Source organism: Jaculus jaculus, chromosome 16 (assembly GCF_020740685.1).
Source record: "Jaculus jaculus isolate mJacJac1 chromosome 16, mJacJac1.mat.Y.cur, whole genome shotgun sequence".
NCBI lineage: Eukaryota > Metazoa > Chordata > Mammalia > Rodentia > Dipodidae > Jaculus > Jaculus jaculus.
The window spans coordinates 36,274,018-36,395,913 of record NC_059117.1 but is presented as its reverse complement, the minus strand read 5'-3'; the positions used below and the strand labels follow the sequence as shown (position 1 = coordinate 36,395,913).

At 42.4% G+C, this 121,896-nt stretch overlaps 2 protein-coding genes across 15 annotated transcripts; both read left to right on the top strand.

Annotated features, from left to right (window-relative positions):
• The first annotated feature begins 985 nt into the window (after nucleotides 1–985).
• Nucleotides 986–51,599, top strand: LOC101604614 (collagen alpha-1(V) chain-like). Of its 11 annotated transcripts, none has more exons than XM_045136228.1 (30): nucleotides 986–1,059; nucleotides 5,716–5,792; nucleotides 8,065–8,129; nucleotides 9,686–10,029; nucleotides 12,577–12,691; nucleotides 12,959–13,132; nucleotides 14,950–15,056; nucleotides 16,487–16,542; nucleotides 18,962–18,998; nucleotides 19,752–19,818; nucleotides 22,647–26,644; nucleotides 27,064–27,209; nucleotides 27,550–27,676; nucleotides 29,936–30,081; nucleotides 30,446–30,572; nucleotides 32,140–32,285; nucleotides 32,650–32,776; nucleotides 34,358–34,503; nucleotides 34,863–34,989; nucleotides 38,784–38,929; nucleotides 39,294–39,420; nucleotides 40,993–41,171; nucleotides 41,500–41,626; nucleotides 42,011–42,190; nucleotides 43,753–43,898; nucleotides 44,261–44,435; nucleotides 44,759–44,929; nucleotides 47,468–47,501; nucleotides 48,810–48,877; nucleotides 51,417–51,599. In XM_045136228.1, the coding sequence occupies exons 7-30, from the start codon at nucleotides 15,019–15,021 to the stop codon at nucleotides 51,445–51,447; spliced, it is 6,672 nt and encodes a 2,223-aa protein (XP_044992163.1). In that variant the 5' UTR covers nucleotides 986–1,059; nucleotides 5,716–5,792; nucleotides 8,065–8,129; nucleotides 9,686–10,029; nucleotides 12,577–12,691; nucleotides 12,959–13,132; nucleotides 14,950–15,018; the 3' UTR covers nucleotides 51,448–51,599. The 11 variants fall into 11 exon arrangements, with proteins under 11 accessions (XP_044992163.1, XP_044992166.1, XP_044992161.1 ...); XM_045136231.1 differs by having other exon boundaries at nucleotides 9,683–10,029; nucleotides 38,784–38,914; XM_045136226.1 differs by having other exon boundaries at nucleotides 9,683–10,029.
• Nucleotides 51,600–74,427: 22,828 nt separating this feature from the next.
• Tra2a (transformer 2 alpha homolog) lies at nucleotides 74,428–95,754 on the top strand. Of its 4 annotated transcripts, none has more exons than XM_045136072.1 (8): nucleotides 74,428–74,661; nucleotides 87,516–87,649; nucleotides 89,037–89,196; nucleotides 90,155–90,343; nucleotides 92,690–92,805; nucleotides 94,307–94,429; nucleotides 95,314–95,378; nucleotides 95,525–95,754. In XM_045136072.1, the coding sequence occupies exons 1-8, from the start codon at nucleotides 74,626–74,628 to the stop codon at nucleotides 95,533–95,535; spliced, it is 834 nt and encodes a 277-aa protein (XP_044992007.1). In that variant the 5' UTR covers nucleotides 74,428–74,625; the 3' UTR covers nucleotides 95,536–95,754. The 4 variants fall into 4 exon arrangements, with proteins under 4 accessions (XP_044992007.1, XP_044992006.1, XP_044992005.1 ...); XM_045136071.1 differs by having other exon boundaries at nucleotides 95,311–95,378; XM_045136070.1 differs by having other exon boundaries at nucleotides 94,307–94,435.
• Nucleotides 95,755–121,896: the final 26,142 nt, after the last annotated feature.

The following is a 121,896-nucleotide window of genomic DNA, read 5'->3' as shown; positions in this document are numbered from 1 at the left end:
CCAGCAAAGACACTGACCACACTTCCACTGCAGGTGCCCACAGCTATGGCTGCCTGGCCACTCACGTCATTACCAGCAGTGAACTCAGCTGACAGGACAACACAGAGACTACTGAAGGTCACCCTCACCAGAGCTCAAACACAAACCCCACCCAAGCAGCACCTTCACAGACATCTGTAGGAGAAACTCCCTACAAAAATGTGCCTGTGAAAATTGCAATAGCTGACTGCACCATCATATGTATCGAATCAACAGAAAAACAAACATGAGAAATGAAAAAAGTCATGACACTATCAACATCATCATTTTCTATTGGCAGCCTCCAAAGAATGGAAGTCTGTGCACTGACTGACAATCCAAAATAATTGTGGGGTTTTTTTTGGGGGGGGTTGTTTGTTTATTTTTGGTTTTTCAAGGTAGGGTCTCACTCTGGTCCAGGCTGAACTGGAATTCCCTGTGTAGTCTCAGGGTGGCCTCGAACTCACAGCAGTCCTTCTACTTTAGCCTCCTGAGGGCAGGGATTCCTGAGGTCCTGAGGATTGCAGGCAGGCAGGCCAGGGGGAGTGTGCCAAGTGATTGGCAGGGGTTTGGACAAGTGAAAGGACCCCGGGGTCGATGGGCACGAGGGAGGGCGGGGCTAGACATGCGCACGGGAGTCCTTCAAAAGGCCTGTGCTCCCCAGAAGCAGCTGTCCGGCTCTTCCTCCTGCGCACCCGGAGCGTGCGGGGAGCAGCGTCGTGGGACGGGCGACGGTCGTCAGGCTGCGGACCGCGGGGCCTTGGCCTGGCCGGGCTCCAGCCTCGGCGCACAGCGCGGAGCCCGGGGCCTGCAGGAAGCCGGGGCCCAGCGGGGCCGAGGCGCTCCGAGGATGCTGCGGCCGCCGGGCTGCCCGGGGCTCCGTGCGGCGAGGCCCGCGTCCCCGCACCCCGGGCCGGGAGACCCTCGGCTCGGACCCACCGCCGAGGGGCCATTAGGACTCCTCCCTGCCCTGCGGGCTGCCGGCTCCTGAGACGACCCTCGGAGGAGGAGGAAGAGGAGAAGCCTGCGGACACAGGCCAGGTAAGCCCGGCCGCCCGGGACGACGTGCAGCGAGGCGGGCCACACCGCGCCCCCGCGCCCAGAGACCCTCCCCCCTCGGCCATCCTTGGCGGGACCCAGGCAGGCTCCACGGTGGAGGAGGGCAGGACCACCCTGGGGCCCCTGGGCCTCTGCGGCATGCTGGGCCAAGTGCTTCCACCCGAGGGCTCAAGGCTGTGGAGCAAAGTCCACTGTCCCCACAGGAGGTGGGAGAAGTCATTCCATCTGCCCCCAGGCCCCAATCCCCAGAGCCCCGAGCCATACTATGCATGTAGAAATAATGGTTCTGTGACCAGGATAAGTAAGTAGTATTAGGCTATTGTAATTAGGATAAGGGTATATTTAAATAGAGCCATGTCAGAGATGGGGATAATGTTTTGTATAGCTGAGCAAAAGAAATTAAACTAGGAAATTGTAAAACTGATAGTGGATGATATAAAAAGTTACCAGTTTTGGAGCTCCTAAGCTTAGAAACCCGTATTTTATGTGTAATTAGGTGAGCTCTTCTTGGGTCATTTCATTACAACAAATAAGGAGGAGTAGTGTAGGTTCTTAATTGCACGGGGCAGTATTTGTGAAGTGCTCACAGTATAGAAACCCTACGATGCAGTTAGGGTTCAGAGGTAAGGTCAAGGAAATAATGTGCACAGCTGTTTAAGTAAGCTCATGGAGAACAGCGATAGACACTGTGTGTGTGGTGAGTAAAATTGCCCATTGTGCAGTGATTGTAGAGTGTGAAAGGGGTCTGTACTGAGTACCTTAGACTCATTCAGTACAATAGCAAAGTGAACTTTGACTCCTGCGTTGCCATGTGTATAGTTAGGTGTAAATGGAAAGTACCGGAAGTCAGCCAGGGTAAGCTGTGTGCTTACGGAGCTCAGTGTGAGGTGTGCTCTTCTACCTCACTCTGGTTTTTTGGAGCCCAGCCCTTCTACCTGTGTTCTTAACACTTGATGATTCTCAACTAACCACAAAGACATTGGAACCCTTTATATAATTTTGTTGTTGTTTTTTCAAGGTAGGATTGTGGCCTAGTCCAGGTTGACCATGAATTCACTATGAAATCTCAGGGTGGCCTTGAACTCAAGGAAGATTCAAGGCGGTCTTCCTACCTCAGCCTCCTCAGTGCTGGGATTCAAGGCTTGTCTGGCTTCCTTTATGTAATTTTTGCTGCATGAGCAGGTATAGTAGGTACTTCCCTTAGCATCCTTCTTCAAGGCAAACTAAGGCAACCAGGAGCCCTGATGGGTGATGATGAGATCTGTGATGCAGTCCTTACAGCCCATGCTGGTGGCAGGGCTACCTATGGCAGCAAACTGTCCTTCTGTCCTTCAGGAGAATTGGGATCCCAGGCTACCTGGTAGACTGAGGAGGCCAGGAGCAGAGGGCTGGCTGTGATCCGTATTGGGCACTATGCCTTTCGCAGAGGATCCACTCTGCTGGGCATGATTGCCCTTCTGGACAAGGCACACTGGCCAACCCACCAGAGCATGATTGACAGAGTGTGCGTCCTCACAAGTCCTTCAGAGACTCTTTGGCCCATGTGACTGAGTCCCCAGTAAAGCCATGCTCTGCTGCACTGTATGTGTGTGGGCAAGAGAAATTTTAGACCTGCAACCTCTGCTATAAGCTAAAACTCCTTAGGGAAAGAGGCCTTGGCGTTTTCGGGAAGCTGTATATAGCCTACGACATAGTTAGGCCATGTAGTCATTGTACCTACAAATCTGGTAGCATGTTACCTTAGGCAGTCTTACACAGTAGCATTTATGAGTTTAAACATGAGGGACGTAGCTCAGTTGGTAGATTGTTTACCTACTGTATTGCATAAACTGGGGATGGGTGGTGGTGCATGCCTACAATGCAGCAGTGGAGACAGGAGGATCAACAGTTCAAGATTTTCAGCTTCACTGTCAGTTTGAGGACAGCCTGGAATACAGAAGACTTAGTGTTCCCCACTTCTCTCCCCCAGAACTAGTTGTCCTGGCCCACACCTTTATCCTTTTACCCCAGTACTTGGGAGGCAGAGGTAATACTGCTGGGAATTTGAGGCCAGCCTGGGACTACAGAGTAAGATCCAGGTCAGCCTGGGCAAGATAAGACCCTCCTACAGAAAAAAAAAAAAAAAAAAAAACACATTGCTGTCACATGAGTGGGTGCACCTGCGGCTGGCTGGACGCAGATTCTCCTCTGTGTCTGACCTGGCCAGCGTGGACACCTTGTGCCAGTATTCCCTGCAGTGGTTCCTCAACACCTTCCTCTCAGCATCGCTGTGCACATGGTTTTGGGGATTGGCGGAGCAGTCTCTCAGGATGGGTCTGCCCAGGCCCCGCATCTTTGCAGCGCCTCAGTGTCCAGAGCCCCTAACGGTGCGCTGCACCTGGTCCTTCTCAGGCAGCAGGGCCAGCTAAGCGCAGCCTGCTACCTTCGTGGTTGTAGCCCCTGCTCTGGCCTCCTGCAGGCCCTGCAGCTCCGCAGCACTGCTCACTGCTGCCCAGCAGGAGAGGCGAAGGGTGGTGTGGACTCCAGCACAGAACAGGCTTTCCCCCGGCCCGGACCCCACAGCCTTCTCAGGATTTTCCCTGAGGCCCGTGTACATGTCTGGATCTGGTGACAGTGAAGGTGAAGGGAGAGGATCAGGATTCCTCTGGTGGATTCCTCACGAAGGCCCACAGCACTGCCAGTTCGCTGTCCAGGGTGCTGTCCAGATTCTGCCTTGAGTGCTTACATATGGAGTCCTGAGTTAGTCCTCTAGCTCTACAACAAATAGAGATGAGCTGGAAAAGAATGAGTAGAGGATCCATTCACGGGTGTCAGGGTGCGAGCTTTTTACAGGCTTATTGCCTTAGTTGGGATTACAGGCATGAGAGCCACCATGCCGAGCCAGACTTCCTTCTTAAAATGTTCACTAGGGCTGGGGACATGGCTCTAAAGTTAAAGGTGCTTGCTTGCAAAGCCTACTGGCCCAGGTTTGGTTCCCCAGTACTCACATAAATCCAGATGCACGAGTGTCTGGATTTCTTTTGTAGCAGCAAGAGGCCCTGGCTTACCCATATTCACCTACTCTTTTGTCTCTTTCTCAAATAAATGAATAAAATTGGCAGGCATGGTGGCACATGCCTTTAGCCCTAGGACTAGACAGCCAGAGGTAGGAGGATCGCAGTAAGTTTCAGGCCACGCTGAGACAACATAGTGAAGTTCAGGTAAGCCTGAGCTGTAGCGAGATCCTACCTTGAGGGATGAAATATTGGATCTTTAATCCTGGTTTGTAATAGGGAGAGAAAAATTGCTCTGATCTTGAATATATTCTCAGAATGGGAAAACCTTAAGTGCCTTGTTCCTGTGTCCTTATCTTTTTATTAGTGCGTGCGAACTGTGCAACATAGTAGCTTTCACTGTTACACATTGATACATGCATGCAATGTGCTTTGATAATAGTCGCCCTCTTTGTACCTCTTGTAACTTGAAGTTAACAAAATGAGCTCTTTTGATCTTTATTTTTTCAGCAGAGAGCAAGAGAGAGAGAGAGGGAGAGAGAGAGGAGAGAGAGAGAGAGTAAATGAACAGGTGTGTGAGGCTGTCTTGGCACTAGAAGTGAACTCCAGCCACATGTGCCACTTTGTGTATATATGGCTTTAAGTGAGTACTGGGGAACTGAACTCAGGCCATCAGGCTTTGCAAGCAAGTGCCTTTAGCTGCTGAGCCATCTCCCTTGCCCAACATTTTGATATTTAAAGAATATTCTTAGTTAGGTATGGTGGTGGTGTGTGTACGGGTTCACCAAATTCTCTTGCAGCTGCAATGGAACACGAAATGCTTGTGTCACTTTCAGCATCTGGCATTACTTGGGTTTGGGGGAATCAAACGCATGCTAGCAGGGTTTGCAAGTAAGCAACTTTCACCACGATGCCATGTCCCCAACCCCCACCCGTGGTATTTGAGTTGAGCTGCAGTTCTACAAACCTTTGGGAGAGGTCTGTGCCAAGCAAAAGGGCCAGTAACTACAAAAGCCTGGGGACAATTAACCTTGGTGGTGTTTGAGGTCAGCATGTATACTAGTATACTGAGCCTGAACCATCTAAATGTAACAGGCCCAGGGGAAAGATACTGTGCCGAGCAGAGCTCAGGGAAGTGGACAGATGTCAGATCCAGCCAGGAGAGAGGGGGTTGGCATTTGAGAGCTCTTTTCTTTTAATCTGTGAGAGAGGGAGGGAGGAGAGAGAGAAAAAAAATGGGTGTACCACGGCTTCAGGTGAACTCCACATGTATGTGCCACTTTGTGCACCTGGGTTATGTGGGTTCTGGGGAATCAAACCTGGGCCCTAAGACTTTGCAGACAAGCTCCTTAACTACTAAGCCATCTTTCCAGTCGAGAGGTTTGTTTACTTGTTTGTTTGTTTTGTTTTTTCAAGTAGGGTCTCGCTCCAGCCCAGGCTGACCTGGAATGCACTAGGTCGTCTTAGGCTGCCCTCAAACTCATGGCAATGATCTGACCTCTTGCCTCCCATGTGCTGGGTCTAAAGGCACGTGCCACCGTGCCTGGCCTATTTGGGAGTATTAAGTAGAGGAATGATAAATCAGCTTTACGCATACATAAATACCTGCAAAACAGAAAAGCTTATTACAGAATGAATTTGACAGCGTTCAGCACGTGAAGGTGAAGAATCCCTGATTCTAAATCCAGGCATCTTGGTGACTGCCAGTGCCTTCCGCACCAGGTATGAGAGAAATATTAAACTCTATGCTAGATCGTGTTATTTTTTAATGTTTTGCAAATTGTTTTATTTGTTTATTTTTATTTATTTATTTGAAATTGGTGGACATAGAGAGAGAAAGAGGCAAATAGAGACAGAGAGGAATGGGGCCTGCCATGGCCTCCAGCCACTGCAAAAGAATTCCAGACGCATGCGCCCTCTTGTGCATCTGACTAACATGGGTCCTGGGGAATCAAGCTTGGAACCGGGATCCTTAGGCTTCACAGGAAAGCTCTTAACCATCTCTCCTGCCCTATTTTTTAACTTATAAATTCATTTTATTTATGAAAGAGGAAGAGAGCGAGAGCGCTCAAGGGGGTTTGGGAGAGAACAGACATGGCAGGATCTCTAGTCACTGCAGTCATAGCTCACTTGCATGCACCGCCTATGGCATCTGGCTTATGTGGGGACTGGAGAACTGAACCTGAATCCTTGGGCTTCATAGGCCTTAATGCCTAAGCCATCTCTCCAGCCCAATAGTATTATTTTATATACTGACTGCAACTGTTTCTCCTTTGTAATGATGCTAACAACAGTAATAGGGAGTGGTGGCAGCAATACTGAGTAGTGCATTCTCCCAGGAAGACCAATGGAGAGCATGTTAGCAAGGGGGTTGCACTTTCCTCCGCCCAAAATGATCTGAATATCATCCTGTGAACAGATGTTTAGCCGTCCTAAGACCGCTCAATAGCATTTTTCATCTACTTGCAACGTTCTAAAGAGATTTTGTGTCTCTGGGTGTTTACCGTGCATGTGTGTTGATATGTGAGTGCATGAGTGTGCATGTGCATGTGGAGGCCAGATTTTGAAGCTGAGTGTCTTCCCCTGCCATTCCCCACACTATTACTATGATGGCTAATTTTGTGTGTGTATGTGTATATAACAGCATGCACATGCTATGGTATGGATGTGGCATTCAAAGGAACATCTTGGCGTGTTGGTTCTCTCTTTCCACTTCATTTGTGACAGGGTCTCTGTTGTTTTGCCACTAAGAAGGTTAGTCTATCTGGCCTGTAAACTTCCAGATTCTTCCAACTCTGCCTCCCATACCATAGATGTATTGAGATGAAAGACACTTGGGTTGTTTTTTAGTTGTTTTTTTTTTTTTTGAAGCAACCCCGACAAACTGGTCTTTATATTTATTTTTTTTAATGTGTTAGTGCAAGAGAGAGAAAGAATTGTGGCCTGTAGCCACTGTCACTGAAATACAGATATGTGTGCCACCTTGTGTGCTTATAGGTCCTTGAGGGCTTGTGTAACCTTGTGCATCTCATTAAGTAGGATCTGAAGAATTGACATGGGCCCTTAGGCTTTGCAAACAAGAGCCGTAACCACTAAGCCATTTCTGCAGACCTTTAAAAAAATACTTTGTTTGATTGGGGCGTGGTAGTGCACACCTTTAATCCCAGCACTCGGGAGTCAGAGATAGGAGGATCACCGTGAGTTGAGGCCACCCTGGGACTACATAGTGAATTCCAGATCAGCCTGGGATAAAGCCAAACTCTACCTCAAAAAAAAAAAAAAAAATGTTTATTTGACCGAGAGAGAGGAGAATGGGCATGCCAGAGCCTCTATACACTGCAAACGAACTCCAGACGCATATGCCGCCTTGTTCATCTGGCTTATGTGGGTACTGGGAAATTGAACCTTGCTCCTGAGGCTTTTCAGACAAGCACCTTAACTGCTAAGCCATCTTTCCAGCCCTGTAACCAGTTTTATGTGGGTGCTGGAAAATGAACTGGGCCCAGCAGGTTGTGTCTTAACTGCTGAGCCATCCCCCTAGCCCACCACCCGTCTTACGTTTTGAGATGATCTTGCTCTGAACCTAGAACTCACTGACTGGGCTAGCCTAACTAGTTCACAGGCCCTGGGGTTCATCCTGTTTTGCCTCCCCAGTGCTGGGACTTCAGGCATGAGCTGCTGTGCCAGGTTTATGTCAGTGCCCGGAATCTGAACTGAGTTCCACATTCTTATCTGACAAGTGCTTGATTCACTGAGCCGTCCTCAGCCATTTATTTATTTATTTTTTGTTGAAAAGACATGGTCTCACAATGTAGCCCAGGGTGACCTTAAACTCACTGTCTTCTTCCCTCAGCTTCCTAAGTGCTGGCATTTCTGGCGTTCACCATCATGTCCAGCCAAAGGAGATTTTTAGTTTGAATTCAGATTTAATGTTGCTTTGGGCCTTATTTTTCTCAGTCAGAGAATTAATTAATTTATTTATTTTCTGTCATAGTCTCGTGTACAGGCCTGTGATCGCAGATACTTGGAAGGCTTCAGCAGGAAGATCTGCTGTTCAAGGTCAGCGGCTGAGGTTACAGGGTGGATTCAACGAGGGGAATTTAAGGAAGACCTCCCCTCAAAATGAAAAGTAAACTTCGGCAAGGCATAGTGGCACTCAGCTTTGCTCTAAGTACTCAGGAGGCAGAGGAAGGAGAATTGTTGTGAGGTCAAGGCCACCCTGAGACTACCTAGTAAACTCCAGGTTGTACTGGACTAGAGTGAGGTTCTACCGTAAAAAAACCAAAATATAAATAAAATAAATAAACTGGGTGATAGGATGATTTACAGCAAAGTATGAGATATTTCACGGTGCTGAGAAGAATTGAGAGAGGAATGCTCAGCACTGCCATATCTCTATCACACCTTGCAATGCTCAGGGTCCATTGCAGAAGAGGTAGCAGAAAGAATCTAAGAGTCAAAGGAAGGGTAGGACTCCTTACAACGTGCTCCTCCAGACACAAAATGGCCTGGATATAACTGACCCCACAGCGCCTGACACTACCTACAGAAGACCATCATAACAGGAGGAAAAGATCATGACATGAAAGTAAAAGGGAGACTGATTGCCAGGGGGAGGGAATAGGATGGAGAAGAGTTTCAAAGGGGAAAGTAGAGGGAGGGAGGGATTACCATGGGATATTGTTTACCATCATGGAAGTTGTTAACTACAAAATTTTTTTAAAAACAGAAAATTCCATAGTGGAACCCATTAGTGTGTATACTAACTTAAAAATAAGAAGGGCTGAGCTGGAGAGATGGCTTAGCCTTTAAAGCACGTGCCTGCAAAACCAAAGGACCTCGCTTTAATTACCCAGGACCATGTAAGCCGGATGCATAGGTACCACATGTCGAGTTGGTTTGCAGTGGCTGAGGCCCTGGCACATCCATTTTCACTGTCATTGTCTCATTCTCTCTATTAAAAACATAAACTAAAATATATCAAAAACATAAGAATGGCTGAGGGTTTAGCTCAGTGGTAGTGTAGTTGCCTAACATACTTCAGGACCTAGGTTTAATCCCCACTAATGCCAAAAAGAAAAGCACATTTACTTCTCTGAAATGGTAATTTTTTAATGTATAATTAATTGGAAAAAGAGCGAGAATGGGCACACTGGGCTGTCTAGTCATTGCTAAGGAACTCCAGACACATGTGCCACCTTGTGCATCTGGCTTTATGTGGGTATTGGGGAATGAAACCTGGGTCCGTTGGCTTTGTAGACAAGCGGCTTACAGCCAAGCCAACTCTCCAGCCCCTCCGCCGCCCCTTTTATTAATATTGGTTTTTCAAGTTGGATCTCACTCTAGCCCAGGCTGATTTGTGTAGTCTCAGGGTGGCCTCGACCTCACAGCAATGCTCCTACTTTAGCCTCCTGAGTGCAGGGATTAAAGGCATAGGCCCCTAGGCCTGCAGTCTTGAAGATTGAAGGCAGGCAGGCCAGGGGCAGTCTGGCAAGTGATTGGCAGGGTTTTGGGCAAGTGAAAGGACCCCGGGGGTCCCATTGGCACGAGAGAGGGTGGGGCTTGACATGCATATTGGGCCCTCCTTCAAAAGGCCTGTGCTTCTCCCCCAGCAGCTGACCTGCTCTTCCCCCTGCATAACTGGGAGCGACTTCCCGGAACAGGCGAAGGTCATCAGGCAGAGGACCTCGGGTTTGGCCTGACCGGGCTCTAGCCTCGGCCTAGAGGACGGAGCCGGGTCTGGAGGAAGGCCGAGGCCCTCCGAGGATGCTCTGGCCGCGGGGCAGCCCAGGGCTACGTGCGAGGAGGCCTGTGTTCCTGCACCATGGGCCAGAGACACTCGGCTGGGAACCACCACCAAGGTGCCCTTAGGGCTCCTCTCTGCTCTGCGCAGTGCTGGCTCCTGAGACGACACCGGGAGGAGGAGGAGGAGGAAGAGAAGGCTGCGGACACAGGCCAGGTAAGCCCGCCCGCCCGGGACAATGTGCTGCCCCCGGGCCACGCCGCGTCCCCGCGCCCAGAAAGGCTGCGGAGCAAAGTCCACTGTGCCCCACAGGACGTGGGAGAACCGTTCCATCTGCCCCCACACCCAGACCCCGAGCCATCCTGGGCGCAGGGCCGCCACGTGGCAGGCCGGCTCGAGCACTTGCTTGTGCGTGGCTGGCATCCAGCTCCTCAGTTGAGGCTGGGGGTCACGTGCGCTTGTGACATCACTCTTGTTTACCTGCGTTGCCTGGCAGCCAACTGCTCCTACCATTTACTGAGCCCAGGGTCTTCCTTGGGCGCAGTTCTGGTACTGTGGTGGGCAGCTTTCTATTTTGTTTGCTAGAAAGGCGTCGGAGCGTGGCCGTGAGGCCACGCAAAACCCAGATCGATGGGGGGAAGGGCCCCGTGAGGCCTTTGACCTCTGTCATGAGGAGGGTGTCAGGGTCCCCAAGGAGCCCTGAGCCGCCGAGCTCCTGCACCAGCCTGTGCGGGGCTTTCTTCTGCTGCAGGTGCCTGAAGCCTGACCGGGGCAAAACCCCAAAGTACCTCCGGGCCTACAAGCCTGTAGGGCTGTTCCACCAAGCCGCCAGTGAAGGCTTGGTGGACACAGTACGGGGTTTGCTCTTGAGTGGAGGAGTCAGTGTGAATGCCACTGACATAAAGAACAGGTAAGAGGCCCGGAGGGGCAAGGGAGTGCCCGGCGTACTGATCGTCCTCGGGGAGTTGTGTCACCTGTGTGGGTGGGTTCATCCATACAGACGGGGTGGCTGCTCTTGAAGTTCATCACACAGTCCGTGCTGCCTTGTGGTCATGAGCACATCATACTGAGTCTTGTGTGATGATATTTTATTTTGTGTAGTAATAAATTTACAAAAATACCTGCCACTCACACTTGTAAAACATTGGCAGTTACAAGTGGCATTTGAATGCCAGAAATGCCAAAATGTGAGATGAAGAGCACCATAAAATGCCTGGCAGGGTGGCACTGGCCTGCAATCCCAGCTACTAAAAGGCTGAGAGTCATGGATTGCAAGATGAAGGCCGAGATGGGCAACAAAGCTGACACTTTCTCACATTAACAACTATGGTTATTGAGGGCTGGAGTGATGGCACAGTGGTTAAGGTGCTTGCCTGCAAAGCCGAAGGACCCATGTTCTACTGTTCAGCTCCCACATTACACACAAAGGTGACGCAAGTGCTAGGTCGCTCACACATGCCCACTAGGTGGTGCAAGTGTTTGGGGTTCAATTGTAGTGGCTGAAGCCCTGGCACACCAATTCTCTGTCTGTCTGTTTTGCTCACTTGCTCTCTTACTAAAAATACAAAAAAATAATTCTGGTTATTTAAATAGATAAATCCTTATATCTACAAAGTTAGTTATGATTCTGTTTCACATATTGGGAATGTTACTTTTGTTTGTTTGTTTTTCCCAGGTAGGGTCTTGCTGTAGCCCAGACTGAGCTGGAATTCCCTATGTAGTTTCAGGGAGGCTTTGAGCTCATGGCAATTCTCCTATCTCTGCCTCCCAAGTGCTGGTATTAAAGGAATCTACCTCCACACCGGGTAGTGAATGGTATTAGGTATCATATCTAACAAATACTGAACAGTCAGGCATTTTAAACAAGTCTAGAAGCTTTGAGTTGATTCTCATTAGAGCATTACATTAACATTCTTTTTTTGTTGTTCGTTTTTTTGTTTGTTTGTTTGCTTTTTTGCTTTTTCGAGGTAGGATCTCACTCCGGCTCAGGCTGACCTGGAATGCACTATATACTCTCAGGGTGTGCTCGAACTATCGGCACTCCTCCTACCTCTGCCTTCCGAGTGCTGGGATGAAAGGCGTGTGCCACCAAGCCCGGCTCACACTAACATTCTTTAGGGTAACTACTATTTTCAATCCCCATTTTATGGATGAAAAAAAAAAATGAGTAGAGCTCCTAAAGAAGCCAAGATATCCAGTAGTATTCGAATCCAAGCTCAGTTCACTGTAAAGGCTGCTCTGAGCAAGGATGCAACACTGGTAGAGCCGTGTGCTGTAACCCCAGGACCACAAATCAGTAGATGGACAGACGGTGGAGATCTCTCGGTGGCTAAGAGTGTTTCTCACACAAGCATGAGGGCCTGAGAAGCCTGACACTGCTCCAGCTTGAGTTCCAAGGATCCATAGTATAGGTTGGGACTTCTTAGTGAATTCAGGCCAGCTTGGGCTAGCGTGAGACCGTACTTCTGAAAGAAAAAAAGAAAAGAAAAAGAAGAGTATCTAATGAAGAGATGGAGGGGTTGCACGATGATCACCGGCCTCTGCAGCGGGGGGGGGGGGGGGGGGGGGTGGGGTCGCAAGGCTTTGCATCAGATGTACTTGTAGCTCAACACACACACACACACACACACTCACTACATAAAAGCACCCACAAACAAAGGGTAAATAAAAATAAGAACACTATCTGATTTTTATAATCATATCAATTGATGTGTTTTCACATAGTGTTGTATAACTTCCTAAAATGCCCTCTCGTTTGCATAGAACGGCTCTTCATTATGCTTGTGCCTATGGGCAAAGGGAAGTAGTGCATCTCTTACTCACCTATGACTGCACCGTCAACATATTTGACAAGGAGCACTGCACTCCCCTGATTAAGGTAGGTAACAGCCAACAACTTCAGTGTGAGACCAAGGTCATTGAAATGCCTAGAATATCAAGGTGGGGACTCAGCCCTGTCATCTCAGCACGTGAGTAACTGGGACAAGTAGCTTTTGAATCCAGAAATGCCTGGGATACATGAAGAGACCTCATGTCAACATGGTAACAAAACATGCTTAGAGGAAAAATGAATGTATCTCATTTCTAGGGAAGTAATTGTGAAACTATCTGGACGTTTTTAAATTGGGGAACTCTTTGTCCACAGGCCAGCCAGCGGGAGTTTGCCTTGTGTGCCGATACTTTGTTAGGAAATGGAGCAGATCCAAATGCTGCAGACAAGTATGGGAACACCGCCCTCCATTACGCAGCGCTGAATGATGACTTAGAACTGGCAGATCTACTGCTTGCCTATGATGCAAACATCGAGGCGAGAACAAAGGTAAGATGACACAACTCTATTTCCACAATAATGGAAATAGGTTTATTTTAACAAAGGCACATGTTGTTCCATTTCTCATATGTGGAATCTCCAGTGTTAACAGAGTGAAATGTTTTGAAATTTTATTCCTGACAGATAATTCTTTTAATATTAGAACTTTTAAAGAAGTTTTAGGCGCTACAGCATTTTTTTGTATGCATTTGTGGCAAATGGTTGAAGAGACATTGAAGTTTTCAAAGGGAAACATTGTTTAAATATGTTTTTCACCAAGGACTTTGTAATTAGTGTAAAAGAACACAGAGCAGTCAACTTTGTCAGTTACTATGAACAGCCATATGATGGCTTCACAATGCATTGATTCAGAAGCTGGGGATATACCTATTGGTGCAAATGCAGTGGAAATTAATGTGTTGAAGAAATCCTTGTAGAGGGTGTTTGTCACCGTTTTCATTACACTTAATTTGTTAGCACTTGACTTTTTGGTAAAAGGAAGAAGAGTCCATAGTCACACACTTGCTTTTCCTTAAGCATGTGGAAATGTCCACAGCAGAGGGAAATCTCAAGGGCTGTGGGCTCCACGTGGCTCATAAAATCACTGAGTTGCCTGCATGGCTCAGGTCCACCTTTGAACTGATGGAAACTTCTAAAAGAACTTGCTATTAAAAATGGAACACAGCCGGGCATGGTGGCGCTCGCCTTTAATCCCAGCACTCAGGAGGCAGAGGTAGAAGGATCCGTGAGTTCAAGGACACCCTGAGATGACGTAGTGAATTCCAGGTTAGCCTGAGCTAGCGCGAGACCCTACCTTGAAAAAGAAATAATTGAATGCAGTCTCCTGTGGCATTCTGGTGTTTGAGGAACAGACTACTTATATGGTGGGGCCCATGTGAGATGCAGTTTTCTAGGGACATGACAGGATATTACCTCACACCTACTGCTTTTCAACTACAAATATTTCACATGACTCATGATTACTGTCGAGTATTGCAAGCTTATCAACTTCATTTATATTAATTTATAGAGATATGGTTGATAATAATGTATAGGAATACATTAGCCTACACTTTCTGTTAGAAGCTTAAAAATTGGATTGAAGTTTACAAGTTAGGGCTGGATCGATGTCTCAGCAGTTAAGGACCTTGATTGCCAATCATAACAAGACAGGTTTGATTCTCCAGTATTCACATGAAGCTAGATGCAAAAATAGGAACATGTGTCTAGTTAATATGCAGAGGCCCGAGGTCCTGGAGTGCCCATTCTATCTCTATTCTCTATCATTCTCTGTTTATAAAAAAATAAGTAATTTTTTTACCAGAAGGGAAATTAGGAGCTGGAGAGATGACTTAGTGATGAAGGCATTTGCTTACAATACTTGGGAATGTATGTTCAAATCTCCAGATCCCATGTAGCAAGATACACAGTGATGCATAAAAGATAAAAGGTAGAATACCTGCGTTCAAACAGTTCTTGTTTTTGTTGAAAAAGTTCATACAAGTCCCTAAAAGTGAAGTTACTTAGAGCCAGTGGGTGATTGAGGTGAGTTCTTGAGAGAAGTGGAGTGCACATGTGGATACTAAGCATGGGCAGCGCATGTCCCGGCGCAGGAGCAGCCTGTGGGCTGGAGCGGCTCAGGGGCAAGGACAAGAGGGACTTGTTAGTTGCTGTCTACACTCCTCACTGTGTTCAAGACCTCTTTCATAATATTTACAGTTGTGTGGAGAAATGCATAAATTGTATAAGTTGTAAATTATCTGTATTATTTTATTTTGCTTGCTTGTTGGGGTGCCTATTTATTGATTGATTTGTTACTTTTGTAGGAAGGCTTCACGCCATACCTCCTTGCTCTACAGGAAAACAAAGATCTTATCGCAGAATTTTTGGAAGACATGGGCGCAGATATATATGCGGAGGAGTTGCTGGACAGGTATGGGACCCTCTTTGTCACCTCTGTGCTGTCCTGAGTGATGGCACTCACAGAAGTCAGAAGCAGCAAGGTGGCAGGAAGGAAGACTTGACTCACCTCTCACGAATACAGGGGAGGCAATGCAAGGAAGGCTTAGTAAGAACGGTCACTGCTCAGATGAAGCGACAAGGCATGCGTAGGAGGTTCCTGTCCCTTCTCACCCTGCTGACTTGGGGTCTTTGTGCTCTGCATCGTTGGTTACGGAGCTGAGACTCAGAACGGGTCACGTTCCCTTAGATCACAGGGATCTCTTTCCTTCTGTGTGCTTCTCTCTGCTTCTGACTCCTTCCCCTTCGTTTACTCAAAGTACACGGTGCTGAGCACAGAGAATTGAGATGAGTATACTTTGAGAAGACTGAGGGCCGGAGACAAATGGAAGCCAGGATCAGGGTTCTTAAGTTTTGCTAGAGACCCCTTGCGTGATGGCCCCTTGGTCAGGGTTCTCCAGAGCAGGATCACAGCCTCTCAAATGTTCATCCCAGTGGTGAAGCCCAAAGTGGAATCCAGGAGAGGGGAGCAGTCGTGCGGCGTGTAGCCCTCCTGGGAGTCCTGGCAAGGGTGTGTGCTGTAAGAACTCAGCATGACAGAGACATGGTGGTTGAGCATAGACATAGTGAGGGTATAGTTTCAACATCCAATCACCAATTTCCTGATAAAAACATCTTCAGCGTGGCGTAGTGGCCCACGCCTTTAATCCCGGCACTCGGGAGTCAGAGCTGGGAGGATCACCATGAGTTTGAGGCCACCGTGAGACTCCATAGTGAATTCCATGTCAGACTGGGATAGAGTGAGACCCTACCTCGAAAAAAAAAGAAAAGAAAAAGGAAAGATCTTCAAAATACCCAAAGTGTGTTGTGTTGTGTGTGTGGTGGCAGGTATGCTTACAGGCCGAAATCACCTCATCATCTCCCACACCAGCTGTGTGTGAAGTAGGCTCAGACTCCCCGAAATGCTTACGAGGCTGAGCCCATGGTATGGTGTGGTTCTTTAGGAACCTGGACAGTCCTTAGTTCCTCCTTAGTAGTGAGAGGTACACGGAACTGTGTGTTGCGAGTAGGGAACACTCAGTCCCTGCAGCCGCAAAAAGAAAATGCATGGAGAACAACCAGCCAGGAACACTGGCAGCAAGAGTGTGACCATGGGGAGTGAGCCGCTTCAGATCATCCTCTATCCTCCGTGCTTGGGGGTAGGGGGCTCTCCCTATGTGTGTCTCCCTGTACGTAAGTATGGCGTGTGTGGTTTTATGTTTTAATGAAGGGGAAAATTCTGTTCCTTTCTTGGACACAAGAGGAGAATGTAAGGAACGCTCTCATCAATCAGAACTAATTGCTGAAGGACACATCATCAGTTGTTTTTAATAAATTTTAAAAGTAATTATCATTTCTTTTTAGAAAACACCGTAAGATACACCACAGGAAGATGTGCAAGCATACAGGACGACGTCCAGGTAAGACTGCTTTTGTATTATTAAGAGAGAGAGTAGGAGGAGAGAGACAGTGAGTGGCCACTGCAAACAATTTCCAGATGCACGTGCCACTGTGACCTGGAGAATCGAATCACAGTTCTTAGACTTCTCAGGTGAGCACCTTAAACACTAAGCCATCTCTCTAGTCCTGGACTGTTTTGTTTTTCCCCACACTGTGGATAAATGCAGGGTCTCACCCATGTGAGGCCCATGCTCCACCACTGACCCACACCCCCAGCTCCGGGGAAGAGTGCTGACGTCCATTATGCCTGGTGCTCTGAATTTACATGGGAAAACAAATACCAATTATCATCATACATTTTGTTCATTTCTTTACCAAGTGACTGGAGGTTCAAAGTGAGTTAAGATTCTTCCTAGATTATTCAAAATCAGAATTTTTGGTTGATTTTTGATTCCTGAAAACAAACTTAGACACACCGATACAATCCTTTACAACTATGAGAATGATGTTAAGTTAAATATTTGAGAAAGATGTTAAACATTTTGTGTTTCTTTTGCCATTACAAGGTGAAAAGGGTGTAAAAATGTATTTTAAGGCCATGTGTATAATAAATACATTTATTTTGTATCTGATGACTATTACTCTACAATTACGATTTATCTGTGTAGTGGTTTCTCTGTAGTTGCACAAGGAATTTTAATAATGATTGCATGTGTAAAATACTACTTGATGACATCATGAAGCCATGAATACCTTCAAACAGTATATGTGACATACAGTAAGATACAACATGAAACATTTTATTAATTTATTGCTTGTTCCTACTATTACAATTGTATAGTATAACCTTTAACCTCTCAGTCTGCACAGACCTTGCCTTGTTGTGGGCTAAAGTAGAATATAGAGCCACTTACATAACATGCTCAAAGTATACTTTTCAGGGAGATCTGCCACATCATGTGTGCTGACAAAGATCGCATCATGCAGGAACATACCATGTTCTACCATGTCTGTCCAGATGTGTAGAAACACTCTCAAGAATTTGCACTTTTAAAAACTCTCTACAACATCTTTCATACCTACATTTCTACTGGAAATAAGACCAGGAAATAAATGTTGTAGATAAATTGTAATAATCTTTGGCATTCATGACTATGCAGAGATTCAGTATTTTTAGAAGAGGGCTTATTTTCTTAGGTACCATTTTGTTAATAACCCTTTCTTCACTATCTGTGGTGATCAGTATTGGCTGTTGGCTGAGGAAGTGCTCCACCATCATCACCTCAGCCTAGACTATTTTTTGGAAAACCCTCAACTCTCGTCTTTGGAAATACCAGGGAGGTCTCACTGGGTGTTTGTGTACTTCAAGTGAAGTGAGAATGAATTATTGTTTCTTTTAGTGAGAGCCACCTGCAGGCATGGGACAAGCACGTGCGTGGATCAGTGTGCTTGGTGTCAGGCGGTTCTGTGGAGGCTTGTCGCTCTGTCCCCAGTGCCTCCTTCACCATCTCTCGCTGTGAGATCATACAGCTCAGCGGTGTTCACTCCAAAGACAGTGGCCTTCCCCAGAGTTCTTTTTACTTATTTATTTATTTTACTTGCATGGTGGCAGAATGAAGGGAAGCTAACAGTGACCCTTGCCCCTCCAAGAGAATGTCCATGCTGCATTATGTGACTGCAGATAGGAACCTGGGCTGGCAGGCTTTCCAAATGAGCACCTTTCATCACCAAACCAAATGGCCTTCAATGGTTCCTTTAAAGGGAGATGAAGTGGAGGATGAGCACACATCAAATAGGGAGCAGAGCTAGAACTACACACTTCCACTAGCATCTTTCCCAGAGAAGGAGTCGGGAGGGTAAGCACTCTGCCCTCTCTTGAGTTTTGCTGCACTGACAGCTGGAAATTCATTCCATACATCCTGGTTCTTGGTCTGTTTCCTGTTTTTTTATGCTGAACGGCACAATGACTGTAGCTCTACCTTCCTTGTGAGAGACTTTCATCCTAAACTGAGCAATTTCAAAGGAGGAGCTGGAGATAATTTTCTCTGGCCAACAAAGAACACAGAAGTGTACCTGAAGCCACCAAGTCCAGAACAGCAACATGCCAGCTGCTTGACGCTGTCACCTTGTGGTGGTCATTCTGCTGGCAGAGCACCTTATGTGAGGGTGACAGTGCTCAGTTAGGATGGCGGTCATTGCCCACAGCAGTTTACTTCCACGTGTTAATCCTTCATTGATTTCTTTCTTCTCCTTATAGTTTTTCATTACACAAAGTAATGGAAGTAAGAGTTCAGAGCATGATCACCTGCCTATTAATATTCTAGTGAATGCTCACTCTAGATTCATATTTATGAATGTTCTACCAATATCTCAGTCATGTCATTTTACTATGTTCCATTTTGTATTGCTGTTGTACAATGTACTTTCCTTTCTCTTCAGATGCAGCTTGCAGTACATCTCCCAGCTTCTATCGCAGGTAGGAGTTCTCTGACCTTCAATATTCTGGAGTCATGGACAACACACAAAGAAGTCACTTGTGATCATTGAGTGTTGTTGCAGATATACATCATCTACGTACTTCTTGTGTATTGGCTTATAACCATCACAACAGGCTTACAAAACATCTGTGCTTCCTAACCTGGTTTTCATGAACTCGGTAGCTGTGAAGGGAGTCTAGAGAAGGTGGTTTCTGTTTTGATAACTTCATGATTTAATTTTCCCAACTGAGAAACTTCCCAGTCTCTGAAGCGTGTTAAATATACTCCCAGGAGGGTTGTCTGTATAAGATAGGCTTGTGGTCTTGTCGGTCCCATGCCTCTATTTACAGACATAGATCTTCAGTTAGTCTTTAGCAAAGAACAGACAACTGGGAGGGCCTACTTTATCTTTTTGCCTTGTTTTAGTAAGAAATTTGCTCCTATTTAGATACCAAATGTGCTAAGTCCACTTAGGGGTGTTCCGTTAAATCTTCAAGAGAAGTACTCTATACCGACACACACAGTGCAGACTCTGCCGACATTGGGGCTGTAGGTGTTCTGTATGGACCTGGTTGGTGTCCATTGAACATCCCGCAGAGTCAAGTACATAAAGGCATAAATATCTAGAAGCTCTAAAAAGTCAACTTTTCTTACATAAATGAAGAACTCCTATCTATTATGCAGACAAGTGACCTTTTACCGAACTTTATTTTAATAACCAAAGTTACTCATCGAATGTTCTCACTCTGAAGGGCGACCAACAGACCTGCTCCTAAAACTAAAAAAAGAGTCAAGAAAAATGAAGATTTTAATGCCCAGGTAAAATGCCCCTTTCTGAAATTAATCTTTTTGTTGTGAATTTTGTTTTGGTAGTGATTACTTTTAAAATCCAGCAGTTGTATGCCCAGTATCATTTGTTTGGAAAGTTGTAATGTTAAGACCAATTTAATTACTTATTACTTTGATAAAATTAAACGTGACTAGTACAAATATTGAGGTAGTAATGGATGAGGAAGAAAATGAGTTTGAAAGGCCACAGGTACTAGAAAATTAAATTAGGGATACTTGGCCCATAGTACAGGACATTAACTATTCTATAAAGGATTATTTGTAGAAATGTACTTTACAGGGCTTTTGACATTACACTGACATGACTCATGCCTAAATAAATCTACTAATTAATTAAACACACACACAGGCATGAGCGTGCCAGTGTCTTTTAATCACTGAGCTATTCCCCCTCCCCCATGAAACCTTACTCAATCCAATAATTAATAAATGCAACTCTGGAAATGATCTGAGGCCTGGAGTCTCATCATAAGACCTGCACCTTTTAGAAGAACCTCTTCCCTATTCTTTTTCTTTGCCTGTCTATTTTGTCAAAGAGTGCTGCAGAGATCCCTTAAGGTACCTTAATACGATGAGGTTAAGGCACTTGCCTGGAACACCGATGGACTGAGGTTCAATTCCCAATTACGCATGTAAGTCAGATGTAAAAGGTGGCACCTGCATCTGGAGTTTTTTTGCAATGGCTAGAGGCCCTGGTATGCCCATTCTCTATCTGCCTGCTCAGTCACTCTAATAAATAAATAAATAAAATACTTACACTAACATAGTTAAGAAGTTCCAGAAAGCTAAACATTTAGTCTCTCAAAATCTATATTACATAGGGGTTGTCCCATGTTTTCTATTTGATTCCATAAAGAATGTGTTTGACTCTGTAACTAAAGAAACATGTTTTGCTTTGCATGGTGCCTCATGCCTTTAATCCCAGCACTTGGGAAGCAGATGTAGGAGGTTCACCGGGAGTTTGAGGCCACCCTGAGACTACATAGTGAAGTCGAGGACAGCCTGTACTAGAGAGGAACCCTACCTTAAATAAAAGGAAACATTTAGGATACTTCCTTAAAATGTTGCTCAATGATCTCCAGATTTTATTATGTATTAGGTTTTATAATGCATGATGTTTTTTCATATGTAGCATGAAAATTAGTAAATTTGTTATTTGACTATGTTAGAATGTTGAATCGTGACACACACTAAGATACTAAGACTGACAAAGGATCTAGATACAGTATTGCAAAGCAATCCCATCCCCCAAGTAGGAATTCGTTTGCAAACCTCACATTTCCTAAATTCATTGGTTTAATCACATCGGGTAGTTTATCTGAGTCAGTGTTACGGAATTTCATCATTTTGGGTGACTTAAAATGCTGGGTAGAGCCTGTAAATGGCTTTGAATCATCCAGAATTCATTGGCCTTGAAGGTCCTTCAGGTAACGTTTGTGTGTGTGTGTGTGTGTTATGTATATGTGTGTGAAGCTCATGTCACGTGAGCATTCAAGCAGAAGCCAGAGAGAACACCCACTTTCTGCTTTTATAGCACTTCCACTTAGGACTTTCCTTGAGACCCTATTTCTCATTCAAATCTGAAGCTACTGTCTGTTAGCAAGCCTCAGCAATTCTTTCATGTCCTCTTGCTACAGACCAGGGCTGCAGGTGTGAATGACTATGCCCAGCTTTTCATGTGGGATTGGGGGTTTGAAATTCACGGTCTCTGTCAGGAGAGGCCCTAATGCTTAAATAGCAAACACTCTTAACTGCTGATTCATCTCCCTAGCCCAGGAGTAGAATGTTACATTACATATGTGTAATGTGGAAGGCCTCTCCTGAATTCCATGCTTATGCCCCAGCAGATCCACAAGGCCTCTTGTGGGTGCATACTGTTTCATGCATTTCAGGAATCACATTCTTTTGATATCCTAGGTTCCCAATAAAAAAATGTAAAAGGCATTGTAGAAAAGGGATTAACCAGGTGCAAGAGGGAAATAGTTTCTTCAGTTCCTGACATTCTCAAGCTGCCTTCACTAAGTTGAGCTCTGTAATGTGAAATTGGGGTCATAGTGGAAGAAGCTGCATTTTGTATTTTTAATACCTTTACTCCTGTCCCAATAAACAGAAACTGGCCATGTTAGGTGAGGTAGAATACAGCGGAAGACACGGAATGAAGCATATGCTTTGTTGAGACCACTGAACACTTTGGTTCTTTTACTCTCGTAGAAATGAAGCAAAATTGATTTAAAAACTCAATGACTTAAAATGACAAAATCAATGTAAGACACAAAAATCATGTTGTAGGGTTAGAGAGATGGCTTAGAAGTAAAGGAATTTGTCTGCAAAGGCAAAGGACTTAGGTTCAATTCTCCAGGTCTCATGTAAGCCAGATGCACAAGGTGGCACATGTATCTGGAGTTTGTTTGCAGTGTCTGGAGACCCTAGTGCACCCGTAGCCAACACTATGTGCCTGTGGCTTTCTGTCCTTCTCAAATAGATAAACATTTTAAAACATAATTTTGTTTACTATAATTAAGTCAAGGAAAGGAATTGACAAGTGATAAAACTAATGAATGCTGACAGGCATGGTCGCACACACCTTTAATCCCAGAACTCGGGAGGTAGAACTAGGTGGATCCCCATGAGTTTTAGGCTACCCTGAGACTACATAGTGAATTCCAGGTCAGCCTGAGCTATAGGGAGACCCTACCTGGAAAAAGACAATAACATAAAAGAAAAAGAAAAAAGAACCTTAGGAAAGCTATAGAATTTCTTTTTCGTGAAAAGTAACACAACTGAAACTGTCATTAAAGGTTGAAAGAATGGAGAAGGAAATGGCAAGGAAGTTACTGAAAGACTCAGAAAAGTTACATCATAGACCTGCAGCTACTGCTTCTGCCTCTGCTGCTGCCAACCCTGCTTCTGCTGGTTCTGGTGCCGCAGCTCCTGCCTCTACTGCTGCTGCTGCTGCTGATGGCACTGATCCTCCTGCTCCTGCCCCTACTGCTTCTCCTGATCCACTTCCTACTCCTGCCTCTACTACTCCTGATGATGATCCATTTGATTCTCCTGCTCCTTCTGCTCGTGATACTCCAGATGGTCCTGATACTTCGGATGATCCTGATACTCCAGATGGACCTGAAACTCCAGTTGGTCCCGATACTCTGGATGGTCGTGACACTCTGGATGATCCTGGTAGTCCAGTTGGACCTGAAACTACAGATGGTCCCGATACTCTGGATGATCCCAATACTCCAGATGTCCCTGAAACTCCAAATGGTGGTGATACTCTGGAAGGTCCTGACACTACAGATGATCCAGATATTCCTGATGGTCCTGACACTCCAGATGATCCAAATATTCCAGATGGGCCTGAAACTCCAGATGGTCCCGATACTCTAGATGTTCCTGATAATCGAGCTGGTCCTGATACTCTGGATGGTCCTGACACTCCAAATGATTGTGATATTCCAGATGGACCTGAAACTCCAGATGGTGCTGATACTCTTGATGATCCTGACACTCTGGATGAACCTGATATTCCAGATGGACCTGAAACTTCACATGGTCCTGATACTATGGATGATCCTGATATTCCAGATGTCCCTGAAACTCCAGGTGGTCACAATACTCTGTGTGATCCTGACACTCCAGATGATCCAGATATTCTAGATGGACCTAAAACTCCAGATAGTCGTGATACTCGGGATGGTCCTGACAGTCCAGATGATCCAAATATTCCAGATGGGCCAGAAACTCCAGATGATCCCAATACTCTGGATGGCCCTGACGCTCCAGATGATCCTGATATTCCAGATGGGCCTGAAATTCCAGATGAACCCAATACTTTGGATGCTCCTGACACTCCAGATGATCCAAATATTCCAGATGGGCCTGAAACTCCAGATGATCCCAATACTCTGGATGGTCCTGACACTCCAGATGATCCAAATATTCCAGATGGGCCTGAAACTCCAGATGATCCCAATACTCTGGATGGTCGTGACACTCCAGATGATCCTGATATTCCAGATGGACCTGAAATTCCAGATGGCCCTGATAATCCAGATGATCCTGATACTCAAGATGGACCTGAAACTCCAGGTGGTCCCGATACTCCGGATGATTGTGACATTCTAGATGGACCTGAAACTCCAGATTGTCCTGATAGTCTGGATAGTCCTGACACTCCAGATGATCCCGATATTCCAGATGGACCTGAAAATCCAGATGTTCCTGATACTCTGGATGGTCCTGACACTCCGGATGATCCTGATACTCCAGATGGACGTGAAACTCCAGGTTGTCCTGATACTCAGGAGGATCCTGATCCTCCAGATGGACCTGAAACTCCAGTTGGTCCCGATAGTCTGGATGATCCTTATACTCCAGATGGACTTGAAACGCCAGATGGTCCTTATACTCTGCATGTTCCTGACACTGCAGATGAACCAGATATTCCAGATGGGCCTGAAAGTCCAGATGCTCCCAATACTCTGGATGTTACTGACATTCCGGATGATCCTGATACTCCAGATGGACGTGAAACTCCAGGTGGTCCTGATACTCTGCATGTTCCTGACACTTCAGATGATCCAGATATTCCAGATGGGCCTGATAGTCCAGATGCTCCCAATATTCTGGATGGTCCTGACACTCTGGATGATCCTGATACTCCAGATGGACGTGAAACTCCAGGTGGTCCTGATACTCAGGAGGATCCTGATCCTCCAGATGGACCTGAAACTCCAGATGGTCCTGATAGTCTGGATGATCCTAATACTCCAGACGGACTTGAAACGCCAGATGGTCCTGATACTCTGCATGTTCCTGACACTGCAGATGAACCAGATATTCCAGATGGGCCTGAAAGTCCAGATGCTCCCAATATTCTTGATGGTCCTGACACTCCAGATGATCCTGATACTCCAGATGGACGTGAAACTCCAGGTGGTCCTGATACTCAGGAGGATCCTGATCCACCAGATGGGCCTGAAACTCCAGATTGTCCCAATAGTCTGGATGATCCTTATACTCCAGACGGACTTGAAACACCAGATGGTCCTGATACTCTGCATGTTCCTGACAGTGCAGATGATCCAGATATTCCAGATGGGCCTGAAAGTCCAGATGCTCCCAATACTCTGGATGGTCCTGACACTCTGGATGATCCTTATACCCCAGATGGACTTGAAACGCCAGATGGTCCTTATACTCTGCATGTTCCTGACACTGCAGATGATGCAGATATTCCAGATGGGCCTGAAAGTCCAGATGCTCCCAATACTCTGGATGTTACTGACACTCCTGATGATCCTGATACTCCAGATGGACGTGAAACTCCAGGTGGTCCTGATACTCTGCATGTTCCTGACACTTCAGATGATCCAGATATTCCAGATGGGCCTGATAGTCCAGATGCTCCCAATATTCTGGATGGTCCTGACACTCTGGATGATCCTGATACTCCAGATGGACGTGAAACTCCAGGTGGTCCTGATACTCAGGAGGATCCTGATCCTCCAGATGGACCTGAAACTCCAGATGGTCCTGATAGTCTGGAAGATCCTAATACACCAGACGGACTTGAAACGCCAGATGGTCCTGATACTCTGCATGTTCCTGACACTGCAGATGAACCAGATATTCCAGATGGGCCTGAAAGTCCAGATGCTCCCAATATTCTGGATGGTCCTGACACTCCAGATGATCCTGATACTCCAGATGGACGTGAAACTCCAGGTGGTCCTGATACTCAGGAGGATCCTGATCCACCAGATGGGCCTGAAACTCCAGATGGTCCCGATAGTCTGGATGATCCTAATACTCCAGACGGACTTGAAACGCCAGATGGTCCTGATACTCTGCATGTTCCTGACACTGCAGATGATCCAGATATTCCAGATGGGCCTGAAAGTCCAGATGCTCCCGATACTCTGGATGGTCCTGACACTCCGGATGATCCTGATACTCCAGATGGACTTGAAACTCCAGGTTGTCCCAATACTCAGGAGGATCCTGATACTCCAGATGGACCTGAAACTCCAGGTGGTCCCGATAGTCTGTATGATCCTAATACTCCAGACGGACTTGAAACTCCAGATAATCCTGATGGTCTGGATTGGCCTGAAATTCCAGATGGTCCTGATACTCCAGATAGGCCTGATACTCTGGATGGTCCTGATACTCTGGATGGTCCCAAAACTGTGGATGATCCTGATACTCCTGCTGATCCTTCTGCTCCTGCTCCACTTTCTCCTCCTATGTATCCGCACCTTCTCTTCCTCCTCCTCCTCCTCTTGCTTCTCCTGTTCCTCCTGGCCCTGCTATTCCACCTGCCCCTGCTGGTCCTGGTGTTCCTGGTGATGCTGTTTCCTGACCCTCATGCTCTCCTTGCCTCTTCTGCACCTAATACAACTGATGGTCCGGATATGTCCGATGGCTCAGATGCTCCTGATGGTCTGGATACTCCCGATGGTTCCGATATTCCTTATGGTCCTGATACTTCTGATTTTTCTGATACTCCTGATGGTCCACATACCTTTGATGGTCCCAACACTTCTGATGATCCAGCAACTTCTGATGATCCAGACACTTCTGATGGTCCCGATGCTCAGGATGGCCCTGATTCTTCTGCTCCTCCTGTTGGCCTTCTTGATCCTCCTTTTTTTGTGATTTCTAATGTTCCTGCCCCTGCTCCTGTTCCTCCTACTCCTCCTGATGCTCATACTTCTGATGCGGCTGACTGTGATGATGGAGAAGAAGCTGTACAAGCAGTCAGAGAGTTTCCTGCTAAGGAGAAACATGATAAGTAAGATGATGGCAATAATTTAGGCTAGGTAACTCTTTCGTTAGAAAAATTCATTCTGATTTGAGCTCGTTTTCATGATGATAAACTAATGACCATCTAGATGGCTTTTCAGTTAAGACACTTGCCTGTGAAGCCTAAGAACTCCTGCACAAATCTCCAGGTCCCATGTAGCCAGCTGTGGTAATGCAAACATGCAATGTGGCACATGGAAACAAGGAACCACAGGCATTTGATGTATGTTTACAGTGGCTCAAGAACCTGGTCTCTCTGTGTCCCTTTATCCATCTCTTTCAAAATAAACAATAAATTTTAAAAATCTGTTAAAAATATAAAAGGGAAATTTTTGTAATATTCGCAAATTTGTTAACCTTGATGAGTAGAATTAATAGGAAACACTGTTTTCTATGACTAACTTGCAGAAATGAAAGTGCCTGTCCTTTGGAGAAAGGCAACAAAAGTGAAATTGCAAGAAGTCAATTGAGAGAATTGGTGAGAACACCAACACCTGAGACGTCTACCGCTGCAGTGGACACACTGATGGAAGTGAATGGTCATCACGCATCAGGTGAGCTCCTGCACACAGGGAGCAGGCTTAATGGGGGAGCAAGGGAATCAAGCCAGGATGTCAGGCTTTGTAAACAAGCACCTTTTGCTACTGAAACATCTTCCCGGCCCATTGTGATTCGTTTCTTATAGCATGTATCAAGGATTGTCCACTAGACTAACCTACACGAGAGCCAAGGTCTCCTGATGAATTAGCTATGCATAAAAACTATGTTGCACATTGTACACACACCTTTGGTACACCTTTCATCAGAGCATGAATGAAGGAATCTGAAAATGTACATTCCACATCGATAATAAGCACTCATGTAATACTTACATACTTTTTATCCACGATACAGATTCCTCCGTTGAAATGGAAAAAGAAGATGAGGTATTTCCTTACAGAAGCCTAATGGAAGTTAATAGTACTAAAAATGATGTAACTATAATAGAAATGGAAAAAATGGAAAAACCTGAAGTTTTCTCGTAAGTAAATCCAAAACTAGGAAAAACACATAAGAAATACATTATGAGGTATAATATCCTAGTTTTATTTGTTTATTTACTTAATATATTTGAAAGAGAGTAAAAGAGTGGGATATATATATGTGTGTGTGTGTATATATAGTATATATATATACACACACACACATATATATATATACACATACATATATATATACACATACATACATACATACACACACACACAGACACATACATACATACATACACACACACACACACACATATATATATAAGAGGGAGGGTGCCCCTGTCATTCAGCTGCTACAGTCGAACTCCAGATGCATAGGCCCCCTCGGGGATCAGGCCTACGTGTATCCTGAGTAATCGAACCTGGGTTCTTTAGCTTTGTAAGCAAGTACCTTAAGCACTAAGGCTTCTCTCCTTGTGGAAGAGTGGGAATGTTCCCAAATTATTATCTTGTCAGAGAATAAAATAGTAGAAATCATTGGCTCTTATGAAACCCTTAAAGGAGTGTAACCCCCTGCCCTCTGGGAGATGAAAAGATAGGTGAAAATAGCAAATTCACTATAAGCGAATACGTGTCTGAATCAACCACTGAAGGGTCTCCTGGTAAAACTGCTGAAATGGACACTGTGCCACAAGTTACAGCAGGCCCGTGCCCGGTGATCTATAGCACACCAAGGGAAGGCGAGACCACCAAATATTCCTTTCCATGGACAAGAAGTTTACAGTGCTCGGTTTCCATGGAAGTAGTGCAGATTCATGTATTCTTCATTGAAAGTACAAGGATATTCAACTCCATCTCATTGCTGAAAGGTGGCGGGAGATGGACACCAGGCACACTGACGAGCAGGAACAGAGACGATGGAAGCTTGGCTGTAGAGGATAATGACACCAAACGCCTTGGACAAGGTTTCCTCACAAAAGCATTAGAGAGCTTCTTAGAAAGTGAAGGAAAATGGAGAACGGAAGGGGTTTCTCTTTTTACTTCATCCATTGGAAGGATGATTGCAACCTCTTGGAAGTGATACAATAGAGGAAGAAATTTGTGTTCTAATGAATCTGATATTTTATTTCCAAGTGTTAGAGACCTAGATCCATCCAGTTTCATGCACATGCCTGTGGACATCATTCCTTACTGATCTCTACACACATGAAAGGTCAGATCCACATGTTAGGAAGAACATGCAGATTTTCTTTTTCTGAACCTGAGTTACTTCTTTAGTATAATATTTTCTACCTCCATCCATTCATTTCCTGGTATAATTCGTAAAATTTCATTACCTTTGGAGTTGAATAAAATCCAATTATACATATATGTGTATATATGCCAAAATTTTCTTCAATCATCAGCAGATAGATTTTTAAGTAGATTGTGCTTTTTAGTTTCTATTAAAATGGATTGGAGACCATGAGATCTGGAGGTGTTGATAAAGTTCTCAAAAGAATCCATTTGGCAACCTGGGTATTGTAGAGCACACCCTCAATCCCTCCACATGGGAATGGTATTAGGAGGATCACTGTGAGTTTGAGTACAGCCAAAAACTATATAATGAAACTCATGTCACCCTGGGCTGAGAGCAAGATCCAACCTTGAAAAAACAAAAAGAAAAAAAGGAAAAAAACACCACACTGAAATATTCTTTTAACTGTATCTGAGCATGTTTAGTCAGTTAAATCAGAATAGATTTGTTGGTCACTGATTTTTCTGGAGTAGTACTTAAAGGCAGTATCTCAATGGAATTTAACATGCACATGATGTGATGGCATGAAACTATCAAGCATGGAGTGCTTTGAATTATGCAATTAAAAGCATGCAGACAACACTAGAGAGAATCATGTCAATCTTTGAACATATTGTAATGACTAACAATTACCTTAAAAGATTTTTGGAGAGGGTGGAGAGATGGCACAGTAGTTTAAGCGCTTGCCTGTAAAGCCTAAGAAATTTTGTGCAAACCTCCAGATCCCGTGTGGCACGTGCACAGTGACGCAAGCATACAACGTTGCACGCGCACATAGGGGCACAGGTGTCTGCCTGTCATTCACAGTGGCCGAAGGCTCTGGCTTGCCATTTCTCTCTCTCTCTCTCTCTCTTTCTTTCTCTCCTGTCTCATAATAAATCATAAGAAAAGAAAAAATGTTAACATTAAGAGATCTTTAATTAGGGGAAGTGTGTGTAATTTTGCCAAATTGGTTTGCAGCCTTGATGAGTAGAATTAATAGAAAACACTGTTTTGTGTGATTGACTTACAGAAATGAAAGAGCCTGTCCTTTGGGGAAAGTAAACCAAAGTGAAATTATACAAAGTCAATTGACAGAGTTGGTGAGAACAGCAACACCTGAGACATCTGCTGCCAAAATGGACACAGTGATGGAAACCAACGGTCATCCCGCCTCAGGTGAACTCCAGCACACAGGGCACAGGCTTCACGGGGGAGGAAGGGAATCAAGCCAGGATGCAGGCTTTGTGAACAAGCACCTTTAGCTTCTGAAACATCCCCATGGCCCCTTGGGACTTGTTTCTTACATCGTCTACCTGAACTTATACCTATTGTTTGTCGAGGATTCTCCACTAGACTAAGCTACAAGAGAGCCAAAGTCTCATCTGTTGAATTAGCTATGCGTAAAAAAAATGATGCACATTGTACACACCCCTTTGGTAGACCTTTTATCACAGCATGAATGAAGGAATCTGAAAATGTATATTCCACATCCATAAAAACTACTCATATGTTATTTACATTCCTTTTCTCCATAATACAGATTCTACTGTTGAAATGGAAAACCACTATAAATTACTTACTTACAAAAGCCTAATGGAAGTTAATAGTACTGAAAATGATGTAACTATAACAGAAATTGAAGAAATGGAAAAACCTGAACTTTTCTTGTAAGTAAATCCGAAAGTACGAACAACACATAAGAAATATATTATTTGGTATAATATCCTACTTTTCTTTCTTTATTTATTTTTTTTTACTTAGTATATTTATAAGAGAGAGAAAAAGTGTTAGATAAATATATACACAGAGAGATTGGGTGCGCCTGTAACATCAGCCACTACAGACGAACTGCAGATGCATGAGCCCCTTGGGAATGGGGCTTACATGTGTCCTTGGGAATCAAACCTTGGTTCTTTAGCTTTGTAAGCCAGTGCCTTAAGCTCTAAGCCATCTCTCCGTGTGGAAGAGTGGGAATGTTCCAAATTGATTTGTAACCTTTTCAGAGAATAAAATACCAGAAACCATTGACTAGAGTTATACATAAATGTGTATGTATGTGTATATGTACCGAATGTTTGTTGATCATCTGTAGATAGATTTTCTTTAATTTTTTTTTATTTACTTGAGAGTGACAGACACAGAGAGAAGGACAGAGAGAGGGAGAGAGGGAGAATGCGCGTGCCAGGGATTCCAGCCTCTCCAAACGAACTCCAGACGCGTGCACCCCCTTGTGCATCTGGACAACGTGGGACCTGGGAAACCGAGCTTCGAACCGGGGTCCCTAGGCTTCACAGGCAAGCGTTTGACCGCTAAGCCATCTCTCCAGCCCAGTATATAGATTTTTAAGGAGATTCCCCTTTTGTTTGTGTTATCTTTGATTGGAGACCATGAGATGGAATCTGGAGGTGCTGATAAAAGTTCTAAAAGAATCCATTTGGCTAGCTGGGTATTGTAGAGCACGCCCTCAATCCCTCCACATGGGAATGGGATTTGGAGGATCCCTGTGAGTTTGAGGACAGCCAAAGACTGTATAGTGTATCGCAAGGCACCCTGGGCTGAGAGTAAGATCCAACCGTGAAATGACAAAAAGAAAAAAAGAAAAATACACAACAGTGAAATATTCTTTTCACTGTATCTGAGCCTGTTTAGGCAGTTAAATCAGAATGGAATTGTTGGTCACTGATTATTCTGGAGTACTACCTGAAGGTATTATCTTCATGTAATTTACCATGCAAATGAAGTGATGACATGAAACTATCAGGCATGCAGGGTTTTGAATCATAGAATGTAAAGGATTCAAACAACACTAGCGAGAATCATGTCATTCCTTGAACATGTTTTTATGAATAACAATTACCTTAATTATTTTTGTGGAGGGTGGAGAGGTGGCTCAGTAGATTATAGCGCTTGCCTCTAAAGCCTAAGAAATCCTGTGCAAACCTCCAGGTCCCATGTGGCACGGGCACAGTGACGCAAGCATACAACGTTGAACGCGCACAAAGGGGCACAGGTGTCTGCCTGTCACTCACAGTGGCCGAAGGCTCTGGCTTGCCATTCCTCTCTCTCTCTCTCTCTTTCTTTCTCTCCTCTCTCATAATAAATAATAAGAAAACAAAAAATGTTAACATTAAGAGATCTTTAAATAGGGGAAGTGTGTGTAATTTTGCCAAATTGGTTTGTAGCCTTGATGAGAAGAATTAATAGAAAACACTGTTTTGTGTGATTGACTTACAGAAATGAAAGAGCCTGTCCTTTGGGGAAAGTAAACCAAAGTGAAATTATACAAAGTCAATTTCGAGAGTTGGTGAGAACAGCAACACCTGAGACATCTGCTGCCAAAATGGACACAGTGATGGAAACCAACGGTCATCCCGCCTCAGGTGAACTCCAGCACACAGGGCACAGGCTTCACGGGGGAGGAAGGGAATCAAGCCAGGATGCAGGCTTTGTGAACAAGCACCTTCAGCTTCTGAAACATCTCCCCGTCCCCATGTGACTTGTTTCTTACATCGTCTACCTGAACTTATACTTAGTATTTATAGAGGATTCTCCACTAGACTAAGCTACAGGAGAGCCAAGGTCTCATCTGTTGAATTAGCTATGTGTAAAAAAACTGATGCACAATGTCCACACACCTTTGGTAGACCTTTTATCACAGCATGAATGAAGGAATCTGAAAATGTATATTCCACATCCATAAAAACTACTCATATGTTATTTACATTCCTTTTCTCCATAATACAGATTCCACTGTTGAAATGGAACACCACTATAAAGTATTTCCTTACAAAAGCCTAATGGAAGCTAATAGTAATGAAAATGATGTGACTATAATAAAAATTGAAGAAAAGGAAAAACCTGAAGTATTCTTGTAAGTAAATCCAAAACTAGGAACAACACATAAGAAATACATTATTTGGTATAATATCCTACTTTTATTTGTTTTTTTTTTTGTTTTTTTTTTTTTTTTTTTTTTACTTACTATATTTAAAAGAGAGAGGAAAAAGTGTTAGATAAATATATACACAGAGAGATTGGGAGCGCCTGTAACTTCAGGCGCTACAGACGAACTGCAGATGCATGAGCCCCTTGGGAATCGGGCTTACATGTGTCCTTGGGAATCAAACCTTGGTTCTTTAGCTTTGTAAGCCAGTGCCTTAAGCTCTAAGCCATCTCTCCTTGTGGAAGAGTGGGAATGTTTCCAAATTGATTTGTAATCTTTTCAGAGAATAAAATATCAGAAACCATTGACTACAGTTATACATATATGTGTATGTATGTGTATATGTACCGAATGTTTGTGGAAACATCAGTAGATAGATTTTTTTAAAATTTTTTTTATTTAGTTGAGAGTGACAGACACAGAGAGAAGGACAGAGAGAGGGAGAGAGGGAGAATGCACGTGCCAGGGCTTCCAGCCTCTGCAAACGAACTCTCGACGTGTGCACCCCCTTGTGCATCTGGATAACGTGGGACATGGGAAACAGAGCCTCGAACCGGGGTCCCTAGGGTTCACAGGCAAGCATTTGACCGCTAAGCCATCTCTCCAGCCCAGTAGATAGGTTTTTAAGGAGATTCCCCTTTTGTTTGTGTTATGTTTGATTGGGGACCATAGATGGAATCTGGAGGTGCTGATAAAAGTTCTAAAAGAATCCATTTGGCTAGCTGGGTATTGTAGAGCACGCACTCAATCACTCCACATGGGAGTGGGATTAGGAGGATTCCTGTGAGTGTGAGGACAGCCAAAGACTGTATAGTGAATCGCAAGTCACCCTGGGCTGAGAGTAAGATCCAACCTTGAAATGACCAAAAGAAAAAAAGAAAAATGCACGAGAGGGAAATATTCTTTTCACTGTATCTGAGCCTGTTTAGGCAGTTAAATCAGAATGGAATTGTTGGTCACTGATTATTCTGCAGTAGTACCTGAAGGTATTATCTTTATGTAATTTAACATGCAAATGAAGTGATGACATGAAACTATCAGGCATGGAGGGTTTTGAATCATAGAATGTAAAGGATTCATACAACACTAGCGAAAATCATATCATTCCTTGAAAATGTTTTAATGAATAACAATTACCTTAAATATTTTTGGAGAGGGTGGAGAGACGGCTCAGTAGATTAAGCGCTTGCCAGTAAAGCCTAAGAAATCCTGTGCAAACCTCCAGGTCCCGTGTGGCACGTGTACAGTGACGCAGGCATACAACGTTGCACGCGCACAAAGGGGCACAGGTGTCTGCCTGTCATTCACAGTGGCCGAAGGCTCTGGCTTGCCGTTTCTCTCTCTCTCTCTTTCTTTCTCTCCTGTCTCATAATAAATGATAAGAAAAGAAAAAATGTTAACATTAAGAGATCTTTAATTAGGGGAAGTGTGTGTAATTTTTCCAAATTGGTTTGTAGCCTTGATGAGTAGAATTAATAGAAAACACTGTTTTGTGTGATTGACTTACAGAAATGAAAGAGCCTGTCCTTTGGGGAAAGTAAACCAAAGTGAAATTATACAAAGTCAATTGACAGAGTTGTTGAGAACAGCAACACCTGAGACATCTACTGCCAAAATGGACACAGTGATGGAAACCAACGGTCATCCCGCCTCAGGTGAACTCCAGCACACAGGGCACAGGCTTCACGGGGTAGGATGGGAATCAAGCCAGGATGCAGGCTTTGTGAACAAGCACCTTTAGCTTCTGAAACATCCCCATTGCCCCTTGGGACTTGTTTCTTACATCGTCTACCTGAATTTATACCTATTGTTTATTGAGGATTCTCCACTAGACTAAGCTACAGGAGAGGTCTCATCTGTTGAATTAGCTATGCATAAAAAAAATGATGGACATTGTACACACACCTTTGGAAGACCTTTTATCACAGCATGAATGAAGGAATCTGAAAATGTATATTCCACATCCATAAAAACTACTCAGATGTTATTTACATTCCTTTTCTCCATAATACAGATTCTACTGTTGAAATGGAAAACCACTGTAAAGTACTTCCTTACAAAAGCCTAATGGAAGTTAATAGTACTGAAAATGATGTAACTATAACAGAAATTGAAGAAATGGAAAAACCTGAACTTTTCCTGTAAGTAAATCCGAAACTACGAACAACACATAAGAAATATATTATGTGGTATAATATCCTACTTTTCTTTCTTTCTTTATTTTTTTTTTTACTTAGTATATTTATAAGAGAGAGAAAAAGTGTTAGATAAATATATACACAGAGAGATTGGGTGCGCCTGTAACATCAGCCGCTACAGACGAACTGCAGATGGATGAGCCCCTTGGGAATCGGGCTTACATGTGTCCTTGGGAATCAAACCTTGGTTCTTTAGCTTTGTAAGCCAGTGCCTTAAGCTCTAAGCCATCTCTCCGTGTGGAAGAGTGGGAATGTTTCCAAATTGATTTGTAACCTTTTCAGAGAATAAAATATCAGAAACCATTGACTAGAGTTATACATAAATGTGTATGTATGTGTATATGTACCGAATGTTTGTTGATCATCAGTAGATAGATTTTCTTTAATTTTTTTTTATTTACTTGAGAGTGACAGACACAGAGAGAAGGACAGAGAGAGGGAGAGAGGGAGAATGCGCGTGCCAGGGATTCCAGCCTCTGCAAACGAACTCCAGACGCGTGCACCCCCTTGTGCATCTGGATAACGTGGGACCTGGGAAACCGAGCCTCGAACCGGGGTCCCTAGGCTTCACAGGCAAGCGTTTGACCGCTAAGCCATCTCTCCAGCCCAGTAGATAGGTTTTTAAGGAGATTCCCCTTTTGTTTGTGTTATGTTTGATTGGAGACCATGAGATGGAATCTGGAGGTGCTGATAAAAGTTCTAAAAGAATCCATTTGGCTAGCTGGGTATTGTAGAGCACGCCCTGAATCCCTCCACAAGGGAGTGGGATTAGGAGGATCCCTGTGAGTTTGAGGACAGCCAAAGACTGTATAGTGTATTCCAAGGCACCCTGGGCTGAGAGTAAGATCCAACCTTGAAATGACAAAAAGAAAAAAAGAAAAATACACGAGAGTGAAATATTCTTTTCACTGTATCTGAGCATGTTTAGGCAGTTAAATCAGAATGGAATTGTTGGTAACTGATTATTCTGGAGTAGTACCTGAAGGTATTATCTTCATGTAATTTACCATGCAAATGAAGTGATGACATGAAACTATCAGGCATGCAGGGTTTTGAATCATAGAATGTAAAGGATTCAAACAACACTAGCGAGAATCATTTCATTCCTTGAACATGTTTTAATGAATAACAATTACCTTAAATATTTTTGGAGAGGGTGGAGAGATGGCTCAGTAGATTATAGCGCTTGCCTGTAAAGCCTAAGAAATCTTGTGCAAACCTCCAGGTCCCGTGTGGCACGTGCACAGTGACGCAAGCATACAACGTTGCACGCGCACAAAGGGGCACAGGTGTCTGCCTGTCATTCACAGTGGCCGAAGGCTCTGGCTTGCCATTTCTCTCTCTCTCTCTCTCTATTTCTTTCTCTCCTGTCTCATAATAAATGATAAGAAAACAAAAAATGTTAACATTAAGAGATCTTTAATTTGGGGAAGTGTGTGTAATTTTTCCAAATTGGTTTGTAGCCTTTATGAGTAGAATTAATAGAAAACACTGTTTTCTGTGATTGACTTACAGAAAGGAAAGAGCCTGTCCTTTGGGGAAAGTAAACCAAAGTGAAATTATAAAAAGTCAATTTCGAGAGTTGGTGAGAACAGCAGCACCTGAGCCATCTACTGCCAAAATGGACACAGTGATGGAAACCAACGGTCATCCCGCCTCAGGTGAACTCCAGCACACAGGGCACAGGCTTCACGGGGGAGGAAGGGAATCAAGCCAGGATGCAGGCTTTGTGAACAAGCACCTTTAGCTTCTGAAACATCTCCCCGCCCACTTGTGACTTGTTTCTTACATCGTCTACCTGAACTTATACTTAGTATTTATCGAGGATTCTCCACTAGACTAAGCTACACGAGAGCCAGGGTCTCATCTGTTGAATTAGCTATGTGTAAAAAAACTGATGCACATTGTCCACACACCTTTGGTAGACCTTTTATCACAGCATGAATGAAGGAATCTGAAAATGTATATTCCACATCCATAAAAACTACTCATATGTTATTTACATTCATTTTCTCCATAATACAGATTGCACTGTTGAAATGGAACACCACTATAAAGTATTTCCTTACAAAAGCCTAATGGAAGCTAATAGTACTGAAAATGATGTGACTATAATAAAAATTGAAGAAATGGAAAAACCTGAAGTTTTATTGTAAGTAAATCCGACCTAGGAACAACACATAAGAAATACATTATTTGGTATAATATCCTTCTTTTTTTTTTTTTTTTTTTTTTTTTTTTTTTTTTACTTACTATATTTAAAAGAGAGAGAAAAAGTGTTAGATAAATATATCCACCCAGAGATTGGGTTCGCCTGTAACTTGAGGCGCTACAGACGAACTGCAGATGCATGAGCCCCTTGGGAATCGGGCTTACATGTGTCCATGGGAATCAAACCTTGGTTCTTTAGCTTTGTAAGCCAGTGCATAAGCTCTAAGCCATGTCTCCTTGTGGAAGAGTGGGAATTATTCCAAATTGATTTGTAATCTTTTCAGAGAATAAAATATCAGAAACCATTGACTACAGTTATACATATATATGTATGTATGTGTATATGTACCGAATTTTTCTTGAATCATCAGTAGATAGATTTTTTTTAAAATTTTTTTTATTTATTTGAGAGTGACAGACACAGAGAAAAGGACAGAGAGATGGAGAGAGGGAGAATGCACGTGCCAGGGCTTCCAGCCTCTGCAAACGAACTCCAGACGCGTACACCCCCTTGTGCATCTGAGTAACGTGTGACCTGGGAAACCGAGCCTCGAACCGGGGTCCCTAGGCTTCACAGGCAAGCGTTTGACCACTAAGCCATCTCTCCAGCCCAGTGGATAGATTTTTAAGGAGATTCCTCTTTTGTTTGTGTTATGTTTTATTGGAGACCATGAGATGGAATCTGGAGGTGATGATAAAAGTTCTAAAAGAATCCATTTGGCTAGCTGGGAATTGTAGAGCACTCCCTCAATCCATCCACATGGGAGTGGGATTAGGAGGATCCCTGTGAGTTTGAGGACAGCCAAAGACTATATAGTGAATCGCAAGTCACACTGGGCTGAGAGTAAGATCCAACCTTGAAATGACAAAAAGACAAAAAGAAAAATACACAACAGTGAAATATTCTTTTCACTGTATCTGAGCATGTTTAGGCAGTTAAATCAGAATGGAATTGTTGGTCACTGATTATTCTGGAATAGTACCTGAAGGTATTATCTTAATGTAATTTAACATGCAAATGAAGTTATGATATGAAACTATCAGGCATGGAGGGTTTTGAATCATAGAATGGAAAGGATTGAAACAACACTAGCGAGAATCATGTCATTCCTTGAACTTGTTTTAATGAATAACAATTACCTTAAAAGATTTTTGGAGAGGGTGGAGAGATGGCTCAGTAGATTAAGCGCTTGCCTGTAAAGCCTAAGAAATCCTGTCAAACCTCCAGGTCCCGTGTGGCACGTGCACAGTGACGCAGGCATACAACGTTGCAAACGCACAAAGGGGCACAGGTGTCTGCCTGTCATTCACAGTGGCCGAAGGCTCTGGCTTGCCATTTCTCTCTCTCTCTCTCTCTCTCTCTCTCTTTCTTTCTCTCCTCCCTCATAATAAATGATAACAAAACAAAAAATGTTAACATTAAGAGATCTTTATATAGGGGAAGTGTGTGTAATTTTGCCAAATTGGTTTGTAGCCTTGATGAGTAGAATTAATAGAACACACTGTTTTGTGTGATTGACTTACAGAAATGAAAGAGCCTGTCCTTTGGGGAAAGTAAACCAAAGTGAAATTATACAAAGTCAATTGAGAGAGTTGGTGAGAACAGCAGCACCTGAGCCATCTACTGCCAAAATGGACACAGTGATGGAAACCAACGGTCATCCCGCCTCAGGTGAACTCCAGCACACAGGGCACAGGCTTCACGGGGGAGGAAGAGAATCAAGCCAGGATGCAGGCTTTGTGAACAAGCACCTTTAGCTTCTGAAACATCTCCCCGTCCCCTTGTGACTTGTTTCTTACATCGTCTCCCTGAACTTATACTTAGTATTTATCGAGGATTCTCCACTAGACTAAGCTACAGGAGAGCCAAGGTCTCATCTGTTGATTTAGCTATGTGTAAAAAAACTGATGCGCAATGTCCACACACCTTTGGTAGACCTTTTATCACAGCATGAATGAAGGAATCTGAAAATGTATATTCCACATCCATAAAAACTACTCATATGTTATTTACATTCCTTTTCTCCATAATACAGATTCCACTGTTGAAATGGAAAACCACTATAAAGTATTTCCTTACAAAAGCCTAATGGAAGCTAATAGTACTGAAAATGATGTGACTATAATAATAATTGAAGAAAAGGAAAAACCTGAAATATTCTTGTAAGTAAATCCAAAACTAGGAACAACACATAAGAAATACATTATTTGGTATAATATCCTACTTTTATTTTTTTATTTATTTATTTTTTTTACTTACTATATTTAAAAGAGAGAGAAAAAGTGTTAGATAAATATATACACAGAGAGATTGGGTGCGCCTGTACCTTCAGCCGATACAGACGAACTGCATATGCATGAGCCCCTTGGGAATCGGGCTTACATGTGTCCTTGGGAATCAAACCTTGGTTCTTTAGCTTAGTTAGCCAGTGCCTTAAGCTCTAAGCCATCTCTCCTTGTGGAAGAGTGGGAATGTTTCCAAATTCATTTGTAATCTTTTCAGAGAATAAAATATCAGAAACCATTGACTACAGTTATACATATATGTGTATGTATGTGTATATGTACCGAATTTTTGTTGAATCATCAGTAGATAGATTTTTTTTTTTAATTTTTTTTATTTATTTGAGAGTGACAGACACAGAGAGAAGGACAGAGAGAGGGAGAGAGGGAGAATGCGCGTGCCAGGGCTTCCAGCCTCTGCAAACGAACTCCAGAGGCGTGTACCCCCTTGTGCATCTGGATAACGTGGGACCTGGGAAACCGAGCCTCGAACCGGGGTCCCTAGGCTTCACAGGCAAGCGTTTGACCGCTAAGCCATCTCTCCAGCCCAGTAGATAGATTTTTAAGGAGATTCCCCTTTTGTTTGTGTTATGTTTGATTGGAGACCATGAGATGGAATCTGGAGGTGTTGATAAAAGTTCTCCAAGGAATCCATTTGGCTAGCTGGGTATTGGAGAGCACTCCCTCAATCCCTCCACATGGGAGTGGGATTAGGAGGATCCCTGTGAGTTTGAGGACAGCCAAAGACTATATAGTGAATCGCAAGTCACCCTGGGCTGAGAGTAAGATCCAACCTTGAAATGACAAAAAGAAAAAAAGAAAAATACACGAGAGTGAAATATTCTTTTCACTCTATCTGAGCATGTTTAGGCAGTTAAATCAGAATGGAATTGTTGGTCACTGATTATTCTGGAGTAGTACTTAAAGGCAGTATCTTAATGTAATTTAACATGCAAATGAAGTGATGACATGAAACTATCAGGCATGGAGGGTTTTGAATCATAGAATGGAAAGGATTGAAACAACACTAGCGAGAATCATGTCATTCCTTGAACATGTTTTAATGGATAACAATTACCTTAAAAGATTTTTGGAGAGGGTGGAGAGATGGCTCAGTACATTAAGCGCTTGCCTGTAAAGCCTAAGAAATCCTGTGCAAAACTCCAGGTCCCCTGTGGCACGTGCACAGTGACGCAAGCATGCAACGTTGCACACGCACAAAGGGGCACAGGTGTCTGCCTGTCATTCACAGTGGCCGAAGGCTCTGGCTTACCATTTCTCTCTCTCTCTCTCTTTCTTTCTCTCCTCCCTCATAATAAATGATAACAAAACAAAAAATGTTAACATTAAGAGATCTTTAAATAGGGGAAGTGTGTGTAATTTTGCCAAATTGGTTTTAGCCTTGATGAGTAGAATTAATAGAAAACACTGTTTTGTGTGATTGACTTACAGAAAGGAAAGAGTCTGTCCTTTGGGGAAAGTAAACCAAAGTGAAATTATACAATGTCAATTGAGAGAGTTGGTGAGAACAGCAGCACCTGAGACATCTACTGCCAAAATGGACACAGTGATGGAATCCAATGGTCATCCTGCCTCAGGTGAACCGGAGCACACAGGGAGCAGGCTTAACGGTGAGCAAGGGAATCAAGTCAGGATGCAGGCTTTGTGAACAAGCACTCTTCTGTAGCTTCTGAAACATCTCCCTTTCCCATTGTCACTTGCTTTTTATAGCATCTACCTGAACTATTATTTATCAGGGATTCTCATCTAGAATAAGGTACACGCGAGCCAAAGTCTCATATGTAGAATTAGCTATGCGCAAAAAATATGTTTCTCATTGTATGCACACTTTTGGTACACCTTTCTTCCGAGCATGAATGAAGGAATCTGTAAATGTATATTACACATACATGAAAAGTATTCATGTAAATTATTTTCATTCCTTTTCCTGAGATACAGATTCCACTGTCGAAATGGAAAACCACTATAAAGTATTTTCTTACAAAAGCCTAATGGAAGTTAATAGTACTGAAAATGATATAAGTATAATAGAAATTGAAGAAATGGGAAAACCTGAAGTTTTCTTGTAAGTAAATCAAAACTAGGAACAACACCTAAGAAATACAATATTAGGTATAATATCCTAGTTTTGTTTGTTTCTTTAATTAATATATTTGAAAGAGAGGAAAAATGTTGGATATCTATATATATATATGTATATATATGGGGGGAGGAGTCAGAGCGAGCTTGTACATTCAGCTACTACAGTTGAACTCCGCATGCACAGGCCACCTTGGGGATCAGGCCTACATGTGTCCTGGGGAATTGAACCTGGGCTCTATATCTTTGTAAGCAAGTGCCCTAAGTGCTAAGCCATCTCTCCTTGTGGAAGAGTGGGAATGGTCCCAAATTATAATCTTGTCAGAAAATAAAATAGTAGAAATTATTGGCTGTTATGAATCTCTTAAAGGAGTGAACACCCCTGCCCTCTGGCAGATGAAAAGAGAGGTGAAAATAGCAAATTCACTATAAGCGAATCCGTGTCTGCATCAACCAGTGAAGGGTCTCCTGGTAAAACTGCTGAAATGGACACTGTGCCACAAGTTTACAGCAGGCCCGTGCCCGGTGATCTACACCACACCAAGGGAAGGTGAGACCACCAAATATTCCTTTCCATGGACAAGAATTTCACACTGCTCGATTTCCCTAGAAATTGTGCAGATTCATGTATTCGTCATTCAAAGTATGAGGATACTCAGCTCCATCTCATTGCTGAAAGGTGGTGGGTGATGGACAGCAGTCACACTGACGAGCAGGAACAGAGACGATGGAAGCTTGGCTGTAGAGGATAATGACACCAAACGCCTTGGACAAGGTTTCCTCACAAAAGCATTAAAGTGCTTCTTAGAAAGTGAAGGAAAATGGACAATGGAAGAGCTTTCTCTTTTTACTTCATCCATTGGAAGGATGATTGCAACCTCTTGGAAGTGATACAATAGAGCAAGAAATTTGTGTTCTAATGAATCTGACATTTTATTTCCAAGTGTTAGAGACCTAGATCCATCCAGTTTCATGCACATGCCTGAGGACATCATTCCTTACTGCATCTGTACACACATGAAAGGTTGGATCCACATGTTAGGAAGAACATGCCCATGCTCTGTTCCTGAACCTGAGTTACTCCTTTAGTATAATATTTTCCACCTCCATCCATCCATTACCCTGTATAATTCATAAAATTTAGAGTTGAGTAAAATCCAATTATACATATATGTGTATTTTGTGTATGTATACCGAATTTCTGTTCAATCATCAGTAGATAGATTTTTAAGGAGATTCTCTTTTTTAGTTTGAGTTAAAATGGATTGGAGACCGTGAGAAGGAATCTGGAGGTGTTGATAGCATATCTCAAAAGAATCCATTTGCCTAGCTGGGTGTGGTATAGCACAGCCTCAGTCCCTCCTCATGGGAGTTGGAGGTAGGAGGGTCACTGTGAGTTTGAGTACAGCCAAAGACGACATAGTGAATCTCAGGTCAACCTGGGCTGACAGCAAGATCCAACCTTGAAATAACTAAAAGAAAAAATAGAAAAACCCCACCACATTGAAATATTCTTTTCACTGTGTCTGAGCATGTTTAGTCAGTTAAATCAGAATCGAATTGTTGGTAACTGATTATTCTGGAGTAGTACTCAAAGACAATATCTTAATGGAATTTAACATGCAAATGATGTGATGACATGAAACTATCAGGCATGGAGGATTTGGAATTATGGAATTAAACGGATTCAGACAACACTAGATAGAATCATGTCATTCTTGCAACATGTTGTAATGAGTAACAATTACCTTAAAAGATTTTTGGGAAGTGTGGAGAGATGGCTCAGTAGTTTAAGCGCTTCCATGTAAATCCTATGAAATCCTGGGCAAACTTCCAGGTCCTGAGTAGCACGTGCACAGTGACGCAAGCATACAATGTTGCACATGCACAAAGGGGCACAGGTGTCTGCCTGTCTTTCACAGTGGCCATTGGCTCTGGCTTGACATTGCTCTCTCTCTCCTTCTCCTCCCTCATAATATATGATAAAAAACTAAAAATGTGAAAATTAGGAAATGTATAATTGGGGAATTGTGGGTTATTTTTCCCAAATTGGTTTGTAACCTTGATGAGCAGAATTAATAGAAAACATTGTTTTGTGTGATTGACTTACAGAAATGAAAGAGCCTGTCGTTTTGGGAAAGGAAACAAAGGTGAAATTTCAAAAGGTCAAGAGAGAGAGTTGGTGAGAACAGCAACACCTGAGACATCTACTGCAGAAATGGACACACTGATGGAATCCAACGGTCATTCCGCATCAGGTGACCTTCAGCACACAGGGAACAGGCTTAATGGGGAGCAAGGGAATAAAGCCAGGATGGCAGCCTTTGTGGAGAAGCACCTTTAGCTTCTGAAATATCTCCTTGGCCTATTGATTTATTTCTTATACCATCTACCTGAACCTATACCTATTATTTATCAAGGATTCTCCACTAGACTAAGCTACACGAGAGCCAAGGTCTCCTCTGTTGAATTAGCTATGTGGAAAAAATATGTTGCACATTGTACGCACACCTTTGGTAGACCTTTTATCACAGCATGAATGAAGGAATCCGAAAATGTATATTCCACATCCATAAAAAGTACTCATGTATTACTTAAATTCTTTTTATCCATGATACAGAATCCACGGTCGGAATGGAAAACCAGTATAAAGCCTTTCCTTACAGAAGCCTAATGGAAGTTAATAGTACTGAAAATGATGTAACTATAATAGAAATTGAAGAGATGGAAAAACCTGAAGTTTTCTTGCAAGTCAATCTAAAACGAGGAAAAACACATAAGAAATACAGTATAAGGTATTATATCCTACTTTTATTTGTTTATTTACTTATTATATTTGAAAGACAGAGAAAAAGAGTCAGATAAATACATATATCGAGAGAGTGGGTGCGCCTGTACCTTCAGCTGCTAAAGACGAACCCAGATGCATAGGCCCGCTTGGGGATCAGGCTCTCATGTGTCTTGGGGTATCAAACCTGGGTTCTTTAGCTTTGTAAGCAAGTGCCTGAAGCACTAAGCCATCTCTCCTTGTAGAAGAGTGGGAATGTTCCCAAATTGTTTTGTAATCGTGTCAGAGAATAAAATAGTAGAAATCATTGCTCTTATGAATCTCTTAAAGGAGTGAACCCCCCTGCCCTCTGGCAGACGAAAAGAAAAGTGAAAAATGTAAATTCAGTGTAAAGGAGTGCATGTCTACTTCAACCTGGGAAGGGTCTCCAGTTGAAAGGGATACTGCGTCACAAGTTGGCAGCAGTCACGTGCCAGGTAACCTACACCACACCGGAAGAAGGTAAGACCACCGAATCGTCCTTTCCCTGGACAGCAATTTTACACTGCTCAGTTTCTCTGGAAATTGTTCAGATTCATGTACTCTTCCTTCAATGTACGAGGAAGCTCATCTCCATCACAAACCTGAAGGGTGGAGGAAGATGGACACCAGGCACACTGACGAGCAGTAGTAGTGATGATGGAAGCTTGGCTGTTGTGGATAATGGCACCTGATGCCTTGGACAAGGTTTCCTCAGAAAAGCATTCAAACTAGTTAGAAAGTGAAGGGAAATGGAGAACGGAAGCGGTTTCTCTCTTACATCCTGCATTTGACCGAAGATTGCAAGCTCTTAGAAGTGATCCAGTAGAGAGGGAAGTGTGTGTTTCTACGATATCGGTGTTTGTCTTTTGTGTCTTGGTCCATGCAGTTTAATGCCCATTCCTGTGCACATATTTTCTCTTCTGCATACATGCTGACACAAACGTTAACATCTACATGTAAAGGAGAACATGCAGTGTTTGATTTTATGAGCCCAAGTTACCTCTTTAGGTATGTTTTGCACTTATGTCCATTTTCCAGCATATCTCAGGAGGTCATTTTGTTTACAGTTGGATAAAATTTCCTTTGTATATGTGCTACATATTTTCATGATGTAGTCATCAGTTGGTGGATATCTATGTTGATTGCATTTGTAAGTTTGGGCGAAACTGGGCAGGAGACCATGAGATGGAAGCAGAGATGTTGAGCAAAGGTGTCGGAAGTCCAAGAGGATGTTAGGGGAAAGGAGGCCAGGTGGAGGGGAGACACCATTCTGGAGGTGGTGGTGTGTAGAATAGGAGTGAAGGAAACAGAAATAGACTGTGTTTAACAAGCACCACCTTAAAATCTAATTCTTTGTTTTGTAATAAAAATAAGCCTTCCTGGGTGGGATGATGGCGTACACCTCTAATCAAGCGCATCCAAGGCACAGGTAGGATGATCTCGCATTAGAGGCCACACTGAGACTACATAGTGAATTCCAGGTCAGCCTGGCCTAGAGAGAGAGAAGAGACTCTACCTTGAAAAACTCAAAGTTAATCAAAGAAAATAATAAGAAGCCTTGATTTATTATATGTGGGCCTGTTTTTCAGGCAAGGAGAGTGTGACTTAAGTTATAAATTAAAATCATTGAGACAACACTGGACATAATTCAATCATTCCTTGTGCTTTGTCTAATCAGTAGTGATGATAGGAAAGGTTCTTTCAAATGAGAGCTTTGAACACATTAAGATGGGTGTGCATTCTTCAGAGAGAGCGAGGATGTTATTAGTGTATGATAGAGAAGTAAGCTGTTAACAGTCTGTCAGAGAGCAGAATTTGGAGTTATAAAATTCACCATTTAGTATGCTTTTTCCTCTAAAAGTTGAAGTGAAGAAGGTTACTTTTCAACCTCCTTCAGCAATAAGTATAACGTTTTTATACTGAAAGTAGGATTTTAAAATTGAGTAGGGTTAGGTTGTTTTATTTTTCAAAAGTATTTTCTTGACTGTCATAATAAATGGCAAGTGAGTGATAATGTGAGTGGTAATGTCAGTACTTAATAATGCCAGAATACAAGGGGTACTTTCCTGACACATTGTGAGAATCATGTTATAAAGCCAAATTCACAGGATTAAATTCTGGGTCTGCCTCTAACCAACTTGTATCCTCAGACAATTGACATGGCATTTTCTTGCCTATATCCTTCTCCATGAAACATCTATATATCACTTATGTTAGAAAATTATTGTGAGGTATAAAGGGAGAACAACACATGTACACTGCTTACAATAAATAAATAGTAAATTTGCATAGGGGTTCCTGAGGATGATAACCCCTATAATGGTCTACAAAACCCTGAATGTCATCGTGTCTAAGACTCAAATCATAGTTTAGTCTAGGGATTTAGTGCCTGTGAGTATTTGTTTCTATTTTATTTGTGTTTTTTTTGTTTTGTTTTTTGAGGTAGGGTGTCACTGTGGCTTAGGCTGACCTGGAATTCACTTGGTAGTCTCAAGGTGGCCTCAAATTCACGGTGCTTCTACCTCTGCCTCCCAAGTACTGGGATTAAAAGCGTACACCACCATGCCTGTCTTGCTTCTGTTTTTAATAAGAACAATAATATAGTCTATTTGTAGAAAATAAAATGATGCAAGTGATATTTTTCTTTGGCTTTAGCCTTCAGAAAGTTTGATGTAAGTTTGTTTCTTGGTGATGATAGTACTATTATCTGTTTGCTAAATTTCACATCAATCCCTATGTAAAGAATGGTTGGACCTTAAATACCATATAACCGTTAGGAATGTGTTACATAGATTTCAACCTCATGTTGTTACCTAAAAGGAATATCCCACAATCGGAAGCTATAGGTAGGAGGATTGCTGAGAGTTCGAGGCCACCCTGAGACTATATAGTATGTTCCAGGTTAGTCTGGACTAGCATGAGGCCCTACCTTGAAAAAAAAAAAAAACAAGTATATACCGGTGTATGTGATTTGTTATCTAATAGTCTGAAATTATTTTTTTTCTGTTTGTTTTAAAGGCCTGCAAAGAATACGTCTAACGAACTCCACAAGGTATTTCAAGTAATCATTTAAAAAATAGCTCTGGAGCCAGGCGTGGTGGCGCACGCCTTTAATCCTAGCACTCGGGAGGCAGAGGTAGGAGGATCGCCATGAGTTCAAGGCCACCCTGAGACTATAGACTTAATTCCAGGTCAGCCTGGACCAGAGTGAGACCCTACCTCGAAAAACCAAAAAATAAATAAATAAATAAATAATAGCTCTGTAGAGGGACATTGCACACCACAGAGAACTGTGAGATGTATTCGAGAACGCAGACCCACTGAGCACACAAAGAGGGAGGATCTGCGGCTGCCATGGCCTCCCATCGGCAGCCTTCCAACCCTGCACAGTCACGCAGAGACCAGCAGCTACACAGGACCCCACTGCCAGTGCTGCCGACCCACATGGAGAAACAGGGCTGTGGAGGTCTAGGTGGACTCACATGCTTGGGGCCTGCCAGCTGGAACAGGAGAACATTAGCAAGAAAATGTTGCAAACATGTCTCATTGTTAGGGAAAATGTGGGTAACAAGGAGGAATGATAACAAAGAACCTAGATTAGTAATCAGGAAGTAACTCCATTTCAAGGGCAGGGGAGAAAAGGTTTGATGGAGTTAAAAGAGGAAAGATTATACAGTCAGCTAATTTTCCATGTCTGGTGGAGTTCCAGCTCACTGGGGCTGAGGAAATGCAGGCTCCCCATCTCCGCCAGCCTCATGTTCCATCCTCAGTGAACTGGAAGTATTGGGAATCACTGCAGGAGCTAGTGAAGAAATGGTCTCTCCTGCTGACCATGACACAGGATAATCATTACTTTAGAGTGAAAGCATCTCCTTTTGTGTTATCAACTGTGTGTTTTTTCAGGATTGTTTACTCTCTCTGCAACTTCAAACGTTAACGTCTTCCATATCTGGTCCAGCTGAGCATTTTAAGAATTGGACTTGTCATAAGCTCTGCACTAGATTAATAAACATGTAACAAACTACAAATATCTGTCAACATGGCTATGAAATAGGCACACAGTGTTGGAAGATCTGAATTATTGGAGATTTTTTTAATCAGCAATGTGATGTTTTATCAAAGTATAAATTAAAGATACATGAAAAAGGGTCACATAGAGAAAAAGGAAATATTATGTTACATAAAGACATTCACTTGAAGAAACAAAATCTTCCAGGTTCCCTTTTACAAAAGTCAATTCTTCTCAAGGTCCCTATACCTATGCATCAATTTTTAACTTCAGACATAAAACTACGATTTCTACACGTTGCATATGTGGTAAAAATAGTTGGGAGAATTTTGAGATTGTATAATTTTACAGGTGGGCGAACGAATTGATGGAAGGACCAGACGATTTCTCTCATTCACCACAAAAAACTTCAGACGCCTGTGAGTTGCACGTTTTTCTACAATAGACACAACTTAGACTATGTTGTGGGCTTTCTTTGGCTCATACACATTAAACAAATTCACGGTAGTCTGTCACAAATACAGAATGTATACATTTTTAGTTTCTAAAATCACTACAGTTTAGTTTTTAAAAGAATTCTGACTTATAACTGTTGTAACATTTCAACCTCCTTTCAAACACTACACTTCCATTTCATATTAGAGTGGTAATTGTTGCCCACAATTAAGGTACTTTCAGAAACTCTACTGTGGATTCTTTTATTTTTACACCAGATTTAGGACGTCAATAGCTTAATCTGTGTGTAAATTATTGGGTTATGGAGAGAGAGAAGCAGGTAGAAGTTCTGTAGTGATGGAGCAAGACTTTTCCTTTTTATGTTTTATTTATTAGAGGGTGACAGAGAATGGGCCTGCCAGTGCCTTCAGTCACTGCAAAGGAACTCCAGATGTCTGCGCCCTCTTGTGCATCTGGCTAACGTGGATCCTGGGGAGCCAGGCTCCTTAGGCCTCACAGGCAAACACTTAACCGCTAAGCCATCTCTCCAGCCCAAGACTTGTCCTTTTGGAAGAGCAGCTTGAGTTCACTTCTAGGCTCACAGTCATAGTGTCCATGATCAACTGGTATAGTGACATCTCATTCCATTAGCAGAGTTGGAGCTCAGCTTGAGTGTAGACTGATGGAACCAACGTGGGAATCCTAAAAGTTGACTGTAGTGGAAGTGCTGAAAATAACGTGAAACTGTCCTTTAGAAAGGTGCTGAAGGAATTATATTTGTCATTAACTGGATTTCTGAAATTTTAAGACCTGGGGAATGTTGAGGGCTGTTCCTAGCTAGCTCTAAGGAGGGTAGATTGAGTTTCACTGGAGGGTGTAGGGTAGGGACACTCAAGTGGAGGAGAAGTGCCTGAGGAGTGGCTTGGAATCTTTAAGGAGTGAAAGCCAGGAGTTGAGGAAGCCTTTGTGGAACTTCAAGTGATTCCATAGTGAGGCATTAAGGTGCAGTGTGCCTTCTCGATTCTTCCCAAAGATGGAGAGTCATAAGCAGAGGAGAGTTCAAAGGTGATAAGTAAGCTTGTGAGACTTGTCAAATTACTTTGGAGACCAAGATAATCATGCAGTAATCGTCAGTTGGGAGAGAAGTATGGAGCCCGAGGCAGGCAGGATCTCTTGTACAAGAACTTGGGTAACTTCTGAGCTTTTGATACTTTCACTGGGAAGGATTGGAGCTATGTTGAGCAAGTGTCCAGAAGAGTGAATGAGAGAGTGTTAGCATTTCATTTGTGCATATGGTGAATACTTTGCCTGTCCTGTTGAGGTAAGTGTCCCTTCAAGTGGTGACTGGTCGAAGAAGGTGGTGGCGTGAGATGCCCCTGAGAACTGACAGAGCTGCGTAGAGCAGTTCATAATTTAGCTCCCAGGCTGGCCAGTGGATGAGGGGAGTAGTGAACTTGTGAAGAGGCCTGCTCAGGATACTGAAGGACTCGGGTGTTGGTAGAGGCATTCCCTTCATCACTGGCAGGAGGAATAGTACTCCCTTGCAAGGGCACCCATGGGCCTTTGTGAACTCCTTTCACTATTTAGACTGTTCTCCTCCCTTTAGCTATGATTGGGGATGATTGAGCCAACAAGGGCCTCAGTCATCGGGATATGGTAACCAACATCCTTTTTCCCTTCCTTATCCACACTGTTCTCTCTCAGTACTTCTATGGACTGAATTATTTGATGGGCCTTGCCATGGATAACTGTAGCCTAAGACAGCCTGTCTCTTCGGTAGAGTAAAATGAGCATGTTTCCTGAGTGATCCCTAGCCTGTTAAGAGTCCTCTGTCCTTCCACACTGCTTCATGCAGAGTGCAAGATGTGGAGATACACCTAGAGTCTGCATTAATTACTAAGATTTTTAAAACTATTCTTATGGCAAGAACTCTGGGAATGACAATAGCCTCTACAGTTTTAACCAATATGTGAGTGCAAGTATAACTTCCCTATAGTTTTTTGGTTGTTGTTGTTTTACAGAGAGAGCAAGCTAGAGAGAGAGAGGAGTGACAGAGATTTGACATGCCAGGGCCTCAGCCACTACAATTGAACTCCGGATGCTTATGCCACCTAGTAGACCTGGTGCTTGCCTCCCCTGTGTGCATCTGGCTAACATAGGATCTGGAGAGTAGAACATGAGTCCTTAGGCTTCACAGGCAAGCTCCTTGACCACTAAGCCATCTTTCTAGCCGACTCCCCTATAGTTTGAGCCCTTTTTCCTGGTTCCAGTGTGTGCTATTCACTTAGCATGTGTCTGTTAAATTGCTGAGTGAAAAAATTCACTCATACTTACCCTTGATGAGAATGAATTCCTTGTGAAAGTTGGGCACATTGTGTTTCATTCCGATGTTGGATTCTAGTGGTACGTGCATATTTGTATTTTTATATACACTGGTATTGCTCTCACACTTTCTAACTATTGTGTGCTAGTAATCTTGATGTCTTTGAAATAAAGAATATAATTCTCATTTTCTCTTTCTAGTTGCTGCTTCAGATCCTCCGAGGTCCTCTGAAGACTCTTTCATGTTTAATTCAGAACTCAAGACATAATCCTCCTGAGAGAATTTACAAGAACAAAAAATCCATGTATTTTACAAAAATGTTATTGAGATAAACATAGTTATCATTTATGATTCCTTTAATTACATTTGTGCTTTGGAATTCATTATCTGGAATCCCTGAGCTAGTTTCGTGTGTGTGTGTGTGTGTGTGTGTGTGTGTGTTGTGGATGGGGCTCAGACCTCGGGCCTCATGCATGGTAGGCAAGTGGACTACCATTCAGCCAGCCACATGTTCAGCTACACTGGGTTGTCCGCCACCCCGCCCTGCCCCCACCCCATGTACTGGCACTCCTCTTAGGGTCTTGTCATTCTATCCCAGTGCTTTCCCATAAGCTATATCCTCAGTACCACTTCTTACTTGATTTTGTTCTTGTTGGGTTCATATGAATTTTTGGAGACAGGTGCTATGTAGCCCAAGCTGTACTCAAACTTGCTATACAATTTGGCTCCTGATCTTGAGTCTGCATCCTGCATGCTATGATCACAGAGCCATCTTCCTAAGGCAGAAGCCTGTGATGGGCCAGAGCTGCTCATCAATGACATGGCAGCCAGAGGGAGAGAGAACAAGATATGCATTTCAGTGCCTCCTTCCTCAGCTAGGACCCAAGTTCAGAAGTTTCTACTATCACTCACAATGGTGTCAACTTCTGGGAACCAAGCTTTCAACATGCAAACCCATGATGATCCTGATACTCCCAGTGGCCCTGATTTGCCTGCTCCTTCTGCTGGTCGTCTTGTTTCTGCTTCTTCAGTGAATCCTGATGTAACTGCCCCCCAGAAGCTCCAGTTCATCCAGCTCATCTTTGGCTACATAGCCAGTTTGAGGCTTGTCTTGGCTACAGTGACAAACGTTCTTGGAAGTGAGGAGAGCTGGGCATGGTGGCACATGCCTTTAATCCCAGTACTTGGGAGGCAGAGGTAGGAGGATCACCATGAGTTTGAGACCATCCTGAGACTACATAGTGAATTCCAGGTCAGCCAGGGCTAGAGTGAGACCATACCTTGAAAAACCAAAGAAAAAAATAAGCATTTCTCTTGCTAGGTGTGGTGATGCACACCTTAAACCCAGCAGTCAGGAGGCAGACTTAGCAGGATTACTGTGAGTTCAAGGCAAGCCTAAAAATACATAGTGAATTCCAGGTCAGTCTCGGCTATGGCAAGACCTTACCTCAAAAAAGAAAAGAAAAATATTTCCCTGTCCCCCTCATGTAACACGGTATTTATTTTGGCAATCTGCCTTATCTATTATTGCTGCACATAACAGTTTTCAGTAGGATTTTGTCTGGTTACTGCTATAAAATCCTAACCAAAATTTGATGACCCTGAGATTTGGTTTTGTTTTGTTTTGTTTTGTTTGTTTTGTTTTAAACACTAGGCTAATTGTCAAGTCTCAAAGCTGCAGGTCAGTTCAAAGTATTTTAACATTCAAATGTATGTGTTGTTGGATATTTTGTAGGATCTTGAAATTTGTGCTTGTCCACTTAGGTAGAAAAATGCCATCAAATGGATACCATTATATGTTTCTCACCTATATTTATGATTGCTTCAAGGATAACCAGATAGACAAAAGGAATGTCAAAAATATTTATTGTTTGTTGAGAGAAAGCATACTGAGTAATTTAGTAGCCAAACTACTGTGAATGAATTGAAAGACTTCAATATCTGAAAAAAAAAAAAACCAAGAAAAACAGTAAATACATTGCTTTCTGGAGAGAGCTTTGTGGGGTCGGTTCTAAAACGGCATCCTGCTGAACTTATATACAGTGTTGCAAAGGGTGGCGCTTAGAGTTTGGTCAACTTTGGGAAGGTAAGCGGGGAGCCATGTAGAAAAAGCAGGAAAAAGGTAAACAGCCTGATACCCACAGGGACCTGGCCAGTCAAGGGAAAGCGTTTTGCTGATTGGTTGACACTCAAGACACGCTGATTGCAGCATGTTTCTCTCTGGTTGGCTGTCTCTCCAGAAACAAGTCAACTGATATGGTTTGGTTGGGGACTTGCACCACTAGACACTGATTTAATAGGTTTGTAATTATGACCAGAGTTATAGGTCAGTCACCCTGAGTTTGTGAGAATTTGTTTTCTATATTTAAAACTGTACAGTGGGGCTGGAGAGATGGTTTAGCGGTTAAGGCACCTGCCTGCTAAGCCAAAGGATTCGGGGTCAGTTCCCCAAAATCCACATAAATCCAGCTGCACAAGGTGTGCATTGTACCAGTACTTCTATTTTATTATTTATTTTCAGTCTCTCTCTCTTTCTTTGTCACTCTCAAATAAATAAAATAAACAAAAAAATAAATAAATGAAATACAGAGGCTTGTGGCAACTTGTATACATCACATGTGCACGCACTACCAGGACAGTATTCTCTTCAATGTGAGCATACCTAGCCATAGACAGTTACCTGCATTTTAGGTTTCATTTTACTTTAGCTCTGTGTTTAAGGGTCTGGAAGCATCATCTTTAAGTGTCCTTTATATGCTATGGTAGAAACGTCATGGTACAGTGAAGATGAGACTCAGGTTCCTGAAGGTCTGAAAGCTGCCACTAAGCTTCACTGGGACCTTTATCCTGACTTGGCACCATCAGGGTAGATCTGCTTTCCCTGCCCCCTTTAGCTCAAAAGTGAGATTCCAAAGCAGTACTCACCCAGGCATGCATGCCCACGGGGTATGGGGGGGCACGCTCAGTCCCGAGCTGGAGGGGCCCCTGCTAGTGAGCGGCTCACGGAGCAAGGAATGCTACTGTTGGGGTTTGGTTCATATCCAGAGAAACTGAAATCACTCTCTTGAATCAGTCTGTTGAAGAGGTATCTGTACCTCCATGTTCATGCAGAACGATTCACAATAACCAAATTATAGAATGAATGAGCCAGGCAGAGAAAGACAGCTACTGAACTGTGTCACGTACATGTGGAAGTCAGTAAATTTGAACTAAAAAGAAAATAGTCTCATGGTTATCAGAGGGTGGGGAGGGGAGAAATGGGGGTTGATGAAAAGGTTCAGAGAGAAGAGAGGAATAGTTATGAGACCAGCTGCACAGCAGGGTGACTGAAGCAGTAACCATGTATATTTCAAAAGAGTGGATTTCAAATGGCAGAAGATAAAAGATGATAACTAATTATTCCTCATTGTATTTATGCATTTAAATATCACATTGTGAAGCTGGAGAGTTTGTTCAGCCTTTAAAGATACTTGCTTTGTTTTTTAAAAAAATTATTTGTGGGCTGGAGAGATGGCTTAGCGGTTAAGTGCTTGCCTGTGAAGCCTAAGGACACCGGTTCGAGGCTCAATTCCCCAACCCACGTTATCCAGATGCACAAGGGCGTAGGCATCTGGAGTTCGTTTGCAGTGGCTGGAAGCCCTGGCGCGCCCATTCTCTCCCTCTCTGTCTCTCTCTCTGTCTCTCTTTCTCTCTCTGTCACTCTCCAATAAATAAAGAACAAAAATAAAATAAAATAATAAAAAATTTTAAAAAATGTATTGGCAAGCAGAGAGAGACAGACAGGGAGAGAATGGGCATGATAGAACCTCTTAACACTACAAACAAACGATGCATGTGCCACTTTGTGCATCTGGATTGATGTGGGTGCTGGGGAATCTAATCCAAGTCATTCATTAGGCAGTGCAAGCAATAAAGACACTTGCTTACAAAGCTTGACAACCTGGATTTGATTTTCCAGTACTCATGTAAAGCCAGATGCACAAAGTGGTGCATGTGTCCTTACTTTGCTTACAGTGGCAAGAGACTCTAGTGTATCCATTCTCTCTCTCGGTCCCCCTTTCTTTTTCCTTGCAAATAAATATATAAAAATATTTGTTTAAAGTCACATTAGTGGGCTGGAGAGGTGGTTCGTGGTTAAGATGCTCGCCTGCAAAGTCGAAGAACCCAGGTTCAATTCACCAGGACCCATGTTAACCAGATGCACCAGTGGGAGCACGTGTCTGGAGTCCCTTTGCTGTGGCCGGAGGCCCTGGCATGCCCATTTATTCTCTCTCTCTCTCTCTCTACCAAATAAATAAATAATAAATAAAATATTTAAATACATACACACATATATAAATATACATATATGTATATATTTTTGAGGTAGGGTTTCGTTCTAGTCCAAGCTGACCTGGAATTCACTAAGTAGTCTCAGTGTGCCCTTGAATTCACAGCTATCCTCATACCACTGCCTCCCGAGTGCTGGGATTAAAGGCGTGTGTCACCATGCCTGGCTGGCCTTAATATAGTGTCAGCTTTATCTTAGTTTTATCTGTTCTACTTCAACATTTTATTTGTTTTTAAGCTGCCTAGTTTTCTTTATTTATTTATTTTCAAGAAGAGAGAGAGAATGAGTGCACCAGGGCCTCCAGCCACTGCATACGCATTCGTCGCTTTGTGCACCTGGCTTAATGTGGGTCCTAGGGAAACAAACTTCAGTCCTTAGACTTTATGGGCAACTGCCTTAAGCACTGAGCCATCTCTTGAGCCCCTGCTTCAGCATTTTAAATTGAGTATTGTGAAATGTAAAAGCAAATATAAAGCATACATCTACATACATCTTTAGAAGAATAAGGTTAATAAAAGAAATGTTGAAGGCAGGCGTGGTGACGCACACCTTTAATCCCAGCACGTGGGAGGCAAAGGTAGGAGGATCACCATGAGTTCGAGGCCAACCTGAGACTAGTGAATTCCAGGTCAGCCTGGGCTACAGTGAAACCTAAAAGAAAAAGTAAACTTTGAAAGCCGGGCTTGGTGGCACATACCTTTAGTCCCAGCACTTGGGAGGCAGAGGTAAGAGGATCGCCTTGAGTTCAAGGCTACCCCGTAATTACAAAGTTCACTGAATTCCATGTCAGCCTAGGCTAGAGTGAAACCCTACCTTCAAACACCAGAAAAGAAAGAAAGAAAGAGAGAGAGAGAGGAGGTAAGAAGGAAGGAAAGGAGGAAAGAAAGAAAAGTTGAGTAAAATTAAAAGCAAACTAGGTCACAGTAGTGGCCAAGTGATTAAGCACATTGTGCTTGAAAGGCAAATTGAATTGGTAAATTGGAAAATGTGTGTTTGCAACACCCACCTGCATTCAAATACCTGGGAGCCTGAAATGTCAGCGAGCTGCTGCTGCCACCTGGTGGCCATCAGTTCTCCAATCTATGCAGAGTCCTACACTGAGGTCGTTTCCAATTGCAGATCTGTTTTTTCCTTCCTAGCTTGCCCTCTTCTGGTTAGAAAAAGTATGCAAGATGGATTTTCTTTTTTTGAAGGTTTGAAAAATCAAAGCATTAATATGAAGTAACCACCAAATAACCAAGCAATGTCTCAGCTACTAATATAGCAGAGAATAAAACAAACAGAAATTCATATCTTCACATTCATGTTTATTGCTGTACTGTTCACAATAGTTAAAACGTGGAACAGCCTAGATGCACATCAACAGAACAATGGATAAAGAACATATGCTATACAAAAACAATGTTTGTTCCACCATCAGGAATGAAATGATGAGTCCAGCGTGGTGGCACATGCCTTTAGTACTAGCTCTTGGAAGGCAGAGGTAGGAGGACTGCCAGAGTTCAAGGGGGGTCTAAAATGACATCATGAATTCCAGGTCAGTCTAGGCTAGAGTGAGACTGTACCTCAAAACAAAACCAAAAAAAGTGAAATTATGGGCTGGAGAGGTAGCTTAGCAGTTAAGGTGCTTGCCTGCAAAGCCTAAGGACCCAGGTTTACTCACATAAATCCAGATGTACAAGGTGTCTGAAATTTGTTTGCAGTGGCTACAAGCCCTGGCATGCCCATTCTCTCCCCCCCACCCTCTCTCTCTATCTATCTATTTCTATCATCTCTATCTCCTCCTTTCTCTCTCTCTCTCTCAAAGGAATAAATAAATTAGCCAGGTGTGGAGGCACATGCCTTTAATTCCAACACTTGGGAGGCAGAGGTAAGAGGATCACCATGAGTTTGAGGCCAGCCTGAGACTACATAGGGTATTGCAGGTCAGCCTGGGCTAGAGTGAAACCCTACCTTGAAAAAACAGAATAAAAGAAAAGAATAAGTAAATATATTTTTAAAAAAGTAACTAAATGGTGTCTTTTTCAGGTTAATGTATGCAACTCCAGACCATTCAATTAAGCAAAAATAAGCCAAAAAGACGTTTCCTATCATATGTAGAATACATATGACATGAAAGTATAAGGGGAACTATGAATAGGGAGCAAAGGGCTTAAAGAGAAAGGAAGGGGGAACAAGAGAGGGCAATGGAGGAAAGAAAACATGCCACATTGTTTTCTTTCATATACATAACGTAGATTGTATATATGTTGTATATGCATATAAGTATATATATAACATGAGAGCAGAATGGAATTATCTATGTCTATTTGGGGGGAGAAAGAGGACCAGGGGGAGGAGGGCAGGGAAGAGGAAGTAGAGTACAAGGAGAAACTAAGAACAGAGTTCAATTATATTTATATATGTATACAAAATGACATGAAACATATGATTTTGTATACTAACTTAAAAATTAGGGCTGGAGAGATGGCTTAGCAGTTAAGGAGCTTGCCTACAAAGCCAAAGGACCTCAGCTCGATTCCCCAGTGCCCGCATAAGCCAGATGCACAAGGTGATATATGTATCTGGAGTTCATTTGCAGTGGCTGGAAGCTCTGGTGTGCTCATTCTCTCTCTCTCCCTCTCTTTCTCTCTCTCTCTCCTTCTTTCCATCTCTTAATTAAATAAATAAAAATAAAATATTTTTTTAATTAATTTAAGGGCTAGAGAGGTGTCTTAGTTGTCAAGGTACTTGCCTTCAAACCCAAAGGACCCAGGATTGATTCCCCAGGTCTCACATAAGCCAGATACACAAGATGGCACATGCTTCTGGAGTTCCTTTGCAGCAGCCATAGGCCCTGGTATACCCATTCTCTCTCACTCAAATAAATAAACGCCAATAAATATTTTTAAGTTAAAAAATTAAATTGTTTTTAATTTATTTTTTATTGCCAACTTCCATAATTATAGACAATAACCCATGGTAATTCCTCCCTCCCCCCAATTTCCCCTTTGAAACTCCCTTCTCCATCATGTCACCTCCCTCTCTCAATCAGCCTCTCTTTTATTTTGATGTCATCATCTTTCCCTCCTATTATGATGATCTTGTGTAGGTAGTGCCAGGTACCGTGAGGTCATGAATATCCAGGCTATTTTGTGTCTGGAGGAGAACGTTGTAAGGAATCCTACCCTTCCTTTGGCTCTTAAATTCTTTCCACCACCTCTTCCACATTGGACTCTGAGCCTTGGAATATGTGATAGTGATATTTCAGTGCTGAGCACTCCTCTGTCACTTCTTGTCAGCACCATGGTGCCTTCTGAGTCATCCCAAGGTCACTGCCATCTGAAAGGAGAAGTTTCTCTAACCAAAAGTGAGAGTAGCATTAATATATGGGTATGAACATTAACAGAAGTGCTTACTGAGCAGTTTGGTGAGCATACACATTTAGCCAGACAGTAGCAGATGTTACACACCCAGGGATCATGACTACCCCTGTCGTAGGTTTTCAGCATCAAGGATGTATTCCCTCCCATGTAGCAGGCCTCCAGTCCAGTTAGGGAGCAGGTGGTTTCTCCCATAACAGACATGCCACTATTGTACCTGTTGGCTCATTAGGCCTGGCTGGCCCAATTTAAGGCTTGCAGTGTGCACTGTTGAGTATCTTCATTGGTGATTTCTCTCTCTCCCATTGAACTGCATGCAGTGTAGCTTTTTCTATCTTTCTGTCAGCTGATCTATAGGAAGGAGTTTTTCAGTTCAGCTCCAGCAGGATTGTATTTTGTATACTAATTAAAAAATTAATTTAGCCAGTAAGTTAAAAGGAGACATAAAGGGAAGAGAAAGGAAAGGAGGAGGGTACTTAATAGGTTGATATTGTATATATGTAAGTACAATGATTGAGATGGGGAGGTAATATGATGGAGAATGGAATTTCAAAGGGGAAAGTGGGGGTGGAGGGAGGGAATTTCCGTGGGATTTTTTTTATAAATCATGGAAAATGCTAATAAAAATTTAAAACAATTAATTTAAGGATAGAGAGATGTCTTAGTGGTTAAGATACTTGTCTGATTAGCCAAAGGACCCAGGTTCAATCCTCCAGAACCCAAGTAAGCCAGATGCACAAGGTGGCACATGTGTTTGGAATTCGTTTACACTGGCTGGAAGCCCTGGTGCACCCATTTTTCTCTCACTCTCTCTGTCTGTGCCTCTCTCTCTCTCAAATAAATAAAAAAAAATAAATACTTTTAAGTTTAAAAATGTAATTTAAAATGGTTTATATATTTTGGTTTTTTGAGGTAGGGTCTTGCTCTAGCCCAGGCTGGCCTAATTATTTTTTTCATTTTTCAAGGTAGTGTCTCACTCTGGTCCAGGCTGACCTGGAATTAACTATGTAGTCTCAGGGTGGCCTTGAAATCATGGTGATCCTCCTACCTCTGCCTCCCAAGTGCTGGGATTCAAGGCGTGCACCACCACGCCCAGCTTCAAATGTTATTGTTTGAGACAGGATGTATGTAGCACTTGCTGGCTTGGAACTCACTGTGCAGCCTAAGCCAAGCTTTGGCTTGTGGTAATCCTCCTGCCTCTGCCTCCCAAGTGCCATGATTGTAGGTGTGCACCATCATGGCAGGCAATTTTTGGGGAGGGAAAGGTGCTGATGTTTGAACCCAGGGTATTGCACGTGCTATGCCTCCGCTCTACCAGTGAGCCACATACATCATAGCTCTAAAAGAACTTCAATGTTTTATCAGCATATATTAATTTTACATAATAATAGTTTTCATTATGACATTTTCATGCAAGTAAGTGAATTTTGATCATATTCACCCCTCATTAGTCTCTGGGATTCTGTTGTTATTGATTTGGTTTATCGAAGTAGGGTGTTACTCTAGCCTAGTCTGACCTGGAATTATCTCAGACTGGCCTCAAACTCACATCTATCCTCCTATCCCAGCATCCCAGTCTGGAATTAAAGGCATGTTGCACCACAACTGGCCCATCATCCCTTTTTCCTTTCTTTCATTCTTTCTTTTTCACTAGTCTCTTGTGTCCCTCCCCCACTCCTGATGACCTGCCTCCTCCCTAAATGCCCGTCTTCTACTTTCATGTTCTTCTTTTGTGTGTGTGTGAGCTCGTGCCCTTCATTTGGGTTACTTGCAGGAACATGGGCAGTTTACCAATGCTGGGAAGAATCAATGAAGAAAATGCCCCTCCTCCATCAGCCATTAACTAAAACCTCCCAATGATTACAATAAAGATAAATAAGGAACACATCTGACATGAAATTCAAAACTAAGCTTTTTTTTTTTTTTTAAAGAAGTTAGAGGAGCTGGGCATGGTGGCACATGCCTTTAATCTCAGCACTTGGGAGGCAGAGGTAATAGGATTGCTGAGTTTGAGGCCACCCTGAGACTACATAGTGAATACTTAGATAATTCCAGGTGAATCTGGACTACAATGAGACCCCACCTCAAATAGAAACAAAAAACGGAAAAGTTGTTGCTGTTGTTAGAGGGCTGGAGAGATAGATGGATGAGCGGTTTAGGCACTTGCCTGAAAAGGAACAAGGTTCAGCTCCCCAAGACCCACGTAAGCCAGATACACAAGAGGTCACATATGTCTGGAATTCATTTGCAGTGGCTAGAGGCCCTGGCGCACCAATTCTCTATGTCTGTCTGTCTGTCTGTCTGTCTATCTATCTATCATCTTTTTTTAAAATTTTTTATTTATTTATTTGAGAGCGACAGACACAGAGAGAAAGACAGATAGAGGGAGAGAGAGAGAACGGGCGCGCCAGGGCTTCCAGCCTCTGCAAACGAACTCCAGATGCGTGCACCCCCTTGTGCATCTGGCTAACGTGGGACCTGGGGAACCGAGCCTCGAACCGAGGTCCTTAGGCTTCACAGGCAAGTGCTTAACCGCTAAGCCATCCCTCCAGCCCTATCTATCATCTTTATAACATCTAATCTGCCTCTTTCTCTCTTTCAAATAAATAAGTAATAATAGCTGGGTGTGGTGGCACATGCCTTTAATCCCAGCACTGGGGCTTCAGAGATAGGAGGATGGCTGTGAGTCCGAGGCCATCCTAGGACTACATAGTGAATTCCAGGTCAACCTGGTCTAGAGTGAGACTCTACCTCAAAAATAGTAATAATCATAAAATAAATATATTTTTTAAGTTAGAGAGCAACACGAAGGAAGAAAGACCACCATACTAACCCTAAGGCCAGTGGTCTAAGCAGACATTGGAAAGGCTACAGAACAAGCAGTGCCTTCAAGGCAACCAGTTTAACTTAGTGCCACTCACATTGGGTTTAGATACTTCCTTGCTTAATACAATAAATGTTGGTTTATTCTATACAATATAGGATTAGATATATCAATGACTGGTACCCACTAAAAATTAAAAACTAGTTCTAGTGACAGAGGATGGCTCAGTATTTAAAGGCACTTGCTTGTAAAACCAGTTCTGAATTCAATTCCCCAGTACCTACAGAAAGCCAGATGCACAAAGTGGTGTATGAACCTGAAGTGAATTTCCCCCCCCCCATTAAATAAATTAATAAGATATTTAAAAATCAGATAAAGTCAAGTGTAGTGGTGCACACCTATAATCTCAGCACTCAGGAGGCAGAGATAGGAGAATCCCTGTGAGTTTGAGGCCACTCTGACTCTACACAGTGAATTCAGGCCAGCCTGAGCTCAAGTGAGACCCTTCCTTGAAAAAAATAAAAATTAAAAAAAAAAAATCACAGCACTCTTCCTACCTCTGCCCCCCTGAGTCCTGGGACTAAAGGTATGTGCCACCACACCTAACTAATGTTTATACCTATATATTAAAGCTACTCTCACTTTTGGTTAGGGAAGTTTCTCTTTTCAGATGGCTGGTTACCACTGGGATTCCTCAAAAGCCACAATAGGGCTGAGAAGAAGTGACAGTGGAGTGTTCAGCACTGAGACATCGCTATCACGCCTTCCAAGCTCAGGTCCATTGTGGAGGAGGTGGGAAAGAATGTAAGAACGCTGAGGATAGTAGCTCACGCCTTGAATCCTAGCGCTAGACAGGCTGAGGTAGGAGGATTACCGTGAGTTTGAGGCCACCCTGAGAATGCAGAGAGAATTCTAGGTCAGCCTGGGCTAGAGCAAGACCCTACCTCAAAAAAAGAAAAAGTATGAGCCAAAGGAAATGTAAGACTGCTTATAATGCAGTCTTCCAGACACAAATGGCCTTGATATCCATGACCTTGCAGTGTTTGACACTACCTACACAATGAAGGGTTAATAGCTTTCCCTGAAAACCAGAGGGAACTAAAGAGTTAGTAACTATGCCTAAAACTAGAAGGTCTTAAAGAAACACCATAGGCATTCAGCCCCAGATAAGCATAACACACCCCCCCAACTGATGTACTCCCCTTAGCTCAGATGGCCATTGAAGGTACAGAAACTATCTGGGTATCCTCCTTCAGACAATCTTGGCTGAAGAAGCCTATTATGAACAAAGACAGAAACATCTACAAGTTCCCTACCTCCTGCACCTGGTATAGTCTGTTTTCTTAGGAGCCTCCTTGTAAACTTGAACCACAGTCTAGCCCAGTACTTATGCCTTCATTCCACAGGAAGGCTGCTACCCATTGCTGTACCTCAATAAACAGTCTGTAGAGATCAAGTCCTGTGTTCTCTTTAGCTTTTCTCTTACACTTTCCTTACACATAAGACCTTCATAAAAGAAGAAAAAGATGATGACATCAAATTAAAGAGAGCATAGCTGTGCAGTTGCACATGCCTTTAATCCCAGCATTTAGAAGGCAGAGGTAGGAGGATTACGGTGTGTTTGAGGCCACCCTGAGACTACACAGTGAATTCCAGGTTAGCCTCAACTAGAGTGAAAACCTACCTCAAAAAACAAAACAACAACAACAACAAAAAAGAAAAACCAGCAAACCAACAAAAGTTCAGTGTAGCCAGATGACCATCACAACACCTGTATCATTCAGTCTACTTTATCTCATCATATAGAACATCATCTTATAGCATCGTAAGATTGTTAAATCCACACAATCAGCCAGTGATAGTACATTCAATATGTTCCAGTATGTTGCAGTCCAGTTCGCATTGCTGGTAGAAATCACCCAACCAAGAGCAGCTTCTGGGAAAAAGAGGTTTATTTGGCTTACAGGCTTGAGGGGAAGCTCCACGATGGCAGGGGAAAACGATGGCATGAGCAGAGGGTGGACATCACCCCCTGGCCAACAGAGGATGGACCACAGCAACAGGAGGGTGTGCCAAACACTGGCATGGGGAAACTGGCTATAAAGACCATAAGCCCGCCCCCAACAATACACTCCCTCCAGGAGGCATTAATTCCCAAATATCCATCAGCTGGGAACCTAGCATTCAGAACACCTAAGTTTATGGGAGACACCTGAATCAAACCACCACATTCCGCCCCTGGCCCCCATAAACTGATATCCGTGCATGATGTAAAATACAATGCATTCAGTCTGACTTTAAAAGTCCCATAGTTTTTATCAATCCCAAAGATGTTCATACATCCCCATAGTTCAAGATCTTTTAACTGAGCCATAATACCAAAATATAACCTCAAAAAACCCATAATGGCACAGAATAAATATTCACACTACAAAAGATGACATTGGGCATAGCAAAGAAACATTCAACCAATACAAGATTTAAAACAACCAGGGCAAACATCAAACTCTGTAGCTTCAAGTCCAGCAACTCTAGCCAGTGACAAGTCTTCAAGTCCGATAATTCTAACCAGCAACAAGTCTCTGGCATTCCAATTCTGCCCCTCCAGCTAGGCTACTCACAGTCCTGGGAAACTTCACCGGGGCCGGCAGCTCCTCGGCAGCCATCTCATGGTCCCGGCATCTCCACTGGGTCTCCACTGCAAGCCACGGTTCATCCTCATGGCCCCATGGGGTCTCTATGCAGGCAACCAGCAAACCCGCTTCACACTGCCCATGGCCATTTCCAAAACACAAGACCGTGTTGCAAACTCAATGACCCTCTTTCCAGCATTTCTTATACTCCACAATACCAGGTAGGGTGCCAATTTGTTAATCCAGGGGGGAATATTGCAGACTTTGAAGAACAGGACACTCCTTGAGCACTCAGGCCCCTTCAAAAGAGTCTACATTCTTCTTTTGCCCCAGCGCAGGTCAGCTAGCCCAGTCTCAAAGGTTGTAATCTCTCAGTTGCAGCTGAACAGGCAACAGTTCACCCAAAGACTTTTCTTTCTGTGCCATATCCCTCTGCTCACACCAGTTCATTTCTACGCAAAGCAACCCTGCACAACTTCTCAGGACACAGGCACAAGAGCAAGCTTCTCACACAAACTGCTAGACCAGTCCAGGCACAGCTCTTTCTCACCCTCATAAGCCAAACCTCACAGTCCATAGTTCTTACTGCATTCAGGTCTTTCAGCTCAGTACTGCAAGGCATCTCTTAGGCCAAGATTTCAACTCCTTCCACATTCCTCTTGAAAATCAGCTACAAAAGGCTGAAGCCACATAGTCAGGTGTCTAGCAGCAATCCCACTCCTCGGTACCACTTTACTGTTGCAGTCCAGTTCGCATTGCTGGTAGAAATCACCCAACCAAGAGCAGCTTCTGGGAAAAAGAGGTTTATTTGGCTTACAGGCTTGAGGGGAAGCTCCACGATGGCAGGGGAAAACGATGGCATGAGCAGAGGGTGGACATCACCCCCTGGCCAACAGAAGATGGACCACAGCAACAGGAGGGTGTGCCAAACACTGGCATGGGGAAACTGGCTATAAAGACCATAAGCCCGCCCCCAACAATACACTCCCTCCAGGAGGCATTAATTCCCAAATATCCATCAGCTGGGAACCTAGCATTCAGAACACCTAAGTTTATGGGGGACACCTGAATCAAACCACCACACAGTATATTACTATAATTATTCTAGTGTACGATTAATATGTGGGGTTAATCCCTTACTGTGCTTAATTTTTTTTAATTAATTAATTTATTTATTTGAGAGCGACAGACACAGAGAGAAAGACAGATAGAGGGAGAGAGAGAGAATGGGCGCGCCAGGGCTTCCAGCCTCTGCAAACGAACTCCAGACGCGTGCGCCCCCTTGTGCATCTGGCTAACGTGGGACCTGGGGAACCGAGCCTCAAACCGGGGTCCTTAGGCTTCATAGGCAAGTGCTTAACCACTAAGCCATCTCTCTAGCCCTGTGCTTAATTTTTAACTTGAACTTTATCATATGTATGAAAAGCATAGTATGTTTGTGGTTTGTTACTAGCTGTGGGTTTAAGCAACCATTGGACCATTGGGTATCTTGGGATGGTCTACCTGAGAGTAATGCATACCAATAGTAAACATGAAAAGCTGCTCATAGGGGTCATGGGAATAAGATCAGGTGGCTATAGCTGCCTGGACTTATATCTGGGTCCTCTATTCTGTTCCATTGATCTATGTGTCTGTTTTTGTGCCAGTGCCATGCAGTTTTTGTTTCTATAGTTCTGTAATATAGGTTAAAATTAGATATGGTGATACCACCAGAGTTCTTTTTGTTGCTCAAAATTGTTTTGGATATTCAAGGTTTTCTGTGCTGCCAAATTAATTTTTGACTTGCTTTTTCTATTTCCATGAAGGATACCTTTGGAATTTTAAAAATTTTGTTTGTTTGTTTGTTTGAGAGAGAAAAAGGGCATGGCAGGGCCTCTAGCCACTGCAAATGAACTCCAGATGCATGTGCCATGTTGTGCATCTGGTCTACGTGTATACTGGGGTATTGAACCTGGTCCTTCAGGCTTCACAGGTAAGTGCCTTAACCCACTAAGCCACCTCCCCAGCCCGTGACTTTGAAATTTTGATTAGGATTGCATTAAATATGTAGATTGCTTTTGGATAGACTGTCGTTATTACAATATTGATTCTTCCAATCCAAGAACATGTGATGTCTTTCCATCTGCTAGTGTCTTCTGCAATTCCTGTCTTGTGTGTTTTGAAGTTTTCACTTCCTTGGTTAGGTTTATTCTAAGGTATTTTATTATTTTTTTAATTAATTAATTAATTTGGTTTTTTGAGGTAGGGTCTCACTCTAGCTCAGGCTGACCTGGAATTCACTATGGAGTCTCATGGTGGCCTCAAACTCACAGTGATCTTCCTACCACTGCCTTCTGAGTGCTGGGATTAAAGGCATGCCCCACCATGCCCGTCTTTTTTTTTTTTTTTTTTTTTTGAGGCACTTGTGAATGGGAGTGATTCCCTGATTTCATGTTTGTTGTTAGTGTGTAAGAAGGCTACTGATTTCTGTGTGTTTATTTTGGATCCTGCTATTTTGCTAAAAGTGTTTATCAGCTCTAACAGTTTGCTGGTAGAGTCAATAAAAATATTTTTAAGCAGGGCATGGTGGTACATGCCTTTAATACCAGTTTTGCTTTGGGATGTTGAGTTAGGATTATCATGAATTTAAGCCAGCACCCCTACACCCAGGCTAAAATCTTTAAAAACAAAAACAAAAACATGTAGGCTATCTGACACAAAGCTGGAAGAAGCCATTCTACATGTAGTTCAATGGGAGAAAGAGATACCACCAGTGAAGATACTTAACAATGAATACTGCTAGCCTTATAATTGGCCAGCCAGGCCAAATGAGCCAATGAGTGCAATAGTGGCACGTCTGTCATGGTGGAAACCAACTGCCCTCCAATTGGACTGGAGGCCCGCTCCATGGGGGAGAATATATCCCTGATACTGAAAACTTAAAACAGGGGTAGTCATGATACCTAGGGGTGTAACATCTGCTGATGTCTGAGAAATGTATATACTATGCTTATCAAACTGCCAGGTAAGCACTTCTCTTAATATTTACACTATTATATTAAAGCTACTCTCACTTTGGGTAGAGAATCTTCTCTTTTCAGATGGCAGTGACCTTGGGATGACTCAGAAGGTATCATAGTGCTGGAAAGAAGTGACGGGAGTACTCAGTAACATCTCTATCACACCTTCCAAAGGCTCAGGGTCTAATGCAGAAGAGGTGGCAGAAAGAATGTAAGAGCCAATTGAAGGGTAGGACTCCTTACCACATGCTCCTCCAGACACAAAATGGCATACATATCCATGACCTCACCATGCCTGACACTACCTACACAAGACCATCATGAGGAGGAAAAGATGATGACATCAAAATAAAAGAGAGACTGATGGAGATGGGGAGGAGATATGATGGAGAATGGAATTTCAAAGAGGAAAGTGTGTGGGGGTTATTACCATGGGATATTTTTTATAATCATGGAAAATGTTAATAAAAATTGAGGGAAAAAAAGGCTGGGCATGGTGGCGTACACATTTAATTCCAGCACTTGGGAGGCAGAGGTAAAAGGACCACTGTGAGTTGAAGTTGGGACTACAGAGTGAGTTCCAGATTAGCCTGGGCTACAGTGGGAACCTGCCTCAAAAAAAAAAAAAAAAAAAAAAAGAGCCAGGCGTGGTGGTGCATGCCTTTAATCTCAGCACTGGGGAGGCAGAGGTAGGAGGATCACCATGAGTTTGAGGCCACCCTGAGACTCCATAGTGAATTCCAGGTCAGCATGGGCTAGAGTGAAACATTACCTCGGAAAAAAAAAAAAAAAAAAGAAGAAGAAAAGGAAAAAATTACAACTATGAGCCTCTGGTGCTACGTATCTGTAATCCCACTGATATAGGTCAGGAGTAAGATAGCTTTTTTCTGGTAAGTAGTTAACTAGGGGCTGACCCACAGAAACATGGATGCCACCTTGCCTTCCCTGTCGGGCAGAGAACCCACATCTCATCCAGTTTCCTCCAACATACCTACATGCGACAACTCCTCAGCATTGCTTCGTCCTCAGTTTAGCACACCTGTGAGCTGGCCCTTCCCAAGTCATTATCGGGAGCCCACCACCCAATTAGGTTTCTTTTACACACCTGAGTCAGATGATGGGGCTAATTAAAATTGGATGTTTGATTGATAGAAATGGGCCTGACGACCTGTGTGACCCTCTCTTGCCCTTGTGGTTAAACTCTTGGTCTTAGCTCTCTTAACCTCTCTAGGCCCCTTACAGCACTCTTAGCTTGCTCTTTCCTGGAGGGGGATCCCTCTAGCCCTCAATGATTCTTCTTCTACTACTCCTTCTTCTCCTACCTCTCCCCCTGCCTCCTCCCCCCCCTTGCCCCCCATCCACCTCTTACCCTCTCCCCCTCCCCTCCTTCTCCTCCTTCTCCTGCTTCTTCCTTTTTTCTTTTCCTTTTTTTAAATTTTTTTTAAATTTTTTATTTATTTATTTGAGAGCGAGAGACACAGAGAGAAAGACAGATAGAGGGAGAGAGAGAGAATGGGCGAGCCAGGGCTTCCAGCCTCTGCAAACGAAGCATGCGCCCCCTTGTGCATCTGGCTAACGTGGGACCTGGGGAACCGAGCCTCAAACTGGGGTCCTTAGGCTTCACAGGCAAGTGCTTAACCGCTAAGCCATCTCTCCAGCCCTTTTTTCCTTTTTGAGGCAAAGTCTCACTCAAGCCCAGGCTGACCTGGAATTCACTATGTACTCTCAGACTGGCCTCGAACTCACAGTGATGCTCCTATCTCTCTGTCTCCCAAGCACTTCGCCTGCATCTACATGAAGATCTATTCTCCCATAATGCAACTCCAGCACAACAGCACTCTGGAGGTAGAAGCAAGGGGTACGAGGCCAGCGTCCATCAAGTTGTAGTACATGAGGCTTGGTCTTAAAAAACAAAGTGTGGTGAATAAAGCAAAGAGACAACCTACAGAATGGGAGAAAATCTTTGGCAGGTAAACATTTGACAGGTGATTAATATCTAGGATATACAAAGAACTAAAAAAAAAGAATAAGAAATCAAACAACCCAATTAAAAATGGTCTATGCAACTAAATAGAGAGTTCTCAAATGAAGAAATATAGAGGGCACATAAACATCGAAAAAATATGTTCTATATCCCTAGCCATCATGGAAAGGCAGATTAAAACTATGTTGAGATTTTATCTTACTCCTGTCAGATTGGCTACCATCATGAAAATAAATGACCATAAATGCTGGTGAGTATACAGATAAAGAGGAAGCCTTCTACACTGTGGATGGTAATACAGTCTGGTTCAGCCATTGTGGAAATCAGTGTGCAGGTTCCTGGACAGTAATAGATTCACTACACGACCCAGCTATACTACCACTAGGCATATATCCTAAGGACTTGTCTCACTACCTTAGAGATACTTGCACAACCATATTTACTGCCACTCAATTCACAATAGCTAGGAAATGGAACCAGCCTAGATGTCCTTCAACAGATGAGTGTATAATGAAGATGTGGCATGTTTATACAATGGAGTTCTACTCAGCAGTAAAGAAAAGTGAAATTATGAAATTTGCAGGAAAATGGATGGATCTGGACAGGATTATACTTAGTGAGGTAACCCAGACCCAGAAAGCCAAATGTCACATGTTTTCTCTCATATGTGGATCCTAGCTACAAAGGATTGGACTTTAATGTGAGTAGGAATAAAACTCAGTATCAGAATCCAGTAAGCAAGAAAGGGAATAGAAAGGGAAGCAGGGGAAACTTAATAGTATGGTATTGTATATATGCAAGAAGAAGAACACATTAATGGGGGCAAAAAGGCCTAAGTGAAGTCAGAGGAAGAGATTGAGTAAAGGAAAGGTGGAGGGAAGGCTAATCAAAATCTAAGAGGATATAAATACGTCCTATGGAAACTTCCTTTTTTGGATAATGGAACACTCAGGAGCCATATATTGTTACAAGAAAATTTTCAGTAATGGGACACTCAGGAGCCATATATTGTTACAAGAAAATTTTCAGTGCCAGGGATGGGATGGATATGTTCCAGTGAGTTGTTGGCCAGGGAGATCCCTGATGTCCCCAATACATTAGAGGCCATTGCCAAGACCCTTGGTTTTCCAAGGCTCTTGGTTTCCCACCAGAAATAGATGGTAAGACCCTATTGCTGAAGACTCCACATACTTGGGCTGCAAGGCCACTGAGAAATCCTGCTGGAACCGAACTGATAACCTCCTCCATGTAGACCAGCTGACAGAAAGCTGGAAGAAGCCATTCTGCATGCAGTTCAATGGGAGAGGGAGAAATCACCAGTTTAGATACTCAACAGCGGACACTGCAAGCCTTATATTTTTCCAGCCAGGCCAAATGAGCCACTGGTTGCAATAGTGGCACATCTCTCATAGTGGAAACCAACTGCCCTCTAATTGGACTGGAGGCTTGCTCCATGGGAGGGAATACATCCCTGATACTGAAAATTTAAAATGGGTAGTTATGAGCCCTAGGGATGTAACATCTTCTGGTGTCTGGATAAATGTATATACTATGCTTATCAAACTGCCCAGTAAGCACTTCCCTTAATGTTCATACCTATATATTAATGCTACTCTCACTTTTGGTAGAGAACCTTCTTTATCAGATGACAGTGACCTTGGGATGACTCAGAAGGCATTGTGGTGCTGGAAAGAAGTGACAGGAGTGCTCAGCTCTGCAATATCTCTATCACACCTTCTAAGGCTCAGGGACCATTGTGGAAGAGGTGTCAGAAAGAATGTTAGAGTAAAAGGAAGGGTAGGACTCCTTACAGTGTGCTTTCCCAGATAAAGAATGGCCTGGATACCCATGACCTCCAGGTTCCTGACACTATCTACTCAACACCATCATAATAGGAGGAAAAGATGATGACATCAAAATAAAAGAGAGAAGCCGGGCATGGTGGTGCACGCCTTTAATCCCAGTACTTGGGAGGCAGAGGTAGGTGTTCAAGGCCACCCTGAGACTACATAGTGAATTCCAGGTCAGTCTGAGCTAGAGTGAGACCCTACCTCGAAAAACCAAAAAATTAAAATAAAAAATAAGAGACTGATTGAGCAAGGGAAGGGATATAATGGAGAATTGAGTTTCAAAGGGGATAGTGGGGGGAGGGAGGTCATTACCATTGAATATTGTTTATAATCATGGAAGTTGTTAATAAAAAAATAAATAAATAAATAAAAAGGCCTGGCGTGGTGTTGCATCCCTTTAGTCCCAGCACTCAGGAAGCAGAGGTAGGAGGATCACCATGAGTTCGAGGCCACCTTGAGACTACATAGTGAATTCCAGGTCAGCCTGAGCTAGAGTGAGACCCTAGCTCAAAACAAACAAACAAAAACAAAAATAAAAAGTTTAAGTTAAAAAAAAAAAAAGTCTGGGTGCAGTGGTGCAAGCCTTTAATCCCAACCCTTGGGAAGCTGAGATAGGAGGATCATTCAAGGCCAGCTTGTATACAGAGTGAGTTCTAGGTAAGCCTGTACTACAGTGAGGCCCTACCTCAAACAAGCAATATAATGGGGTTGGAGAATTGGCTTAGTGGTTAAAGGCACTCGCTTACAGATGTAATGGCTAGGGATCAATTCCCCAGTACCCACATAAAACCAGATGCACCCACCCAGTGTGTCTAGCGTTTGTTTCCAGTGGCAAGAGACCCTGGCTGGCCTTTACTCATCCTATCTCATATATATATAATTTATTTAAGAAAGTGAGGGAGAAAGAAGCAGAGAGAACACCACAGGCTCCAGCCTCTGCAAATGTGCTTTATTTATTTATTTTTTTTTTCATTTTTTATTTATTTATTTGAGAGTGACAGACACAGAGAGAAAGACAGATAGAGGGAGAGAGAGAGAATGGGCGCGCCAGGGCTTCCAGCCACTGCAAACAAACTCCAGATGCGTATGTACCCTTGTGCATCTGGCTAACGTGGGACCTAGGGAACTGAGCCTCAAACCAGGGTCCTTAGGCTTCACAGGCAAGCGCTTAACCGCTAAGCCATCTCTCCAGCCCTATTTATTTATTTTTCTTCCAAATTTTTATTAACAACTTCCATGATTATAAAAAAGTACCCCATGGTAATACCCTCCTTCCCCACACTTTCCCCTTTGAAACTCCATTCTCCATCATACCCCCTCCCCATCTCATCTGACTGCAAACAAACTTGAGATGCGTGTACCGCCTTGTGCATCTGGTTTATGTGGGTACTGGGGAATTGAACCTGGGCCATTAGGCTTTACTGACAAGCACCTTAACCACTAAAGCAAAAATATGAATATTTGTTTATGCTTTTTCTTTCTTTCTTTTTTTGAGGTAGGGGCTTGCTCTAGCTCAAGCTAGTCTGGAATTCACTATGTATTCCCAGGCTGGCCTCAAACTCATAGCAATCCTCCTACCTCTGCCTCCTGAGTGCTGGGATTAAAGACATGTACCACCACACTCAGGTATATATATATATTTTTTTTTTATTTATTTGAGAGTGACAGACAGAGAAAGAGGCAGAGAGAGAGAGAGAGAGAATGGGTGCACCAGGGCCTCCAGCCACTGCAACCAAACTCCAGACGCGTGCACCCCCTTGTGCATCTGGCTAACGTGGGTCCTGGGGAATCGAGCCTCGAACCGGGGTCCTTAGGCTTCACAGGGAAGTGCTTAACCGCTACGCCATCTCTCCAGCCCTCAGCTATATTTTTAAATTATTAATTTATATTTAATGAGGGAAGTACAGAGCCAAGGAAAGGCATCCAAGTGACTAGAGATCCCATTTGGAGGACCTGGGGAAACTATGAAAAGAAATGAGCAAAGAAAGTTTAAGGAACTCCTCCTGCCTTTTGGGGAGTGGAGGGGGTAAAGAACCCATTCGAAGAATAAGGAGCTCTTCCTGTGGCTCAACCTTGCTACTAGGTGAGGGGAAAACTCACCCACAGCTGGAAGTTCCCAAGTGGCCAGAAAAACATATTTTTTGACTAGAAGTCTTTTTGTTTTTCAAGGTAGGGTCTCACTCTAGCCCAGGCTGACCTGGAATTCACTATGTAGTGCTGGGATGTTTAAAAATATTTTTATTGATTTGAGAGACATAATGAGAGAGAGGCAGATAGGAGAGTATGGGCGCCCAATGGCCTCCATCCACAGCAAATGAACTGCAAACACATGTACCACTTTGACGTGCCTACTGGGAAATTGAACCAGGGTTGTGAGGCTTTGCAAGCCTTTACTCAGCCTTCTCTCCAGCACAAATAAAAATATATAGACAGATAGCCGGGTGAGGTGGCACACGCCTTTAATACCAGCATGGGGGAGGCAGAGGAAGGATTACCATGAGTTCCAGGCCACCCTGAGACTGCATAGTGAATTCCTGGTCTAGAATGAAGACTTACCTTGAAACCCCCCCCCCAGGAAAAACAACAAAATGTATGTATTCATGTCTGCCTGGGTGTGGAAACTTTTTACGACTTTCATTCCAGCACTCCCGAGGTAGACACCTCAGGATTGCTGAGATGGACGCCAGCCTGAGAGCTGGGGTGAAATCCTGCTTCAAAAAAAAAGGAAGGAAGGAGGAAAAATAGGGCAAATATAGAATTTTCTGATTAAAAAAGTAAACAGCTGGGCGTAGTAGCGCACGCGTTTAATCTCCGCAGATGTAGGAGGGTCGCCATGAGTGGTTCGAGGACACCCTGAGATTACACAGTAAATTCCAGGTCAGCCTGGGCTAGAGTGAGACCTCACTTCGAAAGAGCAAAAAAAAAAAAAAACAAAAAAAACCCAAAGACCCCAAAACAAAGCCTATGAATGACATATTCCAGTTGTTTTCTGTTTTCTTACAGCAGAACCAGATTTAAAGCAGTAAAGACAAAACTGCATGTAACACATGCGCAGACGAAGCCTCAGAGCACACCACAGGCTCTGCAATCTGGGCCCCGGCGCGCTCGTCAGGCGCTCCCGCGCGCAGGCCCGCCGGATACAAAGCCAGAGGGGCGGGGCTTCGTGACGTCATAAGAGCCCGCCTCCCCGACGCTGTCGCTGCCGCCGCGGCGCTCTGGAGACGCCAGAAGACTTGTGGCGGTGCGGGCGCCATTTTGCCGGAGCCTGGGAGCCGGCGGGAGTGGAGCGCAGCGCGGCCGTTGTTGCCGACTGTTTCCTCCTCCCCACAGTCCAGACGGCGGAGGGGTTGCTTAGGCAGTCGGCCCTCGAGCCGAGATTGTTTTGTTGTTGTCTTTCGTTTAGTTCTGGGGACCCGCGCGGCCGACGATGAGTGATGTGGAGGAGAACAACTTCGAGGGCAGAGTGAGTACAAAGCCGCGGGAGCCGTCTTCGGCGGCGGCCCGGTGCCGGGGTTTGTCGGGCACATGCGCGCTCGGGCCAGGTTGCGGGAAGCCAGTGAGAGAGAGAGAGAGAGAGAGAGCGCCCTCGCGGTTGCTTGCTTGCTTGCTTGCTTGCTTCCTCGCGTCCCAAGATGGCTTCTGGTTTCCAGACTCGACGAGCCGGCCACCTTCCTTCCCCGTCGGGCCGGTGGTGCCCGTGGCGGAGGGCGGGGGTGGCAGGTGCTTGCGGCGGTGACACCGGGGCCACCCCCGGGCCCGGGGCCTGTGTCCGCTCGGCTCCGTTGCAGGGAGCGGCCGCGTCTAGCACAGGTTGTAGGTGGGACGAGCCTAAGGAAGTGACCGGCTAGCCGGCGACCGGTGGCACCGACGCTTAAAAGTGCTGTTGACACGAGAGCGAGCCGTGGTGCCCCCCGCCGGGAGCGTGCCCCCCCCCCCCGTGTCCCCCGTTCCCTCTCTCCCTTTCGCTTGGAAACGAACGTGGACATGCAGTAACGCCTTGTTTTCCTAACTCCTTCCTGACGCGGGGCTCTCTTCTTCACACCTCAACTTCTAATGCTTTTTCTTCCTGTGACCTCTCATGTCGCTCCTTTACAGATCTTTATAATAAAAAATAATTTTAAAAACCCACATTTTTAGCCGGGTGTGGTGGCGCACTCCTTTAATCCCAGCACTCCCGAGGCAGAGGTTAGATTGTTGTGAGTTACAGGCCACCCTGAGAATATAAATTCCAGTTCAGCCTGGGCTATAGCAAGACCCTACCTCGAAAAGCCAAAATATACATACACATATATGCATATATGTATATCCATGTATGTATGTGTATATATATATATGTAAGTTTTATTTCAAGGAGCCTTGCTTAAATCTTACATAACTGAACGAATTTCATGGCTCGATGTTTTAAAAATAATCAGTATGAATTCAAAATTTGAGCAGAAAATTAAGGTCTTTCCCCCCCAGCCTTCCCCTCCCCCTCGCGCTCCAAGGAAAGAGGGCTCAGAGGGATTTCATTTTTCGGGGTCCGATGAATATGAACATCACAAATAATACGCTAATCCTCAGCCTAAATATACTAGAATTGTGGGTGTTCGGGTTTTATTTCTGAAATTAACCCCACTAGTGGAAATTGGCTGTAATGTTAGTGTGTGAAATCTTGAAAAGAAAACAAAAGCCCCAGGCAACACGTTCCTGGCTGTTGTGTTGGTATTCATTCTAGTCGCTAGGGGGGAAAGAAACACTTGAGGGGTGTGTGTGCTGGAAGGAATGATTTGTCCTTTTTAGAAGTCCGTAATATAAACACCTGGAGCCTGCCAGTCAAACCACAAGGTCGATTTGGACTTTTGTTCCTTTTGAGGAAGATTTAAAGCAGTAGAAAAAGATAGGGAGCCCCCCCAAAAGAAAACCCCAAAACTACATGTAACTTTATTTGGGGGAAATTTGAGCATGGATATTGTTGAACCTGCTCATTTTTTAGTCTGCTCTATTGTCCAAAAATACTTTTTTTTTGAGGGTAGTGTCTCGCTCTAGCCCAGGCTGACGTGGAATTCACTCTGTATTCACAGGCTGGCCTCCCAAGTGCTGGGGTTAAAGGTGTGCTCCACCATGCCCAGCTACTTCTTTTTTTTGAGACAGAGAGAGAGAAAGAATAAGCATGCCAAAGCCTCCAGCTACTGCACTCCTTGTGCATCTGGCTTACTTGGGGAACAGAAAGGGGGTCTTTAGGCCTTATTGGGAAGCACCTTAACAGCTAAGCCATCCCTCTGCCCCCCCCCAAAAAAAAAACTTTTAATATGAAATAAAAGCATAGCGGTACTGATAGTTTTTTGTGAAGATATTTAGGTAATTAGGAAAATAGATTTTGATGTTGATTCCTGTTGGTGCACACGCCTTTAATCCCAGCCCCCAGGAGGGGGAGGTAGGAGGATCACTATGAGTTTGAGGTCACCTTGAGGCTAATTTCAGGTCAGCCTGGGATAGATTGAGACCCTGCATTGAAAGACAAAAGTGGGGAATTCAGTATGTTGTCTAAGGTGGTCTCGAACCCATGGCGATCCTCCTACCTCTGCCTCCCAGGTGCTGGGATAAATGCATACACCACCACACCCAACTAATTTTTTTTTAAGTTGTAATTTAAGCAAAAAATAGTCATTTATTTCTTTTATTTGAGAAAGAGTTAGACAGATTGGGTGCACCAGGGCCTTCAGCCACTCCAAACGAACTCCAGTATGTTACACCTTGTACATCTGGCAAGCCATCCTTCCAGCCCAAGTTGTAACACTCTGGTTTTTCGAGGTAGGGTCTCCCTTTAGCCCAGGCTGACCTGGAATTCACTATATAGTCTCAGGGTGCTCTGGAACTCATAGTGATCTTCCTACCTCCGTCTCCCAGGTGTTGGGATTAAGGGCGTGTACCACCATGCCCGGCTTCAAGTTGTAACTCTGTTTTTTCCGAGGTAGGGTTTCACTGTAGCCCAGGCTGACCTGGAATTCACTATGGAGTCTCAGGGTGGCCTCGAACTCACAGCAATCCTCCCACCTCTGCCTCCTGAGTGCCGGGATTAAAGGCGTGAGCCACCACGCCCGGCTCCAAGTTGTAACTCTTACTTGTAATTCCTTGAAGAATTTGAAGAGGAAAGAAATTTGAATGCTAGAAACTTTTTAAAATATATTTATTGAGAGAGAGCTTGCACACCAGGGCCTCTGGCCACTGTAAACAAACTTGTGCACTTTGTGCATCCGGCTTAAGTGGTTACTGGGGAATTGAACCTGGATCCTTAGGCTTCTCAGGCAAGTGCTTTAACCACTAAGCCATGTCTCCAGCCTATGAAAACTTTTTTGCACTATGCTAGGGTTGGAGAACTAGTTATCTTCATCTTCAGCTCTAGCTTGTTGGCTTTTATTTTTTGTTTGTTTGACCTGGATCTAGCTCATTCTGTAGTCCTGGGCCGACCTCAACTCAACAAGAGCAGTGATTAAAGGCATGTGACACCACACAACTTTTGGGGATTTTGTTTGGCGGGGGTGGACTTGGCTCACCATAATCAGCAGTTAATAACACAGTTGTATGCCCTTTCCATCACAAGGTGTCTGAGGGTACTACCCAAGTTCTAAAAAGACTTGTTAAACCTGGCATAATGGCCTTTGCCTTTAATGCCAACATTTGGGAGGCAGAGGTAGCTGCAATTGGAGGCCACCTGAGACTACACAGTGAATTCCAAGTCAGCCTGTGCTAGGGTGAGACCCTGCCTGGCAAAAAACAAAACAAAACAAAAAAAGGTTCACATATATCAAATTTAATAAACATTGTAAATAGACAATGTCCTGTTTCTTTGAGATGGGGTATCATTGTTGCCCAGGCTGGCCTCAAATTCAGTGTACTGCTTCAGCCTGTTGTGGGTGCTGAGGTCACTGGCATATGTGTCAACATATCTGGTCAAAAATATCCTTTTAGAGCTATGCCATCTTAGCAAAAGTAATGAATTGTTTCATAAAGTTTCTGCCAAATTCGGGCTTACATTAATTAGTGCCCACTGTAGGAATTGGGTAAATGGGAATGAAGCTTTGTTTGGTTCTGTTTACTCCTTCCATTTTAGGCTTATTGTAGCTTGTAGGAAAGCTGAAATATTCTTTTAAAGACACCAAGTCCTTCCTTTTGGTATGAAATGATTGGATGATGAAAATGAAAAGCAAACATAAGTTCATTTGAGGCTGGAGAGATGGCTTAGCGGTTGAAGGCATTTGTTAATGTTCACTTCCCCAGTACTGATGTAAGCCAGATGCACAGGTGCCTGGGACTGGAGTTCATCTGCAGTGGCTGGATTACCGAGCGTGCCTAATCTCTCTCTCTCAAAATGGATAAAATTTTTTAGTTTTTTAAATAAATAAGTAAAGTAAACTCGTACTTTGTGCAGCTGAATGTTGTATATATTGAAGTATTTTGTTAAAAGAAGAGATTGCCAGACATGGTAATACATGCCTGTGATCCCAAATGTGAGATAGGTCATAGTACTTTTTAAAGTTTTTGAGGTAAAATAATCTAAAAACAAAAAATGTGTAGGGTGTAATCCCAGCACCTGGGAATGCGGACACAGGGTGATTGAAGTTAAGTGCTGCCAGGTGTGATGACACGCACCTTTAATCCCAGCATTCCAGAGGCAGAAAGCTAGGAGGATCTCTGTGAGTGCAGGGCCAGCCTGGGACTGCATAATGAATTCTAGGAAGACCTGGGCTATTAAGTGCTATCATTTATCCAGTTTAATGTCGTTGGGGGTGTTCTTTCATCCCTCCCCCACTTTCAGTTAAGAAAGAATTGGTAAACTTAAGGGAATTTTTATGTTTGAGGATTTTTTTCCACTGAAGGGTGTTAATTTGTTCAGTATAAAAGGCAGGCTTTTGAAAAGAAGCAATACAAGTAATTCTACCCACAATGCATAACTATAATTTTTATAGACTTCTGTGAAATGTTTACACATTCTACGCTTCCCAAAATGAAAAAAAAAAAAAAAAGCCTTGTTGGGTGTGGAAGTACTTAACTGTAAGCCCAGCATGTGGGAGGTCTGGAGGCAGGAGGATGTAGTGTGCTACACAGTAAGACCCTGTTTCTACTCCCCCACCCCAAGAAAAAAGAGAGTCTAATTAATGGTGTCATTTACTTAAAAGACAAACTTTTGTTGGGTGTGATGGTGTACACCTTTAATCCCAGCACTTGGGATGCAGAGAGGTGGGAGGATCTCTGAGTTTGAGGCTACCCTAAGACTACTTAAGTGAATTCCAAGTCAGCCTGGGCTGGAGCGAGATCCTACCTTGATAAACAAAAACAAACAAAAAACCATATAATTTTGTAAGTAAACTCATTTTATTTCTTATCCTATGTATAGCTTGTGTAATGAGAATGAAATTACATGAATAATCATGATAATTTACTAGGATCAGGATGACTGGAAAACCTTTAATATCTTGAAGGCCCTCAGGCATCACATAATAACCCTGGGACCTTTGAAGAAAGTATATATACCCATACAAAATCAGTTTCTGTTAACAAGACTGTTCATGTGTCTTAACAGACTTAGTATGACAGTATTAGAGGTACAAGAGATTATAAACAGTAGAAACTTGAGCAGGGAAAAAAAAACTAAAAGGTAGTGTAGTTCTTTGCTCCTTCTGGTGAACTGCATATGCTTGTGTACAATGTGACACAAAAGATTAGAATACAAATAGAAAAGATTGTAATTGGGTTTTAGTAATTTAGTTTTAGTTACAATCAGTTGGCTTTTAATGTATCCAGACCCCACTTGAGACCATAAAAACTTGTGGATTGTTTTGTTTTTGACATAGGCCTGGTCTTAGGTAACACACAAACTGACCTTGAATTTGTTAGGTAGCCAGAGATGGCTTTGAACTCTTCTAATACTTCTTCCTCAATCTGGGATGCTGGCAGGTGCCAGTGTTAGGGATGAAACTCAGGGCTTCGTGTGTGCTAGGCAAGCACTCTGCCAACCAGCCTTAAATTTATTTTCTCCATCTTTAAAATTATTTTTATCACTTATGCAGCAGCTTTTTAAATATATAATCAAGCTGAGTGTGGTGGTTTGAATAGAATAGATGGCCCCCAATATATTCAGTTGTTATTTTTTTGTAGTTTGCATTCTATAGCCACCTGGCTGGAGGCAGTGTCACTGGGTGGATCTTTAGGTATGGTGGTGGGTTTCAGATTTCAATCTAAAGATATGCAACTTGTACCTAGCTGGAGTTGCTGAAGTATGCTGTGCAGTATGGCTTTTTGGCTTTTGTCTTTTGGCTTGTACTTCTCTCTCTCTGCTTGGTCCTGTGAAGGCAGGTCAGCTTCTTCTGCCGTTATGGAACTTCCCCTGGATCTGTAAGCTTCAATAAATCCCTTCCTCCCTAACTGTGCCTGGTCTGGAAGTTCATCTCAGTGAACCTGAAGCTGTCTGCTACAGAACTTGGTACCGGGAGTGGGGTGAGATGATCCTGACCATGTGGATGTTGATCTTTTGGAAACTTTGTTTTGGAGAAGTGGGCATGGACTTGATGCTTGCAAATGAAGATGCCTTCTGGAGTGGTAAGCCAAGTTTTATGGACCATTATGATGAGAGTTTGAGAATTCTAAGTGTAGACAATATTGAATTTCAAGGCTTGGCTTATGAGCTTTCTAAGGAGAAGGAAAGACTGCAGAGGACTTTGTTGGAACTGGGCTACTGGCATAAGGGCTGACTGCATCCTGCTGCCCAGGCACAGAGAGTTTGATCAAGGTTAAATTTGTAATGGACTGATGTGCTTGGCTAGAGATATTGGACTGAGAGATTTAAGATTTTAAGCTGGAAAACCTCAAGCAAGTTAAAATTACAGGTGCTGAGACTGGTTTTAGGTTACTAAATCCGCTATTGTCAAACACATTAGCAGTCTTAAAGGAAGATGGTCCAATTGCTTTACCATGGAAATGATGCCTGAGGAAAGACTATCATAAAAATGCAAATACTTTTGGAAAGAGTTGACTGGAGAAGGAACCTGCTTTTCAAGGTTGTGATTTATTTTGTCTGTGAGTTAAGAATATGGCTGTGTCCTGCACACCTGGTATTGGTTTCAGAAGCATGAAAAATGTGAGGAGTGGTTGTGAATTGCACAGGGTTCCAGGAGCTGCTGCTGAGATGCAGCATGAGGCAAGGCCTGATGCCCTGATAGGCTGAAAGAGCCTTTGAAAGATGGACCATGGTTTGCATGAAGACCTTAAGATGTTTTGGATATACCAGGATTTTGCAAGCACTACCATAGGGCACACTGTTGGCCTGAGATGGAAGTATTCCCTGGCTACTCTGCTCAGCTGGAGGGGCGGAATTGGAAAATCTGGAGACTGTCAGTCTGGTTGTATTGGACTTGAACTGCAGAAGTTTGATGTTTGTTTGATGGTTGAGTTTGCATTGTTCTAGTCTCTCTTTGCTATGCCTTATACCAGTTGAAAATGTTTACTCTGTGCCTTTAGATGATAGAAATGTTTAACTTGTTTGATTTTAGAGGTCTTAATATCTTAAATTGGTCAAGACTGTGGGGGCCTTTAAAATTGAACTGAGTACAATTTACAACGTGTGGTGGTTATAAATCTTTTGGGGGCCAGGGCCGGAATGTGGTGGTTTGAATAGAATAGATGGCCCCCAATATATTCAGTTGTTGTTTTTTTTTGTAGTTTGCATTCTGTAGCCACCTGGCTGGAGGCAGTGTCACTGAGTGGATCTTTAGGTGTGGTGGGTTTCAGATTTCAATCTAAAGATATGCAACGTGTACCTAGCTGGAGTTGCTGAAGAGTACTGTGCTGTGTGGCTTTTTGGCTTTTGGCTTTTGGCTTTTGGCTTGTACTTCTCTCTCACTGCTTGGTCCTGTGAAGGCAGGTCAGCTTCTTCTGCCGTTATGGGACTTCCCCTGGATCTGTAGGCTTCAATAAATATCCTTCCTCCCTAACTGTGCCTGGTCTGGAAGTTCATCTCAGCGAACCTGAATCTGTCTGCTACACTGAGCATGGTGACATGCCTTTCATCCCAGCACTCTGGGGGCAGAGGTAGCAGGATTACGGTGAGTTTGAGGCCACCCTGAGACAACATAGTGAATTCCAGGTCAGCCCGGGCTAGAGCTAGACCCTACCTCAAAAAAAAAAAAAAAAAAAATCCAGATAGATGTTTATGGGTCACATTAAAGGTACAGAGAATTTCACAATTGTGAGTGTAAATATGATTAGAAGTGCTCAAAATTATTCCAAACTTGAATATTCAGACATTCATAATAAAGAATATCTGAGTCTTTGAAAATAAATTAGTTTTCTGATGTACCACTTACAGGCTATCTTAAAGGAGGTGAAATTATGAGTAGTGTATATTTTATTTTAAAGGGGTTCTAATAACAGGTTTAAGAAAAGACAAAGTATCAGCTTAACTTGTATGAAAAAAGTACCCTATTATACCCTGAACGAATGGGTCGTTTAATTCCATTTCTTCCCATTGGGCAACACAATTCAAATTCACAAGGATATTTCTATGGAAAACTTCACTTTTTTATAAGTACCAAGGAAATAATTTAGGAAGTTTCACATCCTTGCTGTAGTGGCATAGAGGTAGGAGGATCGCTGTGAGTTCCAGGTCAGTTTAGGTTAGAGTGAGACCCTATCTCAGGAAACAAAAAGTTTCATATGCTTATATTCATATAGACTTGACTACATATATGTAAAGCTGGCAGTATGACCTGGCAGCATTTACCTGTGTTTAATGTTACTTATGGTGGGTTGTAGTGTAGTGTTTATATTAGTTTGTATTTGAGAGGGAGAAGGAGGCAGAGGGAGAGAATGGTCACACCAGGGCCTTCAGTTGCTGCAAACTCCATATGCATGTGCCACCTTATATCTGGCTTACATGGGTCCTGGGGAATCGAACCTAGGTCCTTTGACTTTGCAGGCAAATGCCTTAACCAATAAGTCAGCTTTCCAGCCCAGTTTGTGTTTATTTTTTAATGGTTATAAAGTACTAAATCTACATATTTTGTTAGAATTTTTTGTTCTAGCTCTAGTTTTTTGAGTTAGGGTCTTACTCTAGCCCAAGCTAACCTGGAAGTGATTATGTAGTCCCTGGCTTATCTCTGAATGCTAGAAATAAAGGCGTGTGCCACCATGCCCAGTAATCTTATTTATTTGAGAGAGAATAGGCAGGTAGAGGGAGAGAATGGGTGCACCAGGGTTTCCAGCTGCTGCAAACGAACTCTAGATGCATGCGCCTTGGGCATGTGTCTTACTTGGATCTTGGGGAATCAAACCTGAGTCCTTTGGCTTTGCAGGCAAGCACCTTAAACCACTAAGCCGTCTGCCCAGCCAAAACTTATTTTCTTTTTATTCCTGTTCTACAACAACTTTTACATGTAATAAACACCTAAGCAAAAACCTGTTTGAAGCCGGGCACTCTTGTTTATGAGGTGCAGAGGATCAAATCCAGGGCTTTGTGCATGTTAGGCAAGAAACAACATTCCCGTCTTTTAAATAATCTGGTAAATTTCTTTTTAAAAAGTTTAAATTAGTAGCCATGTTTGGTGATACACATCTTTTAATCCAAGCACTTGGAAGGCAGAGAGGTAGGATCACTGATAGTTCCAGGCCAGCATGGGCTAGAGTGAGAACCTGGGGTGGGGGGAGGACTTAAATTAGCCACAACCTGTGGTGGCAAGTGCTTAGTCTTGGTTTCTTGAGAGTCAAAAGGGAAGAATGCTTGATGCTACAAGTTTGGAACCAGCCTAGACAGCATAATGAAAGCTCATCTCAAAAGCAAAACAACCAAAAAATTTTAGGCACGTAAATAGTTGAAATTATTATACAATAATGATAGTCAAATTTAGAGATAGAAAAAGAATGATCTGACAATCTTTCTTAAAAGGGCTTACTATAATCTGAGTTCAAAAACAGCTTAGCAAAAAAGCATTTGTTTGAGTGCTTGAGAAATGAACTATTTGAAAGTAACAGTAGTTTGACCATCTTTATGTACAAAGATAACTACTAGTTCTTTTGGTAGACATTTTTTATCACACTAAAATTTTTCCTGAAAAATACTTCGTGTTAGTAGTTTATTTATGTAGGTTTAGCTTATGACACTTATATATGAGTTATGGAAAGCTAAGAGGGCTACTTGATAACTTTGGGCTATTCTATAAAAATGTTTACATAGGCATGGTTAGATTTCCTACAGATAGTAGGTCAGTGGTATAGTGCATAACTATTGAAAGCTTCTAAGACTTGGAGATAAGTATACTTGGGTCATTAAATTGTCATATACTAGAAAATAGCAAATAAATATTTAGAATAAATGTTAGGCGTTAAATTTCCATTTCTGTCCTAGCAAGACTAAAGGTTTACATTGTTTCAGAGCAAAGCCTTCTGGTTAAGTATGCATTAAGAAAAGCTGGCAGTGTTCATAGATAATTTTCTGTCCTCTGCTGTTCAGTAATAATATGAATGAATGTTATACCAGAGGATCTGTTAGATATAAAGGAGAGCTGAAAGACATTTCAATTTAATTGGTGAGCCAGTCTGAGACTTAAATTATAAGCTAAATTACCTATTTATTTTAAAGTACTAAAATGCCTTTGGTATCTGCATAGGAATTTATAGTGTAAAATATGGAAGACTTAAATATAGGTAGCTAAGTGGGAAGAATGTAAAGCTTATTGAAGAGGGAGGAAAATGCTTAAGATTTGCTTTTATGTGAAAAATAATGAATCCATTCCTTATTAAATGGGTCTTTTGCCCTTAAACTTGAAGGTTTTTTTTGTTTTGTTTTGTTTATTTATTTGAGAGCAATAGACTGAGAGAAAGAGGCAGAGAGAGAATAGGCGTGCCAGGGCTTCCAGCCACTGCAAATGAACTCCAGATGTGTGCGCCCCCTTGTGCATCTGGCTAACGTGGGTCCTGGAGAATCGAGCCTCTAATTATACACATTAATAATCAAGTCTTAAATGGACAGGAAAACCCAGTTGTCCATTCTGTTTTGGTCAAAATATCAAACACTTTACCCAGTTACATTAGTCAGTTGTAAGTGACATTTGAAAAAAAAAAATTTTATAAAATTTATTTATTTATTTATTTGAGAGCGACAGACACAGAGAAAGACAGGTAGAGGGAGAGAGAGAGAGAATGGGCGCGCCAGGGCTAACAGCCTCTGCAAACGAACTCCAGACGCGTGCGCCCCCTTGTGCATCTGACTAACGTGGGACCTGGGGAACCGAGCCTCGAACCGGGGTCCTTAGGCTTCACAGGCAAGCGCTTAACCGCTAAGCCATCTCTCCAGCCTGAAAAATTTTATGTAGATCCAGTTTTTCAGAAAGCAGCTATGAATGGGATTTCTCAGTGTGCTCAGATGTCGCGGAGAGCAATAGAAGTGTACATAAGTTTGTAAAAGAGGTGAAAACTGAATGAAAGAGGTAGAGAGTCAGACAGTGATACAAATTTTATAACTTCATGTACATTATATTTACTGGATAGTATAGGACTTTTTAAAGCTGGGCCTAGTGGCCGGCCCAAACCTTTAATCCCAGCACTCTTGGGAGGCAAAAGGTAGGAGGATCGCTATGAGTTCAAGGCCACCCTGAGACTACTTATTGAATTCCAGGTCAGGCTGGGCTAGAGTGGAGACCCTGTCTTGAAAAAAAAACAAGGAGAAAAATTTAGTCATTTGCAAGGAGAGAGAAGGAATTGGGCACACCAAGGCCTTTTGTCACTGCAGACAAACTCAGGATGCAGATGCCACTTGGTGCATCTTGGTTTATGTGGGTACTGTGGAATAGAACTCAGGTTGTCAGGTTTTGCAAGCCTGTACCTTTAACTGCTGAGCAATCTCTCAGGCTCCTAGTATAGCATTTAAAGTGATGCAAGGGCCAGGAATGGTGGCTCACAACTGTAATCCAAATACTTGGGAGGCTGGGGCAGGGTGATTGCCATGAAATCAAAGCTAGCCTGGTCTCACTGCGGAGTTCAGACCTGCACCAAAAAAAAAAAAAAAAAAATTGGTTTTAGGAATTTATGAGCTAAAGGGAACTTCAGAGAACTTGTGCTTGCTCTTTCCTTTATTTTTTATTATTATTATTATTATTATTATTATTATTATTATTATTTTACCAAAAATGCTTGTTTCAAACCATACCTCTCTGGTCAGTTCAGAATGAGTAAAGATGGTAGTCAAAATTGGGGGAAGGTCTCAGGTTTTTTTTAACTTTGACCTAGCATGTATACCATACTGTGAGTTTAGGTGGTTGTGTATAATTATTTTGACATGAGAAGCTTTGCTTTCATTATGTCTATATTTCTTAGAGTGGTCTATTAAAAACTTACTCTAAGTCAGTAGGAATCTTCAGATTATAAGTAGTGAGGTTCAGAATTTAGTTGAAACTTTAGTTAACTCTATATTAAAATTGTTCACATTTTAGGGACTAGGTGGAACATGAAAGGGGAGGAGGGTAAAGAGTATGGTTAAAAAATCATTTAGAGAAATTCAGTAAATTCTCTGCTAGAAACTACACCTTTGAACATTTTTAAAAAAAAAACTATAAAATTGGTTTTTTGGTGTTTTTTTAAATTAGTTATTTGCACTTTACCTGCTGGCCTTTCCATTTGGTAGATAACATTCTGAACTCCAGCAGAGTTTTATAATCCCCACGTGCTTAAATATACTAAATGTTCTTTTTCCATTAAGGTTAATGTTCGTGAAGAAATTGAAGAGTTTTTTCCAAGAATGTGGAAGATAAATCAAGATAAAAGAAGGCTAATGAAAAGTATTAAAGATCAGAAAATTAAAATTGAATGGGGGAAAAAATTGAACAGAAGATTGGTCAGATAGAAGCACTTGAATATTTTTAAGGCTATTTTGAATTGTTTGAATTGGGGAAGAATACACGAAGTATGAAAAATGAAAAACTCAATGAAGAATGAAGAGAAGTAGAAAGCAAGAGTGAAGTAGAATTAAAAGAATCTGGAAGAATGAATGGGTCCTAGGTTAAGTAAATGTATGGTTTATGTTCCAGTGTCTGTATGATCAAGTTGTAGATGAATTTGCATGATTACTTAGTTAATAGAAAATTGGTGATCTGGTTCAAGTAGGGAATTATTGAGGACAGTTAGCAGTATTAACAATGGGTTATTAATGAGCTGAAATTTTTTCTGGAGGGTATTGCCTAACCATTTGTTTTTCAGGAGCAATCAATATAAATAATTACGGTACTTAAAATGTTAGGTGTTAGGCATCTACATGACCAGTGCCATTTGTAATACTGTCTTCTTTGTTAGGAGTCTCGCTCTCAGTCAAAATCTCCAACGGGAACTCCTGCTCGTGTAAAATCGGAGAGCAGGTCAGGCTCTCGTAGTCCATCAAGGGTTTCCAAACACTCTGAATCCCATTCTCGATCAAGATCAAAGTCCAGGTAAGTTTAAAATAATACTTATGTCTTTAATCCTAGCATTTGGGGGGCAGAGGTAGGAGGATCGCTGTAAGCTTGAGGCCACCCTGAGACTACATGGCGAATTTCAGGAGCTAGAGTAAGACTCAAACTGCAAAATTTAGTAAAGGGAAAAAATTTTCATTAAGCTTGGGGTTGAGGGGCCAATCAAGTGCCGTGCAAAGTACTTGTCTGTTATGCTGTCCTTCCACACAAGGCAAGAGGCGCAGGGAGCAGTAATGGACAAGATGGGAGAGAACATGTAGGAAATGTCAAAAATTTAAACGTATATATTACAGTAGATGTAGATTGGCTGTGGTGGCACAAGCTTTTAATCCTAGCAGTAGGGAGGCAGAGGTGGTAGATCACCATGACTTCAAGGCCACCCTGAGACTACAAAATGAATTCTAAAGCCTAGGCTAGAGCAAGACCCTACATAGGTAAACTTTTTAAAAAGGTGGAATAAATAAGAATCTAACATTTAGGTTTCTGGTGCTAATGATCAGAAAGGAAATGGTACTTAGCAGTGAAGGGAGTAGAGAAGCACATGAAGGACTGAGGAGACGGCTCAGTGGTTAAAGACACTTACTTGGAAAGCCAGGTACATAAAATAGTGGCCGCATGTGTCTGGAATCCAAAGGCCCTGGCACACCCATATATGTATATTCTCTCTCTTTCTCTTACAAACACACATACACATGCATGGATGATTTTTTTTTTTTTTTAAGTAGCTGATCTCAGTGTTATATCCCTTTAATCCCAGCACTTGGGGAGGCTGAGTTAGGATGAATGCTGTGAGTTCATGCCCAGTTTAGAGCTGTGGAATGAGTTCCAGATCAGCCTGAGCTAGAGTTGAGATCTTACTTCAAAATTAAAAAAAAAATGTAAAATAAAAGTACACAAAACAAATGGCAGTGTTTTGGTTTTTCAAGGTAGGGTCTCGTTCTAGCTGATCTGGAATTCACTATTGTAGTGTCAGGGTGGCCTTGAACTCACAGCAGTTCTATCTCTGCCTCCTGAGTGCTGGCATTTAAGGGGTGTGCCAGCTTCTGGTTGTCAATTTTATTTTGGTACTTATTAAGAGCATTCACATTTTTCTAAGAAGGTGAAAGGAAAAATCAAAAGAAGAGAGTATAGAAGGGAAGGACTTCATAAAGAGGGGTTATAATGATATAATACAAGAACATTTTTCTTAGGAAAAAGGAGGGGTTGGAAGTATATCTCAGTGGTCAAGTGCTTTGAACTGTGTACTACCACCAAATGGGTAGAGGTGAGGGGAACAGAGTAGGGAGGACGGACCAGGGTTATAGGTATATGACCTGGGAAGAACTGTTATCCAATGATTCAGTATTTATACTTTTTATTTCGCAAGGTCAAGGTCACGGAGGCATTCTCATAGACGTTACACTCGATCCAGGTCCCACTCTCATAGGAGACGATCTCGAAGTAGGTCCTATACACCAGAATATCGAAGACGAAGGAGCCGAAGTCACTCTCCAATGTCTAACCGGAGAAGACATACTGGTAGCCGGGTATGTGTATAAAAGTTAATGAGGGTTGAAGGGATGGCTTAAGTCTTGGTTGTATGACATTGACCTCTTGTTTTTGTTTTCTGGCTTACAGAGCCTAGATTTGGGCCAGGGAACCTTACTAGTATTAAGTTCTTACCTGCTGCACTTCTCTCACGTGATACTGACACCCGAGGCGGGGTCTGACCTTAGTACAGGCTGGCCTGAAACTCATAGTGATCCCTTCCCTCAGCCTCCTTAGTACTGAGATTTAAGGTATGAGCTACCATTCCTGGCATATGTTGTGATTTAATAATTGAAATGTATTTTATGTACACTTTATCTTAAAATTTGAACCATAGAAACACTGAAAATATATCCTTCAAAAAAAATGAAAATTAGCCAGTTATGGTGGCACATGCCTTTATCCCAGCACTCCTATAGGCAGAGGTAGGAGGTCAAGGCCACCCTGAGACTACATAGTGAATTTTCAGGTCATCCTGGGCTAGAGTGAGACCCTATCTCAAAAAATGAAAAACAAGATGGGTGTGGTAGCACTCACCTTTAATCCCAGCACTCTTGAGGCAGAGGTTGGAGGATCACCTTGAGTTTGAGGCTACCCTGAGAGTGCATAGTGAATTCCATCAGCCAGGGCTAGAGTGGGCCCCTACTTTGTAAAACCAAAAAAAAAAAAAATGAATGAATGAAAATTACCTGGGTATGGTGGCACATGTCTGTAATACTAGAACTCAAGGGGCTGAGGTTGGCAGATCAGTGATTCTAAATGAGTGGGCTTTAGTCTATTCAGAATATAAAAGATTAAAGTTTGTTCTGAAAATTGCTGGTATGGAGAGTATGTTTTTATACAGTTTGTAGCTATGAAGTAATATCTAAATGTGCTTGTTTTGATTTTAATGTGGAGGTTTTTTTTTTCTCTCCCTGCAAGTAAATATTTTAAAAGTGTAATATCTTTATTTAATAGGCGAATCCAGATCCCAACACTTGTCTGGGAGTGTTTGGCCTCAGTTTGTACACAACAGAGAGAGATCTTCGTGAAGTATTTTCTCGATACGGACCATTGAGTGGTGTCAATGTGGTTTATGATCAGCGAACTGGGCGATCACGTGGATTTGCTTTTGTGTATTTTGAGAGAATAGATGATTCCAAGGAGGTAAATTTGTTTTTAAAGTTTTCCTTTCGATAGGTTTTTGTACATGATAATAGTATGGCACAGCTATTAAAAGAAAGTTAATTCATACTTAGGCAAACTTATCCTCCCTAACTGTAACCTGATTCAAATTTAGCCTTACAAGGGGACAATTAGAATAACCAGTTTTACTTTTCAGCCTTTGCTTTCTAGTACAGCTACATGTGATAGAAATCTAGCCTCATAAAGTAAATGATAGGTGATACAAAAATAAGTGTGAGTCATGCTGATGGCACTGGGGAGGCTGAGGTAGGAGGATTGCAATGTGTTTGAAGCCTTCACTACAGAATGAATTCTAGGTTGACCTGGGCTTGAGTGGAATCCTACTGATAGAAAAGGAAGAGAGGGAGGGAGGAAAGGAAGGATGCATGGCAGTGCATACCACACTCAGGAGGCTGATATAGGAGGATCACTGTTAGTTCCAGGTCAGCCTGAGTTAAAGTGAGACTCTACCTTGAAAAAAAAAATCAAAAGGGAAAAAGGAAGGTAGTTTTCTTTGAATAAGCCATATGGATACTTTGAACAGACTGTTAAGATTACATTGGATCTATTTAGTTTTAACATTGCCCATGTATAAAGAACTTTTTTGTTTTGTTTTGTTTTGTTTTGTTGGTTTATTGTTGTTTTGGTTTTTCAAGGTAGGATCTCGCTGTAGCTCAGGGTGACCTGGAATTCACTCTGTAGTTTCATGGTGGCTTCAAACTCATGGCGATCCTCCTACCCCTGCCTCCCAAGTGCTAGGATTAAAGTTGTGTGCCACCACACCAGGCCCAGTACTTTGTTTTTCTGTTCTTAATGTATTGGGTTACTGCGGCGAGCCCCTGTCCCACAGGAAAAGCACGACCAGCAAACAAGGATCCTTCTCGATCACACTTTATTGGAGAGCCTCTTGGTTAACAGAAAAGTTGATGGCGAGGGGCGAGGGGCGCAGGAGTGTAGCTGCTTTTATAGGGCAGAATACTATGGGACGCCTGCTGATTGGCTGCCATAGGCTCACCCACCCACAGGAGCCACGGGATAGGCTCAGGACAAGGTGCATCAAGCGCATGCACAACCTCAAGGGAGGTTGCTGCCTAAATGAGGAAGTATTTACCTCAAGACTGGCGAGAATGGCGTCTGCATTGGCTCCCTACAGGTTACTTTGTCCTATAATTGAGATATATTTATATTTGCACATATGCAGTCTTAACAAAAAGACACATCTGTTAAAAATAATACGTAGAGCCTGGTATGTTGGCATGCATCTTTAATCCCAGCACTCTGGAGGCTGAGGTACGAGGCCTTTCTTGACATACAATCTGAGCAAGAGTGACTGTGCCTCAAAAAAACAATCACCCAGGGGATATGTAGTATTTTAGTGGAGAAACCACTGACCACTCTACAGTGCACTGGGTATATTGGCTATATAGTTCCTTGCTGCTGAGATGAGAGTACATGTGCCCACTAATTTGAGGCCAGCCTAAGTAGCTACTGTGTAAAAGAAGTCCTCCCACACAGGCACAGAATCAGCAAACCGGAAATTTTGCCTATGCTGAGATTAAGAGCCTTTATGCTTGATATCACTAGGTGGCAGTGTTTAGGCTTTATTGTTTAAGAAGGGCTGTCTCCTTAAAGCCCTGTCTGGCCTTACAGGCAGTATTCTGCGTCATTCTCATTAGTGCTAGAGGTAAAAATGTGTTTCACTGCAGTGGAATTACAGATGCATACTGGTTGTGCCTGGTGTTGGAATTGCAAACTCAGATCCTCATGCTTGCCTAGCAAGAACTTGACCAATTGAGTTGACTCTCCAACCCCTAGGACTTATTGTTTAAAGTCATGTCTGGAGATTAAACATATATCAGATGGTGGCCTGCCTTAGCAATCAATAGAAACTTCAGCTTAAAAACAATTTATACATCCTCTTTCCCTTGTTGATTGTATGGCATAGGAAATGACTGAAGGGGTTTTTTTTTGTTTTGTTTTGTTTTTTGTTGTTGTTGTTGTTGTTTTTTGAGGTAGGGTCTTGCTTTAGCCCAAGCTGACATGGAATTCACTGTGTCATTATGTAGTCTCAGGGTGGCCTCAAACTCATGGTGATCCTCCTACCTCTGCCTCCCAAGTGCTGGGATTAAAGGTGTGAGCCACCATACCTGGCCAGTTGAGTAAATGTGTTCTGACAATGTTGAGGCCTTGTAAATGCTGTGCTACTATGTCATTTTCATATTGAAGTTTATTTGGATTACAAATACTTTGTGATTAATTTTAAGCAATAATTTCTCTGAGTATGGTACATTATGAATGACTTTCTGTGCCTTTTTTTTTTTTTAATAGGCTATGGAAAGGGCAAATGGAATGGAACTGGATGGTAGAAGAATTCGTGTGGATTATTCAATCACCAAGAGAGCACACACACCTACACCAGGCATCTACATGGGCAGGCCCACTCAGTAAGATTTCCTATTTCATGGGTCTGATGTGTATGGGCCAGTGGTAAAGAACTTGCCTAGTATCTATAAGACTTCCTCTGGTTCAAGCCTCAGTACTAGAAACAAAAGATTTTAAATTTCTTAGGCTAAACTATAAAAGTCAGAAATCTATCAGAAATGTTTTTAAATTTCAGTTAGCCGGAAGAGAAGAGTTAGAGGTTATTAGGGCCTGGGAGATGGCTGTTAAGGCACTTAGATTCCCAAGCTACCCACATAAATTAGGCATACCCATCACCCATACACACACAAGTATAAGTAAATAAAACTTTAAAATATTTAATTGCCTTTCAATTGCTCATAGGTGCTAGCTTAGTATGTTAGTACTATTCCCCAACATAGAGCTTCATTTCACTGGTTGAAAAGGTTTTTGGTAAGTTGGGCAATGTATTAATAAAGAGTAATTTGAATAGTTTGGTTTGGAAAAAAATTTAAATATTTTATTGTGTGTGTGAGAGAGAGGGAAAGGCAAATAGAGAGAATGGGCATGCCAGGACCTCCAGCCGCTACAAGCAAACTCCAGACATTTGTGCCTGTGGTTTTATATGAATCAAATCATGGTTGTCAGGCTTTGCAAGCATGCATACTTTGACTGTTAAATCATCTCCCCAGCCCTTTTGTTACAGTTTGCTGTGGGGTTTTTTTTGTTTTATTTTTAGTCCTTCCACTCCCTGCCCTGTCCCCCCATGCCCCTCCCCCAGGTATGGTCTCACTCTAGCCCAGGCTGACCAGGAACTCACAGCAGTCCTAACATCTGCCTCTTGAGTGCTGGAGTTAAAGGCATGTGAGACCATGCCCAGCTTAGGTTGGAGAGGGCAGGGGTATTTGTGAGGCAAGGTTTATTCTAACCCAGGTTGACTTCCAATTCAGTGGATCCTGTCTCTCCCTCTCAGTTGCTGGGATTAAAAGCATGGGCCACCATGCCAGGCTGTTTGAAAATTGTTTGATTATTTGCAAACGGAGAGAGAATGGGTGGGCCAGGGCTTCCTGCCTGTGCACATGAACTCCAGGTGCATGCACCACTTTGCCTCTGACTTCACATAGGTACTGGGGAATCTAATCCAGACAGTGAGGTTTTGCAAACAAGAACCTTAACATTGACCCATCTCTAGCTCCTTTTCTTTTTTTTTTTTTTTTTTTTTTTTTTAATTTATTTATTTGAGAGCGACAGACACAGAGAGAAAGACAGGTAGAGGGAGAGAGAGAGAATGGGCGCGCCAGGGCTTCCAGCCACTGCAAACGAACTCCAGACACGTGCGCCCCCTTGTGCATCTGGCTAACGTGGGACCTGGGGAACCGAGCCTCGAACCGGGGTCCTTAGGCTTCATAGGCAAGCACTTAACCGCTAAGCCATCTCTCCAGCCCTCTAGCTCCTTTTCTAATTTTTAAAGATATCAATTTGTATTAAATGATCCTGGAAAATAGTCATTTTTTGCTGATGTGTATTTTGTTCATTTTTCTATAGTAGTGGTGGTGGCGGTGGCGGCGGAGGTGGCGGCGGCGGTGGCGGTGGTGGTAGACGTCGAGACTCTTACTATGATAGAGGATACGATCGAGGATATGACAGATACGAAGATTATGATTACCGGTACAGGTAATGTTTTAACTTGAGATGTCTACCCTGCATTGGATAGCGATGAAATTTGGTATTTTGTGTGTTTCATATATACAAATAAAAAGCAGAGAGTTGTGCTAGGCATAGTGACCGTGCACTAGTCCTAGCTACCCGGACAATGGAAGGATCATTTGAGCCCTGTAGAGCCAATATAAAGGGAGGGCATAGGAGGCAACCTTGATATTTGAAGTAAACTTTATGACGTAGGAGTGTCACTAGGTGGTAGTGTACTTCTAGTATGTGCTAGGCGCTGTGTTCATCTCTAGCACTGTTAAAGTAATGTGGTATTTGGGGCTGGAGAGATGGCTCAGTGGTTCAGGCACTTGCCTGCAAAGGCTGTGATCTGAGTTCAGTTCCCAGTATCCATGTAAAGCCAGATGCACAAAGTGGCGCATGCATCTGGAGTCTGTGTGCAAGGGGCTGGATGCCCTAGTGTACCTATTCTCTGTAGCTGGGCATGGCGATGCACGCGTTTAATCATAGCACTTTGGAGGATGAGGTTAAGAGGATCCTTGTGAATTCAAGGCCAGCCTAACACTATATAGTGAGTTCCAGGTCAGCCTGGTCCGAGTGCAAGATATCCTGCCTTAAAAAAGTTGTTTTTTTTTTTTTTTTGTTTTTTTTTTTTGTTGTTGTTGTTGTTGTTTGTTTGGTTTGGTTTGGTTTGGTTTTTGGTTTTTTGAGGTAGGTTTTTCTGGTCCAGGCTGATTAAAGTTTTTTAATTAAAAATAGTGATATTGAGAGAGATACTGTATTTAAAGTATGCTTACTCTTCTAGTGTCATTTTATCTTATTGATGTTGATTTCATTTTCATCTGACTCAGTGGAGTACTAATTGATATTATTTCTTATAGAAGAAGATCACCTTCTCCTTACTATAGCCGATACAGATCACGATCAAGATCTCGTTCCTACAGCCCAAGTATGTAAACTTTTTTTTTTTCCAGCACCTTGGTTGTAGTTAGTAACTTAGACATTGAGTTGGGATATTCAGGTATTCAGATAGATAATAGTGAAAATATTAACCAAGTAATTGTTATTCTAACTTGTTGCTCTTTTCTTTTTCAGGACGCTATTGATAATAGAGGGTTGCGACGGAGGATGTTATTTCCTATCTCTTTTTTAATTGTGGATTTTCCCAAGCTTCTAACCCTTTATAGTCTTTCAAAACATCCATCCCCGGTTTATTTAGCATCCATACTTGGTCAGTTGTGTTGCTGCTTTCCACCTTTTTATTGTATACTCTTACAGATGTAATTGCCATTTTGAGTCATTAAACATCTTGAGTAAAAAAGGAAGCCTGGTGTTAGGCTTTGTGAATTTTCTTTGCCTTCACAGAATTCATAGCTAATCAATCATATGAAGACAGAAATGATCTTTTTGAAGCTTTTGTGTCAGAAACTGTAGATGTTTATTAGAGATCTGCATTTATGATGAACTCCTTTTTTAGCTTTTCTTTTGTGGAAGATAACACATTAAGTAGTTCAGTTGTCAGGTTTGTCTGGAGTGGCATGGAACAGTCAAATTAGTTGAATGTAGAAAGTCTAAAGTTATAGGAAAAAATACTGGACATTTCTTTAGATGAATGTGACTTTTGAAACCTAAAAATTAAGTAACTTTTTAGAGATGAAAAGCTTGTAGATTCCTTATAAAACATGTATTTGAAATACAACTGTTAAACTTTACAAACCAAAAGTGTGATTTTTTTGTTTTGTTTTTCTTTTTCTTTTCTTTTTTGTGCGGTGTGTGTGTGTGTGTGTGTTGAACTTACTGATGCTTAACTATTCCCTTAATCAGTGAAAGGGACAACCTTTATTTATTACCTAAACAGTTGTATAACTTGCTGTTCGCAGTTTTGGTATTGGGACATTGGTTAAGCAGGCTATGTATAGAGTCTTTAGAAGATACATGTGGGGAAAAGTAATTTCTTTTCAAATAAAAGTTAATTTGAAAATTGGATTGTCTCTTATGTTGATACAATGGAAAATAAATGGGATAGATTTGGGAACTAGTCTTGCTTTTCCCCACATTCTACTATATATATTTATTTATACGTTGTTTTGTTTTCTGGGTAAGTATTTTCTTCTGTATGTTTTGGGGGGGGGTTACTATTCTGGATTAGCTTTCTAATACTGCATTACCTTTTTCCTAATATTTTGTTTTATATTTGAGTGTGCAATTCAGGTATCCTTAATCTTTTGGTTTTTCAAAGTAGAGTCTTGCTCTAGCCCAGGGTGACCTGGAATTCACTATGTAGTCTCAGGATGGCTTTGAATTTACAGTAATCCTCCTATCTCTGCCTCCCAAGTGCTGGCTATAAAAGCATGTGCCACCATAACTGGCCTCCTTAATCTTCAAAAACTGTTTTAATCATCTTCTTCCCCCCTTCAATGTAGAGTTTCACTGTAGCCCAAGTTTACCTGGAATTTACTGTGTAGTCTCAGGGTGACCTTGAATTAATGGTGATCCTCCTACTTCTGTCTCCCAAGTGCTGGGATTAAAGGTGTGTGTCATCATGCCTAGCTCTGTTTTAATCTTTTTATTAACAGCTTTCATAAGTATATAAAAACTACTATAGTAGGTATGGTAGAATATGCCTGTAATCTGAAAGAAAACTCAAACACAGAAAAGGAAGCTTCCAGATCCAGGGGAAGTTCCTTCAAATGGCAGAAGAAGGTGGCTCTTGTTCATAAATCCAAATACTACCAGAGAAATACCACCAAACAGTCAGCACTGGCAGCAAGTAGGATCCCCAGAGCTCTGGCTGCTGCTACCTTTGGGATGGAATTCAGATCTGCCCCCAAGCACCTTCAGAGTTTATCTCAGGATCCGCTATCAATGACACCTCCAGCCTAGCAACTGGAGGCCCAAGTTACAAGCTTTAATACTAATACACCTGGAGTTGGAGAGATGGCTTAGGGGTTAAGGGTGCTTGCCTGAAAATCCCAAGAATGCATGTTCAAATCTCCAGGTCTCATGTAGCCAGACACAGTGATGCAAGAATGCAGTGTTGCACATTCACTACAAGGTCATACATCTGGAGTTCACAGTGGCTGAAAGGCCCTGGTGCACCCATTCTCTCTCACTCTGCCTGTCCAAAAAAAAAAAAAAAAAAAAAAACCTGAAGCTGGGTGTGGTGGTACACTCTCTTAATCCCAGCACTCTGGAGGCAGAGAGAGGTAGGAGGATTGCCATGAGTTTCAGGCCACCCTGAGACTATATAGTGAATTCCAGGTTAGCCTGGATATAAGTGAGGTCCTGCCTTTATGGGGGACATACATTCAACTACCAGTATAACAAATAGTTGATATCTCCTAAGAAATACACATTCTGGTGGGAATGGATCTGGCTTCCCAGCCTAGCAGCTACTATGCTTGCAGGACCGTTGTTCCACTTCCGTCTTCCTCCTTAGGACTTTGTTGTGGGGAAATCCACCAGTATCTTTGGTGAGCCATGATTCAGGCACCAGAACCACACAGGCCACCGCTTTCATGAAAGGCAAAGGCAGCTGTACCATCCATGCACTAAGTCTTTCAGTGTACAAGCTTAGGTTGAAGGAGATCTGTGCAAAATAACTTATTTTAAGCAGTGCCACACCAAGCACAGCCTAGGGCTGTGCAGCTCTGCATAATGAATTTTACTGCAAATCCTGCTTTCCAGTGGCTGTTAAAGAGCAATAGCAACTGCGATAAAAACTGGACCTAGGCACCAAGACAGGCCAAGGTCTTCTCACTCCCTTGACAAAGGGCCTGCAACCAGAAGATGGGAAGGGTTGATCTGGGTTTGCTGGTGCAGTGAAAAGAGGCCCCCTTAAACAGAAAGTTACAAATACAGGGCTCTGCCTCTGGATTCCTTCCTTATCTTTCTTGGGTGAGTGTTTTGCACACCATTCTATTATCCCAACCTCACCTCATACTTCCCTGGAAGGTTTTCAAGCTGAGATGTCTTTTCTCAGTAGGGAGTAGCATGTCCTCAGGGTCTCAAGTTCCCTCACTGCCAGCTATACCTTGTCTGCCCTTAGTCATGTTTTGAGCCACAGAAGGCAAGAGTGCCACCTGCTGGACTTCAAGGATGCTGATGGAGATGGGGAAGTGGCAAGGCAGGGCTTGCAGCCTAGGGGCTTGGGAGTCTCACTACAAAGCTAAAGCCCATCTGTGAAGCTACAGCCTCAGCAACATTGTTCTGACATTTTGACTGTTGTGAAAGTTAAACATGTTCAAATAGGACAAAAGAATGAAGCCTGGTGTGGTGGTGCATGCCTTTAATCTCAGCACTAGGAAGGCAGAGATAGAAGTTCTGTCACAAGTTTGAGGCCACCCTGAGATTACATAGCGAATTCCAGGTCAGCCAGGGCTAGAGTGTGACCCTACTTTGAAAAAAAGAATGGAAACCCCACATAAAATAAAGGACAGTTCTAACAGTCCCACTACTTAGGGGTATATCCTTAGGAATTGAAAAGTATGTTGAGATAACAGTGTTTACTGCAGTTTTTTTTAACACAGTATGCAAGATAGGGGATCCTAAGTATTGCTCAACAGTTGATTAGATAAAGAAAATGGCTCATGTAACCTGAACATGAAGACACAGCTGCTCTGGAACTAAAGCAGAATTTACTGAACTCTGGGAGCTGGAATCCAACTGGGACATCAGAACAAACTCCATCTCAAAAGTAGTACCCCTTAGGAAAACCGGGAGTGATGTGCATGCCTTTAATCCCAGCAGAGGTATAAGGATTGCCTTGAGTTAAGACCACCCTGAGACAACATGGTGAATTCCAGGTCAGCCTGGGCTAGAGTGAAACCCTACCACTAAACAACAACAAGCCCTTAGGCAGGTGCAGGATGGTAAAGGTAGGATCGCCATGAGGCCATTCTGGAGCTACAGAGGGAGTTATAGGTCAGCTTAGGCTGGCATAAGACCCTCAAAAAAAAAAAAAAAAAAAAGACTTTACAATATGGATGAACTGTGGTCACATTGTACTGAGTGAAGCAAGCTGGTCATAACTATACATGCCTTTTGATTGTAGCTACTCATCAGCCTGACTCAAGAGGATCACAAATTTAAGGGTAGCTTGGACCATTTACTAAGCCCCTGTCCCAAAACATCAAAGGAGTATGGATGTTGCTCGGTACAATGCTTTTTTTTGCAAAGCTCTGACTTCAGAAGTTTGTGTAACTGCAAAACAAGTGGTCAGGGGAAAGGAAGAGATTGTTGTTTGGTGTGGTAATTAATGCATTATTTTGAAAAGTGATAAGATGATGGAGGCAAGGCTTGCTCACTATAAAAAAATAGTTATAATCTGCCAGGTTTAGCTATTCTGGTCATATCTCAAAATACCTTTGCAGGAACTGGGGTGATGATTCAATCAAGTGCTTGCTTTGATGACAGCCTGACTCCTATTCCAAGTAAAATGCCAGGTTTGGTTCCATACACTTATAAACTCAGCACTTAGGAAAGTAGGTGGATCCTTAAAGTTAGAGAAATGGAGGCAGAAGGATGAGTAGATAGGTCAGCATGGGTCACATAAAGCTGTCTCAGCCACACATGCAGTATGTAGAGCTGTAACTATTTATTTATTATTAATAGCTATCTGGTACTGTGGTAATTTTTCTTTTGGGGTTGGTTCCATCTTGAAACAGGATCACTTTGTAGTCTAATGTTAACTGCTTCAAGGCTTCTAAGTTCTACTATTAAAGACAATACACCATGCTTGTACTTAAAAGGCTTAAGCAAAAAGTGTCATCATCTGGGCATGGTGACACACACCATTGATCCCAACACGTAAGAGGGAGGAGGATCACCATGAATTAGAGGCTACCCTGAGAGTATTTAGTGAGTTCCAGGTCAGACTGAGCTAGTGAGACCATACCGCCCCCCCCCCAAAAAAAAGGGAGAGATGTCTTAGTGGTTAAAGCAAGTGCCTGCAAAGCCAAAGGACCCAGGTTTGATTCCCTGGGATCCATGTAAGCCAGGTGCACAAGATGGCGCATACATCTGGAGTTCATTTGCAGTGGCTGGAGTTCCTGGAATGCCCATTCTTTATCTGCCTCTTTGTCACTCTCAAAAATAAACAACCACAAAAAAAAATGTGCCCCTAAAACATTATAAGCCATTGCCAAGAACCTTGGTTTCCCACCAGGAATAGATGGTAAGACCCTATTGCTGAAGACTCCACATACTTGGGCTACAAGGCCACTGAAAACCTGCTGGAAATGAGCTGATAATCTCCATGTAGACCAGCTGACATAAAGCTGGAAGAAGCAATTCTGCATGCAGTTCAAAGGGAGAAAAAGCACCGGTGAAAATACTCAGCAGTGGATACCGCAAGCCTTATATTTGGCCAGCCAGGCCAAATGAGCCAATGAGTGCAATAATGGCAAGTCTGTCATGGTGGAAACCAACTGCCCTCTAATTAGACTGGAGGCCCGCTCCATGGGAGGGAATACCTCCCTGATACTGAAAACTTAAAAGTGGGTAAGTATGAGCCCTAGGGGTGTAACGTCTGCTGATGTATGGCTAAATGTATATACTATGCTTATCAAACGGCCCAGTAAGCACTTGTGTTAATGTTCATACCCTTATATTAATGCTACTCTCACTTTTGGTAGAGAATCTTCTCTTTATAGAAGGCAGTGACCTTGGGACGACTCAGAAGGTATCATGGTGATGGAAAGAAATGACCACAGTGCTCAGTACTGCAATATCTCTATCACACCTACCAAGGTCTATTGCAGAAGAGGTGTGCCACTATTGCACAAGTGTGTACTTTTGTTTTTCAAGGTAGGGTTTCACTCTAGTCTAGGCTGACCTGGAATTCACTTGTTGTCTCAGGGTGGCCTTGAACTCAGTGATCCTCCCACCTCTGCCTCCCAAGTGCTGGGTTGAAAGACGTGTGGCACCGTGCCTGACTTGTACTTCTTGACTGGAGGGTTGATTTCATAGTCTGTAGAGTCTTCTGCTTATTAAATATCCCCATTTTTATAAAAGTAGTAATACCAGAGTCTATTGCAGAAGAGGTGGTGGAAAGAATGTAAGAGCCAAAGGAAGGGTAGGACTCCTTAAAATGTGTTCCCCCAAGACACAAAATGGCCTGGATATCCATGACCTCACAGTGCCTGATGCTGCCTCCACAAGATTATCATAATAGGAAGAAAAGATCATGACATCAAAATAAAAGAGAAAAAAAAAACTCTAATGAAAACATTAGCTACAATCTCGAGAATTAATTATGAAGAGGCAATAAAGACCTGTAGATGGCTGGAGAGATGGCTTAACAGACTGTTTGCCTGTGAATCCATAGGATCCAGAATCGATTGCCCAGGACCCACGTAAGCCAGATGCACAAGGTGGCACATGGGTCTGGAGTTCATTTACAGTGACTGAAGGCCCTAGAGTGTCCTCTCTCTTTCTGCTGCTTTCTCCCTCTCTCATTTTCATATAAGAGTATAATAAAAAGATCTGTAGATGTTTCATTGATACAATTTGGAGAAAAAAAAATAAGAAAAGGGATAGAAGTTTAAATAGTGCAATCTGAATAAAAACTGAAGATGGAGCTGGATATGGTTATGCATGCTTTTAATCCCACCTGAGATACTGATGTATTCATTAAGACAAACACTCTTTGTCTTTAGAAAATTTGCATGGGCCAGACAATGTGAGTGAGTCCTTACCTTGAAAGTAAAAGACTTGCAGGGTGTCATACCTCAGGGGGCTGAGGTAGGAGAATTGCCATGAGTTTGAGGCCTGCCTGAGCTGCAGAGTTCCATGTTAGCCTAATTTACAGTAAGAACTTACAAATAAATAAATAAACAGGGCATTAATAGTTTAGCATTGGTTAAGGTGCTTGTCTGCAAAGCCTAAGGACCCATGTTCGATTCTCCAGGACCCACGTAAGCCAGGTACACGAGGTGGTGCATAGGTCTGGAGTTGGTTTGCAGTGCCTGTAGGTCCTGGTGCTCCCATCTGCATGTTCCTCCCTCATTCAAATAAAATACTAAAAAACAAAAATTCATGAAAATTACTTTTATAAAATGGGGATTTTTTTTTAATTTTTATTTATTTATTTGAGAGTGACAGACAGAGAAAGAGGCAGAGAGAGAGAGGAGAGTGGGCACGCCAGGGCTTCCAGCCACTGCAAATGAACTCCAGACGCGTGCGCCCCCTTGTGCATCTGGCGAACGTGGGACCTGGGGAACCGAGCCTCGAACCGGGGTCCTTAGGCTTCACAGGCAAGTGCTCAAGTGTTAAGCCATCTCTCCAGCCCTAAAATGGGGATATTTAATAAGCAGAAGACTCTACAGACTATGAAATCAACCCTCCAGTCAAGAAGTACAAGTCAGGCACAGTGCCACACGTCTTTAATCCCAGCCCAGCACTCAGGAGGCAGAGGTGGGAGGATCACTGAGTTCAAGGCCACCCTGAGACAACAAGTGAATTCCAGGTCAGCCTAGACTAGAGTGAAACCCTACCTTGAAAAACAAAAGTACACACTTGTGCAATAGTGGCACACCTCTGAATAACCAGCTGTTCTCTGATTGGCCATAAGGCCCTATCAGTGGGAGAGAACTCATTTGGTACTGGAAACCAAGTCAGAATCCCATTGTCAGGAAACTCATAGACTCTATATAAAGAAGCCACTACTGTTCCCTGGAAAAGAAAGTAAGGCTGTCACACCAGGAGAAAAAAAATCTGTCATGGGCACACTAACTGCTAATTGGACTGGAGGCCCACTCCACAGGAGGGAATAGGTGCCAGAAACTGAAAGCCTATGATGGGTAAAGTCATGAGCCCTAGGGGTATAATACCTGCACTTGTCTGGCTAACTACATATATTATCCTCACCGAACTGCCTGGTAAGCACTTCTCAACATTAATAGCTATATATTAATGCTACTCTCACTTTTGATTAGAGAAGCATCTCTTTTCATATGGTGGTGACATCTGGGATAACTCACAAAAGTACCATAAAGATGAGTGTGGAGGTGCACACTTTTAATCCCAGCACTCAGGAAGCAAAAGTAGGTGGGTCCCTGTGAGTTGGAGTCTACTCTGAGATTACATAGTGAATTCCAGGTCAGCCTGGCCTATAGAGTGAGAGCTTACCTCAAAAAATGTAATAAATAAATGACTAATAAAAAAAAGAGCACAATAATGCTGAGAATAACTGGTAGAGGAATGCTCAGTACTGAAACAGAAACAACCTCTGGTGAATAGACCTAAGTGAAGCCATCTTAGACCATTCACTCTTCTTGACAGTCTCAAGAATCCATAGGAAATGAAAGATTAGCACAAAACATGAAGTACAAGAAAGATGATATGGTTCTCCTAAGGCATCTGGCTTTGTTCTCACCCTGGGGTCAAGATGCCCTGATAGAAATTCTCCAAGACATATTATCATTAAGACGCTAAAAGACAAAGTCCTAAAATCAGCTAGGGAGAAACAACACATTACATATAATGGCAACCCCATCAGAATTACTTCAGACTTCTCAATGGAAACCCTGAAAGCCAGAAGGGCCTGGAATGGAACACTACAAAATCTAAAAACTTAAGGCTTCCAACACAAAGTACCCTACCGAGAAAAAAGTACATAATGGATGGTGAAAGTAAAACTTTCCATGATAAAACTCAGCCTCACAACTATATGAACACAAAGCCAAACCTACAGAGAGTACTTCAGGGAATTCTCCACAGAGAAGAATCAAATAACCAAACTCAAGGGCCTAAAAGAAGCAGATCACAATGACCAAATTCAGAGAAGTCACAAAAAACTACAAAGTCTTGGAAAATAAGAAAGCACCAAACCACGACAATATCACAGGGATTAAATCAAACCTCACAGTTACTATCCAAAACACTAATGGCCTTAATTCACCCATCAAGAGACATAAGTTAACTGGGTGGATCAGAAAATTAGACCCTTCAATCTGCTGTCTTCAAGAAAAGAAACCCACCTCACCACTAAAGACAGATACCTCCTCAGGGTGAAAGGGTAGAAAATGATATTCCAAGCAAACAGAAATAAGAAACAAGCAGACTTAGCTATACTAATATCGGATAAAATAGACTTCAAATCAAAAGTAATCAAAAAAGACAAAGAAGGGCTGGAAAGATGGCTTAGCGGTTAAGCGCTTGCCTGTGAAGCCTAAGGACCCCAGTTCGAGGCTCAGTTCCCCAGGTCCCACGTTAGCCAGATGCACAAGGGGGCGCATGCGTCTGGAGTTCGTTTGCAGAGGCTGGAAGCCCTGGCACGCCCATTCTCTTATCAAGGGAATGATCCAACAAGAGGATATCACAATCCTCAATCTTTATGCACCAAACACAGATGCACCACAATTCATAAAACAAAATCTACTTGAAACAAACCAGAAATAACCACCAACACCATCATAGTCAGACTTCAATACTCCACTATCAGCAATAGATAGATCATTCAAACAGAAAACCAACAGGGAAGTAAGAAAGCTCAACAAAACTATAGATCAGTTTAGAAGTAATGTACATCTACAGAATATTCTACCCCAAATCCACACATTACACATTCTTCTCAGTAGTGCATGGAACCTTCTCTAAAATAGATCATATACTGGGTCATAAAGCCTGCCTCCATATATTTAGGAAGATCCACACGATTTCCTGCTTGATATCAGATCACAATGCTATATTGCTAGAAATTAACAAAAGATGTGCCAGGAATCCCACTAACTCCTGGAAGCTGAACAACACACTTTAAAAAATATTTTATTTTTATTTATTTGAGAGAGGGAAAGATGCAGAGAGAGAGAGAATGGGTACGCCAGGGCTTCCAGCCACTGCAAATGAACTTTTTGGCTTCACAGGCAGGTGCATTAACTGCAAAGCCATCTCTCCAGCCCTGAACAACACACTTTTAAACAATCAATGGGTAGTAGATGAAATAAAAAATGAAATTGCAAAATTTCTAGAAGTGAATGGCAATGAGAACACAACATACCAAAACTTATGGGACACAATGAAGGTGGCCCTCTGGAGACAATTCATAGAACTAAATGCTTTCATAACAAAGACAGAGAGATCCCAAATCAATAACCCAATCATCCTCTTAAAGGCATTGGAAAGATAAGAAGAATCCAACCCAAAAGACTCCAGATGGAAAGAAATAATTAAGATCAGAGCAGAAATTAATGAATTGGAAACTAAGAAAACACAGAGCTGGTTCTTTATTTTTTTTTTATTTTTTGTTGTTTATTTTTATTTATTTGAGAGTGACAGAGGAAGAGGAAGAGCAAGAGGAAGATAGAGAGAGAGAAAATGGGTGTGCCAGGGCCTCCAGCCACTTCAAACAAACTCCAAACACGTGTGCCCCCTTTTGCATCTGGCTAACGTGGGTCCTGGGGAATCAAGCCTTGAACCAGGGTCCTTAAGCTTCATAGACAAGCACTTAACTGCTAAGCCATTTCTCAAGGCCAAGAGCTGGTTCTTTGAAAAAAATAAACAAGATTAATAAACCTCTGGCCAATTTGATCAAGCAAAAAAAAAAAAAGTGATACTTCAAGTTATCAAAATTAGAAATGAGATCACAACAGACATAAGTGAAATTGGGAGAATCATCAGGACTTGTTTCAAAAACCTCTATGCAAAACTGGATAACATGGAGAAAATGGATGAATTTCTGGACACATACCACCTACCAAAGCTAAACTCAAAGCATATTAATCTCCTAAACAAACCTATCAAATCCATCAAGATTGAAAAGGGAATAAAAAACCTCCCCAAAAGGAAGAGTCCAGGACCAGATGGCTTCTCAGCTAAAGTCTACCAAACCTTCATGGAAACCAATTTTTCTCAAACTGTGCCATACAACTGGAGAACAGGGAAAGCTCCCCAACTCCTTCTATCAAGCTAATATCACCCTAATACCAAAACCAGGCAGAAATGCCACAAAAAAAGAAAACCATAGGCCTATTTCCCTTATAAACTTAGACACAAAGATCCTGAACAAAATCCTTGCAAACTGAATTCAACAACACATCAAAAGCATTATACACTTTGATCAAGAAGGCTTTATCTCAGGATCACAGGGGTGGTTCAACATACAGAAATCTGTCAATGCAATACACCACATAAAGAAGCTTAAACACAAAAGCCACATGATTATTTTGGTAGATGCAGAAAAGGCCTTTGACTAACTACATCACTTTGCTGACAGAAAGCTAGAAGAATCCATTCTGCATACAGTTCAGTTGGAGAAAGAGAAATCACCAGTGAAGATACTCAACAGTGGACACTGCAAGCCTTATATTTTGGCCAGCCAGGCCAAATGAGCCAACGGGTGCAATAGTGGCACATATGTCATGGTGGAAACCAACTATCCTCTAATTGGACAGGAAGCCCGCTCCATGGGAGGGAATACATCCATGATACTGAAAACTTAAAACAGGGGTTCTCATGAGCTCTAGGGGTGTAACATATGCTGTTGTCTGGCTAAATGTATATACTATGCTTATCAAATGGCCCAATAAGCATTTCTGTTAATGTTCACACCCTTATATTAATGCTACTCTCACTTTTGGTAGAGAATCTTCTCTTTATAGAAGGCAGTGACCTTGGGACGACTCAGAAGGTATCATGGTGATGGAAAGAAATGACTGCAGTGCTCAGTACTGCAATATCTCTCTCACACCTTCCAAGGCTCAGGGACTAATGCAGAAGAGGCGGCAGAAAGAATGTAAGAGCCAAAGGGAGTGTAGGACTCCATACAACATGCTCCCTCCAGACACAAAATGGCCTGGATATCCATGGCCTCACAGTGCCTGACACTACCTACCTACACAAGACCATCATAAGAGGAGGAAAAATATCATGACATCAAAATTAAAAGGGAGACTGATTGAGATAAGGAGGGGCTATGATGAAGAATGGAGTTTCAAAGGGGAAAGTGGGGGGAGGGAGGGCATTACCACCTCCTTAAAAAAAAAATTTTTTTTGGAAGAAAAAAAATACATCACTTCAGGACCAAAACATTGGAGAGAATAGGCATGGATAGTTCATATCTCAACATAAAAAAGGCTATATATAAAGTTCCTATAGCCCAAATAATAGTTAATGGGGAGGGACTGATGGAATTCCCATTGAGGTCAGGATCAAGACAGGGGTGTCCACTCTCACCTCTGCTCTTCACAATAGTACTAGAAGTCCTAGCTCAAGTAATAAGACAGGAGAAAGAAATAAAAGGGCTACACATTAGAAAGGAAGAAGTTAGTCCAATTCACAGACCACATGATTCTATACATAAGAGACCCAAGAATCTCCATCTCAAAACTTTTAAAGGTGATTAACTCCTTCAGCAAAGTATCAATATACAAAATCAATACACAAAACTCAGTAGCATTTCTATGTGTGATTCAATATCCCATTTTCAATAGCAACAACAACAAAAAAAAAACCTCGAAATAACAATAACCAAGGATGTGAAAGACGTATACAATGAAAACATAAAAACACTCAAGAAAGAAATTGAGGAGGACTTGAAAAAAATGGAAATACCTCCCATGCTCCTGGATAGGTAGAATTAATATTGTGAAAATGGCAATCTTACCAAAAGCAATATACAGATTTAATGCAATACCAATAAAAATCTCAACATTTTTCTTCACAGAGATAGAAAAAATGATCTCAAAATTCATATTGAATGGCAGAAGGCCTTGGATATCTGAGCACATCCTCAGCAAAAGAAACACCTCTGGAGGTATCACCATACCTGATCTAAAGCTATATTACAAAGCCATAGTAACAAAAACAACATGGTACTGGCATAAAAACAAGATTGTAGACCAATGGAACAGAATCAAGGACCCAGATTTGGGGTCAAGTAACTAGAGCTACATGATATTTGACAAAGGCCCTAACAATGTTGGCTGGAAAAAAGACAGCATCATCAAATGGTGCTGGACAGACTGGATAACTATGTGCAGGAAAATGAAACTCAATCCATCTATCTTGCCATGAACAAAAATCAAGTCCAAATGGAACAAAGACCTCAATATAAGACCGGAAATTCTGCAATTACTAGAAGAAAAAATAGGAGGAACTTTCCATGATATATGAGTGGGAAAAGACTTCCTGAACAAAACCCCAGTGGCTCAGGAATTTAAACAATCACTCAACTATTGGGATCTCATGAAGCTGAAAAGTTTTTTCACAGACAAACATACAATAAGCAGAGCCAATACATTACCCACTGAATGTGAGAAAATTTTTGCCGGCTATACAACTGACAGAGGCCTAATTTCTATAATCTACAAAGAACTCAAGTCCTAAACAGTAAAAAGCCAAGCAACCCATTCACAAAATGGAGCAGAAAAATGTACAGAGAGTTCTCAGAGGAAGAACTACAAATGGCAAACACACAGTTAAGAAATATTCATCATCCCTAACCATCAGGGAAATGCAAGTAAAAACAACTATGTGATTCCACCTTACCCCAGTGAGGATAGCAAACATTAATCAAATGAGGGCTGGGTGTGGTGGCACACGTCTTTAATCCCAGCACTTGGGAGGCAGAGGTAAGAGGATCGCCGTGAGTTCGAGGCCACTCTGAGACTACATAGTGAATTCCAGGTCAGCCTGGGCTAGAATGAGACCCTACCTCAAAACACCAAAAAATAAATAAATAATAAATAAGTGGAAACAAATGCTGGCAAAGATGCAGAGAAATAGGAACCCTCATTCATTGTTGGTGGGAATGTAAGAGGGTACAACCACTATGGAAAGCAATATGGAGACTCCTAAAAAGGTTGAGTACAGAGTTACCAACAGACCCAGTTATTCTCTTACTGGACATTACCCTCAAAGCTCCATGCCTCAGTTCAGAGAGATTTGCTCAACCTTGTTTATAGCTGCTCAATTCATAATAGCTAAGAGCTGGAACAAACCCAGATGTCCATCATTAGATGAATGGATAACCAAGATGTGGTATATCTACATGATAGAATTCTACACAACAGTAAGGAAAATTGACACAATGAAATTTGAGGAAAAATGGTTAAACTTGGAACAGACCATTCTCAGAGAATTCACCCAATCACAGAAAGATACTTGTCACATGATCTCACTCATCTGTGGCTCCTAACCTGGATCTGCCTGAGATGCTGACATACCTAATAAGCATCTCGAGGACCAGACAATAGGGAGGGTGGGGCAGGACGGAAGGGTAAGGGTGGGGGAGACATAAAACTAGACCCAATTGGAAATGGTACTATAAAATCCTATATCCTAGGGTGGGAGAAGATGGCTTAGCAGTTAAGGCATTTTCCTGCAAATCTAAAGGACCCCAGTTTGACTCCCCAGGTCCCACATAAACCAGATGCACAAGGGGACAGAACATCTGTAGTTCGTTTGCAGTGACTAGAGGTAATTATATCTAAAACTCTGCCTCAAAATAAAAACCTCACAATTATTTACTCTCTTTTCCTATTTTATAAGATCATATTTGGAGACACCAAACAGCATTTATCTGTCATACGTTTGGAAATCATTTACTTCATGGTGAATAGTAAAAGAAAATTCTAAACAAAGTTATATTGTGATTGAAGATCTAATTCCTCAATCCCTCCAATAATTAGATTTAAGTTACATTATTACTGAGCAAGTTTACCAAAGTGCCACAGGCAGGATTATAGAAATGATTAAGGCTTGAGTAGTTATAGATTATGTCATAAAATTTTGTCTATGTTTGGATTCACTATAGTTCTATAAAATTGATTTGTAAGAGAATTGAAAATATTTCCTTCTGGCTCAGCAGTTAAAGGTGCTTATTTACAGAGCCAGATGGCCTGGGTTTGATTCCCCAGTACCCATATAAAGACAGATGTACATGGTGGAGCATGCATTTGGAGTTTGCAGTAGCAAGTGACCCTGATGTGCCCATTTCCTCTCTTTTCCATGAGACTTGTCTCCTTTTTCATTAGATCATGCCAGTTTAGTCCAGTTCCTCTTTTCTTTGAGTATGTTAGATATAGCTGAATTAATTTCAGAAACTGACTTATAGATTGGGTGGACATCTTATTTAGCTTTTGAAAGTGCTAAATCTCCTCATAAAGAAAAAAAATATATAAGAAAATTAAGCTGGACATGGTGGTACACACCTTTAATCCCAGAACTTGGTAGGCAGAGGTAGGAGGATCGCCATGAGTTTGAGGCAAACCTGAGACCACATAGTGAATTCCAGATTAGCCTGGGCTAGAGTGTATATATTGTATAAAGATGTCTTGATTCTGATGAACTTTAAAAGTTGTAAAGTCAGGCTGGATAAATGGCTTAGTGGTTAAGGTGTTTGCCTGCAAAGCCAAAGGACCCAGGTTTGATTCGCCAGGACCCGCATAAGCCAGATGCACAAGGGGTACACACATCTGGAGTTTGTTTGCAGTGGCTAAAGGCCCTGGCATGCCCATTCTCTCTCTCTGTCGCTCTGTCTGTCTTTCTCTCTCTGATTGCAAACAAGTAAATAAAATTAAAAAAAAAAAAACTAAAACAAGTAAATAAAAATTTATTTAAAAAATTGTAAAGTTGAGTCAGACATGGTGGCACACACCTTTAATCCCAGCACTTGGGAGGCAGAGGTTGGAGGATCACTGTGAGTTTGATGCCACTCTGAGACTACATAGTGAATTCCAGGTCAGCCTGAGCTAGAGTGAGACCCTACCTTGAAAAACCAAAAAAAAAAACCAAAAAAACCAACTGTGAAATTGGGCTAGAGAGATGGCTTAGCTGATAAGGCACTTGCCAGCAAAGCCTAAGGACCCAGATTCTATTCTCCAGGTCCCACATAAGCCAGATGCACAAGGTGGCACATGCATCTGGAGTTCATTTGCAGTAGCTAGAGGCCTTGACAGTCCATTTTTTCTTACTCTTTCTCATAAATAAGTAAAAATAATATTAAAAATTGTAAAGTTTTTAAGCCAAAAATGTTACTACATAATATAGGTTTTTTTGTTTATTTTGAATTCTATTAGCACATCTTTTGTTCATCTTTTGTGTAGCCTCATGTGCCTTAAATATGTGAACTCTACTTTTTGTCAATATCAGACTTTTCCAGATATCAGAACATCGTAATTTGATTTATACAAAATCCATGATGTTTGGCTATCAATAAACAAAACTATTCAGCTGAACCAATCAGTAGAAATAGAATATAAAAGAAAATGAAAACTTATATCTTGTGTTTTTGTTTTTGTTTTTCAAAGTAGGGTCTCACTTTAGCCCAGGCTGACCTGGAATTCACTATGGAGTCTCAGGGTGACCTCGAACTCATGGCAATCCTCCTACCTCTGTCTCTTGAGTACTGGGATTAAAGGCATGCACCACCACGCCCGACGAAAACTTTTATATCTTATGTTTCATTTGCTTAATGTTAATTTTGGCCACTCAGATCACTAAAAATCCTTGAAAATTATCTAAAGTTTTTCTTTCTTTCTTTCTTTCTTTTTTTCAAAATTGGGTCTCACTCTAGCCCAGGCTGACCTGGAATTTATTATATAGTCTCAGGGTGGCCTCAAGCTCATTGTAATCCTCCTATCTCTGCCTTCTGAGGGCTGAGATTAAAGATGTGCTCCACCACGCCTGGCTAAAATTTTTCTTAATGTGTTTTTTTTTTTCTCTTAAATAAAGTTAAAGTCTAGGATGTTTTATTTATTCACTTTTTTTTGATGTAGGGGGTCTCACTATAGTGCCAGGCTGGCCTCAAACTCAGAGTGATCCTACCTCTGCCTCCCAAGTGCCAGGATTAAAGGCATGCACCACTGTCTGGCTAAAACCCTGTAGTTTTGAGATGGTTCCTGTCTTGCTCATGCTGGTTTTTCTGGGTGGTTATCACTGAGGTTATAATCTAAGTTTTATAAAAAGTGTTTTAGGCCAGGTGTGGTGGCGCACACCTTTAATCTCAGCCCTCGGGAGGCAGAGGTAGGAGGATTGACATGAGTTTGAGGCCACCCAGAGACTATATAGTAAATTCCAGGTCAGCCTGAGCTATAGTGAGATCCTACCTCAAAAACAAACAAACAGAAGCTGGGTGTGGTAGCGCACGCCTTTAATCCAAGCACTTGGGAGGCAGAGGTAGGAGGATTCGCTGTGAGTTCGAGGCCACCCTGAGACTACAGAGTGAATTCCAGGTCAGCCTGGGCTAGACTGAAACCCTACCTCTAAAAACCAAAAAAAAAAAAAAAAAAAAAAAGAAGAAGTGATTTAGTCATTGTGACTTTATTCTTAGAAAAACTCAGGAAGCTCCTCATTTCTGAGGGCAATCTGTATATAAACAATATAGTTTGTTGAAGCTTTACATATTCTAACAGTCTTGAATATTTCTTTAGTTAAGCTGTAAAATTGTTCAATGGTTAAAGACACTTGTTTAAGAAATTACTTGCTGGGCGTGGTGATGCACGCCTTTAACCCTACTCAAAAAAACAAAAACAAATAAAGTCCTAGTGATAATGATAAAAAAAAACAAAAACAAAAACAAAACAGAAAAAAATGGACATGATGTACACCAGTCCTACTGGTGTTTACTGTGCCTGGCTGGGAAAGTTATATGTTAGAATGTAAGGGATTATGATTGGGAAGATGAGGGAAATATAATGGAAAAGCTGAAAGCTGGACTGATGCACTAAGTCACTGTGAGTTACCTGCTAAGAAGCTGAACTTATCTCTATCAGTAGCTGAAGGGATCCCAAAGAAAGAACTGTTTGAGGGGGATCCAGAGGGATGATAAGAGGGAAAGACTGTTTAGACTACAATAGAATAAAATAGAGTTTATGATTAGAGTGACCCAACTACTGATTCATATGCATGTTGGTTTATAGATATGTTTTGAAAAATTGTTTTGAATCATGTAGACTGCACAAGCTAACTGCCACATCCTGCTTCTGTAAACCAATATATAATACAAATAAATAGCTATCAGGTAAACGTAATCAGTGAGTACAATTTTTGCAATTTTCATTTAAAGGCAACAGTGGCTGACTAATCAGCTGCCCATTTGCTTGTATGAAAATCTGTTTTCTTGGTTACCCTGGCACACCACTCTGATTACTGCCCTCTCTGGACACAAAATGCTGCTACTTTTAGGATTGATTGTAGTTCCCCCTGCATTTTAAATGCTCTAATGAAGAACAGAGAATTTCCTCAGTAAAATTAGTGGTTCTCAGGGCCAAGTATGAGGCTATGGTAACTGGTGAGACTAATATTTGACTCAGTTACTAAAATCAGTGGGGAATGAAACAACCTCTAGTGAACAGACCTAAGGGAAGCCATCTTAGGCCACTCAGCCATCTTGACATTCTCAAGGAGCCATAGAAGATTAAAGATTAGCATAGAGCATTAATTACAAGAATGTGGATGGGTCCCAGTAAGGCATCTGGTGTTTGCTCTCGCCCTGAGGTCAAGGTGTCCTGATATTTTGTATATACTTCATACCTGGTGCTAACTGCAAAAATCTGCTTTTGTAATAATGTTTGCTTGTTGGTCTTGCTAAAGACAATTGTGTGTAGAGAGGGCTGGGTGGGGATTTTTCAGATCACTGTCAAGGAATAAGGTTTTTTACCTTTAAAAACTCACCGTAGCCAGGCATCATGGCTCCTGCCTTTAATCCCAGCATTTGAGAGGCAAAGGCTGGAGGATCCCCACAAGTTCAAGGACACCTTGACACTATAAAGTGAATTCCAAGTCAGTCTGGACTAGTGTGAGATCCTACCTTGAAAACAACAACAACAACAATAATAGCAACAAAACTCTCTGTAAAAGTAGGATGGGGCTGCTCTCCTCCTTGATGTGAAGGGACAGTCTCTGGGCAGCTGAGAAATGACTCTCCTTTTTAAATTTTATTTGGGTGGTCCTCTATTGATTTCTGGCCTGGGACTACCTGAAAAACATCTCTATCACATCTTCCAGGGCTCAGGATCCATTGTGGAAGAGATGGCAGAAAGAAGGTAAGAGCCAAAGGAGGGTAGGACTCCTATACAATGCACTCTTCCAGAACCAAAATGGCCTGGATATCCATGACCTCACAGTGCCTGATGCTACCTACACAAGACCCTCATAATAGGAGGAAAGACATCAATACAAAAAATAAGAATGATTGAGAGGGGGAGGGGATATGATGGAGAGTGGGATTGCAAAGGGGAATGTGTGTGGAGAAATTATGGTTTATTGTCTATTATGGAAGTTGTCAATAAAATCAATAAAAGAGTTGGACAACTGGCTTAGCAGTTAAGGCACTTGCCTGTGAAGCCTGAGGACCAGGTTTGATTCTCCAGGTCCCATGTAAGCCAGATGCACAAGGTGGCACATGCATTTAGAGTTCATTTGCAGTGGCTAAAGTCCCTGGCATGGCAATTCTCTCCCTTTTTCTCTCCTCCTGTTTCTAATAAGTAAAATCAATAAACAAACTCCCTGCCTTAGTGGCTAAGGTGCTTGCCTATAAAGCTTAAGGACCTAGGTTCCATTCTCCAGAACCCACATAAGCCAGATGTACATGGTGGTGCATGCATCTGGAGTTCATTTTCAGTGGCTAGAGGCCCTGGCATGCCCATTCTCTCCTCTCCCTGTATTTATCTCTCTCTAATTAAATAAAAAAATTTAAAATTCTCTCAGTTGCATACCTCCCTTCAACTCAAGCTGCACTCACTTTTGTTTGGAGAATTTGCTTTATTTTGCAGATGGCAGAGAACACAGAGGACAAGCAAGATCAGTAAGACAAGAAGTTGGCTGACTGCCCACCGTGAAATGTGCTACCTCTACCACATCTGCCAGGGCCCAGAGAAACTGCAGGGGAAGTGACTATATAAGCATTGCTCTTACTACTAACCTGACAACCAGCCCCAGGTTGATGGTGATAAATCAAGCAGAAATCCAGAAACTACAGAGAACACTAAATTAGACTGCTAACTGGCCTGCTATGGCTCAGGGAATATTGTGGAAAAGGGGGCAGAAATATTATAAAAGCCACAGAGTGAGTAAAAATATCCTGAGGTACAGTCCCCTGCTACCCTACAGGGAAATTACTGAGGCCTTCATGACCCTACAGGAAATACCATAATCCCACTGAGGAGGGTCTCCAGGGTAACGAGAGCTAGGATCAAGGGGATAAGAGAATAACCTGTTGTAATTAATGTAAAATAAAATAAATATATAGTAAAGGGTGTGCTGGACAGCTTCAGGTTGCTGAGATGAACTTCTAAGCCAGTCACAGTTATGGAGGAAGGGATATTTATTGAAGTTTACAGATCCAGGGAAAGTTCCATAATGGCAGAAGAAGCTGGCCTGCCTTCACAGGTCCAAACAGAGAAAGAGAAGCCCCAAGCAAAATAACCCCCAAAGCCACAGCACACTTCAGAAACTGCAGGCAAACCCAGATACTCAGTGTTTAATCCCACATGCTGGGATTAAAGGTGTGTGTAAACTGGCCAAGAGAGAGATTCTTTTGTTGTTGTTTTGAGGTAGGGTCTTACTCTAGCCCAGGCTGACCTAGAATTCACTGTCATCTCAGGGTAGCCTCAAATTTATGGTGATCCTCCTACCTCTGCCTCCTACTGGGGTTAAAGGTGTGTGCCACCACACCCGGCAAGAGGTATTTTTTTAGTTAGTTATGTACACAGTGTGTATACAGTCATGTCGGTGCCATTGTTAGCTTCCTCCCTGCCCTGCCCCCTCCATAGTTACCCTCCTTGTTGGGGAAGGTGGGTCATGCATTGTGGGGTTAGCCATCAGTAATGGGTAGGAGGCAATTTCTCTGTGCAATGTTCCAATTTACTGGTCTAAAAATCTCTCCTCCCCCTCTTCCACAGAATTCTCTGAGCCATGTTGGGTTTGTTTTAGGTCTAATTCAGTGATGAGGTCTTGGGAGCTTCTGTGTCACTGGATATCTGGTTTGGTAGGAGCTGAGTGTTCTCTGTGTCTATCTTCTTCACCCTTGTGCTGTTATCAGGTTCACCAAGAAAGCAACACTCTTACTCAGTTCCCCAATTACTCTATGGCTTCAGCTGGGGCCCTGGTGAGGTGTGATGGGCTGATTCTCTCGTCAGGATCTGCGTCCATCTGAAAAAGAGAAGCAAATTCTCCAGTGGAGACTGAAGTCAGCACCAGATAAATGGGATAACCAGTATTATTTTAGAGAGAATTTAATATATGTAGACCCTCTTGTGGCTCACAATTGGTGGGAGCTTAATATTGGAGAATGAGCTCATTTTTTGGATATGGTTCTGACTTGTTTCCCAGAACCAGCTATGGGTTCCGTTCCACTGAGCAGATCCATTAGCCAAATCAAGAGCCACATTTGCACTTGTGTGAGCATCACGTCAGGTTGTTTGCTGCTGAGTAGCTTAGACAGGAGTTGCTTGAACAGATGTTGATTATTTTCCCCCAGTCACTCATGTAGCACCTTCTGGCACTAGAAGAGCTAACTGTCTGGGGACTAAGAGAGAGATTCTTCTTCATCTTTTAAAATATTTTATTTGACAGAGAAAGAGGGAGAGAGAGAGAGAGAGAATGGGCGCATCAGGGCCTCTGGCCACTGCAAACAAACTCCAGATGCATGCATCCCCCTGTACATCTGGCTAACGTGGTTTCTGGGGAATCCAACCTGGGTCCTTTGGCTTTGCAGACAAACACCTTAACTGCTAAGCCATCCCTCCAGCCCAAGAGAGAGATTCTTAATCCCAAATTTGGGAAAAATTTCCCTCTGATTTGGGCTGCCAGGCCACTGAGAAATCCTGCTGGAACTGAGCTGATAACCTCTTCCATGTACACCAGCTGACAGAAAGCTGGAAGAATCCATTCTGCATATAGTTCAGTTGGAGAAAGAGAAATCACCAGTGAAGATGCTCAACAGTGGACACTGCAAGCCTTATATTTGGCCAGCCAGGTCAAATGAGCCAACGGGTGCAATAGTAGCACATCTATCATGGTGGAAATGAACTGCCCTCTAATTGGACTGGAAGGCCCACTCCATAGGAGGGAATACATCCATGATACTGAAAACTTAAAACAGGGGTTGTCATGAGCTCTAGGGGTGTAATGTATGCTGTTATCTGGCTAAATGTATATACTATGCTTATCAAACTGCCCAGTAAGCACTTCTGTTAATGTTCACACCCTTATATTAATGCTACTCTCACTTTTGGTAGAGAATCTTCTCTTTTCAGATGGCAGTGACCTTGGGACGACCCAGAAGGTATCATGGTGCTGGAAAGAAGTGACCACAGTGCTCAGTACTGTAATCATATCTCTATCACACCTTCCAAGGCTCAGGGTCTAAAGTGTTTTAAGAGGTGGCAGAAAGAATTTAAGAGCCAAAGGAAGGGTAGGACTCCATACAACGTGCTCCTCCAAGACACAAAATGGCCTGGACATCCATGGCCTCACAGTGCCTGACACTACCTGCACAAGATCATCATAAGAGAAGGAAAAGATCATGACATCAAAATCAAAAGAGAGCCGGGCCTGGCATGGTGGTGCATGCCTTTAATCCCAGCACTCGGGAGGCAGAGGTAGGAGGATCACCGTGAGTTCGAAGCCACCCTGAGACTCCATAGTGAATTCCAAGTGAGCCTGGGCTAGAGTGAGACCCTACCTCTAAAAACCAAAAAAAAAAAAAAGAGAGAGAGAGAGAGAGAGAGGGCCGGGCATGGTGGCACCTGCCTTTAATCCCAGCACTCGGGAGGCAGAGGTGGGAGGATCACAGTGAATTTGAGGCCACCTTGAGACTACAGTGTGAATTCCAGGTCAGCCTGAGCTAGAGTGAGACCCTGCCTCAAAAAAAAAAAAATAAATAAAATAAAAAATATTAAAAGATAGAGAGACTGATTGAGATGGGGAGGGGATATGATGGAGAATGGAGTTTCAAAGGGGAAAGTGGGGGGAGGGAGGGTATTACCATGGGGTATTTTTTATAATCATGGACGTTGTTAATAAAAATTTGGAAAAAAATTTTTTTTTTTAATTTCCCTCTGAGGAGTCAGGGTTTTTCTATTGCTCAAGGCTCCAGGGCTGGGGAGGTGGTTTAGCAGTTAAGGCACTTGCCTATAAAGCCTAACAACCCAAATCTGATTCCCCAGTACCCACATAAAGTTAGATGCACAAGCCATGCATGTATCTGGAGTTTGTTTGCAGTGGCTACACACCCTGGCACACCCATTCTCTCTGTATATATAAGTCCAGTGCTCCTCATGCAAGGCTGGTGCTCAGACATGTCCCACTGCATCTGGTTTAAAACAGAAGGCACCACATGCCTTTTAGAAGGCAGGGGGGCATGCATTTGCAGATTTATGCATCAGCAATTACATGTTCAGCAACTTTTCTTAGGAACACATGCATAGAAAGCTGGATGTTAAATAGTATCACACATTCGTTAACAAATATTTGTTGCGTATATACTTTGTGCCAACCATAAACTTAAGTCACACAGATGAAAACACCCTGTCCTCATGAAGTTTACTTATATACCAAGAAAATCAGGCTTGCTAATTCGTTTAGGCTCTAATAGAGATGGATGAAAACATTTAAATGAAAAATGTTTTGCAGGATGCAAAGAAATCTACACCTTAAAATGTTAAATTCACTTTAAAATTCTAACATCAGGTGAGGGAGATATTATTTTTAGATGAGACCAGAGAAGCCTTTGTGGAAAATAACTCAGTTGAAATGAGTATAAGCTATGCAATGATAATGTGTAATTGTTTTTAAAGTTTATTATATTACAAAATAAAAAGAACAAAAAAAGCAGCCAGTGATTCAAAGTGCACAGCATGCTACATTGAATGTGTTTTGGATTTGAAAGATTTCCAAATTGAAAGTTTACAGCTCAAAAATTAACAGCTTTTACAATTAAAGAGAAATAAATACAAGTTTGGTTATTTTTCCTTTTTTCAAAAAAATTCGTTCTGATTTTCTACTATAATGATTTTTCTCATTAGAAATATATTTAAGGGCTATATAGCAAGACCTATCCCAAAACAGACAAACAAAATATATCTAAAATTTTGAAGTGGAATAAGTTTTATAGAATAAAAAACTTATTCTATATTTATATTACTAATAACTCCAAAATAGTAGTAAGATTCTTTTTTCTATTTTTATGTGTATTTGGAACTATAACTTAACTAAGCTAAATAATTTTTTCTACTAGGTTATCGTTGGGAAACTTCATTTATGTTTACATTATAAAATCTGTGTTAACGAAATTTCTTCTCAGTTTGCTTGGACACTGAAAATTTTAGTCTCCATAAAAATGTGAGATATAATAGGTTCAACTAGCAGCTAAATTACTTTCAATAAATTCCAATAAGTTGTACTTATAATTTTTAGTACGTGTAAAAGGAGAAATGGCTCCTCAATCACTCCTTGAGTCCTCCAGCTTCCCTCTGTGTCACTGTGGGAACGAGTTCAACAGATTAGGTGTGCAGGGGCCTCCTGGGCAGAGGCTGAACTGAACCCTATGCCTGTTTACACTTCTGACCCTTGAAGAGCCACCTAAGGCTCCTCTCTCTCTTTTTCTCTCTCTCTCTGCCCTGCTCCTCCCAGTGTTCTGGCAGTTTTCAAGTGTATCACTACTAAAACTACTTTATAAGAAAGAATAACTGTTGAAAAATTTTAATTCTACGGAAAAAATTCACAATTCTTAAGTGTTGGTCAAACACTGTAATTTTAAGTAAGGAGGGAAAATTGAAGCCAGGAATAGTCACTCATTCATAAATGAAAATTTGTTATCTTTTTGTTCACAGCAATTCTTACACAGTATTTTAAGAAATCATTGAGATAGAAGTGAACACAGATATCTGTCATGAGCACCTGAAATGTTTTAAGTTAATATCTATGTTATAAATCTACAAAAGAACAACAAAATAAATCTAACCACAAGCAGAAAGTCAGTTCTAAGTATAATCATTACTAAATATAAATACTACTGATACCTAGAAATTGGACATTTGACTAAGTCTTAAAATTTTTAGTGTTTTTGTTTTCATTGTCTTTCATTCTAAGTTCTGGACTACAGTAATTTCTTATCTAAATATATATGAGGCATGGGTTCTGAGTCTAGCAGAAGAAACCCTTTTATGAGGATGAGCTGTTTTACTTGGAGAGTAAAGGGAAAAGTTAGAATTTTCCATCAGCACATGGGTTTGTGTCAGCACTTGGCATCAGTCAAGGATTCTATCTCAGGGAGTTCTTATTCTGCTTTCCTCACAAACCGTGACTCTGCTGTGGCATTTATTATTTTTCCTCTCCACTTTATTCATTCTTCATTATTTCCTAGTTTCAAGCAATAACAGTTCCTTTCTCTCTTGAATTTTGTTTATGAACATTCTGTTGAATGTCTATACAGAAAATGAAGCTTGATGGACCAAACAGTGATTTAGCAACAACTTTTTTTTTTTTTTTTTTTGTTCTTTGTTTATTTAAAAGAAGGACCCAGGTTTGATTCCCCAGGACCCACACAAGGCCAGATGTAGAAGGTGGCCCATGCATCTGGAATTCATTTGCAGTGACTTAGATGCCCTGGCATGCCCATTGATTCTCTCTGCCTCTTTTTCTCTCTCAAATAAATAAATAAAAAAAATTAAAAAGTGGAGGTTTTTGTTGCTTTTCTTTTGGGGTGGGGTTGGGGTATTGAACCCAGTGGTTTACACCCAGTGAGGCCAGCACTCAACCGCTTCACTTACTGAAAGAGATTTGGCTGCTGGCTTCACCTGTGATGTTTTAAAGTTTTACAGGGACTATTGCTTTCAGAATCTATGTTATGAACTGTCTGCAAACTTTCCTTAAAGTGAAGTTAAAGTGATGAGCTCCAAAAATGACATTTATATTCCCTGTTTTAGTCCCTTTGCTGAAAACTAAATATTTGTTGTAGGCTACTCAGTGCTCTTGTGTTGTGAGAAAACAAAGAAAGAAAAAAAGAAGAAAGGCAAGGACAGGAAGGAAGGAAGGAAGGAAGAAAAAAAGAAAGGAAGGAAGAAAGAAAAGCTGGATGTGGTAGTGTACACCTTTCTTTAATCCTAGCACACAGGAGGCAGAGGTGGGAGGATCTCCATGAATTCGAGGCCACCCTGAAATTACGACTTAATTCCAGGTCAGCCTGGACCAGAGAGAAACCCTACCTCGAAAAACCAAAAAAAAAAAAAAAAAAAAGGTGGTTGTGGTGGTTTGATTCAGGTGTCCCCCATAAACTTAGGTGCTCTGAATGCTAGGTTCCCAGCTGATGGAGATTTGGGAATTAATGCTTCCTGGAGGGAGTGTATTATTGGAAGTGGGCTTATGGGTATTATATGGGTATTATAGCCAGTTTCCCCTTGCCAGTATTTGGCACTCTCCTGTTGCTATTGTCCACCTTATGTTGGCCAGGGGTGATGTCCACCCTCTGCTCATGTTGTCATTTTCCCTGCTATCATGGGGCTTCCCCCTTGAGCTTGTAAGCC

Excerpts from the sequence above, each read along its gene's own strand:
- LOC101604614 (XM_045136228.1), top strand. The coding sequence starts at position 15,019 with ATGGGCGCAGATATATATGCGGAGGAGTTGCTGGACAG. Across the intron at positions 27,677-29,935 it reads GAAAAACCTGAAGTTTTCTC|AAATGAAAGAGCCTGTCCTT; the intron begins GTAAGTAAATCC and ends ATTGACTTACAG. Across the intron at positions 44,930-47,467 it reads CTACACCACACCGGAAGAAG|GCCTGCAAAGAATACGTCTA; the intron begins GTAAGACCACCG and ends TTTGTTTTAAAG.
- Tra2a (XM_004652815.2), top strand. The coding sequence starts at position 74,626 with ATGAGTGATGTGGAGGAGAACAACTTCGAGGGCAGA. Across the intron at positions 74,662-87,515 it reads AGAACAACTTCGAGGGCAGA|GAGTCTCGCTCTCAGTCAAA; the intron begins GTGAGTACAAAG and ends CTTCTTTGTTAG. Across the intron at positions 87,650-89,036 it reads CGATCAAGATCAAAGTCCAG|GTCAAGGTCACGGAGGCATT; the intron begins GTAAGTTTAAAA and ends TTATTTCGCAAG.